Genomic DNA, 144179 nt, shown 5'->3' with positions numbered 1-144179 from the left:
TATTCCTTTGTCTTCAAGTATAAAAGTTTTTTGTTCTGGTTACTTCAGATTTTCATTCTCTTGTGAAGGCTGCCAGATACAAGTGGAAATTCAATAAAATTTGGGTGCTTTTCTCCTGTGAATCGGTTTTTGACATTTTTAGACCTGGCCAGGGACCCTAAGAATTCGCCTACAATGTGGTAGCCCTGGGTTCTATCCCTGGGTTGGGAAGATCCCTTGGAGAAGGTAAAGGTTACCCACTCCAGTATTCTGGCCTGGAGAATTCCATGAACTGTACAGTCCATGGGGTCACAAAGAGCCAAAGACGACTGAGTGAATTTCACTTTTTAGGGACCCTAAGAGGGTTGAGGAAAACTTTTTCTTCCTTTACAGCTGTAAGCCCAAAGTCCTGACTACTACCCCCTTCTTCCCGTCTCTCACTTCACCCCACATTGCACTTCTGGCATTCAGAGGTCTTAGAAATGCACCCACGGAGGCTGGTCTTGATGGAGTAAGGTCATATTCCCTTGGAAATCACTGGCAGCAGGAGAAGTGGTGAGAGAGGTTGATGAGATGGAAGAACATGCCTGGGCTTGTTTTTCAGCTCAGGTTCAATGCTATTGTCCTGGGGACTTCTAGAAATAACTGAGGGAGATATTAAGAGAGGGTGCAGAGAATGTGTCCAGCAAGTCTAACTCAGGCATTGATTAATATGAATGAGAACTCACTTGGTTCACAGGCTCTAAGCCCTGGGGTAAGAGGTCACAATATAATGACATTGTTATTGAGAACCTTCTATGTATCAGGAGCTTTATATGCTACCCCTAATCCTACCAACCCCTATTCCAGTATTTTTATTCTCAGTGAGGTTAAGGGAGTTGTCTAAGATCACACAACTAGTAAATAATAGAGACAGAGTTTAATCCAAAGTTCATCTTTTTTTTCAGGTTCAATCTCTTCCATTCTGTTTCACTATCTCCCTACAGCTCTGCAGAAATCTGGTCCCAAAATCCCATCAGGGAACGAAAATTTTTTTCTACCCATCAGGAGGTAGAATTTGGTATGGCATTTAAAAGATGATATGCATGTATGTATGTATGTATGTATTTACTGTGGGGTCTTTTTAGTTGTAGCATGTGTGTTCTAGCTCCCTGACCAGGGATCAAACCTGGGCCCTCTGCATTGAGAACTCAGAGTCTTAGCCACTGGACCACCAGGGAAGTGCCTGGTATGGCATTTATTTTTATTTTTTTAAACTTCTTGTTTTAAATTGGAATATAGCTGATTAACAAAGCTGTGACAGCTTCAGATGGACAGCAAAGGGCCTCAGCTGGTATGGCATTTGTTAACAAGTCCAGCAGAAGCACTTAATAAATGTTTTCTTATGATGAAGGAAAAAAACCAACACTTAGGATCGCAGGGAAGCAAGAGACAAGTTTAATCCCTTGAATTTTGTTAGAAAAGTTTTGTAGAAAACACAAGGTATATTAATGGCTATTTAATATTTGAAAATCAACATAGAACTTTCAAAAATGGGAAATGTTTCCTTTCACAACATGAAGATGGCCCTGCTATTTTTACTAATATTTCAAACTTCTCTCTCCTCTCTCCACCTTCCTCTACCTTTCCTTCTTTTTTTTCTTCTCTCTCTCAGAATATATATATATATATGTATGTATGTATATGAACTGAAAATAAATAGATGTGGATTGTGCATTCCTCCATTGTGTCTCTTCATTTCTCTCCTACAGAAGAGAAAATAACTCACCTCAGGATATAAAGTCATCTCTTTTTCACAGAAGGTAGGTGCCTATCTGATCTTTGATGCTTCATATATCACCCTGTATGACAGTGACAGCTAAATTCACTGCAGGTGTTATTATGGAGTAAAAAGAAGTACTAATGGGCTTCAGTGCTATTTATTCAGGTAGCCCTGACTCTCTTAAGTTATACTCAAGAGTGCTAAATAAAATAACCCAAGGAGATCATGACCTTGAATGGAATGAATACATATAGCTTCCCTCAAGGAAGCTTTACCTCACAACTAGGACTTTTGAAAATTACCTAAGAATACCAGAAGTTAAAAAAAAAAAATCTAGTCAAGCTGATGCTTTAAAAAAATTTCTGATGGATAATTAGAACAAAAGTCCTGGGTTGATACAGGAAGAACCTCAAGATTGACATTATTTCTACTGTCACTCAGACACCAGCTTAAAAAGAATCAAACTGATGTTCAAGGAAATAAATAACAGGGCTAGGAGGGGTCCCCGTGCATGTGTGCAGTTCCCTTCCAAAGCTCTTTGAGGATCTTTAGCGCTTAGTCCTGTGTTTGATTATATTTGCAAATTCAGAGTGCCTCAAAACTATACGGAAGCTTCAAGTCCCACAAATTCTGGGTCTGTCCCTGTGAGAAAGGCATTCCTGGGGTGGCACTAACATGGTGTGTCCCCACTCTCTGGGCAGAGGCACCGCCCTAGCAGGGTGACCAAGTCTCCCACCACCAGTGCTACCATCAGAGGTCACGTCAGTGACCTGTTTGCCTCAGTTTCTTCATCTCTGAAATGGGAGTGGTAAGGAAAATAATGTGTATGTGCCCTTTGGGTTCTAGGTGATTTGAGGTGCTCTCTTTCATACCTTTTGTGAGCTAAAAATAGTGCAAATAAAGACAAGAAGCAAGGAAAGTAGATCTCTCAGAAGGCTTTCAATCTTCACTCCTTTTCTACCTCAGTCTGTAAAGTTAATGACAACAGTTAGGATGATGACATATATTTTATAATACTTTTTATAAATAGTTCCGATTGCTAAAACTAAATAATAATTATTTTGACACACATTTAATTCTATAAAACTCCTAAGAGAATAATATATGCACATTTTTTCTAGTTGATACAAAGGCAGGTTAATATGACATCCCACAGGAATAGAGTGAACTTGAAAATGTCAGCTTTGTTAATGACAAATTTTGAAACAATTCCATTGACTGCAGGGTGACATTGGTCAACTCAGAAAGGACAAAAAGTGGGTCTGCTGGGTTGCAGTTTAAAGTATGTCAGTTATCCAAATACCAGTAACACCATGTTCTCCAAGATTCTCTGAATAGTTACGTCATAAACAGAGCTGGATCAAATACACATAAAAAAGAAAAAACATTAGCAAGTTCACCACGTAGTGTGTATGTGGGTTAGTCGCTCAGTCATATCCGACTCTTTGCAACCCCAAGAACTGTAGCCCATCAGGCTCCTCTGTCCACAGAATTCTCTAGGCAAGAATACTGGAGTGGATTGCCATTTCCTTCTCCAGAGGATCTTCCTGACCCAGGGATTGAACCCAGGTCTCCTGCATTACAGGCAGATTCTTTACCATCTGAGCTACAGGGACGATCACACCACATAGGGTCAAAGATAAAAATTCTTGTCCATAGAATTCGTTTTTCCAAAAGTTTCACAAGTAATTCTAACTAAACCTCTGAGAAAAGTTCTCTCATGCTGTTAAATATTTTAGTGCATAGAAAGTAAAGGAGAGTACACAGAATATTTTTATGAATCTAATGAAACATTGGTTTTATAAAAACTAAAAGAGCACAATAAAACAGATCCATATTCTAATCTCACTTATGAATACATAGGCCAAATATGTAAAATAAAATGTCAGAAAACAGAACACACTTGAATGATATATAAGAAAAGATTCATAACAAGAATTCAAGAGCAATACAATGTTAGTATATCTAGTAATAGTTTATCACCTTACCAAATCAACAGAGAAGGATATCATGTGCATAGATTCTAAAAAACCCTTTAATAAAATTTAACTTTCATTATTGTGTTAAAAAAAAAATCCTTCCATGCACTAAAATATGACTATAATGGCTTCTACGGTCACTTCCTTAGAAGTTTACAAACCAAAACCCAATGTCTGAATGGTAAAATACTAGGCAAAGTGCAACAGAGGTAAAGGTGTTCACTATTCCTACTTTTATCAAAACTTGTTCTTGGGGGGAATCCCCTGGAGGTCCAGTGGTTAAGGCTCCATAATTCATTGCAGGGAGCACAGGTTCGATTCCTAGCCAGGGAACTAAAATTAAGCAAGCTGTATGGCACAGCCAAAAAAAAAAAAAAGTTCTGGAAATACTAGTCAAGACAATTCAAAATGAGAAAAAAGAAGTAATAGTATAAACAAATTAGATAGAATACTTAGAAAGCAAAGAGAAGCAATCAAAAACTATGACATGCAATAAAACATTAAGTGCATTGACTATTACAAATTTAATACTTAGTCAAATTTTTATGCATAATGAAAACAATCAGTATAAAAATTTAAAGGTGAGAAATTATTCTGTTCAAAATAGCACCAAAAACTAATAAATACGTATAGGAAATAAACTTAACAAATAGGCATGATCTAAAGAAAAGACAGTAATAGCAGTTATGAAACCTATGAAAATTTGAATAAATAGAACAACATTGCCTGGTTGGCTTATCTTTTTTATGTTATTGTAAGTATATTAGTTATTTCTAAAATTATATATATGTTTAATAGGTTCCTTATTTTTTTACCCAATTTTTTCCTGCATTCAAGAAAAGATGAGTAAGTTTCATTACTAGAAAAATCTCGCAAAAACATTTTTTAATTCAAAAATTTTTATATTAAAATATTTTTAATAACTAAGGGGAATAGAATAGATCTATCAAAATTAAAACATATTATAAAGTTAGAACCATTAAAATACTTTGTTTTGATCAATGAATGGACTTAGAGATTAATAAAGCAAAATGGAGACCACAAACCATGTAAGAATTTAATATAATCTAGGAAACATTTCCAATGTGTGAAGGAAAAAATGTGTTATTTAATAAACAGTTCACCATATGGGGAAAAAGTTGTATTCTCTCTTTATTTCTTGATCCAAAATTGAGTTACAAAAATCAAACAGTTGAGCATATGTAAATAATTCATAAAAATAATAAAAAAACATAGAGCAATTTTGTAAAATATATAATTTTAGGGTAGAAAAGATATTTTATAAAGCTATCAGAAACTACAAGCAGTAATAGTATAGATTGGAAAAGTCAGACTTATTTTAAATATTAGTTTTCTTAATCTTTATTAAAAATTCATTAAATAATAATTTTAAAAGACTAACAACTGTGCTCTGTTTCTGTGAGGGGGCTATCTGCATAAATTATAAGGAATTCTTTGGAATGGGAGATGTGTTTCTCCATGTTTTGTCATTTATTTATAGCAGAATTGACCCATAGACAATTCTATAATTTGGGTTACAATTCAAAGCTATTTTTTAAATTAATTTACTTCAGTTTTGGCCATTTGATTAAATAGATATTTTTCTGCCCAAATGGCTTTTAAGTAGATGAAAAAAGGGGCAACCACATTCATAATTAAGAAAATCAAAATAAAATAACAAATGCAATTTAATTTTTCACCTGTCACATTGGCAAAGATTAAAATATCAGATACTTTTTGAGTTGATAAGACAGTTGGGAAATAGAAACCTGCACTGTAGCTCTAAGTGAAAATTTTATCATCCCATTGAAAGACAATTTGTTAATATTTATTAAATTAAAATGTACACATCTTTTGTCCTAGAAATTTTACTTTTAAAAATGTATTCCAAAACACACTTGCACATATTTTCAAGCATGTATAAGGATATTTGTTGCAACATTTTTAACTAAAAACAAACTAGCTAAACAGAAAAAGCCAACCAAACAAAAAAAGGAGAATAATCTTTCAATTTAAAAATATAAAGTAAATAACTTATAGGTTATCCATCTAATAGAATGTAATATATGATTAAATAAATGAGGTAGATTTATATATACTGAATTAAGTAATTATTAAGGAGAAAAAAAAGATGCAGAACAATGTATACAGTTCAAATGTATTAAAAAAAAAAGGATTTTATGTACTATACACACACACACACACACACACATATATACATGCAAAAGAAACTGATTGCCTCAAGGAAAGTTACTTGAGAAACTAAAACAGAGGTTCAGGGTTGGGCAGGATAATTTTTGCTGAATTTCATTCTGTATGTTTGAAAAGTTTGAAGTGTTTGTGAATTATTTGTATGATTAAAAAGTGAAGTAACAAAAACAAAAGCCAAATAACAGATGAATTATCCTTAGTTATTTAGAACTTCTATTACTGATTGGCCAGTAATAAGTAAGAGAATTATTTAAGCGGTCTGCACAGGGCACGAGTCTTGCATTTTCAGCGCATATCCAGGCTCACTTATTGAGGTTGACTTGGTCAGGTCAGAGTCGCAGAAGACTACATAAGTGAACACATTATTATTCTTCAAAACAAATGCTAAATATAGATACCTGAATTCATACTTCCTGAGAAGAATGATTGCTTGATATTCAAACCCCTAGTTATTTCCTTTACAGTGGCAACTGTTATTGAATTAAATTATGCTCCCCCCACCCAAAAGATATGCTCAGTTTTTAACTCTTGGGTCCTGTGAATGTGACCTAATTTAGAAATAGGGTCTTTGCAGATGTAATCAAGTGAAGATGAGGTCATTAGAGTGGGGTCCTAACCCAATGATTGGTGCCCTTGTAAGGAAAGAGAAATCTGGACACAGACATACACAGAAGGAAGATGGTCATGTGAGGATGGAGACAGAACTTGGAGTTAGGCCGCCACAAACCAGGGTGTGTGGAGCATTGCTGGCAACCACAAGAAGCTGGAGGAGACAGGAAGGATTCTTCCCCGGAGCCTCCAGAGGGAGCAAAGCCCTGGTGACATCTTGATTTCAGACTTCTAACCTCCAAAGCTGTGAGAGAATATATTTCAGTTGTTGTAAGCCATCTAGTTTGAAATAATTCGTTATGGCAGTCTTTGGAAACTAATACAGCAACCTTTACATTTCTCTCTTTTTCTCCCTCTCTTCTAATATGTGTATATAAACTGAAACAGTCATACACATTTCTTCTCAATAATTCCTCCTCTGTTTTCACCCTGATGTGCTCTTGGGTAAAATATTATAAGATGAATCACTCCTGAGCAGATCTTATGTCTTTATAAAAATAGTATTATTATTGTATCCAATGAAAACAAAAAAATAAAATAAAACTTGCCTATATGTGATAAAAAATTTGTAAAACAATAGTAACCTTTGAAAAATAAAAATTATTTCAAATATCATAAGGACAGAAATTAAATAAAAACATTAATATACAAAGGGTTTTAACAAATCATCAGGTATATATCTGACTTATAAAATATAACAATATTCATGATTTTGACCTAAATTAAAGTGATAAATTTATTAAAGCATAACTAACATTTTTTTTTCTTTTCTTACAATTGAGGAGCACTTTTCAAGAATAATTAGGATGATTTCAGATCTCAAAATAATTCCATGTGGGGAAGTTGAGTTGGTGCTTTTTCTTAGATAAATTTTCTGCTGTTGCTAAGTCGCTTCAGTCGTGACTGACTCTGTGCGACCCCCAGAGACAGCAGCCCACCAGGCTCCCCCGTCTCTGGGATTCTCCAGGCAAGAACACTGGAGTGGGTTGCCATTTCCTAGACAAATTTTCTAGCCACATATAAATATAAAAATCATTTGATTGTCCTTAGTCAGACAGTGATGAAATAATTTTCCAATGGGGCTATTCCATTAGCAAAAAAAATGACAGGCAGCTCAAATCTCAGTGCTACTACTGACTAAAACTGTGTGACTTTGGACAAGTTACTGATAACCTTTTAACCATCATTTTTGTCATTTTCAAAACACTGCTAATAGCTACTTCTTTTGTGCACATTAACTCACCTTATTCATCTACTGTATTAATTTTGATAACCTTACAATAGAAAATTCACCTATCTTCTCAAAGATATAACTAACTGCTTTATAAAACACAAAAATTCCCTTATAGTCATTTTGGGAGAGAGTTTTCACCCATTTTTTTCTTTTCCATTTAAATTGTTTTACTTGAACCTTGCTGTTACAAAACCTCCCTTTATTAACAGAGTCAAAATCAGCTAAATTCCTTTTTGAGAATAAGAACAAAAGAATCAAGTTTTAAAGATCTTGTTTCAAGTTACTCCAAAATAGAACACAGAACATACAGATATAAATGACATCAGACCATTGAGACAAAGGGGACAAACGACTGCAGCGCTCAGATCCTTAGAACTGTTTACTTGAATCAGATACTTGGAAGGCCACTCCTGCTGCCTGCGCCTGAGGTAGCAAGTAGGATATTATGGGGGGTGGGCAAGGGGCGTGAGGAGGGTGAAAGGCAATGGACTAGCAAAATCCTGGAAAAACAGATCCACAAAGACAAGGAAGGTCTGGCATCTTGTGTATATTAGATCATGTACATAGTGGGTGCACAATAATTATTGGTTGTCTCAACAGCATTTCAAAACCAACTTTAAAGAGGATATGTTTTATTTTTCACCACATTTCAAATATTAATTGCAAGCTTGATTAGTTCATGATGGAATAGAGAGCTGCTTCAAATCAACCAGGCACTGCTCATTGGAGATTTGCACGAGTGATTAAAAGCATTCAATCCCTATGCAGAAGCAGATGCTAAGAAACATTTCAGTGCTTTTTGTATATTCCTGAAACAGGGAACTCAAAAGGGATCTGGAGCAGAATGGTCGCTGATAATACCTCTTAAAAAAAACAAAAAAGAAAGAGAAAGAGAAAGGGAGGGAGAGAGAAGTGGGGGAGAGAGTGAGAAAGAAAGAAGGAAGGAAGGGACGGTGGGAGGGAGAGAGAAAAGAGGGAAGGAAGAAAGAGAAAGAAGGAAAAATAAAGAAAAAGACCAAATTATCAATACTTCTTGAATTTTGGCAATAATTGTAAGTCAAACATATTTTGGAAGATTAGACTATCAAGGCCATTTTTAATACCCACCACAACACAATTCAATGAGTTATTGAGTCACTGCTCCATCTGAAGAACCTAGAAGTTTCCCTCTGTGTCTTCCCCAAATAAGAACCTTCTGCATCCACTCCAGGGACAGATTTCATTTCACTCCTCCTGTTTCACACACACTCAGCTCACAAATCCCACATGCACGTGTAGGGAGGAATTAAAAGGAAGACAGGGTGAAGTATTTTATGACCCTCCCATGGACGCACTCTTACATACCCAGCCCATTGGAAACACATGCTGGCCAGCTGCGCTGGGCTCTTGCCCCCAGGGTAGGTGTTAACACACAACGCAGGAACTCGGTGTGGACCCGCAGCAGTTGTAAACATGTGGAAATGGCCCAGAAGCAGAGAAGGGTTCAGGCACTCACCCTCCCGCACACAAAGCAAAGTTTTGGTACATAAGAAACTCAAAAGAACTCCCCAAAGGAGTACTGCTCTTCTTACATCATCGCAGTTCTCCACTCAGGCTTGGAAAAGCCTTGTTCTCTCTAGTTTTGGGCTATAGCTTCCATTTCCCTCCAGGAAGCAACTCAGCACATCTTAAATTTTGTTTCCGCATTTCCTTGACTGGTTTGGGATTCCAGATGTAGAGAAGTCGGTTGGGAGTTGGGAGTGGGGGCAGGGAGGAGGAGGAGGGGCCTTTTCTGCATAGGACAGGAATACTATGTGGATTTGTGGCCAGGACTGAAGGGGCGCCACACACTGCTTCCGGACATATTTTTTCCTTCATTCTCTCCTGTGAGTTGCCCTGGGAACATGGACCAATGAGCTCTAGCAGAAAAGCCAATAAAATTGGAAGGAGGGGAGGAGCAAGAGAAGAGCATTGAGCTCCTTAAGCACATGAATTTTTTCACTTTGATGTATTTATTAGGGTATTTTTGAGAAGGGATCAATTCCTCTTCTTATGTGAATTTATCTCCGTGGATGTAAAAAAAAAGAATCAATAAGAAATTGGTAGCTCAGTCTGAAGAGCCTGGCGGCTTGGAGTTTTTCTGTGAATCTATGCCCATTTCTATGCCTCCCACCATCATTTTGCCTTTGTATGTGCTCCCTTCTGTGCAGCTTATTTTAGAACCATACCCCTTTCCTTGGGCCCTGGTCTGAGTATCCAATCTGAGCTGATGCTGCAGGTCCCACACTGCTCCTGCTTGGCCCTCAAGATCTAGAACCCTTAAGCATAGACCAGTGGCCAAAACCCAAGTTTGGCACTGAGAGAACTTTGGACAAGAAGGCGGGCCATCCACATGACAGTTTCTAAGTATTTGTGTCTGTATTCCCACAGCAGCATCTGCAATTGAGGTAAGTCAATTTTGGCCTGACCAGTTGTCTTTTTCCTAGGAATACTAATAGCTGGATCTGCTCCCCTTAGCCTTTATTTCATTGCACTTTCTGTTCTGTCTTCGAACCCAGAATTTTGGATGCCTAGACCGGCATCTGCTGTTACGATTCAAAATGCAGTTCCTCACCCAAGTAACTGTTCTGTACTAGCGGACCTGACATTTTTCCCCCTGAAATGTTCTTCTGTAAGTAATTAAAAACAAACAAACAAACGACAACAACAACAAAAAACACTTCAAAAAGTGTTTGAAGAACAAGCACTGGGATGAAAAATACCATTTCTTAAAGATTTCATCAAGATTTATAGATCCCAAAGAGTTTATCCATGAAAGCATGGACCTTATAAATTGTATTTAGCAAATCAATTTTGAGAATGGTTACATCTGTTTCTGGGGAAAAAAAGTGAGAAACAGATGTGGAAGCAGGGTGAAACTGAGACAGGAAGCTTGTCAAAAGTGAAAACTGAGCAAGAGAGCTGAACCCAGAAATCAGAGCAACAAAAGGGAGATAAATCCAGAGGACCTGTTGATAAAGCCATGTAGTCATCTGAGAGTTGCATTTAGTCCAAAGAGATAAGAATGTTGTCAATGGACATGATTTTAGCAGATGCTAAGCAGATCTCATTAAAGTCTTTTAAGTTCATCATGAATGAGTAATAAAAGAGAAAATTTAATTTGGGCCTCTAAAGACAGATGTTTTACATAAGGAACTGTGTTATATTAGCACAGCCTCCAAAGGTTAATCTTCCTGGTAGTCATTGCCCAAAGAAAATTTGAAGATAGTCTTTCTTCTACAGAAAGATGAGGAGTATAGTGTAACTTGTCTCCCAGGGATACTTCTGCATGATTCCAGAACTTTGTCAGATGTTTGTGGAAGGACTCTCTGAAGCTGACATGTAAGAAAACACACGGGAAAGAAGCAATTCTGTGGACAAATGAGTCACATGTGTCTCCACTGAGTCACATGAAGTCTCAGGCGTCTATCCAAGTTCAGTATCCCCACGGACCACTCTAAAGCTTTTTCCTGTGTTTTTCTCAGAGATTTATGGAAAGCTATCAGAATTAGTGATTATATAAAGCTTTCTCTAGTGTCTGAAATCATGGAAGAGGCGGCACTTCCTTCCCTGCTCCAGGAGAAGAGAGAAAAAGAAGCAGAAAAAGTACACATCACTTTATTTTCTGTTTTAATTCCACACTCACAAGTGAACATGAGCATTGTTAGAGCTATTTTCCTTTAGCTATTTTGTTAGCAAACCCTTATCTCTGCCTGCTGAGAAAAAGTGTGCCAGGTTCACTTTTATGTAGAAATGTGCAACGCGACCTAAAAAAAGTCAAACATGACAGCCTTGAACAATGAAGAGGAGCAAAATATGCTCACAAAAATATAACCGCAGATCTAGAATCTGCGAACTCACTTTTTCTCTTTTTGGAGTTTAGCTGCTTTACAATGTTGTGTTAGTTTCTACTGTATGGCTGAGTGAATCAGCTATGTGTATACATATATCCTGTCTTTGTCACCAGAGTATTGAGTAGATTTCCCTGTGCCATATAGTTGGTTCTCATCATTTTTGTTGTTCAGTTGCTGTCATGTCCGATGTCTCTGACTCTTTGCTACCTCACAGACTGCAGCACGCCTGGCTTCCCCATCCTTCAGTCTCCCAGAGTTTGCTCAAATTCATGTCCATTGAGTCAGTGATGCTATCTAACCATCTCATCCTCTGTTGCCCCCTTCTTGGACAGTTTGAAAAGGTCCTCATTAATTACCAGATTTATACAGAGTAGTGTATATATGTTAACTTGGATGGAGAACTCACTTTATGATTTAAATTTTGCCTCTGGAGCAAGAAGATACCCTATTTGGGGGAAGGCGTTGTCACTGCAAGAAATCCTGGGAATGCAGATATACTTTAGGCTGATCTTTGTACCTAAACTCAAGGACATTTCTTTTAAAATTACTAGGGAAAACACAGATTAAAAAAAAAGTTAATGAAATGTGAAATAAAAACAATGTGTAGAAACAATAGGATCAAACAAAATTATTCTGATTCTAAAAAGTAAGATGTAACAAAATATTTCTTCAAATCATATTAAAAGTAGTAATTCATTAAAAAGAAGTAATAAATTTCAAATGAAGAATTTAAAAAGTCCTTAGGTTGCTTGATAATTCCATTAGTGATGAGGAAGGAACCATATGAATACATCTTAAAAAGTTTCAAATTTTAGATTTGATGAAAAGACATTAGCAAAGATGACATAAGTTCAATAACCATGAAAACAAGGACACTGGTGACAAACTAGTCAATGAATGTTATCAGTTCAAAAAGTGTTTAATCATGTCACAAAAAAATTTGAAATGCTGTGATATCTTTCACTTCCTCTATGAGTGAAACTGAATAGTTTTTCCCAAACTTGGCAACAATCTGAAAAACTTATACAGCATTAACAATCTAGTCATGAAGCTGAAATTTTTCTAAGCTACTGATGGTAAAGAAAATATGTTAAAGAAAAATGGAATTATCTCATTATTTTTTTAGGAAATAAGATTGAATTGTTCCCTGGTGCTTTCTTTTATCAGGTCCAGCAGTCCTGTTCATTTAGCTTCAGAAAAAGAAAGAGCACCTAGACACAGTCCGACACACCCCAACAAAGGCCAAGACAGCAGTTTACATCAAATAACAGAATACCATCTCAGCCTGCAGCCCCTGCCTTTGCGTCTGTTTCCTCGGGCACAAAGTCTTTCCATCTCCATGGCTAAAGACTGGCTACAGTGATGCCTCCTGGAAAGAAGAAGATATCTAACCTAGAAATAATTCTATTTCAATCACAGAATGAAAATGTTCCTTCTCCAGCTTTAATAATTTAAAATTCTCTAACTTCCCTCCACCTCAAGCAAAAGGAAAGCAAAAATGAAAAAAAAATCCTGTTGCCTTTCAAATACCAGTTTGCCCCTGGTTTGCATTCCACCTATTTTAAAGAATATCAATACAAGTAAACATTTCAGCCTGGGCTCCGGAGTTTGCTGGCAAAGGCTCTTCAGATTTCATGTTGACTGCACTCTCGGCTAAATTTTGGCTGGGTCTGCATGACTCCACGGAAGGCTTATTTCTCTTGTAGTCAGACATTTTGCATTTACCCAATAACTGGCAAATATCTGAGTCCACAGGAACAAAGCAGGACTTACAGGGGAGAGCTGTCCAAAAACAAAGCCCCTTTGAGTCACCTCAGCTGGGTCTGTGGCTCATTTTACAGGCATTTGCCCTTGGGAAAAATTCACCGTGTGTAGAGATGTTGCTGTCCCTAGGCTTTACCTTGCCTTCTATATTGAAGGAAATGCAAGATGCCTAAGGTTTATTGGGGAATGTTAGGTTCACTTTAGATATTTGCATAAATCCTGAAATTTTATTTTACATGAACTGAAAAATAAACACTAAAATTTATTTACTTTGAATTTCTAATAGAACAGTTCAGTTTGGTTGCTCAGTCGTGTCCGACTCTTTGCGACCCCATGAACCACAGCACGCCAGGCCTCCCTGTCCATCTCCAACTCCCGGAGTTCACCCAAACCCATGTCCATTGTGTTGGTGATGCCATCCAACCACCTCATCCTCTGTCGTCCCTTCTCCTCCTGCCCTCAATCTTTCCCAGCATCAGGGTCTTTTCAAATGACTCAGCTCTTCACATCAGGTGGCCAATGTATTGGAGTTTCAGCTTCAACATCAGTCCTTCCAGTGAACACCCAGGACTGATCTCCTTTAGGATGGACTGATTGGATCTCCTTGCAGTCCAAGGGACTCTCAAGAGTCTTCTTCAACACCGCAGTTCAAAAGCACCAATTCTTCGGTGCCCAGCTTTCTTTATAGCCCAACTCTCACATCCCTACAGGACGACTGGAAAAACCATATCCTTGACTAGATGGACCTTTGTTGGCAAAGTAATGTCTCTGCTTTTTAATATGCTATCTAGGTTGGTCATAACTTTCCTTTCAAGGAGCAAGTGTCTTTTAATTTCATGGCTGCAATCACCATCTGCAGTGATTTTGGAGCCCAGAAAAATAAAGTCAGCCACTGCTTCCACTCTATTTGCCATGAAGTGATGGGGCCAGATGTCACGATCTTAGTTTTCTGAATGTTGAGCTTTAAACCAACTTTTTCACTCTCCTCTTTCACTTTCATCAAGAGTCTCTTTAGTCCTTCCTCACTTTCTGCCATAAGGGTGGTGTCATCTACATATCTGAGGTTATTGATATTTTTCCCGACAATCTTGATTCCAGCTTGTGCTTCCTCCAGTCCAGCGTTTCTCATGATGTACTCTGCATATAAGTTAAATAAGCCGGGTAACAATATGCAGCCTTGACGTACTCCTTTTCCTATTTGGAACCAGTCTGTTGTTCCATGTACAGTTCTAACTGTTGCTTCCTGACCTGCATACAGGTTTCTCAAGAGACAGGTCAGGTGGTCTGGTATTCCTATCTCTTTCAGAATTTTCCACAGTTTATTGTGATCCACACAGTCAAAGGCTTTGGCATAGTCAATAAAGCACAAATAGATGTTTTTCTGGAATTCTCTTGCTTTTTTGATGATCCAGCAGATGTTGGCAATTTGATCTCTGGTTCCTCTGCCTTTTCTAAAACCAGCTTGAACATCTGTAAGTTCACGGTTCACATATTGCTGAAGCCTGGCTTGGAGAATTTTGAGCATCATTTTACTAGCATGTGAGATGAGTGCAATTGTGCGGTAGTTTGAGCATTCTTTGGCATTACCTTTCTTTGAGATTGGAATGAAAACTGACCTTTTCCAGTCCTGTGGCCACTGCTGAGTTTTCCAAATTTGCTGACATATTGAGTGCAGCACTTTCACAGCATCATCTTTGAGAATTTGAAATAGCTCAACTGGAATTCCATCGCCTCCACTAGCTTTGTTTATAGTGATGCTTCCTAAGGCCCACCTGACTTCACATTCCAGGATGTATGGCTCTAGGTGAGTGGGAGTGATTGCACCTTTGTGATTATCTGGGTCATGAAGATCTTTTTTGTACAGTTCTTCTGTGTATTCTTGCCACCTCTTCTTAATATCTTCTGCTTCTATTAGGTCCATACTATTTCTGTCTTTTATTGAGCCCATCTTTGCATGAAATGTTCCCTTGGTATATCTAATTTTCTTGAAGAGATCTCTAGTCTTTCCAATTCTATTGTTTTCCTCTATTTCTTTGCGTTGATTGCTGAGGAAGGCTTTCTTATCTCTCCTGGCTATTCTTTGGAACTCTGCATTTAAACGGATATATCTTTCCTTTCCTCTTTTGCTTTTTGCTTCTCTTTTTTTCACAGCTATTTGTAAGGCCTCCTCAGGCAGCCATTTTGCTTTTTTGCATTTCTTTTTCTTTGGGGTGGTCTTGCTCCCTGTCTCTTGTACAGTGTCATGAACCTCCGTCCATCATTCATCCATCAGGCACTCTGTCTATCATATCTAGTCCCTTAAATCTACTTCTCACTTCCACTCTATAGTCATAAGGGATTTGATTTAGGTCATACCTGAATGGTCTAGTGGTTTCCCCCACTTTCTTCAATTTAAGTCTGAATTTGGCAATAAGGAGTTCATGATCTGAGCCACAGTCAGCTCCCGCTCTTGTTTTTGCTGACTGTATAGAGCTTCTCCATCTTTGGCTGCAAAGAATATAATCAATCTGATTTTGGTGTTGACCATCTGGTGATGTCCATGTGTAGAGTCTTCTCCTTTGTTGTTGGAAGAGGGTGTTTGCTATGACCAGTGTGTTCTCTTGGCAAAACTCTGTTAGCCTTTGCTTCATTCTGTACTCCAAGGCCAGATATGCCTATTACTCCAGGTGTTTCTTGACTTCCTACTTTTGAATAAGGGGCTTCCCTGGTGGCTCAGTGGTAAAGAATTCAACTGCCAATGCAGCAGACACAGGAGACATGGGTTCAGTTCCTGGGTTGGGAAGATTCCCCTGGAGTAGGAAGTGGCAACCCACTACAGTATTCTTGCCTGGAAAATTTCATGGACAGAGGAGCCTGGTGGGTTGTGGTCCATGGGGTTGCAAAGAGTCAGATATGACTGAGCACTCATGCCAAGTATCATTGAATACACCTACTGCTGTGGCCCAGATTCAATCTCTGGGTGAAAAAAATGAGATCCCAAAAGTCACATGATATAGTCAAAGGGGAAAAAAAAGGAAAGAAGGTCCTGAGTCCAAAAATTTGACAGTAGCTGATCTAAATTGTAAATCAAACAAAGTACATCTTATAGTTAATTAAATGAAGCCTTTTAAAAGGGGTGTTTTCAATGAAGCTTCAGTATGATGCTATAAAATCATTGTGATCCTTTTGTCTTTCCCAGTTATACATAATTATTCATAGCAGTAGTAAATCCAGAATTTGAATCCAGGCAATCTGGCTTTAGAATGCATGCTTTTAGCCACTAAATCATTTTATTTGTAGAGAAACATGTAAATGTCAAGAATGCAAGCATCAAACTGAAATATAAATTGCTGCTTTCTTGGAAAACATAGAGCAAACAAAAAGGTAAGATTTAAAAGAATGAAACATTTTTGCCCATGCATCCAACCTTACTGTGGATCAAATGGGTCAATTGGGACTGCTTAATTTTTAACTCCCTGGAATTTTCCTAATCTTATTAAGCAAACTCATGAATAAAACTCTAACTGGTGACCCAAACCCTCAAAAAGAAAGTACTTCTGTTAGCAATCAAGTTTTTTTTTTCAGAAGGAGCAGTAGGGTTCTCAGAAATATTAAAATATAGTGGAGGGTCCTGGTAGAAAGCACGTTTTCCCCCCAGGGAGCTTGCTTTCACAGTGGTGGAGCATAGGTGCTTCACTGGAGAGGTTGTATTCATTTGAAGGAGTGAGAAATCTTCCAACCTGTTTCGTGAGGCTGATCTGTGCAACCGCAATGGGATAGGGGCAGACTGGTGCTCAGCCTAATCCTTCTTGACCTCTTTGGCGTTAAGCTTACAACCTAAAACAGAAGAATCCACTGCACTTAATATGTGTTAACATCTGAACATACAGGTCACTAAGTTGCTTGTCTTTTAAATGGAATTAACATATGGAAAATCATGGGTCATGAAGTGGTGTCCTCTTTCACAAAGGCAAGGCCAGAGCATTTGACACTGAAACTTCTCCTCAGATGAGTGAATTCCATGTCCCCCTTCCTCCCAGGAGGTAGTCAAAGAAGAAAAGACTTCCTGAAATCTGTATATTCTCAGGGTTATTGAGCTTTGCAAAGCAGCAAAAGAGATCCAGGATGTTATCAACTTAGTCATCAAAATAAAAACAACAAATTAAGAGTGTTGAATGTGCTAGAATGGGTGTTGAAATCGAAGGAACACTGTAGACCAAATAACAGAAACAAATGCATTCCAGTATTTAAAGAATGGTAACAGTGGCATTTTCAGCTGAATGAGGAGTGTTGGAGTTGTTACTACTTTCTTGAAAAAAATGTTCTATCTTTACCTCAAAACAATTAATAACATAAATGGGTTAGAGGCCTAAATTTATAAACAATATTTAAGTGAATATTTATATTCTTAGGATTGAGGGGCTTTTCTAGGCATGAATTCTAAAATATAACATAAAGCAAATGCTTGGTGTAATTCACTTTATTACAGAAAGAAAGAAAAGGAAGGAAGGGAAGAAAGGGAGGGAAGGAGGGGAACATTTAAGCCAAACCGAGAAAAATACTGATGTATTTTGTATTCTAGCACAGTTATAACAACATTACTCTTATTAGCAAATGCTATAAAGAGATGATTCACAAAAGAAATGAAAATAACCGGTGGATACATGAATCTTCAATCTCATTAGCAGTCAAAGAAATGCAAACTAAAATAACGAGATACCAATTTTGTTCTTTGAGATTGGCAGATATTTATTTTAATTTTAAATACATAATCTTAAATTTTGGAGAGTATAAAGAAAAGTCCACATCTTTATACTGCTGAGAGGCATATAATATTGCATGACCATTCTATAAGGAAATGTATCAATATGTATATAGAGCCTGTAAACAGAACCTACCATTTTACTGAACAAATCCACTTTCATGATTTCACCCTACGAAAATTCATTAATATGCTTACAAAGTGTTTGAAGGAAAATATTTTATCTTAAATGATCTTTCAATAGGGGAATTGGTTAAACGAATTATAATACAAAAGCATAACAGAAGACATTGTCACATATAAAAATTATAGCAAAGTTGTCTATTTTTATCATTTGAATTGATATTCAAAATATACTTTTATGTGGATAGAGAAGTTCAAAATGGTACATACTTTATGGTTGTAATTTTGGAAAAAATATATGTATAAGTCAAAAAAACACTACTCCAAAATGTTAATAGTGGTTATTTTTGAGTAACTTTTAGTGATTATTTTCTTTTGACCTAAAAATCATTTTATACCTTTTCTTGAGTAACTATGAATTACTTCTATTTCAAAACACTTCAAAGACAAAGTATAGCTCCAATAATAATTTATAAAAATAAACTTTGTTTTAAAGAAGTTTCAGATTTACAAAAAATTGTGAAGATAATCTGTGAAGTTTCCATATGCCTCACATCCATTCCCTGCGTGGTCAAAGATTAAAACAACAACAACAAAAACACTCTTCTTTTTTTTTAGTATTTGTTGGGTTTCTCCACTTATCTTCTTTATTCCCCTTTCTGTAGTCTTTGCAAGGAAATCAGTAAAGCACAACCCACCCTTGAGCGGGGGAACTGTGCTCACATCTGTGAGTGTAGAACATCTACGTAAATTATGTGGAGTTCTTCTGAATGGAAGATTTGTGTTTTCTTTTTTTTTTGTCATTTATTTATATCATTATTGACTAGAAAATTATTCTATACTTTGGGTTATAATCCAAAACTTTTTTTTCTTATTTGCTTAATTTATTTCAGTTTTGTCAGTTGGGAGGTTTTTCAGTTGGCGCTTGGTTTTCTTGACATACTACCATCCTGTGTGTGTGTGTGTGTGTGTGTGTGTGTGTGTGTGTGTGTGTGTGTGTGTATGAGCACTTTCCTACTTTCTGACACAGCAGAGTGCTCTGGGCTCCGTTGCATTTCTTACTCCAGTCCTATAATTGCCATTTCTTTAAGGAACCTGGTTCTTCTTATAGGGAATTGATATCAGAAGCCATGCAAGCCCTAGGTGTGCTTGTTGCTATTGGTATATTATTATAAGTCATCTCCTTTGGCAGAACAAGGAAATGCATGAGTGTGGTAACTCCTTTAAATACACAAATCTGTATCTCCTTATATAACCCATAGGATGAATTCATATGATGGTTCCCTAACCATTACCACTGCATGAATTATTTTAGCCTCGTCCACTTACTATAACCTCCCACTACAACCATGAGAGCCCCATCCCCAACTCCAGCCATCCGCAATCCAATTTCTATGAGAAACAATTTTATCAACTACAATGCTTATATACTGTTCTTTTGGCCTTTATTCTAACAGACTCTACCCATTTCCAGAGTTACTTAGGTCAGCATCTTTTTCTTCTTTTAAGAAGTTTTTTCCTTCTTTGTTTTTGTCTGTGCTGTCTTTGTTGCTGTTCAGGCTTTCCTATAATTGTGGTAAGTGGGGCTTACTCTCCAGTTGTGGTGCTCGGACTTTTCATGGCGGTGGCTTCTCTCTTTGTGGAGCATGGACTCTAGAGCCCTTGGTCTTCAGTAGTTGGGGCGTGTGGGCTCAGTAGTTACAGTTTCCAGGCTCTAGAGCACAGGCTCAATAGTTGTGGTGCGTGGGCTTAGTTCTGCAGCAAGTGGAATCTTCCCAGATCAAGGGTTGAACCCATGTCTCCTGCATTGGCAGGTGGATTCTTTACCACTGAGTCACCAGCGAAGCCTAGCATCTTTTTATTCCTCTGCCTTCAGTTCAGTTCCGTTCAGTTACTCAGTCGTGTCCAACTCTTTGCAACCCCATGGACTGCAGCATGACAGGCTTCCCTGCCCATCACCACCTCCGGAGCTTGCTCAAACTCATGTCCATTGAGTCAGTGATGCCATCCAACCATCTCATCCTCTGTCATCCCCTTCTCCTCCTTCCTTCAAGCTTCCCCAGAATCAAGATCTTTTCCAATGAGTCAGGTCTTAACATCAGGTGACCAAAGAATTGGATATTCAGCTCCAGCATCAGTCCTTCCAATGAATATTCAGGGCTATTTCCTTTAGGATTGACTGGTTAAATCTCCTTGTAGTCCTAGGGACTCTCAAGGGTCTTCTCCAACACAGTTCAAAAGCATCAATTCTTTGGCACTCACCTTTCTTTATGGTCCAACTCTCACATCCATACCTGACTACTGGAAAAAATCATAGCTTTGATTAGACAAACCTTCGTAGGCCTGTGCTGTGCTTTTTAATATACTGTCTAGGTTGGTCATAGCTTTTCTTCCAAGGAGCAAGCCTCTTTCAATTTCATGGCTGCAGTCACCATCTGCAGTGATTTTGGAGCCCAAGAAAATAAAGTCTGTCACCATTTCCATTGTTTCCCCATCTATTTCCAGTTTCCCCATCTATTGCTATGAAGTGATGGGACAAGATGCCATGATCTTAGTTTTTTGAATGTTGAGTTTTAAGCCAACTTTTTCACTCTCCTCTTTCACCTTCATCAAGAGGCTCTTTAGTTCCTCTTTGCTTTCTGCCATAAGGGTAATGTCATCTGCAAATCTGAGATTATTGATATTTCTCCAGCAATCTTGATTCCAGCTTGTGCTTCATCCAGTCCCACATTTCACGTGGTGTACTTTGCATATAAGTTAAATAAGCAGGGTGACGACATACAGTGTTGACGTACTCCTTTCTGCCTTCAGTGACTGTCATTAATATCTTTGTAATGCAGTTAGATTTATCTCTTACAAGCTGCATTCCACTCTGAGATTTCTCAGCCTCCTAAGTGATTTTTTAATTTGTATACGTTAAAGCTCACAATGTACTGTGAAATCTGAGTTTTGATAAGTGCAACAAATGATTTGATTACCATCTTTATACTATTGCATTTTCCAAGTTTACTCAAATTATCTGTTTCCTCTTGTTTGAGTTTTGACCAAAGAATTGACTATTTCATCTAAGTTATTTGATATATTTAAAGTTACAAATTTCCCACTTTTCACTGCTTCTGCTTTATTCCACAAATTCTGATAACCTGTATCTTCAGTTTTATTTGATTAAAAACATTTAAAAATTTATCTTGAGATTTACTTTTTGATCCATCTGTTTTTTAACTGTGTGTTTCGAGGACTTCCATGGTGGTCCAGTGTCCAAGACTCTGCTCTCAGAGCAGGGGGCCTATAGGTTTGATGCCTGGTTGGGGAACTAGATCCCATACGCTGCAACCAAGGATTCTGCATGCTGCGATGAAGAAGATCCTGTGTGCCACAACTAAGACTTGGTGCAGCCAAATAAATAAGTAAATATTTAAAACTGTGTTTTTAAATTTCCAAACATTTTGGAGTTTTCCAGTTATCTTTCTGTTATTGATTTCTATTTTAGTTCCATTTGTATGATTTCTATTCTTTTGAACTTGCTAAGCTGTATTTTATGGACCAAAGTGTAGTCCTGGCAAATATTTTAAGTGAATTTAAGGAAAATATTTATTATGACTCTGTTGGATAGAGTATTCCATAAATGTTAATTATATCAAATTGGTTGATAGTGCTTTTCAGGTCAATTATGTTATTATTGATTTTCTGCCTGTTCGACATATCAGTTACTGACAGAGGGGAGATTTAAGGCTCTAACTATAAGAGTGCATTTGTCTTTTTCTCCATTCAGTTCTATAAGTTTCTGCCTCATTTATCCTGATGTTCCCTGTTACATTTATATACATTTAGAATTGTTATGTCTTTTTGGACATTATTACTATGTAATGTTTCTTTATCATTATGTAATTTCCCTTCTTATCCCTGAAAATGTTCCTTGTTCTGAAGTCAGTTTTGTCTGGAATTAGCATAGCTACCAGAGAAGGCAATGGACCCCACTCCAGTACCCTTGCCTGGAAAATCTCATGGACAGTGGAGCCTGGTAGGCTGCAGGCCATGGGGTCACTAAGAGTCAGACACGGCTGAGCAACTTCACTTTCCCTTTTCACTTTCATGCACTGGAGAAGGAAATGGCAACTCACTCCAGTGTTCTTGCCTGGAGAATCCCAGGGACGGGGGAGCCTGGTTGGCTTCCATCTGTGGGGTCGAGCAGAGTCGGAAACGATTGATGTGACTTAGCAGCAGCAGCATAGCTACTTCAGGTTTCTTTTAATTACTGTTCGTATGGTATATATTTATTCATTCCTCTCTGAGTCATAGGGCTCCCCAGGTGGCACTAGTGATTAAGAACCTGCCTGCCAATGCAGGAGACATGAGAGACACAGGTTTGATTCCTGGATTGGGAAGATCCCCTGGAGGAGGGCATGGCAGCCCACTCCAGTATTCTTGCTTAGAGAATCCCATGGAGCCTGGCAGGCTATGGTCTGTAGAGTCTCAATGAGTTGGACACAACTGAAGCGACTTAGTAAGCACTCACGCATCTGAGTCACATCTATTCCTTTCTTTGTCTTTATTTCCCTGTGATTTGAAAGAAAGATTTCTTTCTTCTTGAAGAATACGTGTAGGGTTAAATCTCTTGCTCAGCTTGCTTGGGAGTCCATTCTCTTGCCTTTGCTGAAAAAAAAAATCAAATCAATATAATGGTTCTCACTTCAGAGTTGGAGTAAAGATTAGGTAGGAGGGAAAAGGAAGTAGAGAGTGTGTCTGCATTTGCCCACTCCACAAAGGCCAGTGTTGCTGGAGTTCCATATTCAGACACTAATGAGTCTTTGCGATTGAATAGTTTTGGCTCTGATTACCCTTTCCTTTGTGTCTGTCCAGAAAGACAGTTGGAAAGCTTGCCAACAACCACCACCACCACTCCAAAACAGGCATTTCTTTTGTAACCATTACCTGTGGTCTTCCATGTCACCATCTCTGGAAAAAAACACAAAAATAAGTATTATTTTTAGGCACATAAGAATTTGCCTTTGAAAAAGCCATTTATTAATACTCATGGTCTTATTTAGTCATAAGATGGGAGATTTTTGTTGTTGTTTCTCTCCTTCCTTCCATTTTCTTCATTTAATATCAGAAAGATTCAGAATGATTCAGATAATTGTGAAGTTAGTTCTTTTAATTATACCATTATTTCACTTTTCTTTTTTGGTGAATCTTGCAAAACAATGAGCTAATTAATATCAAATTTGTGGGATAATCAAGAGGAAGAATATAATTCTATGACAATATTTTCCATAGTTGGATTGCCTAAAATGTGAAAGGATATCTAAAACAAACATATCTATTTCTGTTCTTTCACTTTGCTCTGTTGTTACATTATAACATTTTTAAAAGAAATGTGCAATTCCTGACATTTTCAAGAGACCACCTCGCCTGCAGGTGTTGCTGTGGAGTCTCCAGTCCACTCACACTTACAAATATCCTGTGAGGTGAATGTTGCGTATTTCTCACATTTTGGTTACTGCTTTTTACAAAAGTGTCCGTAATGAGGAAATCTGGATGTTCTCTTGCAATTTCTGTGTGCGTGTGTGTATGACAGGGAAGGAAATTAGAGGTTAGATATCCCTGCCTTGAATACTTGCTCTAATGAAGTTACAACTGTGTATGTTTGGCACACATGGGAAGCATTCATGCTGAATAAGAGGCTATACAAATTATAGTTTTGCATAAATGAATAATTTCATATATGTTGATAATTCATGCACTGTCAAGTGATCCAAAGAACACTGATGCTTTCCAAGGTTTTTTTCCTCCTCTTGCTTAGAGGGATATGATTAGACCCTTTTGTTGATATGAGAGGAGAATAAAACAAATGCCCCTCCTCACACACTACCCACAGCTTGACAGACTGTAAAGTTGACCTTCAGTGTGTGCCCGCTCATGTGTCTCGGCAGACCAGCACAACACCTGCTAGGTCTTCTCCTCATGGGAAGACTGGGAAATGTTACCAGATGAAAGCATATTCTATTAAATGTGGTCTTTCGCTAATTCTACCAGATAGCATTATGGTGTGTTATTGTTCATGGTTCTGTTAGGGAACCATTGCCTGCAACCACCCACCCTAACCAGGTGTGATAATAACCACTGGCAGTTACCTCACAAGAGGTTCTGGAAAAGAACATGGAATTGACAAGTTACTGCCAGCTGGAAGAATTCAGGAAGGGCCAAAAAGAGGATAATATGTACTGCCACCCTTCCAGAAAACTTTGTGCTGGAATCCATCTTGTCTGAGAGATGTGCATGCCACCAGGAGGTATCCCGAGTCAGACCAATATGGCACAAGCAAGATGATTGACCAGAGACCAATTTATGGTAACCCTATTACCATAAATCTGAGACTGAAAGTCACATGGCAGAGCTGTTCTCCTGAGAAGTATTTCATTATATATCATCACAAAACACTGTTATTCACTTTTAGCTCATTTTTGAGGGTGCTAAGACATGGAATATTGGCTGTTGGCCACTCTTCATTTTTGTGAGCAGTGTCCCCTGAGGACACCTAAAAATATGTGGAAGTGACTTTACAGAGGTCTAGAAGACCCTGATGCTAGGAAAGATTGAGGGCAGGAGGAGAAGGGGATGACAGAGGATGAGATGGTTGGACGGCATCACCAATTCAATGGACATGGATTTGAGTGGACTCTGGGAGTTGGTGATGGACACGGAGGCCTGGCGTGCTGCGTGCGGTTCATGGGGTTGCAAGAGTCAGACACGACTGAGCAACTGAACTGAACTGAACTGAGAAGTCTCACATTAGTAAAGACAGTAATGATTGAATTATTGCTGTGAATCTGAGTTCATTCATTCCTACAGAAGGGTGAACACTGAGAAAAGGTAGGTTATACTTTTATGTTTGAGCTGCTCCTAATCATATCCTCTAATTTCAGCGCCACCTTCAATGTTCCCCATAGGCTGAGGGATATCAACCTGTGTGCATATGTTTAAATAAGGTTGCCTCTTAGTCCTGATATATATAAGCTGGAAACATGATAATGGAAAATTTTAAAAATGAATTGAAGACAGGAAGCACAAAAGATTAGGGAAGATAAGTGATCTATTTATAAAACAATATATTTTTCTTAAGTTGATCTATGTGATTTGGACTAGCCTATGATATTTTAGAATCATGGTCACTATTTTTAATATAAATTGTGCCCTGACAAGCAAGACAGCAGAGCTTTTGAAGAAGAATTTAAGCATCATTTGCAAAGTCCTTGACCCTATAAGAATTAATCAGCTAATTAATCAATTAGCTAATAGCTACTATGTATCTTTCAAGAGCCCTGTTCTGCTCTTCCATATTCCATTAAGAGATCATACAGGTTTCTCCCTTGATTTCATTTTTGTCTTTCAGCTCTGTAGTAACTTGCATGAGGCATCTATGTACAACCTGTCCAGCTATGATTGAATATCTGGTTTCAATGTTTTGCTTTTTTTTTTCCAAATTAAAAATTAAAGGCAAATTCCTGAGGATGGAAATATTGGGAAATGGCTACAAAAATAAATAGCTCCCATGGGGCAAATCTTTAAAATCATACTTTTAATTAGGGACCCAATCATTCATAGCCTCTTTCTTGCAGTCCACTAGTAAATATTATTTTTACAACCTGATTAAATACATGACTCTCATGAATGAGTCTAATTCTTCCTCAGATTTCAAGTGAGAGGGGTCTGAAGGTCGTTCTCACAGATGAAAATAGCTTCCACTTGCCCAACTTGTTGTATTGCACTATGTTGCTGCAGTGAGAGAAGGGACCAGTAACATAATAATAGCAAAGCTTTTCCCACATCCCTGGAAATCAAGACAACCCACCAGCTCTCTGCACCCAAGATGAAATTTGGCTTAAAAATTGAAATAAGAATCACTGAGGCAAATTCGTTCCCTCCCATCTGAACAGTCCTATAATTAACAAGGAGAAGAGAGATAAATACATATTCTCCCAGTTCAGCCCCCAAATTTAGGCTTTTCTCACAATTGGTTGGCTTGTGTAACTGCCAGACCACAATCTAAGAAGGGCCTCCAACCTGCCATGGAATAGTTTCGTGTATTTAAATCCATTTTTCCATAAATAACGCTTCATTTTACCAGATTTGCTCCTTGTACCCTTTCCACTGTGAATCACAGAATTGGATTTAAATATGTTTCAAGGTTTATCTTGGTGCATTTCTTATTCACAAAGCTGAAGAGCACATAAGAGGCAAAACAGAGCATTTTGGCTGAATCTCCACAACAAAAATACATAAAGGTTTATTGTAGCAACTGACTAAATAACATGGGCCAAAGACTCAAACTTTAAGTGCTAATTGTAAGTGCTTTAACATATTTTTCCCTCACTAACAATTAACACTTATTTCAGTATATCCTTCCCTGCTTTAAACATATGAATGGGCGTAACTGTTCCTTTTCAACTGGCAGCTGTAACGCCAATTTAAAAATCTAACAAGTGTTTCCAATACCACTTCCAGTCTTACCATTACCAGCTGGATCTTGAACTGGAGCTTGTGCCAAATGTTTAATTTAAATAAGGATGTCTATCAAATCTGGAGTGTTTGAACTTGGAGTGTGCATTCTCCTTTCTTATGAAAAGTCCTAAGGCCTGGGGCCCCAGCTCTTCTTGTGAAACTGCTGTCTGAAATGTGCAGTGAGATGAGATATTTGAATAGCACCCTGTCCATCATGCCGTGTGGACTCACACTCTCAGTCCTGCATTGGTATCTCTGACAGCCTACTGCTTTCCCTTTCAAGTCCAATAATATTTATTTAAGTGTTGGAACTGACTGAACAGTTGAGGCTTGGAGACCAGTTTTATTGGGATTAAATAACCAGTGAAAGGTTTCAGCAAAGGGAAAGGAAATATAAAGGGTGAAAATTATTTTACAAAGAAAAAAGCATTAATGAAAGACAGGCTTGCTTTCCAGATGATACTTTTTTTCAAACCCATTTGTAAACTACCTTTTCTGTTAGTAGTTCTTAGATTGTATTGTCTACTACTGTTGAAACCTGCAGATTTTTCAAGTTGATAGAAGTCACTTTACAGTGGACTAGTATTTGACTTATATATTTTATATAATATAATATATTACTAATAATTTATTATTTATAACAATCTATAATATATTTCATAGTTTTTATACTACAATTTTATTTTTTTTATAAAATATACTTTATAATTTTTTATACTATAATATCTCCAATATTTAAGATCTGAGAAAGTTAGGATGCTTTCTTTGATTTTTTACCTAAAAATCTATTGGGAAAGATAAGGAAAATGTTGGCTCTGATAATTGGAGATTTTGATGCTGGATGAAAAGGATAAGTCTAGCTCTGGAATCAGACTGTGTGGCCTGAAGCCTGTTTCTGTCATAGGCACTGGCTGTGTGACTCAGAACGAGTCACTACATTCCTCTTTGCTTCATGTATAACATGCATACCTACCACTAAGTATATATAAAGATCTAAAGAGTGATACATTAAAACCTTAAGTATGGCATTTGGTATTTGCTAAGTGCTTAGCGTGTGTGTGTGTTTAATTGCTAAGTCCTGTCTGACTCTTTATGACCCCATGAACTGTTGCCAGCCAGGCTCCTTTGTCCATGAGATGTCCCAGGCCAGAATACTGTAGTGGGTTGCCATTTTCCTTCTCCAGGGGATCTTCCTGACCCAGGGATGGAAACTGTACCTCCTGTGTTGCAGGTGTTGCAGGCAGATTTTTTTTACTACTGCACCACCAGGGAAGCCCAAATGCTTAATAAATACTAGCTATTTCTCTCATTATGTCAAATTATGAAACATGATGATTCTTTCACCTTGAGAGTAACCCATGCTGAACTGGTTGTACCTATAGGACTTGATATATCTGGAGATGAAGGAAGGCAAGAGAAACAAATGTATAGTCAAAATACCAAGTACTATAAACTAGAATTGAGAATGCATCTTGGGCACCAAAGTAAAAAAGCTCATTTAAGCATATATCATGATAATTAAGCTTAGTGTATCCTTTCACTAAAGATTCATTGACCTTTAGGCAAAGATGTAGGCATATTAGCTTTAAATATGTGCATGGGGGCATACATAGAAAAATAGAGAAGGAAGGCAGACTGGAAGTTTCCCAGTGTATTAATGCTGGATTTTATTTTCTATATAAAGGCATAGTACTAGATCACCAGATCTTATAGAAGCAATAAAATTTTTTCGTGTGTAATAATTCAGTGATGCAGCCATTAGCTTAGTCTATCCTGAACCAAACTGATTTTGGGCATGAGATTTTAGAAGAATTACTGAACCATTAAGAAACTAGAGACTATCAACACACAGTCAATGAAGTTGTAAGGGTGATGAAGACTATCCTCTTGTCTCCATTTTTTACTACTAACTACTCTTTTGTAGTTTTCTTCACTATTTCCTGTCTCCTCTTTATTTCTTTATTTTCAAGTCTTCCAGGAAGTTCTCAACCCTCATATGTCTATCAATTCTGTTTCAGTAATTTAATCCACACTCACAGCTTCATTAGCAATAACCACTCTCCTAAAATCTAGATATGAATTGACAAATGCCTGATAGATGCAGACCTTTCTTATGGAGTAATGGCATTTTATCTTTATCATGACTAACATCCAAATCCACTAGCTTCCCTGGCAAACCAGAGCCTTTGTCTAAATTTCCTGATTCTGCAAATGGCACAGGCTTGTTGCCTTAGGAACTAACTATAACCTTTGATTTTTAATTTTTCTATCCTTTCCCCATCCAATCCATTGTCAAACCTATAGAATTTTTCACAATATCTTCTCCCATCTCCTCCTTTCCATTTAAATGTCATCATTCTAATATAAGTCTTTATGGATACATTGGTAATAGCTTTGCCTCCTGGACAAGCTGCAAATGAGAGAGCTGATAAGACATCTGATTCAATTTTGGTCTTCTCTTAATCTATTCCCTTGTCCCCAATCTTATTATCAAACTCATACTCTTGAGGCAGTTACAGGAACTGCCACAGTCATGGTGGTTAAAATTCTGCCCTTCCTTTGCTTAAAATCTTTTATAACTTATTGCTTATCTTAGAAGTTCTAAATATTTTGCACATCACACACATGATACTGCAAGTTTACTCTAGTAATAAATTTCCATGTGTTATTAAAGGAATGGAGTGATAAATTCTTCCCTTTCTTCCCCACTCACGAAAACATAGCAAAATGCCATTCAGGGATGGGAAGGATGGAACTTCCTGTGAATCCTCTCCTAGAAAAATAACAATTTATCTGATGAAAGTTTTTCAGAAAATAAATAAAGGCATATAGCAAATGGAGAAACATTCATTCGAGAAAATCTATTAACCCTCAATTAGAACAGCAAGAATTTGTAGCATTTGAGCTATAATCCAAAACATACAGGAAAATAGGAGTAGAAAAGAATGACTTCAGCTTAATAAAGAACATCTTCAAGAATCATACAGGTAACAAACATCATGTGTAATGTGAATGAGTCAATGCTTTCCTCTAAAATCAGAAACAAGACAAGGATATTCATTTAAACTTTTCTTATTCAACATAATACTAAAATTCTGTCAAACACATCAAGATAAAAAAAAGGACATAAAAGTCTTATGGATCAGATTTAGCAAATCTCAAAGTATGTGTGCATGTGTATATAACTTCTATGTGTATATACATGTGTATGTATATATATATATGTGTGTGTGTGTGTATCTTCTAAAACCATGTATATACACCTCCTCCAACTAATAAATTAGTTGAGCAATGTCTCAAGATATATGACTTACAAAAATCAATTATATTTCTATATATTAGCAATGAGTTTACAGGCACCAACATTAAAAATACAGTTAGTAACTCAGAAGGAGAAAAACAAACATATTTGTGTATTAATGCATACATGTGGAATCTAGAAAAATGGTATAGATGATCTTGTTTGCAAAGAAGAAATAGAGACACAGACATAGAGAACAAATATATGAATACCAAAGCGGAAGGGAAGATGAGTGGGAGATTAGGACTGACACATACTCACTATTGATATTATTTATAGAATAGATAACTAATATGGATCATGGTATAGCACAGAAAATTCTACTTAATGGAGTGTGGTGTCCTAAATGAAAAGGCAAGTCCAAAAGGGAGGGGATATATGTAAATGTGCTTCACTGGTGGCTCAGCTGTAAGAAATCTTCCTGCAATGCATGGGGCAAGCAGACGCAGGTTTGATCCATGGGTCAGGAAGATCCTCTGGAGGAGGCCATGGAAACTCACTCCAGTATATTTGCCTGGAGAATCCCATGAACAGAGGAGCCTGGCTGGCTACCGTCCATAGGGTTGCAAAGAGTCAGACACTACTGGAGAGACCGAGCGTGCATGCACAGAGCTGATTCATTTTGCTGTAGAGTAAAAACTAACACAATATTGTAAAAGAACTATACACCAGTAAAGTTAATTTTTTAAAATTTGCATAAAAGTAAATAGAAGAGTTTTGGGGAAAATGAAATTAAACAATACACTGTTATTTACAGTCATTCAAAAAATAATGGAATAAAGTGCAAACATAACAATACATGTACAGATATTGTAGCTGAAAACTGCAGAATACTAATGAAAGAAATCAAAGATCTAAATAGATCTCATCTGACCACATTCATGCTTGTGTTCATGGACTGGAAAAACTCAACCAAATAATGGCGAACGATGCAGAGAAACTTGGTTATTTGTACATTGCTTATGGGAACGTAAAATGGAATAGTCCCTCTAAAGAATATTGCCGCTTTTAAAAAAACCAAACTTGCAACTACCTATGACTCAGCAATTCCACTCCTTGCCTTTTATCTCAGAGAAATGAAAATTTATGGTCACACAAAAACTTGTACATGAATGTTTATAACAGCTTTATTCATTATAGCTCCAAACTGGTGACAACCTGAAACTCTTTTAGTGGGTAAATGATTAAAGTGTAGCATATTTCTACCATAGAATTGTATATACCAATAAAAAGAAATAGACTATAATATACAACAACCCGGATTATTCTTCAGAGAATTATGACGAGTGAAAAAAAAAGCCAATCCCAAAAGGTTATGTACTGTATGATACCATTTCCATAACATCCTTGAAATGATAAAGTTATTGGAATGGAGAACAGATTTGTGTTTGCCAGGGTTGTTAAGAAAGAGTCAGGGGTGAAAGGAAGTGGGTATGAGTGCAAAAGGACACCATGAAGGATCCTTCTGGTGATAGAAGTGTTCTATTTGACTATTAATGTCAATAACCTTGTTGAGATATCACATTGTAGTTTTGAGAGATGTTACTGTTGGCTGAACCTGTGTAAACGAAACATAGGATCTCTACATTATTTACTACAGCTGCATATGAATCTATGATTATTTCAGAATAAGAAGTCTGTTATTATTATTATTTATTTTGGCCCCACTGGGTCTTAGCTGTGGCATGCAGGGGCTTATCTCTAGTTGCGGCATGGGGCCTTCTTGTTGCAGTGCATGGGCTTCGCTTGATGTGGAGCATGAGGGTCTAGAGTGTAAGCGTTTCCATAGTTGTGCTATTGGGACTCTAGTTGTGGCACACAGGTTTAGTTGCCCCAAGGCATGAGTGATCCTAGTTTCCCAACCAGGGATTGAACCTGTGTCCCCTGCATTCTTAAACACAACTACAAAGGAAGCCTCAGAATGAGAAGTGTATTAAAAAATATTTCACCTAATCCAGGTAGGGCTTTCTTGCTGGCTCAGACAGTAAAGAATCTGCCTGCACTGTGGGAGACCTGGGTTTGATCCCTGGGTCAGGAAGATTCCCTAGAGAAGGAAACAGCAATCCGCTCCAGTATTCTTGCCTGGAGAATTTCATGGACAGAGGAGCCTGGCAGGCTATAGTCCACGTGGTCGCAGTCGGACAAGACTGAGTAACTAACACTTAATCCAGGTACGTAACCAGGGGCCTGTAAACCATGAATAAAATTACAACTTTCATTCGTTAGGAACTGTAATCATTAAAACTGAGAAAGAATTGTAAAAAGAATTGGCAGTTGAAATGAAAATGAATAAAATGTCTTATAGTCAAAGATAAAGTAACACAACTTTTTTTTTCTTTGTTACTTGCTTGCTGTATGTGCATGTGTTATTTGTATGTATGACCTCATGTGTATGTTTGAGTGTGCTGTATGAATTTCTTCCAACACCAACAAAAAATTAAGGAATAGAGGAGAAAAAATACAAAGTTAGAAAATAAGCTTGAAATTGTCACCTCTTGAAGACTAAGGCACTCATTCTTTGAGTAGCTAGGAATGTAGGTTGATTGCTCCCAGCTGTGTCCCCTCACTGAGCATTCTCTTTGACCTAAGGAAGATGCTTCTTCCAAGGTTATGCCTGGGTAAGCCCACATCCAGTAACTAGCTGATGCCTGGATTCAGGACAACTCTGAGACGGTAGCCCAGCATGAAGTGCCCATCTTTTCCCAGGGAATCCAAACTAAAACAACTGATGCCAGATCTGCTCCAAGAAAGCCAACTGTAAAATGGGCTTTGAGGTCTCCATCACCTACCAGTTGACTGACAGTAAAAACTCCATCACTGATAGCCCTTTGCCTTCTATCATGATGCAATTGTGAGCTGGAATGTGATACTGATGGAAGGAAATGGACTGAATGGTCCAATATCTAAGGATTATATGAGGTAGAGAAGTACTAATTGTATGTATTAAGGAATTAAATTATAGTTGCTGAGTGCTATCAATTAATTGGAGAAAGATAATGACAGGTTGAGAATGATTAATCAAAATTTAAGCAAAAGTGTGAAAGACCAAAGGCCTCTTGGACAGCAGAGACAGCATATCCTCTTGTAGCCAAAGGATAAAAAACGATTATGAAAAGCTTCAGTATTTAATTACTTAGATGGTATGTAGAACTCTAAAGAAGGCTGTCTTTTCAAACCCAAGCATTACTATAAGTCAAGTCCTGATTAGGAAGGAATAGAATTCTGAGACTTGAACTGGGAAGATCTGAGTTTGATGCACACCAAAATAATGAAATCTTATTTCTCTGGGCACTTAAAGGCTCCTAGTTAGAACTGACCTATTCTTTCTCCTTATAGACTGGCAAGAGATGTGTGTGTTCAGTTGCTCAGTCATGTCCGCCTCTTTGTGGCCCTTTGGACTATAGGACACCAGGCTCCTCTGTCCATGGAATTTTTAAGGCAAGAATACTGGAGCAGGTTGCCATTTCCTACTCCAGGGGATCTTCCCAGCTCAGGGATCAAACTCAGGTCTCTTGCATCTCCTGTATTGGTAGGTGGATTCTTTACCACTGTGCCACCTGGGAAGCCTGGCAAAGAGGGTATCAACGTGCTTTAGGAACTCGGTTATGGTGGTCTCCACAGTCATATTCCAGGACTGACTATTGGAGATGCTGTTACAGGCCTGGGTTCTCCAGTAGCATTGAGATGATTAAAACACAAATAACTGAGAACAGCTGGTTCCATCTAATACTTAACTATCAGAAGATAAGTGTCACAGTTATAATAAATGGCAAGTTCACAAAGTATGGAGATGGTTCATAAAACACTGTGCTTCAAGTGGCAAAATAGATGGGTCACCAACAAGGATGTTGTTTAAACAATCTGTAATTGTTTAGGCAGTTAGAATCAAAGATGAAGGATCAGGAGGCTGAGCCCAGTCTCCCCAAGCAAAAGTCACAGACCCCTGCTTAGTTTCCAGACCTTAGCCAATTATAATATCTGAACTCCATTGAGAGAGGGAGGCTCAGTATAAATGAAGAAGGATCTTGAATGTTAGGGCAAGTATAGATGGAAAGGATTTCCCAGTTTGTACAAAGGAGCTTATAGCTATTTACTCCGATAACTACTTACTGGGAAAGGGAAATATTCAAACATTTTGAAGACAGTTGAACTCAATACCCAAGTAGACACTGATATTCAAGAAACTACAGTTCATCCTGGCCCCTCTGTTAGAGTGGGGTCCTGAAACAGCCAGATAATAAATGGAGCCCTGGCACCAGATTTATAAAAAGTAAACCTACTTGGTCTATAAAATTACCTGGTAGACATTTCCTTTGTTCCAAAGTGTTTAATTAGAAATAACATTCTGATGGGCCCTCCCTGGTGATTCAGTGGCTGAGAATCTGCCTTGCTGTGTAGGGGGTGTGGATTTTATCCCTGGTTGGGGAACTAACACCCCACATGCTTCAGGGCAACTAAGCCTGTGTGCTGCAGCTACAGCACTGATGCAGCTAAGACAGCTAAGACCTGCCCCATCCAAGAGTGAAATAAAATAAATATTTTTTAAAAGAAATAACATATTGGTAATGGCAAAACCCGCATGTTGGCCCATAAGTTGAAGAGCTATTAAAGTGCGGAAGACAAAGTGGAAGTCCTGAAACTAACCCCATCCCAACCAAGATATCAAATCCAAAACAATATTATATCCCAAGGACATGACAAAGATGAATGCCACCTATAAAATACGTAAAGTATGCAGACATGATGGTCACCATAATTCCTTGATATAATCCAGCATTCTGGCCTCTGCAGAAACCAGTTGGATCCTGGAGATTACTATAGACACTTAGACAAATAGCAGCCCCATTTAAAGCTGATGTGCCAGATGTGGAACCATTGCTAAAACAGAGTAAAATGGCTTTAGGAGCATTATATGTGGTCATTGACTTAGTAAATACATTCTTCCATCCATATCAGCAGAGGATTAGAAGCAATTTATAGGAACACATTTAGACATAACATTATAATGTCATTTTGGTCCACACCATTTCAATCACCCAAAATGGGCATGAAATGACAGGCACCTGGAGGCCTTGATAAGATCTATGATACTCCAGTAGGAGATAATCCCTAATATTCAGTGAAGATTTTAAGAGTTCAGATTTTAAGAGTCTGGGACATGCTAGAATATTCTGTCCAAAGTAAAGGACTATGTGATGCATCTTACAACACCCAATAAAAAGGAAAAACACACAAGACAACGACATAACACAGTATCTGTGGTTGGGAACACTGCCGCGGCCTACTTAGAGAGTGACACGAGGGATGTCCGGAATTCAGTGGGTAGTAGACCCAGAGAGAGAAAGGCTCTGCCTCTGGGTTGTAAACAGCCCTATCACTTGTTTCCTATAAACAGGCAGGTGTTCATATGAGATAACATGCTGTGTGAGGTTTATGGCAAGCAACCCAAAGGTTCTGGAAGAAGGCCATGCCATCTGATGCCCAGAACTATATACCATTTAAAAATCCATTCTTGATGTGTTATTAGGTCCAGGTATTATTGGGTCATGAGACATCAACGGAACATATTGCCAGAACCATATATCATGAGTTGGCTTTTGCCAGATTCACCAAGTCATAAAAGGTGGGCCCTGCAGCATTTCAAGATAGAAATGGTGCATCCATGATTAGCAGGAGCAGGACCAAAAGGCCTGCATAAGTTGTATCAGCAGGTGGTACAGCCCCAAGTCATCTACCCCCATTGCACTGGTTCTTCAGCATCAGATGCCCCATTCGTACAAGGAGTCCCATAGGAGTAGCTGACAGAGGAGGAAAGTGGTAGTTTGGTTTAGAGATGGTTCAACTCAGTGTGTGCAAGCTGAAAATGAACTGCTTCTAATCCGCAGTGCCACTGAAGGATGACATTGAAAGATCAATGAGAGAAGTCCGCATGATAAACAGCTTTCAGTGGGGGGTTTTTCCTGATTTTACATGGAAAAAGAAGTGGCCCAAGCTAAGAAAATATATGGCTCATTGGCTGAGGTCCTTGAAGAAGAAAGATTAAAAAACTGGAGACAAGCAGGTATTGGGTAGGATCATTTAGATGAACTTATGGGAGTGGGCATGAAGTGTGAGTATCTTTAGAGCTCTTATTAACACCTACCAAAAAGCATCCACCAAAGAAGGGGCCCTGGACCACAAAGTGGACTGTCTCTACCCTCTGCCTGCAACAGTGAGCTTGTGAGTGGGTAGCCACAGGAGCAGACATGGAGGCTGCACAGAAGGCCAATGGCATGGACTCCCACTCAGTAGAGCTCACAAAGGCTTTGCTTCTGTCTAATGTTCAACTTGTCAGCAACAGAGGCCACTGCTAAACCTTGGTCATGGCACCATCCATCAAGAACAATCAGCTGCTTGGTGGCAGGTTGATGACACTGAACTCCTTTCATTCTGCCAGAAGGCAGCAATTTATCTTTACTGAGATGATCACATATTTGCCCTTCCTGCCCCACAAGAGCTTAGCCAGCATCATTATCTGAGGGCTTGGAGATTGTTTGAGCTACCAACATAGGTTCTCATATAATATTGCCTCAAAAGAAAAGACCCACAAAGCAGTAAAGAGGTACAGAAGTGGACACTGACTATGCAATCCACTGGTCCTATCACAGGCTGCATCATTCAGAAGTTGTCAGCATGATTAAAGTATGAAAACATCTTTTGAAGATGCACTTAAAATGCCAATTTGAAGATGATACTTTGAATGATATAATGTCTTTCAGGACAGGATTTTTACCCCAAATCAGTGATGATTTTATGATGCTGGGCCCCTAACAGGTAGAAAATATGGGTCTGGGAACCTAGAGCCACAAGTATGAGAGAGCCTGCTTGTCATCATTCACTTCTACCCATGTGAGGGTTGGTGTTTCCTGCCCCAAATCCTTAGTCTCCTGTGGATCTACAGTTCCTTGTTCCCAGGTGGGAAATGCTTCCATCATGCCATACTTTTATTACAAAGGGAGAAATCACAATTAGGTGAATGTTTCAGTATCTTTAAATGACTGCTCAAGGCTACTTCATCCATTAATGAATCTATCTGATTCTCCCTCCAGGTCCCCAAATGTAAAATAACCATTAACCATAGTGAATATTGGGCTTCCCTGGTGAGTCAGATGGTAAAGAATCTGCCTGCAATGTGGGAAACCTAGGTTTGATCCCTGGGTTGGGAAGAAGCCCTGGAGGAGGGCATCACGACCTACTCCAATATTCTTGCCTGCAGAATCCCCATGGACAGAGGGACCTGGTGGGCTATTGTCCACAGGGTTGCAAAGAGTTGGACACGACTGACCCAGTAAGCACATTGAGAATATTGAGAAAAATTCTGAAAAATTATTCACTATAGAACCCAATTTCTAGGGAAGTTCCTAGCATATCATAGATTCTCAGTGCTTGATGAATGAATGGATAAATGAATGACTCATTGGCAGCAAACATGAAGCAACTGAAATACACAATGATAGAATTGTGTAATATAGTCTTTTGGAAACTTGAACTTGTACTAGAACTAAAAAACACGAGTTGCTACTTCATGATTATGAAAAATAGCTACTTCAGTAATAAAAGCCAGTGTTACAATTGAACTTTTGGTTGAAAAATGCTGAATCCATTAAATATTCTCATAGCATGTCATAAAAAGAAAATAAAGAAATGAGATAGACGCTAAGGGTATAGCTGTAATAAATTCACATTTGATGATATTATATGATGTAAGGACAAAAAAAGTAGAAACCCTCATTATATACTAGGTATGGGACCATAACTTGGATTTCAGTCAACACACTGTTCTTGATTTAAAAATTGTGAAGTGTGTAATTTTTTTTGTAGTACTTCAGTCAAGTTTTACCATGTTTTCCTTCTAAAAGATAATATAAAGTAAATATTATTTACTATGACTATCAAGATCTTTAACTGAGATTCTAAATCTTGCTTATTTCTGGCAGAAAAAAATAAAATGGTAAAATTTTTATTTATAAAAATTTATTCCATTATGTGTGAAAGACATCCTACTACACTGTCTATTAGTGTTTACTTATTTCTTTAATAAATATTGAAGTAGCACTTACTAAATACCAAGCAATGTTCTAAGCACTTTGCCAAGATGAATTCATGTAATTCTCATAGCATTTGGTGCTTATTATCTCCACTTCACAGAGAGAGAACTGGAAATGCAGAGAGATGGAGTGCCCAAGGTCAAAAGGCAGTAAGTGGGGCTGGGGTTTGAACCAAGACAGTCTCCTGAGGCCATGCTCTTTGAGGCCATGCTCTTTAAGTCCACGTTGTGTTTCCTCTCTAAGTATTTGATCCCAAGGTAAACAGGAATGAATTATACAAATAATTAAGTGGTCGATAACTTCCTGTTGTTTTCCCTCCTAAGCATCCATTATTTTAACTAGTTCTGTCAATGAGTTCAATAGGAGGTCCGCTTCTAGTCCCTGGATGAATATATACCTGCTGGCGGGAAGACAGAAGGCATTGTAGGAGGGTGAGAGAGAGAAGAAAATTAGGAACTCCTCTGCACTGTACATTTTCGATCCATATGCATACCACATTCTTAACAGAAAATAGCAAGAAATAGCCCCGTTCAGCAAGCATATACCTGCCTGGTACTGTGCTCACCCTTTAGATTCACGTTCATTATCTCTTTAGTCTCACATAAATTCTACACGGTAAGGGCTATTATTCCCCCTATTTGATAAACAAGACAACTGGGGCTCTGAGAGCATAAGCAACTCCCTGTAGTCACCGAGGTGTGTGTAACTTCAAAGCTATGTCTGCTCATGGTGGCTGCCACTTACACCACTGAGAAAATTGATCTGACTGATGTGCTTTTTGTAACTGTCTCTTTGCGGCTCAGCTCAACTTTTGTTGGAGTCATGCTTTGGTTTTGGTTTCCCTTTTGCTCTGTGGCTTTGGTGCATTCCCTAAACATGCCCTATTTATTCTATCCATATGGCCGTTTTTGACACCACACAGTTTGCTATCTTAGAAGATGGCTCATGTTTGTTTTTTCAGTTTAGTCTGACATATCAGGGCTCTGATAGCCACTGCTTTGTCGTCCAGGTCAGGGAATAATCCAGGAGCCTTGGGGAAAATAGATTCTCACCACTGGCCTCTATGGCTTTGGCTACTTCCTACATGATGAGGATATAGGGCTGGATTTGATAATGTAGAGTTTTCCATGTGTTCTCTCATTGTTTATGCCACATCTGCCTCTTGGAATTTGTGTCATTGAATCACTGTAATTACAGCCATTGGATAATTCCCTCCCTTTTGCAAGACATCCTCGACTGTGAGTCATCAGAGAAAAACAACCTTACATCCTTGGGGTACCATCAGGCGGCCAAGTCCACTGTTCATTTAGACGTGGTTATCAGCCACATCCAAAGACATGGCTTCTGTTCCCACTCACTGGACCGAATGTGAGACTTAAGTAGCTCTCTAACTGAAAAGCCACAAATGATAGGAATATCTTTGTCAACACGAAAGCCAGAATTTGGACCCAGAATCTTGCTTTAAGATGTTTACAGAATAATCCATGAAGCTGTCCCTCAAAAGGAGGGGCGGGAGTGAACCAAGGGGAACCTTCCTGTACTTTTTCTGCTTTCTCATCCTCCAACCTGGGCAAAGAAGTAACTCCCTACCACCTAGTGAAATGATGAAATGTTGTAAGGCAAATATCTGATTTAATATGTGAGAAGAGTTCTCGAAAGAGTGAAAATGAAACAGAAGAGTACCCTAAAGGTGACAAAATTCTGTGTGTCTTCAGCTCCTCCTATTTCTCTGCTGCTCCTTCATCACGTTGCTGCCTCGTCACCGGGCCTGGAGGGAGAGCTTCGCTTTGCCAGCGGACAGCCCCTCTGGTGTTTCCAACACTGCATTAGCGACGGGAAAGGACCCGTGCCTTACGGTTTTCCTCCCTGACTCATGCTCTGGGTGTTTAGTGACTGAAGAGAAAGTCGCTCAGTCGCGTCTGACTCACTGTGACCCCACGGGCTGGAGAGTCCATGGAATTCTCCAGACCAAAATACTGGAGTGGGTAGCCTTTCCCTTCTTCAAGGGATCTTCCCAAACCAGGGGATCGAACCCAGGTCTCCTGCATGGCAGGCAGATTCTTTACCAGCCGAGCCACAAGGAAGCCCAGGTGAAATAGGAGATATTATAAATGAGGTTTTATTCAACTATTTTTTTTTTTCCCAAGAAAAATACGAGTTCCCATTTGTACCCCTGCTGCTGCTGCTAAGTCTCTTCAGTCGTGTCCAACTCTGTGCGACCCCATAGAAGGCAGCCCACCAGGCTCCCCCTTCCCTGGGATTCTCCAGGTAAGAACACTGGAGTGGGTTGCCATTGTCTCCTCCAATGCATGAAAGTGAAAAGTGAAAGTGAAGTCGCTCAGTGGTATCCGACTCAGCGACTCCATGGACTGTAGCCTACCAAGCCCCTCCGTCCATGGGATTTTCCAGGCAAGAGTACTGGAGTGGGTGCCACTGCTTTGTACCCCTAGCACTGTACTAAAGCAACGATTGCAAAACAAACAAGGACCCAAAGAAATGGGAAAGGAGAAAAATGCTATATATTTTCTGCAATATACAGAGAGAATGTTTTCCTTATTGCTACCATGGGAGCCACGTTTGCTTCCTTTCCTCTAAGACGGGCAGGCTGACTGTCCCTGTGATTTGAGATCACATAGAGACGATCTGTCTGTAAATGTCCATCCTTCACTTCCACTCTGTTGTGGGTCCACAAGGTTAGGGCATTACCTCTAGAAAGTCATAGTGAAAATTCAACCTAGGAGGACTCACAGACTAATCCCTCCCCTTCCATTAATGTGGATAATTTCTTGATTTTCCAAAGCAAAATGCTCTCAAAAATAAAGTCTATGGTAGAACTCAAGAATTAAAAAATAAAGAGGAATTGAGTTGCTTTGTTTGCAAAGGAAAGGTAGGACTGGAGTTTTCTCAGATACTCTGAAGAAATACTTTGCAGCAGTGACCCCGAGACCCATCTATGAGACGTTACACCCCTGTGGAACAGTCTTTGAAAAGCACTCAATTGTTGATCAGATTTTAAAAAGGACACCTGAGCCCTGTGGGGATGCAACCTAACTGGTTTTCTTGTGGTGACGTGAAAAGTCAGCTATGAAGGAAGGAAGGAAGGGCAGTGGGTGCCACAGTGGGGTAACTGGAATTCAACCATCAAAGCAAGTGTTAGCAGTGGAATTTCACTCAATTAATGTCATAGGGGTCTTTTAAGTGTTTCCAACTCTTAATGTCACATCCAAGTTTTGGACAAAGGTCTCTTGCCTATACATGATCATTTTCTCAGGGTCCCATGTAGTCTTTTTTGATGTGTTGTGCTTGGAGAAACTGAGAAAGCAACTCAAAGAACCTACACATAGGGAAGTGTATTATAGATCAATTTGAATGTGACTTTATTCCACTATCAGGATATATATACCTCACACAGAGAAGCAGAAAATCAAGAAAGATATAAGACTTTAGGTCATACCCAGACAACTTTATGATTGAGATAAGAATAAAGCCTTAGCAAGAGTACCCAAAACCTTAAGCAACTCCCAGCATACACTTGACATCTAAAGACCAAAATCTTTATTTGTTCAGTAAAGGATATCAGTAAATATTTAAATTATTAGTGAATGAAAACAGTAAACTTTTTTTTTCTTTTTCAAAATTGGTTTGGCTATCCTTGTTTAGAGCTGATTAAAAAAAAAAAAAAGCTCCCTTGTGATCATCTTGTTTTAGGCAAGAATTATTTTTCATGGTTAAAAAGTAAAACCTCTTTTAACTGGGGTGGTGTTGACAAGAGCTGCTCCAAGCAATTTCGTATAATAGAATTTCACAGTAAAAGATTAACTACAAACCACTGACCTGGCCCGTTGTCTTTCTCAATACTACAGTTTTGCTACTGAAAAGGGGTTTGCTATTTAAGAATGTAAAAGTGGGATTCAAGAATCAAGGCTTTTCATCTCTCACGGGATATTGTCCTTTATCAGAACATTCTTGGTGGATAAATATGTAAATTATTATGCAAAGCAGGATGGAGTAATTCAAATTGACAGTTGCCCTATTTAAAAAAAATTAAAATATGGAAGGCTTGAAAATGTGTCTCCTGACAACAATAGAAGTTCTTATGAAGATCAATGTTATTTGGTATCATTTTCATATATTTTTCAAGCAGAGGAATTCTTCTTGCTTTACTTTCTATTCTGAAATTTTTTTCCTCCACCACTGTATTTGATAAAAATAGTTTCAATGGGATTATTTAAATTTTAGTTGATATATATATCATAGAAAATACAGAGTATTTTCTTTACCACTCTCCTAACAACTGTAAATCTGCTGTATTGGATTTTTAAAAAAGAGCATCTACAGCTAGCAATTATTTACAAAAGAATTAATTGCTGTATCTGAGTGAGCATACCATTACAATTTGCTGTTGAGCTGCCACCAAGTCAGCTTTTTTTCCCCCCCTTGCATTCATGCACTGCCTTTCCTGCCATGATACCAGGTAAGGTAACCAACCCTGTTCATACCCCCAACAATCCCTTCACTTAGGCTCTGGATCCTTTGCCTCATAATTTCTCTTGGCCTTTGCTCTTTCATCATTCCCTTTTTCCTTTGGTCTCATTTCTTTCTCCTTACTTTTTGGATCATTCCCACCATCATGAGTCTAACATCACTCATCTTGAAGCAAAACACTGCCTCAGCTCCAAAGCATTATCACACTTCTCCGTTTCCCTCTGCTGCCAGACTCCTAGCTATAAAGTTCTATATATGGTTGCTCTTTCTACTTTACCTCCCATTCTCTCTTCCATCCAATCAAAACTGGCCTCCAGTGTCATGGCTCAATTTATTAAGATCTCCGAGGACCCACATCTTGCTAAAGCTATTGGTTAATTTTCATCTTCCTCTTATCTGATTTGTTAGCAGCTCTTGATACTTTCTTCTTCAACAGGTTCTTCTCCAGGTTTAGAGGAAGTTTTGTTTTCCTTCAACTTCAGGGTCTTTCCAAGCTGTCTAAATACTGCTGTCCCCAAACATCTCCTCTATAACAGCAATTACTCTTTAAGAGATTTAATCTAGTATCATGGCTTTGAAAATGATCTCTGTAATTCTCAAATGAATATTTCTAACCCTGACTTCTTTGATGAATTACAGAACCATGTTTAACTGTCTACCTGACATCATCAGTTGTAAGTCCAGTAGTCACCAGAACCTTAAAACAGAGCCAATAGCCAAAGTTTGCTCATCCCTAACACAAACCCTAGAGCCCTCAGCATACCAAGTCTTCAACTTTTAAGTATATGGTAATACTATCCATCTAGCTACAAGGGTCAAGATCCTATCTCTAATCTGTCAGTTTCTTTACACGCCACATTGAGCTCACCAGTGTACCTTCTTGCTCCAAGGACAATATTTATCTTGAATTTGATCTCTGCTGCTATAACCAGAGTCAAAAATATCATCTCTTAAAAAAAAAAAAAAATCATCTCTAATCTGGCCATCTGTAACAGGGGTTCCATGAACACAATCTTTCCACCTCATTGTAATCAGAATAATATCTTATCTATTTGTTTACCCTGCATCATCTGGCACTTGCCTACCTCTCAATGAAGCTGAAACTCCAATACTTTGGCCACCTGATGCAAAGAACTGACTCACTGGAAAAGACCCTGATGTTGGGAAAGATTGAAGGCAGGAGAAGGGGATGACAGAGGATGAGCTGGTTGGATAGCATCACCGACTCAATGCACATGAGTTTGAGTAAACTCCAGGAGTTGGTAATGGACAGGGAGGCCTGGCATGCTGCAGTCCATGGGGTCACAAAGAGTGGGACATGACTGAGGGACTGAACTGAACTGAACTGAACTACCTCTCAAGCACATCCCACTGTACTCTCTCCCATGTCTGTTACTCCTCAGCCATAGTAGCTGGGAATATTTATTCCTCAACACACAACTGTTACTTTCCCATATTCAGGTCTCAAATTAAATTTTACCTCCTCAGACCAAAATTTCCCAGAACAAAGTTGCTAAATAGGGCCTTCTGCAGGCCCCTCACTTTCCACCCAGTTTCTCTCTTTCATATTATTTTTATTTTATTTGTGGCACTTAACATTACCATTGGGTACACTTTTCAGTATTTCACTTCTTTCATTTTTCCATTATTTATCTCCTCATCTATGGATACAGCTTTTTGGAAGCAGAAACTTTGTTTCATTTTTTGAAATCTAGACTAGTTTCCAGCACATAGAATGTACTTATAAAATGCAAAAAATACATGGTAACAGATATTGACTGGCTTAACAATTCAACAGGAATTTCACCTCTGTGGTTGTGTCTTTTGTATCTGAATAAAATCTATAAAGGCTTGCTAAGCCAAAGATGGTAGTTAGATTCTGTGTGTGTGTGTGTGTGTGTGTGTGTGTGTAATTCTAAGCAGAGGTAGAGAGAACTGGCTTTAAGCACAATCTTAAAAACCAATATTAAATTGCCCTAATACATGTGAGATCTTGAGATGATGTTTATCTATGTAATAAATGAAGGAGAACTCAAGAGATGAATGGAAAAAAAGAACAGCTCTTATTAAATTTAAGAGATGTTGGATGTAGTGTGTTTGTCGCGTCCAACTCTTTTTGACTCCATGGACCGTAGTCCATCACACTTCACTGTCCATGGGATTTTTCCAGGCAAGAATACTGGAATGGGTTGCCATTCCCTTCTCTACGGATTCAGTAAATAACAACTCAATAATGTACATTCTTGGTGTTAGGTCATGTGAGCCTGGGTCTTGTGGCAGACACTGAATGAATATATAATTGACTGGTAGGTGAGCTCCTAGTGAGCACATTGCCTTTACATCTCTTATTCTTACTCTTCTTCAAGTACATACTTTCTACAAAATGTTTCTGATTTGCATTGCCACTGACAGAGAATTCAGTGGGTACAGCTGGTGTCAAGAAATATATCTTATTGCTATAAGATAAGCCATTATTACTCAAGCTATATTATAAGAACATAGTACCCTGAGAGAATTCAGAAAACAAAACCTACCACCTACCAAGAATGGCTTCCCTGGTGGCTCAGAGCTCAAAGCATCTGCCTGCAATGCAGGAGACCCAGGTTCGATCCCTGGGTTGGGAAGATCTCCTGGAGAAGGAAATGACAACCCACTCCAGTATTCTTGCCTGGAGAATCCCATGAACAGAGAAGCCTGGTGGGCTACAGTCCGTGGGGTTGCATAGAGTCGGACATGACTGAGTGACTTCACTTACTTACTTACCAAGAATGACCATAGAAAAATGACGGCAGTAAACATGTTTTGCTTAAACTTGTTTACCTCTTATAAAATGCAATTATAAAATTAACGGTGCCTCTATTATTAAGGGTTGAGTAAAAAAATATATATCTGTGTGTGTGTGGGGTGTGTGTTTATGCATAATTTTAAAAAAAAATCAAGATAGCTCTTTTATATATAGCACTATTGATTTGGAGACAAACCTCAAGAGATGTTTACTATCTCTGAAGAAGAAAATAATTGTAGGAGGTAAAAGATGGATTTTCAGTGCTTCTTGAAGCAGTTTTCAGGGATGAAATTGGATTCATTTATCCACATTATGTTGAGACATCTCTTTCTCAAAGGTTTCTCTTTGTGTTTATTTTTTTTCTCCCTCTTCTGTCCAATATTGCTGACTAATCCTGCCATTTTCTGAGAATCAGTTTTTAATTGCAGAAAGCAGGAACATTCACAGGAAATATGGGCAAGGGCTCCATCGTTTTAGGATTTTGCAGAGCATTTAAGCTCACGTGGTTCTCTTCCGTGAGTGTGACAGCAAAGTCCACGTGTGGACTGCAGAGCTGAGTTAGGATCCATTATGCCTAGTGATTCGAATAAATCCTAACAATCATAAAATGGTGGCTATTTTGATTTTCTCCTCTTTCCCCATATGAATAAAATGAGATGTACCAAGTGTGGGGACAGGCTATGAAGGATGCCAAAATTAGTTGCTGGGCAAGCCAACACCACTTACTTTTTAAATAGAAATGTCAACCTGTTAGTCAGCTTTGCTGTAAATGAACAAATAATAGAAGTGTGTGTTGTGTGGGCTAGAGGTCTTCCAGGTGCTCTGCGGGACATAAAGGTGGCAGAAAACAAAATTCTATCTCATGAGTTCAATTTGGAGGGTGGGAGGCAGGTGGAGAAGAGATGCATACTTAAACAATCAGAATGAATATTTATGAATCATTTTAGATTTTGAAAGCATTTCTACATGTTATTTTATGAAAACATTAAGAACACAAAGCATTACCCAATTAAAAGCTAAACTTTATGATACAGGCAGCATATTTTAAAATGATCAGAGAGGCAAAGAATGAACTGAGATTGAGAATAAATGGAAAATGAAATAGTTGGGGGATACGGGGCTTAAACATTGTAGTCAGGAATGTAGTCAGCACAAAGCTGAGAGAAGGGTATGGTGCCTCAAGGCAGGTGCAGGGTAAAATTAGGATATCACGTCATGCTAAGCAGGGCTGCCAATGGTGAAAAGTGACTTAGAAGATCTCTCAACTCTGAAGGTGAAGAAAGCTTGAGATCAACACTGATTTCAATAGTGATGATTAAATAGCATGCAATTGTACAGAGAAATCTATGCCAGTTTTGTTACTCAAAATACTGCTTGCATTTTTTGTTGAAATATATGTTATTTCCCCCAAAAAAGTTGGCAGCTGAATACCTTGTATTCAGATGGTATTTAACATCTTAATTCAGATTGTATTTAATATCTTAAAATGGGAGACATCTTAGAATTGAGAAGTATGTAATATTTGTTAATTTGAAATAACTAATCAAAATTCCTACTTTTTTAGTTTTGCACAGTGAAGCATCCACCAGATACTGAATAATATGTTTGGTCTTTTTAGATTATTTATTGTTCTTGAAAAGAACACCATATACTCTAAAGGTGAATGTTTGCAGTAACACGGCCCCATTGGGAGAAAAGTCACACTTACTCTGGTTACCTGATGTGTGTATCTGAATTTAGGGACAACCTCAAGGGACCCAGAGGGTCAGATTCACACCCAGATTTGGACTTTTGTTGTCTTTCAACAGTAACCATGGTTTACTGGCTATGTGTGTATGTTTGTAGCTCAGTCTCATCCAACTCTTGGCAACCAAGATCAAGTCCATGGTGACCTCATGGACTGTAACCCACCAGGTTCCTCTGTCCGTGGGATTCTCCAGGGAAGAATATTGGAGTGGGTGGCCATTCCTTTCTCCAGGGGATCATCCCAACCCAGGGATCGAGCCTGGGTCTCCCGGTTTGCAGGCAGATTCTTTACCACCTGCGCCACCAGAACTATATTTTCCACATTAACTGAAGCTACCAACTCATTGCTTAAGACATATTTGAAAAAGGTGACATTTTATTTGCCACATTAAAAAATTTTTTTTTTCCAAACTAAGCTCCATTATATGTTTTTACCATAATGTGCAGTAACAGAAAAATGCAGTCTCAACTGTATGGTTAAAGAAATACACAGTGAGTCTCCTGATGAAAACAGGGGATTGGGTTATTCCTCAAAGGATCTGGGAAATATTTGTGAACTAGACTTTATCCATTTAAATTTAGAGTGGAATGTTTTGAATTTGGTCTAGCATGGGAGGAATTCCTAAGCAGAAATTTGGCATTCCTGAGAAAAGTGGAGAATAAAATCAATGTTAGGTGTATTCTGCCTGTGGTAGGCAGTATAGTTACTTATTTCTCTTTTGTTGTAAATAAGTCATGGTTGTGTTTGTCTTTACCTAACTGCTGTTTTTGTGCTCTAATGAGTAGTAATTCTGAGGGTATGCAGCTGAAATCAGGCCCACAAGACACCTGGCACACCATACAACAGGAAATTGATCAATTATGTGTCTTTCCTCATCTAATTCCACAGCAAAATTAGCAACTAGCACCCACATTTTGGGGCTTCCTGGGTGACTCAGATGGTAAAGGATCTGCCTGCGATGCAGGAGACCTGGGTTTATTCCCTGGGTCGGGAAGATCCCCTGGAGAAGGAAAGGGCCACCCACTCCAGTATTCTTGTCTGGAAAATCCCATGGACAGAGGAGCCTGGCAGGCTACAGTCCACTGGGTCACAGAGTTAGACACAACTGAGAAAGCCATTTGACAGAGGGGATGCTAAGGCTCAGGAGCTAAAATATCTTGCTTGTGATGATGTGACCAGTGAGTGGCAGAACTGAGGTTCCAGTACAGTTTTCTCCAGTACCATGACTCACAGACCTCAGAGAATAGATTTGAAAGTCTATGGGATCCTGTTTGAGAAAGCCTGTGTTATTATATGCATCTTTATTGTATCATAATAAAATATTTATTTTTCTATTTCTGCCTGTAAATTCCTAGGTCCTTGAGGGATAAGTATTCTGGTTCTTTGTCCGTATCTCTAGAGTTCAGTACAACATTATTGATTTAATACATTAAAGGGGTCTAGCAGAGAGTTCCTCTAGATTGCCCCAGAAAGTGATTCATTACCCCGTTCCTAGCAGATGAAAAAACAACTGAGACATAACAAATAAACAGAACACAAAGTAATTGAAAGTCAATGACCCAAAGTCTATAAGACAAGAGGGTGTTGTATGGCAGAGAAATGTGTAGTCTTCCTAGAGACACCAGTCAAATGCTTCCTTGACTCTCTGAGCCTTGAGTGGATGTTCTGTCTGGGAGGAAGCTACAGGGTGATAAATAACTCTGCCAATCCCTCCTCACTTTTCTCTCCACTCTCTCAAGCACACTTCCTGACAGATAAAGAACACTGAGTGATGTTTGTTAGTGAATATAATAATAAAAGAGATGACACTCCACCCGTAAGTTAACCACATGGGACTGGCACCCAGCGTCTGAGAGCAGAGCCTAGGGATCACACACCCGTGGACTGTCAGACTAGGGTGCAGACTGGAGTGACCTCTGGGTCATTCCAGAGTCCTCGTGGGTGGACCACCTGGGTAAGTATAGCAGCCTTGAGCAGAGGCCCTGGTCTGGTCTGGGGGGTCAACACAAATGTCCCCACATGTCTACCCAATAGGCACAATGTCAAAGCCAGATCACTGGAAATTCTTTCATGAGATAGGCTTTAGGATGGCTAGGAACTTAGGCTATTTTCTGGGTTTTGGGTAGAGTTCTGAGAGGTGTGATATACTCCAGGAGACGGCTCAGGTCTTTTGTTTTATGGTTGCTTCCAGCATTATAATGAAGAAGGGAGACTTTTAGAATTACAAAGAGTAAATTCTACCACGTGAAAAATTTTATTGTTTGCCTCCAGTGACATTACAGAAATGAAATCGACTCCCTTTCCTTGCCTAGATTTCCACACAGGAGGCTAGACGAATGTGACAGATATTGTAATTTATTCAAATTGTTCACTTAGCAACCCCCCTGGAAACCTGTCTCCCCCTGGAAACCTGTCTCCTGCAACTTGGCTTTTTGAGTAGAGCTCTTGAGATGCCTCTAAAAGAACAAAGCCCAACAAGGTTTGAGAACAGGAAATTATAATAGTCTCATCAAACCTGTCTTCTCCAAACTTCCCTTCTGCCCAGCGCTGTTGTCCCAGGCTCAGAATTCTGCTTCAACAAAGTCAGAATCCAGAAGCTTACCTGTGCAGAAGGAGGTGTACTGATGCTCCAAACTCTGTATTCTGGAATTAAGGGAAGTATGCACACCTTGTCCATTTTTCATTCTTAAATCTGTGTGTTGTATACAGGAGAACCATTATTTCTTGCTATTGAATTAACTGTCCTCTTCATCATGCATTTAGCAGAACTTCTTGGTAGATATCACAGAGAGCTCTGGAAAAAGAAAACAGTCATTGTAAGTATTATTCTTTTGTCTTCATGAGAATACTCTTGTGTTTAATTTGCTTAATCCTTTGCCTAAATAGAAAACAAAGCTATGTGTGAATGCTAAGTCATGTCAGTCCTGTCCGACTGTGTGCAACCCTATGGGCTGTAGCCCGCCAGGCTCCTCTGTCCATGGGGTTCTCCAGGCAAGAAGACTGGAGTGGGTTGCCATGCTCTTCTCCAGGGGATCTTCCGGACCCAGAGATCGAACCCGCCTCTCTTACTTCTACCTGCATTGGCAGGTAGGTTCTTTACAACTAGCGCCACCTGGGGAGCCCCAGAAAATAAGGTTACTTTCTCAAAACTCGTCCTTTTCAGATGGCCTAGGAGTAGCAAGAGAGAGCAGGCAATGGCACCCCACTCCAGTACTCTTGCCTGGAAAATCCTGTGGACGGAGGAGTCTGGTAGGCTGCAGTCCATGGGGTGGCGAAGAGTGGGACACGACTGAGCAACTTCACTTTCACTTTTCACTTTTATGCATTGGAGAAGGAAATGCAACCCACTCCAGTGTTCTTGCCTGGAGAATCCCAGGGATGGGGTTGCACAGAGTCGGGCACGACTGAAGACTGAAGTGACTTAGCAGTAGCATGAGTAGCATAGAGGGTGTGGCTGACCAAATGAGGAGGGCTGAGCTCAGCCCAGGGCTTTGAGTTTTGCAGGTGCTGAGGCTGGACATACTCCCTGGAAACTTGGAGGAAAGTCCTTCGGTCATTCCCGAAGACTTTCTCACCAAAAGGGTTTGTAGCTTCCGTTAAAGCAATTTATGTGCATACAATAAGCTGTCCTCTTCGTGGGGAATTTCAGAAGCTTGATTACTTTTCATAATCTGAAAAAGCTGAAATACATTGGGGATCTTGTGTCCTCAACTCGCCTTGATTTGTGTTTGAAGAATGTATGGGGTTAATTACAGATAAAACCAATTCCTGCTTCCCTGTAAGATGGTCTGCGTCTTCATGCCTGTGAAGCTTTCCACTGTACTACACATTCTTTCCCAGTCCCCTCTGATCTCTAGACACTAGGAAGGCACAGTTGCTATTTCACACATCTTTATCTTGGAAAGTTTCAAATCAGAGCCTAGAGTGTAATGCAAATAAAGACCTAAACAGCATTAAGGAAAGCAATTTGACACTTTTTGAATTTCATCTCCTCCAAGCCAGCTCATAGAGAGATTATGTACAGAGCAGAACAGGTTACTGCTTGCATAACTGATTGAAAACTGGTGCTAATTGGCTTGAGGTTTAAATGAGGGAGCTCTGTCAGACAGCTGGCCCAGTCGAGGGTTCTCTATCTGAAAGCACTACATGGAAATAGAATTCATCTCTATGTGACGATGTTTATTCTCTGAATTAGGTTAAAATGGAAGCCATCATTTCCCTCATCCTCAATTAAAACAAATAGCTCACGTTTAACTCAGCTGTAGCATCCGTGGGCCTTGGGGATAAATTTCCTCTATTTTACAAGTAAGTCACTGCCTGCATTTTCCTGTGACAAGAGGCCTAGAGGATCAGAGTATTTCAGAAAAGGTTAAAAGAAATTGTACCACATCCAGGAAGGCTAATTTTCATGCATCAAGGTTCTTTGAGCTGAATTTGTGTAATGAGTGCACTGGAAATTGAAAGACGAGATTAAAGCGCTGTTTGTCCTGTTCAGAGATTTCAGAAATGCTTATCGGCCCTGCGCAGCTGAACACAGCCCAGATTAAAACCCGATCTGACAGAAAGGGAGGCTGACGGCAAATGCCGGGCTTTACATCCATGCTAATTAGAAAGTGCATATTAAACATGAGGCTGACGAGGAGAGCAGCTGCAAAGGTCTTTATCTATATTAAGAGACTGTCCACCTACATAATAAGAGTAATTACCAATGAGAGAATTCTTAAAAAGAAATTGCATTTAATGACACATCATACAATTTCTCCTTATTTCAAAAGTCTAGTACATCATCCCCCAAGAAGGTGTGACTTTATTTTCTCTCTGGAACTAGGTGACAGATGAGATTTTGAAGACAAGATCCATTCACTTATATTTCTATTAAGGCTAGCCCTTTACTTGGAGAACTGCCAGCGTGGAAACTCCATGGAGTCCACAATTCTTGTTTCTAATGAACTGACAGGGAAAACAACTAAAAGTTTTCCAACCTACAGGAATTATTTGAGAGAGATGGCACCTAAGAGCACTTTTATTGGAAAGTTGTCAATATCACTAGAACTGGACTCCATTACTTTTTAAATTTTAAACTTAATTTATTTATTATTTTTGGCTGTGCTGGGTCTTCATTGCTGTGTGGGCTACTCTCTAGTTGTGGTGCATGGGCTTCTCACTGCAGTGGCTTCTCTTGTTGTGGAGCATGGGCTCTAGGATTTGTGGGCTTCAGTAGTTGTGGCTCATGGGCTTAGTTGCTCCATGGAAGTTGGGATCCTTCTGGATCAGGGATCGAACCCATGTCCATACTTTGGCAGGCAGACACCTTACCACTAAGCCACCAGGAAAGCCCCTCTATTAATGTTTTTTTAACTTCCTATTAATAACTGGTAACATTAGAGCTGTGATTTGGCCACAGTAGTATTGAAGGGCTATAAGAAATCCTCTTGGTGTCTCTTTGCTTCTTTTAAAAAGAAAACAACCTCCTGTGGTCCTTGAGAAGTAAACAGAATACTCTGAATGAAAGCATCTAGCATGCACTGGGCACTCCACAGTCATTTCATGTCCATCATCCTTTCTCTTCTTCCTTCCTTTCATTTTTCTTCATATTTTTAGGTTGATATAAACCTAAGTTATCCAACTGTTACTCAGCCTGAACAATTCTTTCTGATAATTCATTTTCAAAATAAAATAGTTACACTTTTTTCTTTGCTTGTAGTAGTTGTTTGCTGAAAACCTAGACACAGGATAAATAACCAAAATCTAATAAATGATCATTGCTGTTGAATTGCTCAGTCATGTCCGACTTTTCTGCAACCCCATGGACTGTAGTTCACCAGGCTCCTCTGTCCATGGGATCTCCAAGGCAAGAATACTGGAGTGGGTTGCCATTTCCTTTCTCCGGGGGCTCTTCCCCACCCAAGGATCAAACCTGCATCTCCTGCATTGCAGGAGGATTCTTTACCACTGAGCCACCTGGGGAATCCCAAATGATCATTGTGAGCTATTAAAAAGAGCACCCAAGAAATTCAGCCTGTTGGGGAAGGCAAAGTAAGAAATCAAAGGTCATAAAAACTACATAAATGTGCTATTGAAAGACATGCTGTTTTGCCTTTATTATTGTTAATATAATTCAATCGAATTCTTAAAGATTTCAGATGGAAATTCTAAATATCTAATAGCCATTTAGATATTTAGAAGCCATTTAACACCTGGCTTCCCAGGTAGCGATAGTGGTAAAGAACCTGCCTGCCAATGCGGGTAGAAATAAGAGAAGTAGATTCGATCCCTGGGTCTGGAAGATCCCCTGGAGAAGGGCATGGCAACCCACTCCAGTATTCTTGCCTGGTAAATCCCATGGACAGAGGAGCTTTGCAGGCTATGGTCCATAGGGTTGCACAGAGTCAGACACGGCTGAAGTGACTTAGCATGCGCACAACAGCCATTTAATCTCTGTTGCAAGGCTCTACAAAATATTATGAAATATAATGACCATGAAAAAAAAGTTTATAAAAGCACATATATTATTTGCCAATAGTTGTAATACAAATACTGATGCAACCCCACCCAGGATAAGAAATGAAGCTTAGTGACTCCTATGAGGCTTCATCTTTCATGTGTGCACCTTTCTATGAGTCCCTTCCTCTTTTCAAGAGTCATCCTCTCAAAACCTAATCATTTCCTTGCTTTGATAAGGCTCTTTGGTACAGCAAAATGTACTCTTTCATCCCATAATCTAAACCAATTTATTTCCTGTTTACACCTGTAATTAATGGAAATCATTATTTATTTATTATTACATAATAATAAAAATAATACAAAAGAGAGCCCTCTCTTCTTGAGGCCTCTTGACATCAGTTCCCGTGTTAACTGTGTGTTAGTTTCTCAGTCATGTCTGACTCTTTCTGATCCCATGGACTCTACCCCACCAGGCTGCTCTGTCCATGGGGTTTTCCAGGCAAGGATATTGGAGTGGGTTGCTATTCCCTTCTCCAGGAGATCTTTCCAACCCAGGGATTGAACCCGGGTCTCCTGCACTGCAGGCCGATTCTTTACCATCTGAGCCACCTGGAAGCTGTTATGTTAGTCAGCTGGGGCTGCTTTAAAAATCACCACAGACTGGGGTTGGGGAGCAGTGGAGGAGCTTAAACACCAGGGATTTATTTATTATAGTCCTGAAGGCTGAGAAGTCCAACATCAAAGTCCCAGAAGATTCCGTGGTGGGTGACAAACCTCTTCCTCTCTCTCTGAGGGTTTTTTCTCACTGTTGTTTCCTCATATAGTGGAGAGCAGAGAGGAAGACCAGGTGTCTCTTCTTTTTATTTTATTTTAATCCCATCATGAGGGCTCCACCCCATGATCTTGTCTTACTAATTATTTCCTAAAGACCTCAGCTCCAAATCCATAACACTGAGAATTAGGATTCTAATATGTGAATTTGGGAGGACATAACTGTGAAGAAAGCTGAGCGCCAAAAAATTGATGCTTTTGAACTATGGTGTTGGAGAAGACTCTTGAGAGTCCCTTGGACTGCAAGGAGATCCAACCAGTCCATCCTAAAGGAGATCAGTCCTGGGTATTCATTGGAAAGACTGATGCTAAAGCTGAAACTCCAGTACTTTGGCCACCTCATGTGAAGAGTTGACTCATTGGAAAAGACCCTGATGCTGGGAAGGATTGGGGGCAGGAGGAGAAGGGGAGGGCAGAGGATGAGATGGCTGGATGGCATCACCGACTCGATGGACATGAGTTTGAGTAAACTCCAGGAGTTGGTGATGGACAGGGAAGCCTGGTATGCTGCAGTCCATGAGGTCACAAGGAGTCGGACACAACTGAGTAACTGAACAACAACAACTCCACCACACCACAAAGGGAGTGTGCTAGGAGACAAGGAAATTTGGCACAGGAGTATTGCTAGGAATCTCTGGAAGGTCTCTAGCCCTTGGAGGACCCTTTACTCCAAAGGCAGCTTCATATAGAAATGTTTGGAAAGAAAGTCATAGTATAGCTCAACATTATTCAAAAAAGAGATCCTGTACTTAATGATGACAAGGGAAATGGTAAGGGTGAATGTTATTCACTTTTTTGAGCCTAAGGAGAGGTTGTGGATCTGAGCCAGTGGACACAGCCCTGCTACCCTCCCTTCCCTGCTGATCTCGTCACTGGGGCCTGGGCATCACAGGCCGTGGCTACCAGAACACCACTTCCTACAGACTGAAGGGAAGATGCCATCATTGTTTGGCAACAAGAGGCCAAACAGAAACTTGGAGAAGGCATGGTGAGGGTGGTAGTCCACAGGAGGGGCCTTCACCTGAGCATCTGCCTCAGGAGGCTGACCCACCTTCCCTGTCCCAGTAGGAGTGAATGTTGCCCTTATCCAGGTCCTCAGAGGCCCTCTCAGTCACCCCCTAGGGACCAGGCTTGTTTTCCACACCTACTATAGATGGGTCTCCCCATTTTTAATCCAACACACCCAGTGATTAGAAACATTAACAACTTCCTGCCACGCCTGCCCCATGGGAGGCCCTGGAGAAGCCTCATGCAGTTAGCTCACCTCTTCTTCCTATTTAAAACCTAAAATGTATTAAATTTTATTATTTAATAAAAATATTGCTAAATAGTAAGAAAAAAATAGATGTTGTGAAGTCTTTTTCAGGAGGTAGTGACCCCGCACGAGGCTGATTTGACCTGAGTGACCTGGGATTCTAATCACTAAATGGCTTTGTGATTTTGGACAAATTTTTCCATCTATAAAATGAACAGGTTAACGGGATGATCTGTAAGATACTATCAAGCTCCCAAATTCTCTTCTATTTGTAAACAGTGGATATCAGGATCGCATATTAGAGATTTTGTTTTTATATGAATTTCATATTCAATATTTATGTGAGGGATAAAAAACATAATAAAAAGAGTGATCAAGGTTATTTTTTATAAGAATGGAAACTTCAGGAATAATCAAATCACAGTGACCAAACCAAAACAAAGAAGCAAGCAAACAAAAAACCCTTTGTATATATCTATATCTGCATTTTTGTTATGTATGGATTATTTGTGTTAGTCACTCAGTCATGTCCAACTCTTTGTGACCCCATGGACTGAAGTCCACCAGACTCCTCTGTCCATGGGATTCTCCAGGCAAGAATACTGGAGTGAGCTCCCACTCCCTTCTCCAGGGGATCTTCCTGACCCAGGGATTGAACACAGGTCTCCTGCACTGCAGGCAGATTCTTTACCATCTGAGCCATCCAGAAATCCATGGATTATTTAGGTAGTCCTAAATATTTCAGAGTTGTAAATTGATGCAGGATTGGGAATAAATCTTTTTTGAGCAAATATTTCGTGCCAGGAATGTGCTCAGAGCATTCCTCTTGACAGTAAGACTGTAAAGATAATGGCATTCCCTTTAGAGACCAAGAAACTCAAGCATGGCAAGTTGAAACAAATTACCCTGTGATCCATAGTGCCAAGACCCAACCTCAGCATCTTTGATACCACCTAGAAATGTGATAGAATTGCAAATTCTCAGGCCTCACTCAGACCTGCTGAGACAGAGAGACTCCAGCTGGGTGGCCCAGAGATGAGGTTTAACAAGCCCTCCAACTATAAAGCTTCAGAACTTCTGATCAAGTGAGTTAAAAAACAAGGAATCAATCCCAGTCCTGATATCCAAACCTGAACTCTTCCCATCACCTACAACTATTACAGAATTCCAACTTGCCTGAATCATTTCTGATTGCTTTTCTTCAATTTGTTTCAGATGTATTTTCCAGGCAGGGAATATTACAATTACAACTTTACCAAGTCAACCAAAGACAAATGAGAGAGTTAAAGCAGGACAATTTCAAGTTTGAGAGACAAAAGTAAAAGTGAGAATTTTTGAGAAGACTCATGACAATAACTTATTGTATTATATAGATATAATGCATAATGCAACATTTTGCCTCAGTACATTAAAGGCAAAAATGAACAGACATGATAATCTATGAGATCCTCGTCATCCTATGAGTTTTCTGATTTGATTTTGGAGGTGGTTCACCACTCTTTATAAATTTATAATAGCAGGTTTTATTCGAGAAATGGATTTGATGGACACAGGCAGCAGGGAAGAAGGAGAGGGTAAGACAAATGGAGAGAGTAGCATGGAAGCATATACACTACCATATGTAAAATAGATAGCCAATGGGAATTTGCTTTATGGCTCAAGGAACGCAAACCGGGGTTCTATGACAACTTAAAGAGATGGGAAAGGGTGGGTCGTGGGAGGGAGGTTCAAGAAGGAAGGGACATATGTACACCTATGGCTAATTCATGTTGATGTATGGCAGAAATCAAACCAATATTGTAAAGCAATTATCCTTCAATTAAAAATAAATAATTTTTTAAAAAGTAAAACAATGCAATCATTTAAAAATATCATGTATAGAATTAAAGAAAGACCAGATTTTACTTATTTTACCCACTTTCCCAACTCCAGTCCCCTGTCAATGTTTATCTGTAGATGCTTAACAAAATATTTACTGAACAAATAAAGTTAGGCTCTACAATTAGTTTTGAATTTTATATCTGCTGGTATAAAATTAGTCTAATTATGATATTAAAGTCATGAGGCAGTTTGTAATAACTTTGCCATACAATTGTATGTGCAAACAAGGAAACTGTGACCCAAAGCTTCAGTTCTTGCTAGGGTTAAGAGAATAATTTACTTTTCCCTCCTCTCCTGCTTTTAGAATATAAGGTCTGTGTGTTTTGTATATCATTATTTGTCTTTTTCTTATGCAACAAATCGTTTGGAGAGAACATCTAATATTGACCAAATCCATCAGTCCCATAGATGAAGCTGTAGAGAAAGCTGTAGAGAAAGGAATGGTGTTATGAAGTTCGAAGTCTTATGTGTTTATACTACGGCTGCACACACGACGGTAATGAAGATTTCCTCATTGCCTTAAGGTGTCACAAAATTCCCACTGCCTTTGCAAGAACCAAAGTCCAGGTGGGTGTAGGCTACAAGTGTAGATCATGTGCACATTTTCAGAAATCATGAAATTTGCTATTTTTCTTACATGCATTTCTTCATAAGGTGAAACATTTAAAATTCTGAGCTGCCTGACATCATCTTTTATTTACTGAAATATGTTACTTGACTTGCAAGTGTCATTTAGATTAATGCATACTCTCAGTCTTGAGACTGAGTTCACCAACTGCTACATTTCTTTTCTGTTCTTGGTTATCAAGAATATTAGCAGAATATGGGCATTTGGATTTGAGGAGGAGGTCTTATTACATGATAAGTAAATTTATACAGAATGTATAAATTACTGATTTGTAATCAAAGTTTGCAGACTCAGATTGCTGCAAGATATTTATCCCAATCACATGCTTCCTCTGTGCAGCATAGCAAATAATATTTTCATTATTCAAGCTTTTTTGTTTCTTGTACTATGTATATGTGAAATTTGTTTTAGAGGGTTTAACAAGATATTCATTAAATAGAAATTGCAAGTAAACTAAGACATAATAAGCCAGTATCTTTATGGATTATAATGAAAAATGCCCCCAAACACTTAGCTTTGGCTGATTGGCTTATTGGGTAGACAGACACAGGCTCAAATCCCAGTTTAACCACTTACCAGCTATTGAGTTTAAGTTATTCAACCTCTGAACCCCACTCTTTGACTCTGATAAAGTGGAGATATAAATAAAACCTATGCATGCATAGCATTTGTGAGGGAATTAATTTAGACGATCCATGTAATTCACTAGCCCAGTGTTCACAAATAGTTAGAACTCAATAAATGATAGTCATTATTCTTACTAGTTTGCATATAGTGTGGAATAAGTCCTTAATTTCCACTAAATTCCTAGCACAATAATTTCCAATAAATTCCTAGCACAAATTAAAAATAATCCCAGGAATATCAATCAGAATGGTCCTTAAAAGAAATCCCTCTAACTGGTTCTGCAGTTCCATGGTTTCTGTCTACCAAGAGCTAATCCTCAAATAAGAGAACCCCAAAGAAGAATTATTGTTGTTTCTGGACTGTTGTTGTTTTAAAGAAACACTTTAAAAAAGAACACAGTAACTGAAGGTTTCTGGCTGTGAGGAGTTCCCTCCCTGTTTAAAAAGGTTGCTAACTGTTTGCAAAGGGAGTTGTTAGATATTGCTTGTGTAGTGCAAATCAAAAGGAGTTGGGAGGAAGTCCATAGGTTAATGAGAATATTAGGCAGGCTTATGATGTGAGGTGGAAAATATACTTTCCTTCTCTATTCTAAATTTTCCAACAGCTTTCTTGTAAAGAAGTAGCTTAGGTAGACAAGGAGTCTGAAAAGAGGCAGATGGGCAGAAAAAAATCATATCTTGGATTTTCCAAGGAGCTTCCATTGCACTATTAAAATTAATACTATTTCTTGGTGAGGCCAATTTAATGCATCATTGCTTCTAATTGTGTGCTTAACGTACACTCCTTTGTACATTTAGCCTGGGATGTAAATAAATGTTAGCATTCACACATTCACACATCTAATTAATTTCCACCAAAAAATTCATTACAGTATTACACCACATGAACTTATCTTCATTAACTGTAATGGAATCCTTTAAAAATGAAATGTTTCCTGAAATATTGTATGTTGGGAAGTGGTAATACAGCAGACTTTAAAGTATAATAAAAAGCATAGTGTCCCTCACTGTGTCCCCATATTTTTTTTAAAGAGCTGAATGGTGACATTTTATTCTAATTTTTTTCTATTAACTTTATATAATTTTTTTAAACCATATCTCATTGGTTACTCATTAGAAGATGAGGAGCTTAAATAGAACCCAGGAATGTCTTAGAATCATAAGAATACATATAATTTAGGATTTATTTAAGACTAAGCCATAATATTGAACTTGTACAACTCCTTTGGATAAATAACTAAACTCTATTTGACAAAGGCTCCATTAAATTATGGATGCGAAGAATATACAGCACAATGAAAATGGTGCAACTAAATGCTATGGCTCAGCCAAGAGGAAGGAGAGTGTCTTAAATTCAGGCTTCTCCCAAACATTATAGAAGATGTTCTTTAAAAAAGTTTAATTCTTAATTAAATTTTGAAAGATTTTCACTGAAGGTAGCTTATGTAATTGATCTTAAATTGTTTCCTTTTCTTAAGTCATGGTCATCTTTTTCTGTCAAAATTCAAATTTTCTGCTGCACACATAGTTTAGAAAAATTTCAAGATATTCCTTAAGCATCATCTTTAAGTCTTTTATCAAACATTTATTAATAAAGATCATTTTATATTATTTTGTACTTTTTATATTAAAGCATTTCATATCTATTAGTTTTCATTAAGTTTAATACAGAGTCAAGCACAGAGAAAGAAAAATAAAAGAACCAACATCTTTCACTGTCAGTGTTTATGTATGGGGAAATAAAATACACCTCTTCCTAGATAATTCTAGACCATTTGTAATCCAGGTAGACCGTGCACAATAATCCTGTTTGCTCTGTAGAAGTTGAAAACATCCTTCTTTGTTTACCAGAAGTACATGAGGTCCCACGTTTGGCACTGCCCTAGTACAGTATTGAGCACATTACAGTCCTCACATGCCAAAGACTGGCTACTCCTTGCAGGCTGATCAGTTGACAGAAGGATTAAAGATCATAGTGCACATGACCGGCCTATGGTAAGCTGTTAAGTGTTTGTGTTCACATATGGCATCACCAACTCGATGGACATGAATTTGAGTAAACTCCGGAAGTTGGTGACGGACGGGGAGGCCTGGCATGCTGTGATTCATGGGGTCACAATGAGTCGGACACGACTGAGCGACTGAACTGAACTGAACTGACTCATTTCATAAATCTTCATGGTCCAGCAAGTTTTCCCTGAGAAAGAGGGATTTGAGCAGAGATTTGAAGGGTGAGTTAGGATCAAACCTGGGTCTCCTGCGTTGCAGGAGGATTCTTTACTGTCTGAGCCCCCAGGGAGACCATCAAGAGAAAAGCTCAAATTCATGAAAGAATATGAGGAGAACTCCCATTTGCTGTGGATTTTCCCTTTTTTATTTCTAAATTTATTAAATGAAATAGCATAAATACAGTCCCTAGAACAGTACCTGGCCCGTAGCAGGTACCTTTTCTCTGACAACCTGTATTTATCTGGGTTCCTTAGAATTACCTCCTTAAGGGTTTCCACTGCCAACTCAAATTGTTTTGGAAAACATAACAACTGTACAGTGACAGGAATCAGCAAACTTTAGGTTTAAGTTAAACAAATTACTATTATAAAAATTGGAAAGTGAAGATATGGTTTATATTGTTTTATTCAATGTCAAAAAAAATAGTATTTAGCCTGTGGAGAGTTGATTCATTATGATCTTTTTATTCGCCAAGCAATTTAGTTTTCCAATATTTTCAGTAATACACTTCCGCTTGTCAGTGTATGAGAGCCCGATTTACACAATAAAAGATATTTTCAGAATTGCAGAAATATGAATTGTAACTTTCTTAAAGCTTGGCTGTAAAACAAGTTTATACTTTACACGTGCACTAACAGCTTTAAAAATAATTTTAGGAGATGATTTTTATTACAGTAACAGCAGCAATGGCTTTCAAAAGATACTTGAGGCTCTTCCTGGCTGGGAGGGGAGTTTGGGGGAGAATGGATACCTATATATGTATGGTTGAGTCCCTGTGACATTAACCTGAAACTATCACAACATTGTTTGTTAATTGACTGTGCCCCAATACAAAATAAAAAGCTTAAAACAATAAACAAAACCAATGGAGGAACATAGAATTTAAAAATATATATATATATACACACACACACACACACATACATATATATATTTGAGGCTCTTTATGTAATAGCCCATGGCCAATGGAAAGAAGGATGCCTTCAAGGCTAACCGGGCATGTGAACAATAGTAAATCAAAAACTGTCTGCCCCAAGGAAAGTGTTGTCAAAATCTGAAGTAAATTTTGTATAACTCTCATGGTAATCTTAGCACATCAAAGGCTGCCAACTTGCTATTAGAGGCATCATCTTGACAAAGTTGTCAGCAGCATCAGCCTTACAAGAAACTTGCTAGAAATGCAAATACTCAGACCACACCTCTGAGCAGTTCTGGTCTGGGGTCCAACAAATTGTGTATTAATAGACATTCCAGGTTCTCGTGTTTGAGAACCACTGGTTTGAGAGAAACAGTGTCCTTCAGAAATCATATCATCTGTCAGTCAAGTTCCACATTACTGAAATAGCTTTCAGTGTTAGGGCAGATAATGAGGAAAAGGATATAATTCAGAACTATTATTCTCCTCCTGCCTATTAGAAACCCTTTCCCAAACAGCCAACATGACTCAAGGAAATCTGATGGGTCCCTGATGCAGAGGTGGACCGTGACTAGGCTAAGTCAATTATGGCAATCCCAACCTGCTTACCTGGGATATCATTAAGGGATAGTGCAGATCTGAATCTATTTGGGCCAGTGAAATACATAAAGGATGGTTTAGGTTTTGTGGCAAGGGATTTTATTATTCTTAAGAGCTAAAGGAGATTATTTCTTCCACTTCATGTAAACATCATGCTACCAGCAGGCTCTCAAGAACTTTAGGACAACCAGCCAGAAGACGAAGTGGATTTACCATGGGTTGTGCAGAATGGAAAGTCAGAAAGGATTTGAGTTCTGGATGACGTTGAATTAGCCCACCATGAAGCCTACCCTATGTCTGGCTTTTCTGTTATATATCCCAATGCCCTTTAAATAAGCCAAAAACATTCAGTTCAGTTCAGTTCAGTCGCTCAGTTGTGTCCAACTCTTTGCGACCCCATGAACCGCAGCACGCCAGGCCTCCCTGTCCATCACCAACTCCCAGAGTCCACCCAAACCCATGTCCATTGAGTCGGTGATGCCATCCAACCATCTCATCCTCTGTTGTCCCCTTTTCCTCCTGCCCTCAATCCTGTAACCAAAAGTATCCAAACTTTTGTAGGATACCCAATAAACCATGAGCCACCCTGAGACAGGGGTCTTGGCCTTAATTAGCTAAATATCCTGAGGGCCCAGTTTGATGCCTGGTAGATAGTGACCGATTAATAGATTTTTGTTGAATGAATGAAAAACTAAATGCATTTACATTTTATAAGTATATTCTACGAACCATAGCATCCAAAGAGGTAGAACTGCAATGCAAGTACCTTAAAATTTTTTTCCTTCAGAATGATGTCATCCTGTGCAGTTTTTCAACCTGATTGACATAGTGAGAAATCCTTTTATTAGGGACAGAAAGAATCTCTAAGTACACTTTAAAAAAAAAATTTTTACTTTAATATTTTAAAACTGCTCTTGAAGATGAAACATAACTGCTGCTTTTAATGATTGAGCATGTGTTCCTAAATCTATAGATTAAAAACATGAACAAGTCCCTGCTCCATCATCAGTTTCATTACTCACTTTTATTTTGTCTTTATAGTGTTGGCAGATGCTCTTAATTGCTCATGAGCATGAGTGGGAAGTGATTATAAACTTCAGATTTAATAAGAACACCAGAAGAGGGTGAAATATTGATAGATCAAACCACTCTATCATTTAGAGGGATTTTCTGGCTTCAGTCTTTATTTCCTCTCCCCACATCTGTAAAATTTCCAAACAAAAGTGATTGCTGCTTTTGTGCCCATGTGTGATTTAGGTTTTTCTCAAGACAGAAGAGACTTCAGCTTTCCCCAGTGAGACCACCATGAGGTCACACAGGGGCAGGACTAAGGCTGAGACCTGCCTCCCCATCTCTTGAGAACCAGACACTCTGCACAATGACGTGGCACAGATAACTCTGGCATGTATATATGAAGCCCCTGAAATGCCACAGCCATGATTTTCAGGCACTTTCGCCCCCCTGTTGGTGCCCAAGATGCTAAGTTTTCCCCATTTGATCAGACGTCTGATTCTTCTTAAGGTGAAATTTCAACTCTGTTTCCAGCTACAAATGGCAAATGTTATCATCTTAGTACTTTCACTCCTCACTTCTCCTGAATCACATATAATTTTAACACCACTAAGCAGCAAAATGATTCCTTAAATGCATTTGGCATTATCAACAATTGTTTTTTGTTTTAAATTAGACTAATCAGTAAATAAAGCAAACCATAGTACTTGAGAATGATGGCGCATGACATTTGGGGGAGGGTGACCCCAGGACCTTGAGCTCTTTTTCCTATTTAGGCCTGCCTGTTGTCCCCTTCTGCCCGGAGCAACCCAAGAGCATATCCTTCATGTTCTTTTCCTGGCATTTAAACTCAAGCATGCTGCTTTTGCTGCTAAGTCGCTTCAGTGGTGTCTGACTCTGTGCGACCCCATAGACGGCAGCCCACCAGGCTCCGCCGTCCCTGGGATTCTCCAGGCAAGAACACTGGAGTGGGTTGTCATTTCCTTCTCCAATGTGCAAAAGTGAAAAGTGAAAGTGAAGTCGCTCAGTCGTGTGTGACTCTTCGCGACCCCATGGACTGCAGCCTACCAGGCTCCTCCGTCCATGGGATTTTCCAGGCCGGAGTACTGGAGTGGGGTGCCATTGCCTTCTCCCAAACTCAAGCATATTAGGATATAAATGTCTAAAAGTTCACCTGGCCTCTTTGGGAATTTTTAATTTTAGAAGGGACGAACCCCTTTTTCTGGAACTTCTAGCATCTGCAAGCTAGGAGAAGCATTCATGAAGGACGGTGGTGGCAGTATTCCCCTTGGCTCTGATTTCACCCACCACCAGGCTGTCCTTTGGGATGACACCCCTGACTACAAGCAAAATTAAAAGATTCAATATCAGTGGAGAGAGGGTCCAAGCTTTTGTCTTTGGATCATGAAAAAATAGGATGGTGGTTTTATTTCTGCGGGTGCTTTTAAACTTATTGTTAGCCATAGGAAAGCAAAACCACGTTCTGTCCATTGCGAACAGAACTGTCCTGTAAGCAAGCAAGTGCTTTCTTGCTCACAGATCGATCTGGAAATTAGTCAAAACAGATTAATATTCCTCCATGGGCCCTCTAAATGGAACTATTTACCTTGGATGGTTATGTGAAGAGTTGTCACCTTAGATCGATCGGAGGGGGCTTCTAATCCCCTCCACACTCCACTCCTCCATAATACATGAGGACTTACTCATGGACACCAACAGCCTTGTTCTCTGTGTTACACATGGACCACAAAATATGTAAGGCTATAGGTTCCCCCAGTAAATCCAGTTCTCAGATAACATACCAACAGCACCGTGGGCTTGTTAGCCTTAAGCCAATTAAGGCAATTAGTGTTATTTAATATGCAATGTTCTCCAATACACACCCTGGCAGGAATATTGAAAAATACAAGCCTCAAGAATTCTGATTTATCTTCCCGTTGCCAGAGCCAGCTGCTAGTGCCAAACAGCACTGCATGTGCTCCTGGCATAACTTTATTAATAATCTTGGCAAACAAAGAATCCTTCAACAAATAGCAGTCGCTTTTTGATTATATTGTGCCACAGATAATAATTGCTTCAAATTGAGTGTATTTGCTTATGCATAATGAAAAAAAAAAGATCACATAACAGCTTGATTATGAAAACTAACGGCATGTTGGAAAGCTACCAAGAATTCACTCAAATTGGACATTTTAATTGTTTTACCTCAGTTGCTGACCCAGGCCAAATTCATTTAAAACAAATTTTGCATACCAAAATCTCTATAAAACAAGGGGATTTCCAACCTACTGGCAATGATTCATTTAGAGTTAATGAATGTGAAAACGTTTTTTAAAGCTTCATAAAATATACTATTATTATTATTGGAATAAGATTGAATTCAGCAGAATTCCAGTATACAGAAAAATCTAAATTGGCTCTTGCAGGTCTGGGAAAGGAGATTTGACCTGAACTGTACATTAGAAATCCAAATTATTCAGGCTAGATCTTTGCATGCAGGTGTTCTACAATTATTTCTATTTAAAAATGGATTGTGCTTTTTCAGAACAATGTGGAAGTTTCTTTGATTATTGGTTGACATAATGGCTACCATTTATAGAGCAATCACTGTGTTTCAGACACTGGGCTAAATAGTTTACAAGCATTATCCAGGTTAATACTCGCAACAGCCCTATTGGGTAGATATCCTTGTCCCACCTCTCACTTAGTAGGTTCAGGGCAAAGATTCATTGCATGAATAGAGAAGTTAGGTAACAGGCTCCACATTCACAGGTAGGAAACCAGGGGTTTAGACTTCAGGGGTGATTTCCAGCAGCTGTTTTCTTAGATCCTTTATTGATGCTTCTTTCCTGTTTTTAGGAGTGATGCTCTGAAGTTCCCAAATTCTGAGTCCCCAGACAAGGTTATGTGTAACCACAGTAGGAATTCCTCTAGGTAATACTATTTAGGAGTCCAGGCAATGTGACACCGATCAGTTATGGCACCTATCTGTTGTCCCCAGAGCTCCAGGTGAGGCTGCTGACACCACCAAGGACTGGGTGGTTGAGGAAGTTAAGATGGCAGCACACAGTTTGAATTCAGTCAAGGACTGAACAGTCTTGCCCAAACTATTTTCCTGTTGAACATTCCACTTAGTCGGTCACTGACTTTTCAATATTAGTGACGGGTTGACGCACATTATTAATATGGTCATGGCCAGTGCTAGGCAACATTTTGACATGGATTAATTTCCCCAAGGCACCCTCTCTACATCCTTTCAGGATCCTGCTCCATCTTTATCTGCTCCAGGTGTCACCTCCCTCCAGTCCATTACTTAACCAGCTCACGTTTATTAAAAATAAAATTAAGATGGTTATCTTATGATTTTAGCCAAGGGACCCTTCTCCAAATGCAATCTTAGTTGGAAGTACAAAAAGGAACCAGTCTAATCTTCTCTCAAGGGTGTGGGGCTAAAGGTCTAGAATCACATTAACTCAATGACACTTACACCTGAGTGAGGAATCTCTAGATCTTATCCCAGGGTCCACTTCATTTCAAAAATCTCTCAGATAACTGCAATGACTTAATTGATTTCCTCTCTGATTTCCTCTGTTAACAGCTGGCAACTGTCCAAGTTGTATCCCTCTGTTTTTCACACACAGATTAATTTCTCAGCTTAGTTAAACTGTAAACTCCACCATGGCAGGGACCTCACTTTACAAGTCTTTTGTGTTTTTCATTTAAACAGAAGATTCCCATCTACTGTAGCTAATTCACCAGAAGTGGACTTTGGAAACAGTTCTCGTCAAGTTAAAGCAAAACAGAAAGAAAAATTAAGGCAGGAGGTATTCAGTTTTATGAAACCCCCTGCCTGCTTTTTTTTACACCTTCAGCTTTGGGTGACAGTTAGAACAGTGGTTAGTAGTCAGAGAACCAGAGTTCAACCAGCCTCAGCTTACAATTTTATTTACTTCTGTGTGCTTCAGTGTCCTAATCTGTTAAAGGAGATAAGGGCCTCATCAGCTATTTTGTGAGGATTTAGCAATATTTTCTGTAAAAAGCACATGGTAGACCCACAGTAACTTTCAGCCTCATTCTACTTTCCTTTGTGTTTTGAATCCTTTGGAACATTTGACCTAGTTAACCAGTCCACAAATTCCTAGCTATATGTTAATTGGGTTAAGAAAACTTCTTACCAATACTGCCTTGCAGGCACCTCTTCTGAGATTTAATCTCACCTATTACACTGTCCTGGATATAAATCTTACAGACTTCACTATTCTGTGTAGCTGTGTATTCATCCTGAGATTTGACTGTATCCTTGGGTGGTGATTTGGGTTCAAAGGAGGGTGCTGGAAGAGCAGGCAAGGAACAGTCTTGTTTATATCTCTTCACCCAAGCACCCTTCCTGCCTCCCACCTCCCACTTCCTCCACAGAGATGACTGGCTTTGATTTTGCCTCCATTTGTTTAGTTCTAAAAATTTAAAAAGAAAACATTAGTCATTAGGGAAGGATTTCAACATGGTTTTGTAGACAAGTGCTTCTCAGACTTCCATATACTTAAGCAATCTCCTGGCATCTTCTTAGATGACAGATTCCAAGTCAGTAGGGGGTGGGGCTGAGGCCCAAGAATCTGCATTTGTCCTAAGTGCCTGGGAGATGTGGGTGCTGCTGACCCACAGCCCACACTTGGAGGAGCTAACCTCTAGATGATTGCATCAAAGCAACGGAAGCTAGTCATAAGAAACACAGGGAGGAGTATAACTACAAAGGAAAAATGAAGCAAAAACTCAGTCTCAAAATTCAGTTGGTGATGTCACATGTGCATCATGAGAATAGAGAGAATGCATGTCTTCATTTATGCATTTGACATTTTTTTCACCGTCTCTTTGCTTAAACACCAGTCTCAGATACTCACTCTTGATCTCACTTACCACTGGGAAAAACTCTACTCTCCTTTATATACCCCCCTGCCCCCACTGTGGCTCAATGGTGAAGAATCTGCTTGCAGTGCAGGAGACACAGAAGATGTGGGTTCGATCTCTGGGTTGAGAAGATCCCCTGGAAGAGGGCATGGCAACCTACTCCAGTATAGGCCACGGGGTTGCAAAGAGTCAGACATGACTGAAGTGATTGAGTAGGGTATGAGCACATACACATATGTATATTTCCTGGAAAATAAATAAACTGGAGCAAGCATGTATTTTAGAAGATTTTTAAATCTATCTTCCATTTCCACACAGTCCAATAACAAATACTTGAAAACTGCTGTGAAGGTTGGTGTAATTCCATGTTACACCAACATGGAATTACCAGCCCTGATCTGGAGTCTGCTGCTGCTGCTAAGTCGCTTCAGTCGTGTCCGACTCTGTGCGACCCTACAGATGGCAGAGTCAGGACTGTCTAAATCCTGGCTCCAGCACTCATTAGCCTTGGGCTGGTTATTTAACATTTCTGTATGTCAGAATGAGGCTTACCATAGTTTTTATCTTGAGAAAGTTGTGAGGATAAATTGAATTACTATAAGCAAAGGGCTTAGAACAGTGCCTCACACACAGGAAACACCATACAAGTATAAAGTATTATGTAAGCGCATTTATGTAATTCTTCACATTATGGAATAGTTTTGACTTTAAGAAATGATCATATGCCTATGTGATCTGTGTGTGATGCAAATAAGCATTTTGGGTGTTAGTCAACCATTTCAGAGAATATTCTCTATGAATAATCACATGCCAAGGAACCTGCTCCTTTATTTGAATGTGTACTTGTGAGTTTACTTAATGTTACTCTAATAGTATCAACCAAATTTTTAATTTTTTCTTTTGGTAATAAATGTATCTATGAGATAGTCACTTTTGTGTACTCTAAGACAAATTGTATCTCACAAGTTCTTGGTGGAGAATATCAATATTACACATTAAAAAGTATTCTAAGGTCAAATAACTTGAGAGGCATAGACTATAGTAGTTGAGTATGGATAGGCTTTGCATTCACTTCTTATATGCACAAGACTTAGTTCTATCATCTCTAACCTGTGTTATCTTGACCAAGTCATTTTATTTTCATTTCCAAAATGTAAATTCCACTCATATTACTATCTTGTAAGATTCTGATGAGGTATTTTTTGTTGTTTAGTCGCTAAGTCATACCTAAATCTTAGTGACCCCTTGGAGTGCAGCACGCCAGGCCTCCCTGTCCTTCATTATCCCCCAAAGTTTGCTCAAATTCATGTCCATTGAGTTGGTGATACCATCCAACTATCTCATTTTCTGTCAACTCCTTCTCCCCTTGCCCTCAATCTTTCCCAGCATCAGGGTCTTTTCCAATGAGTCAACTCTTCGCATCAGGTGGCCAAAGTGTTGGAGCTTCAGCTTCAGCATCAGTCCTTCTAATGAATATTCAGGATTGATTTCCTTCGAGTGACTGGTTTGATCTCCTTGCAGTGATCAGATATAAGTGAGACAATACAAATTAAGTCCTCAGTACGGTGCCAGTTCAATAGTAATTTCCCAATCAATGAAATGATAATGGCAACAACAATAAATTCACTTGGGGGTGGTGAGACTAGGAAATGAACAGAACTAGAGACAATACAAACATGTGTAATATAAATTTTAACATGTCCAGTGTCAAGAGAAAAAGTCACATATGTTTCCCAACAGTCATCTTTGTGCCTCTTTCTAGTCTTTATAGGTAGGATAATCAGTTAACCCATATTGCCCAACACAGTCCCATCTCTTGCTTGTGGGCCTCACATCATTGCTAGGAGCACAGCCTTTGACTCCCCAGAAGTGTACCAGTTAGGACAACAAATTTCATGGTCACCCACCTAAAGAACTCTCTCATGTGACCCTCTGCCTCATTAAGATGCATGGCTTTCAGATGATGGGAAAAAAAAAAAAAGGACTACTTGCCCCAAGTATTACAAACCTCCAATTTTCTTGAAAATAGAATTGAAATTCCAAAAATGTATTTCCCTTGTGACAAACCTCAATGTATCTTCTCTGTCTCTGTCCCCAAGACGGATATTTGAGATTGTTTGATTTCTCTGACATGAAGATTGTTGGGAGGTGGGGAATTAAGCATGAGGAGAAGCAAGATCGAGTTGTAGAGAATCTATGGTAGAAAACATAGGTGGGGCCAGGAAACAGCATCACAGGGCAAAGGATGGACTAAAGATACAGGGAGAGAAATACTCCATCAGTGGATCCATTTTCTGGCATTGATTTTCATTTTTACCTCCTGCTTCTCCCCCCAGTATAATGATTAGTACACAGTGCAGCCTGTGTGGTTTTACAAAATGCAGACTATAGCCAGGCAGCCTCAGTTCATGTTCAGGCTCCAACTGCATAACTTTGAGCAAGTTACTTCACTTCTCTGAGCATCATTTTCTCCCTGGGGCAAAATAGGGCTAATCACCTATGGGATTGATACCAAGATTAAATAAGGTAATACATATAAAGTTCTTTCTCAGAACAGCGCCCAGTGCTTAGTAAATTCTTTAGTGCTAACTTTTGTCTTATTTCAGGACTATGGTTATAATAATAGAGTCAATCTAAGATTCATCCTGATTCTACTTTAGATCAAATTCATTGATCCATCTCCTACAGCAATAGTATTATTATTACTATCATTCTCTTCAGATTCATTCTAGTCAACTTTTTTTAATGTTCATGTGTTTATGTTAATATGAATTTTCATCTTTCAGTGTTTACTTTCAAACATGTGATTAACAATAGCTCAAAAAGAAAAACTATATGCCCAAGAAAAGTTAAGGATGAGCCCTGGATTTAATTGTAAGAAAAATCAAAGTAGCCAACGGTAATAAAAACCCTTTAATGGATTCTATTGTTTAAAGGGAATGGTATTTTGATCACTACTATAGGAAGACATTCAATTACTATCATAAACTGTTTTAGATTGATCTGCAACATACACATTTTGGTGGGCAGAAGAAGAAATGAGATAGACTATTTAAAAGAAATGAAAATTATTTACAGAAAAACAAACAACCCAATCAAAAAGTGGGAAAAAGACCTAAACAGACATTTCTTCAAAGAAGATACACAGATGGCTAACAAACACATGAAAAGATGTTCAACATCACGCATTATTAGAGAAATGCAAATTAAAACCACAATGAGATATCACCTCACACCAGTCAGAATAGCCCTCATCAAAAAGTCTACAAATAATAAATGCTGGACAGGGTGTGGAGAAAAGGGAATGTTCTTGCACTGTTGATGGGAATGCGAATTGATACAGCCACTATGGGAGATGGTATGGAGATTCCTTAAAACCTAGGAATAAAACCACCATATGACCTAGCAATTTCACTCCTAGGCATATATCCTGAGGAAACCAAAATTGAAAGAGACACATGTATCCCATTGTTCATTGCAGCACTATTTACAATAGCTAGAACATGGAAGCAACCTAGATGTCCACCAACAGATGAATGGATAAAGAAGTTTTGGTACATATACACAATGGAATATTACTCAGCCATAAAAAGGAACGTATTTGAGTCAGTTCTAATGAGGTGGATGAACCTAGAACCTATTATACAGAGTGAAGTGAGTCAGAAAGAGAAAGATAAATACCATATTCTAATGCATATATACGGAATCTAGAAAAGTAGTACTGAAGAATTTATTTACAGGGCAGCAATGGAGAAACAGACACAGAGAATAGACATATGGACATGGGGAGAGGGGAAGAGAGGATGAGATGTATGGAAAGAGTAACATGGAAACTTGCATTACCATATGTAAAATAGATAGCCAATGGGGATTTGCTGTGGGGCTCAGGAAATTCAAACAGGGGCTCTGGATCAACCTAGAGGGGTGGGGTGGGGAGGGAGATGGGAGGGAGGTTCAAAAGGGGAGGGATATATGTATACCTGTGGCTGGTTCATGTTGAGGTTTGACAGAAAACAGCACATTTCTGTAAGGCAATTATCCCTCAATAAAAAATAAATTAATTTAAAAAAATAGAAGAAATGAGATGGTTTAGAAATAACCTCATGTCATGGATAGAATAATGTCCCCTTTTCCCAAAGAGAACAGTATGAGGAAATAATTGTTTTAAAATGTAAGATCCAAACAAGACATCTGATTTAAATTGTGCAAAGCACCATTAGCACCACTGACATAAATTAGAGGAAAAAGACTTGCTGGGTCAGGTATGTGTCCTTTTAACCAGGTACCATGGAGACAGGCACCATAGAAACAGGTAAATCTTATGTTTTCCTTTTTTTAAGCTCTTGAACTTATGATGCAGTTGCTTCAGCTTTGTTTGTATATATAGATCTATAGCAAGACTATGAGACAATCATTTAGATAATTCAAAAATTTAAAGGCATACTTCTTTTTCTCTTTAGAGAGAAGATGAATTTTAACCCAGTTTAATGGCAATTGTCTCAGTTACTCAAATAAACTGGAAAAAAGATTCTGGCAGATGTTAAAATCAGGTCGTTTCTGTTGATTAGTCTTTAGGGACTCTTATGATGGAGGATATTCAAAATGAATAAACCACAGTAGTTAATATGTCCATTCCCTCTTTAAGGCCTTATCTAATGTAGAAAGTGACTCTAAAACATTAAAAAAGCCCATTTTTCTCCTGTAGAAATATAAGATGGCAATTATAGAATACAGAAAAGAAAATACAAGATAAAAAGTGCCACCTAAATAATCAAAAAGGATGAAAGAAAATTTAATGTTTCCACAATGTTAAGTACAGAGTTCAGTTTCTTGAAAAGTGGCAGTCCACACACCATGCTTATCTAACCACTGGGAGTGTTTGTCACAAAGAGGAGTTGTTTTGTATTTCCTCCGGTTTCCCATTTGGCTAGCTTTTTATCTTACTCTGGACTACAATCATATCAAAGCAGTTCTGAGATTCCTTCTGATTCTACTTTTTGATCAAATTAATCAATGGATTAGGGTTAGGGTTAGGGTTAGGGTTAGAATCAATGGATTCATCTAACAATGTATGCCTGGTCCTCCTGGGACTCTCCTGACTGTGCTATCAAGGAGTGGTTGAATCTGAAGAGTCTGAAGGTTAGCACCCAAAGAATTCTTAGAATCCTTTCACGCCACAGCTGCTGCCTCCATCCCAAGGATGGGTTCTATGTACAATCAGTTTTAGTTCTTCCTGGCAGAGGTCTGTTGAGAAGAAGCAGAGACCAATTTACTTTAAGGGCAAGGACTTTGGTTTTGCTAACCTATGTACACTGCACATATACATAACCTGAATACCCCTTAGTCTTATAAACATGAGAGTTTTATGAAGGTATAGTAACATTAATAGAGTTAAAGTAGTTAACAATACAGTCCAAATTCTGATGGGTTCTATCCCCCATTCCCGGCCCTTAATTTTCCCAGCTGTTGTATCTCAGAGTCCTCTAAATGTGTTTCTTTATAAGAAGATATCAGGAAATACTTCTTTATACAAGGCTTTAATCATGTAGTGATTTATCCTTATTACAAAAAATCAGTGCACCAAGACAGCAGCCATTGCTCTCAAGCAAGTTGGTGGAGGGTCACTGCATCCTTCCCTTTAAAATACCTGCTTTGTTTGCACTGAAGGGAAAAAAATAACTCTGCTTGGAGCTCCTTTGTTCAAAAAGCCTGCTTGCTTGATATATGTCCTCTAATCTATTTAGGGAGGGACTTGTTCTTTGTTTAAGATCTAATGGGATTTCCCCTGGGTGAAGTTTAATGGGATTAGGCAACAGAAGGTTGTGAGAAGATTTCATCAACCTCTTTCAATCTCTGCCCAGAAAAGGTTCTAAAAAGGATAAAGATGTATCCTCCTTTTGCTATAAACACTCAATTGAGTGTCCCCACAGATGACCAGCTACAGGTTATGGATCAAATCCATCTTTGTCCCCTCCCATCATCAAACAAGCTATTCCAGGTCAGACCACTTGACAGGACCACTTGAACCAAGAATGCTACTTTCATGGAAAAAACAAACAACCAAGCAAAACAGAAAACCTTGAAAGAAATCAGTGTAAGGAATATTTTTGGAGTGTTGAATCTGATAGGAAAACAAAGTACATGAAATCGTTTAATCCACTTCTATCTCTTCTTATTGCAGTGAAATATTTGTCTCTATGAGATTTAAGTAAGAGAAATGATCAATCCTTGATGAATGAATCTTTCCTAATTTTCCAAGAAAAAGCTGTCTATTTGTATTCTTCTTGCTGGTGAATTACTAAAGTTACTGTTTATTGCCTTTTCCAGTTATTTATCTCTAGGAAAATCTCCACTTCAGTGGTCTCTAGTTTGACAGAGAAAAGAATGAAATTGTTTTTTGTCACTACTGCCTCTGAAACTCAACAAAATGAACAAAGAGGACAAAACATAAAGAATAAAAGAAAGAGACTGTCTTCAATAAATGTGGGAAATTCCTACAACCACATACACAAAATTATAAGGCTAGCTGACAGATCCAACAGGACAATCCTAAGGGCAGACTCACACCCTGTGGACTTGTGACAATGTCTCAGCTATGGTGGACATTGTAGGTTGTCCACTTGATAGACCTTTCTTATACACACTACCTCCCTCTTCATGTCTCTGCCCCTGGCTTTATTCTTTGTCAATAGATCCTGGATTTGTGTGTGCATGGGGTCGTCATGAATTTCAGATGTTAATTATGATTAGTCTTGGGCCATCGACATAATTTGTCTTTGTCACTAAGTTGAGATTGATAAGTGACACACGTCTAGAAAATGGGTATGACAGGGTTCTCCTGGAAGACTTTTGTTCACCTTGAAAAAGAACACAGATAGGTGAATCTCTTTACTGCCTCTGAATATTACTATCTGCATGTGATTCCTGGAAATATAGCAATGGTCTGAATACCTTGAAAGGAGTCAGCCTGAAGGGAAAGTGAACAAGTCAAATTTGGCAGTAGGAAAAGATGCAGTGGATCTGACCCACTGAGAACCACCCTGCAAACGTCCACCGGTTGATTCTTCATTACACAGACAATGTATGTCATGGTCATTTAACCTCTCTTATCTGTAGCTAAAGTACCATCCTGAGGTACATAATAATTCAAGAGGCATTTATTCAGTCAGATTTACTGAATCTTGGTTAAAAAAAATACCTCTGATGGACCCATTGTTCCTTTATTATAATGACAAGGTGTGGGGGCTGAGGCCAATCAATGAAAGCATCCCTCAGCTCTGGTCCATCAGAGGGGCATGTTGTGGGAAAAGGTTGAGCATAAATAATCTATTCAGATCTATCATTAACAATAGGCAAATGTAGAGACTTAGTTTTAAATCAGAATTTAAATGTTTAAAGCTTTGAAAATGTAGATATAGGAATATATCTCGATGTGGACCATTTTTAGAGTTTACTGAATTATTTTATGGTTTGGCTTTTTGGCCACAAGGCAAGAGGAATCGTAGCTTCTCGACCCTCAAACCCATACCCCCTGCACTCGAAGGCAAAGTCTTAACCACTGGACCACCAAGGAAATCCATGTTAGTAAAACTCTTGAAGGAGGAGAATGGTGGAAAAAATGTAATTGGACTAAATTTCCAACCTTACAAATTAGAGAGTTGATTAATATAGCTTAAAGCAGACAAATCAAGAAATAGATCTTGGAATTTCCCTGGTGGTCCAGTGGTTGAGACTTCACCTTTCAATGCAGGAGGTGTGGGGTCAATCCCTGGTCAGGGAGCTAAGATTCCCCCATGCCACAGACAAACAAAGAAACAAAATAAAACAGAAGCAGTGTTGTAACAAATTCAATAAAGACTTAAAAAAAAAAAAGTAGAAATATATCTTTAAATGCATTATTTCAAGATATAATGAGATCCATAAGAAAAATGTAAATTAAGAACAGACTAACTAAAATAAAGAAACAGAGTGGAGGAGGAAAGAGGAAGAAAATGCGAGTGTTTCGGTTTACTCAAGGAGAAAGTCAATATGGACTCTCTGAAACTGAAAGAGACAGAGACAGAGACAGAGAGAGAGAAATTAAGATTATTGTTAAAATGTATAAACATCGTCTTCAAGATCTAAAAGCGGAGTACATACCTTCCAAGCCATTGGTGGGAAACATACCCAAAGCAAAACATTTATGGGCCATAGATTTTAAAAAATAGATAATTTAGAAAACAATGACAACAAATCATATAAAAACTAAGAACAAATATATCGACCATGCCAATAAATGCAAATAAAATGAACTGAACCATTAAAAGAGCAAGACTCTCAGATTGGAGAGAAACCTTAAGATCTCAGGGCACTAGTGAAGTGCTGTCCAGGTGTAAGTGGGGAAGATAGCCTTTCCATTCCCAGTTTTAAGCTGCAATTTTTCATTTATTCTCAAAAGTTCCACTGCTTAGAAAGTTTTTGCTCACAGAGTGTTTCATGAAAACATTTTCTTCAGCTTAAGGCTCTACCCTTTCTGTTGAGGATCAAGACTATTTCAAACTGTAGTGTAGAGAGATGCCACGTCACCTTTTTCAATTACTTTGAGTTTCCTCATTTTTTTTTCCTGGAACCAATTCAAAAATTTCTTTCCCTTTTTTCACACCCTAAAAGAAAAGTCTAGGCACACATCAGTTCTGTTCAGTTCAGTTGCTCAGTCGTGTTTGACTCTTTGTGACCCCATGAACCACAGCACGCCAGGCCTACCTGTCCATCACCAACTCCTGGAGCCCACCCAAACCCATGTCCATTGTGTTGGTGATGCCATCCAACCATCTCATCCTCTGTTGTCCCCTTCTCCTCCTGCCCTCAATCTTTCCCAGCATCAGGGTCTTTTCAAATGAGTCAGCTCTCTGCATCAGGTGGCCAAAGTATTGGAGTTTTAGCTTCAACATCAGTCCCTCCAATGAACAGCCAGGACTGATCTCCTTTAGGATGGACTGGTTGGATCTCCTTGCAGTCCAAGGGACTCTCAAGAGTCTTCTCCAACACCACAGTTCAAAAACATCAACAACAAAGCTCTTAGCTTTCTTTATAGTCCAACTCTCACATCCATACATGACTACTGGAAAAACCATAGCCTTGACTGGATGGACCTTTGTTGACAATGTAACGTCTCTGCTTTTCAATATGCTATCTAGGTTGGTCACAACTTTCCTTCCAGGGAGCAAGCATCTTTTAATTTCATGGCTGCAATCACCATCTGCAGGGATTTTGGAGCCCAGAAAAATAAAGTCAGCCACTGCTTCCACTGTTTCCCCATCTATTTGCCATGAAGTGATTGAATGGGATGCCATGATCTTAGTTTTCTGAATGTTGAGCTTTAAGCCAACTTTTTCACTCTCCTCTTTCACTTTCATCAAGAGGCTCTTTAGTTCTTCTTCACTTTCTGCCATAAGGGTGGCATCATCTACATATCTAAGTTTATTAATATTTCTCCCAGTTGATTCCAGCTTGTGCACACATCAAGCTGTAAGCTATCAACTGCCCATCTTATTCAAGAACATAAAGACTTTGTTTTTAAAATGGAGCAGTTGGGATACTCTGTCACACTAGTATCATAACTCGTTTGAGTTAATTTATCCCCAATGTGGTAGGCAATGAACTAGTAAGTCATGAAGATGGTGCAAGCTGCATGTTATAGGCTATGAGATTTACAGTTAGGTTAAAAAATAACAAACATATTCCATGAGTATAGAAATGAATGTCACTGCATTCATATGGACACATCAGCTTCAGTGTTTCAACAGAATGAATGGGTAAAATTCATCAAAGTAACACACACTTCTAAAGAGGAAAGAAGTTTGAATGGTTATGAGATACATTTATTAATAAAGGCTTGTGCATGCAAAGTTGCTTCAGTTGTGTCTGACTCTTTGCAACCCTATGGACCATAGTCTGCCAGGCTCTTCTGTCCATGGGATTCTCCAGGCAAGAGTGCTGGAGTGGGTTGCCATGCCTTCCTCCAGAGGATCAACCCAGGGATTGAACCTGTGTCTCTTATGTCTCCTACATTGGCAGGCAGGTTCTTTACCACTAGCACCACCTAGGAAGCCTAAATAAAAGTTTGGTGCATAAATTTTTTCAAATTGGAAAACCACAGATGGGCAGGTCAAATTCCATTCTAGCTTTGAAAGAGTGGTTCTCCACCTCAGTGAGGACATCTGGATGAGGCAATCAGATGCCGGATATGTTGCAATTCCTTAGCAATAACAGTTAAAGTGTAGACATTTGAAAATGATTTACTGAACAAAAACCAGAACAGGTTCAAGGTTATCTATATAACCACTCTTCTTACATTTTGATATGCCTTATTGAGATTAAATAAAAGGGATTTAGGTATAGCTACTCCTTAGAGAATTCCAAATAAATCTGTATGTACCCATGGGCATGTGTAAAAACCATCAGTTTAAATACTGATGCTTAGAAAACAACCTAAAAGAACAATTTGAAAGGCACTGAAACCAAATGAGAGAGGTGTATCAGAGGGATCCACTAAGACACTGCCCCAGGAATGCTTGGATTTCCCTAGAAAATCTGAAGTAGCTATGAATATTTTTTAAAGAAAATAAACACCTGGGAAAATTACTGGGAACAACTTGTAAATCCTCTTCCTTCATTTGTCCAAGTAACTGAGCTGGCCCACCCCAAGAGGCATAAAATCTGTGGAATTTGCATTCCCTAGGAGGTGGAATACAAACCCTGAGTAAGCTAGGACTGCAGTCTTTTGTAACCAACTATAATTTTATTGATTTTCATCTGTTACCCAAGTCTTGTTAAGAGAAATGAGAGGTCTGCCAAAGCAAATAGAAAGACGCGTCGACTGCCATCTGAGTTTTATGTTATGTAGGTTACGCCTATTGATGGAATTTGAAATTGGAGGTTGCCAGGAAGCCAGAAGGAAAGTTCAGAATGATATATGCTCTCAGAGAACAAACAGTACTCCTTTTTCTAATTTCTACTTTTTTGCCCCATGGAACTTTATCCATCTTTTGGTAATAAAAGACAACACATGAGTCATTTATCAATGCAAATAATTTTAGTATTGTGGGTAATGGCTAAATATGATCAGTCTTTGACATAAGCTTTTTTCCCCTATGAATTCCAATGAAATAGTTGAGGTTTTATTATACTGAAGTTTTCCTTAGTGAAATAGTTGAGGTTTTATTATACTAAAGTTTTCCTTTTAAGATATATAGAAAACAGTCAAGACTTTTAAAAGTTAAAATCATTTAGCATTTCATTGAAAAAAGCTACATTTCTATGGAGGATAAAAACTGAACCATTTGCTTTTTATTAGTTTTTAGTATTTCATAGAAGATTAGAGTTCACAGAATAGGAAGTCTCTATAAGCCAATCTTAACTGGTGATCACCAGCTTCTCTATCTCCGTCTACTCCTTTTATTCACACATTTACAATTCAATATAAATAATATTTTTACATAAAACATCTCAGGTATTTTAAAACATTGATTCCCTTGACAGTTTCTTCCCTAGTCTAAATCTCTAGAGCACCTAAACGCTCCTCTATTTTTACAAATCTGGACATTGCTTTACAGAGAAATAATTTGCCTTAACAAATGTCTACTTGAAACAATGCACGTGAAAATGCTGTAAGAAATTGTCTCTGTATAAATGATATATATTTATTGACTTTCTCTCCCTAACTCTAATAGACCCATGCTTACCATATAGATGGTAATAGAGAAGATAAGTTTATTTTAGCAATAAAAATAGAAGCTCCATAAGTTTGTTGAGAAAGTATTTTGTTCCTGACGCTTGCTGGGAATGCAAAGATGAAAAGACACAGTCTCTGTCATCAAAGTGCTTAGAGAAAAATGTGAGAGGGCCCCATCAACAGACAATTGCAATGGCCTAAAACCGTGTCAAGGTCTTCAGTCCTACGAGGTCACAGAGAGGCCCCACACCAAACAAGGAATCAAATGCATAGCTCTGAAGGCACCATGTCTTGTTCTGAGTTTTGAATGCTGGTTATAAGGCGTCAGACAGAAGAGCTGGGGTGGACAGGGTGCTCCAGGAAAAGAGGGAGAACCATGAGCAAGGCCTCCAGGCCAGAACCAGTGTGCCTTATGGGGAACCCTCAGCAATTCTGGGTTGCTGAACAGAATCATGGAAGGGAGTTGGGATGGGAGATGACACTGAAAATAAAGGAAGAGCTTAAAGAGTGGCAAAGAGCTTATACTTTATTTTGTAGAGGAGAATGAGCTATGAAAGAGTTTAATCCTGAAAGGGTCACCATTAGGATTGTATTCTCAAGTTTATCAGACAAGTCCCTTAACTATCTGGAGTGTTGGTTTTCTTATCTATAGGAGAAAGGAGAAAGGTGGAGTAGATAATTTCTAAGAGCTTTCTGGCTTGAAGATTTGGAAAATGAATTCAAACAAGAAAAAACTTACACTTTTATAGTTGGCCATAAAAGTTAAAACCAGAGAGAGCTTTATGTTATTACATTCTTATATAGGATCATAATTCTATAGGCCCGCCATCTCCTCAGTAGGAAACTCTGTTTAAACCAAGTGGGCTTCCAGGGCTCTATGTATGTGTGTGTGTTGGAGAGGAGAATTAGGGGTGGAGAGAAAGGGAGGGGTGAGAGTGAAGTCTGTTTACTGTTGAGAGTGAAGTCATATATATTAGGAATGCTAAAGGAAATTCAAGGAAGATTACTTCTAATGGTAAAAGATTTGATAATCCGTGAGTACTGCTATCATCATTGGCATAGGAAAAAATGGCTAGAGATGTTCTTAAATGCATTTTTTATGTACTGTCTTTGCTACCAGAATATTTTTACTGTTTGAATGGTCAGAAAATAATCACCTCTCTCTGTTGAATTTATGTGCCGATCAACATTCTTGGATTGTTTCTCCTTTCTTCTGCTGCTGCTTGACGAGGTGAAGAACTGTCATAAGTATTCATCTTCAAATATACTTTTGTCCTTCAGGGCAAGTTTTCACCAAAGTCTTGAAAATCATGCTTCAACCAAGCCTCCTATGCCTTAATAAATGTATGTTCAAAAACACCAAAGAGGGGCCTTCCCAGGTGGCTCCATGGTAAAGAATCCATCTGCCAATTCAGGAGACATGAGTTTGATCCTTGATCCGGGAAGATCCCACATGCTGCAGAGCAACTAAGCCCCTGCAGCACAACTACTGAGCTTGCTTGCTGCAACTACTGAAGCCCATGCATTTGAGAGTCCTCATACCACAACTAGACAGCAGCCCTGCCTGCTACAGCTAGAGAAAACCCTGTCCAGCAATGAAGACCCAACACAGCCAAAAATAAATAAATCAATGAAAAATTATTAAAAAAAAAACACCAAAGACTCACTCTGTCTCTCTCTCTCTCTCTCTCTCTCACACACACACACACACACACACACTTACTTCCCCAAGCACACTATGGACTTGCCCGCCCCACTCACAGCATCTGACCTTGTTTTAAAGTATAATGTAGTGGTTTATAATGTTGATAATGAATGCCTTGAGATATGAATTGGTGTTCTTTATAAACAAATCAAAGTGATTTAAAATCAGGTGTGAGTTGTCTGGCCTCTTGAGATCTTCCCTGTAGCTCAGATGGTAAAGAATCTGCCTGCAATGCCGGAGACCTGGGTTCGATCCCTGGATCAGGAAGATCCTCTGGAGAAGGGAATGGCAATCCACCCCAGTATTCTTCTCTGGAGAATCCCATGGATAGAGGAGCCTGACGAGCTGCAGTTCGTGGGGTCGCAAAGAGTCAGACACGACTGAGCGACTAACCCACACAAACCTGCTCATTTTGTCCCTTTGCTTAGTATCTGTTTTTGTGAGAATTTTGGTGAGTTTACTGGAAATTAGTTGAAATTGTCTACTCTTATCCTATGTTGACCTATGTAATGCTAGTTGAAATGGCTTATGCATATACTGTGAAGGAAAATGCCACTTCTGCTGAAATTGGCAATAAAAACACTCATTCTCTATTTTCTCCCTATCTATTTGAACATATTCCTGTGCATAAATATCTCTGATGGATTTAATAGAAACAAGAACTAAAGAGCCTCTTGATAAAAGTGAAAGAGGAGAGTGAAAAACTTGGCTTAAAGCTCAACATTCAGAAAACTAAGATCATGACATCTGGCCCCATCACTTCATGGCAAATAGATGGGGAAACAGTGGCTGACTTTATTTTTCTGGGCTCTAAAATCACTACAGATGGTGATTGCAGCCAGTAAATTAAAAGACACATACTCCTTGGAAGGCAAGTTATGAACAACTTGGACAGCATATTAAAAAGCAGAGACATTACTTTGTCAACAAAGGTCCATCCAGTCAAGGCAATGGTTTTTCCAGTGGTCATGTATGGATGTGAGAGTTGGATTATAAAGAAAGCTGGGCACCAAAGAATTGATGCTTTTGAACTGTGGTGTTGGAGAAGGCTCTTGAGAGTCCCTTGGACTCCAAGGAGATCCAACCAGTCCATCCTAAAGGAGATCAGTCCTGGGTGTTCATTGGAAGGACTGATGCTGAAGCTGAAACTCCAATACTTTGGCCACCTCATGCGAAGAGTTGACTCATTTGAAAAGATCCTGATGCTGGGAAAGATTGAGGGCGGGAGGAGATGGGGAGGACAGAGGATGAGATGGTTGGATAGCATCACCGACCCGATGGACATGGGTTTGGGTGGACTCTGGGAGTTGGTGATGGACAGGGAGGCCTGGTGTGCTGCGGTTCATGGGGTCGCAAAGAGTTGGACACGACTGAGTGACTGAACTGAACTAAGCCATATATGTGCCAATATCATTGAAACATTATGCATCTGCCTATTATCTATGGTTCATAATTTTATCTATAGAACCAGACCTGAAAACCAGAGTGCCCAAGATTGAAGAGCCTGTTTAGATGTACTTTTGGAATGGAGGCACTGAGATGTCCAGAAATCACAGTGGGAGAAAGAATATGATGTTGTTAAATCCTTGCCCAGATTGGGTTCTCCAGTATTTCAGTTTCAGTACACACATAGCTTCTCTGTTTGCATCAGAACAATGGTTGTCTGGTTACAAACTCAGTATACAAATTATCAGTTATCCTGGGTCTGCCTTTGATCCATAGCCTTCCACTTCAGACATTCAGCACTGTAGGTGCCAAGTGATATCAATCATTCTATTTTTGCTGTGTCCCTGGTAAGAGATGACATTTGTTTTCCTGATTCAGATGATAAATCAGACATAACCGGTGGGGGCGGGGGGGTGCGCACGGAATGTGAAAAAAAACTAAAATTTTTCAAAATTTTTTGAACTTAAAAATGTAACATGTTAAATACCTTTTATTAAGTGGAATTATAGAAAAATTTTATTTGAAATGAAAAAGCATGACCAAAAATAATAGAGAATCAAAAAGAAATGTGAATTTTACTCTAAAGCCAAGTGTGTCATTTTGTATAGGTAGCTGAATTAATTGCCAGATTGTTTCCTCAGGTAGGCTGACTCCATTGCTCTTGCTCTCATGAAGACTGCCTTTGTTCCCGCAGTATCAGGTTTATTCCACAGATCTCTTCAGGTGGGAAACAGGTTTCCATTAAGAAATTAAATACTGCTTTTCTCCTTTTCATACATAAATTGAAATCTGCAAATAGCTTCAATGGTTTATTCTTTTTCTTTCCCAGAAATCAATTTATTTTTTTCAATAGATATGAACCCAACAACCGCTCCCATAGCCTGTTCTAATCTGGAAATTATTCATAAGCAATCTGGGCTAAACCAAACCATTTCCCCAAACTAAAAGCTCAAACAGTATGCATGTGTATGTATGTGATGATAGCTTTTGAACTTGTGACACTAGAATTCAACTTCTGACATGCAGAAACAGTATGTGAAAACATCATTTAAATGTCTCTAAGGCTTGTATGGCTTTTGACTGGTCCCCGAACACAAGCCATCAGCCCTTCCCAAGCAGAGTGCACCAGAAACAACCTACCTACAAAGAAGAAACCTAAAGTAGGGCCACAGGAGAGCTATAAAATATATGTCCCCAATCCCAAAAAGTCACAAATTTAAAGGAGCTAAAATTCCCAACTGAATGAAATGTGGGTAAAAAGCTGCTTTTTCAAAACTGGACCAAAATTGGACATGAGTGGAGACAGAATTCCTGGCAAAGCTAGCTAAAACACTAGCCAAACTGCAAAGCAAGGAGAAGTAGATGTCATCTCTTAAAGGGTGGTGTGAGAAGAGGGTGGCAGAGGATGAGATGGTTAAATAGCATCACCATGTCAATGGACATGAACCTGAGCAAACTCCAGGAGATAGTGAAGGACAGGGGAGCCTGGTGTGCTGCAGTCCACAGGGTGGCAAAGAGTCAGACACAACTTAAAAATTGAACAACAGCATTACCTCATCTGAACTAGAGAAGGAGCTACTGATCATCTTACAATTATAAATGCAACTCCAATCACATTACTGCACTCTTTAAACATTTCAAGCAGTTTTCCCTTGCCAAACTCCCAAAAGCCCCATGACTTTCTATGGCCAATGAGCTTGCCCATGACTTTCTGGACAAGCCAGTCTTGATAAGACTTGACAGCTTGTCTCTACCAAAGTCATTCTTTCCTCACTCATGACCTACATTTAAGTCACACAAAATGCCTTATTGGCTAAACCTCCCTTGTAGTGTGGTCCCTGTTATAGCACCCTCTATTGGTGCATTGGTTCCTATTGGTTTTTGGGTTCCAGATCTCAGTTCAAATGTCACTTGGGTACCCGGATTTCAGTCCTAGCTTACTACATACAACTGAGTACTCTTGAAGGAGATATTTAACTTTTCATATTCTTATAATCAGTTCAGTTCAATTCAGTCACTCAGTCATGTCCGACGCTGTGACCCCATGGACTGCAGCATGCCAGGCCTCCCTGTCCATCACCAGCTCCTGGAGCTTGCTCAAACTCATGTCCATCAATTCGGTGATGCCATCCAACCATCTCATCTTCTGTCATCCCCTTCTCCTCCTGCTGTCAATCTTTCCCAGCATCAGGGTCTTTTCCAAGGAGTCAGTTCTGGCCAAAATATCAGAGTTTCAATTTCAGCATCAGTCCTTCCTGAATGAACATTCAGGACAGATTTCCTTTAGGATGGACTGGTTGGATCTCCTTGCAGCCCAAGGGATTCTCAAGAGTCTTCTCCAACACCACAGTTCAAAAGCATCAATTCTTTGGCACTCAGCTTTCTTTATAGCCCAACTCTCACATCCATAAATGACTACTGGAAAAACCATAGCTTTGACTAGATGGACCCTTGTTGGTAAAGTAATGTCTCTGCTCTTTAATATGCTGTCTAGATTGGCCATAGCTTTTCTTCCAAAGAGCAAGTATCTTTTAATTTCATGGCTGCAATCACCATCTGCAGTGATTTTGGAGCCCCCCCCCCAAAAAAGTCTGTCATTGTTTCCATTTCTTCCCCATCTATTTGCCATGAAGTGGTGGGAACAGATGCTATGATCTTAGTTTTCTGAATGTTGAGCTTTAAACCAGCTTTTTCACTTTCCTCTTTTACTTTCACAAGAGGCTCTTTAGTTCTTCTTCACTTTCTGCCATAAGGGTGGTGTCATCTGGTATCTGAAGTTATTGATATTTCTCTCGGCAATCTTGATTCCAGCTTGTGCTTCCTCCAGCCCAGCATTTTGCATGATGTACTCTGCATATAAGTTAAATAAGCAGGGTGACAATATGCAGCCTTGACGTACTCCTTTCCCTATTTGGAACCAGTCTGTTGTTCCACATCCAGTTCTAATTGTTGCTTCTTGACTTGCATACTGATTTCTCAGGAGGCAGGTCAGGTGGTCTGGTATTCCCATCTCTTGAAGGTTTTTCCACAGTTTGTTGTGATCTACACAGCCAAAGATTTTGGTGTAATCAATAAAGCAGAAGTAGATGTTTTTCTGGAACTCTCTGGCTTTTTTGATGATCCAGCAGATGTTGGCAATTTGATCTCTGGTTCCTCTGCCTTTTGTAAATCCAGCTTGAAAATCTGGAAGTTCTCAGTTCACTTAGTGTTGACGTCTGGCTTGGAGAATTTTGAGCATTGCTTTACTAGCATGTGAGATGAGTGCAGTTGTGTGGTAGTTTGAGCATTCTTTGGGATTGGAATGAAAACTGGCCTTAGTTTGGGATTGGAATGAAAACTGACCTTTTCCAGTCCTGTGGTCACTGCTGAGCTTTCCAAATTTGCTGGCATATTGAGTGCAGCACTTTCACAGCATCATCTTTTAGGATTTGAAATAGCTCAGCTGAAATTCCATCACCTCCACTAGCTTTGTTTGTAGTGATGCTTCCTAAGCCCACTTGACAATCCTCACTCATAAAACAGTCATAACACAAAAGCTACTTTGAGAATTGTTGTTAACATTAAATGAGGTGATAGTTCTAAAATGGGTTTACAATGACTGATAGTAATATGTACTAATAAATAGAATATTATTATAATAGTATGTAGAAACATATGCAAAGGGATTTTATTCAACTACCAATAGAAGAAAATGTTTCTGGTGGGAATCACATGTATGAGGTTGAGAGCCAAGTTGGATGGACGTGCGACACTTGTTTATGTCATGGGGCAGTGAGAAAAAACATCTCATCAGTTATCCTTCTGAGCTATAGAGAAATCAGACTGATGCCTATGGCTCTTTGGATCTCATTCATTATTCTCTCTAGTGGATGAAATGGAGCATGATAGTAGCTTTAGGGGCCAAAGTGCGCAGCCAAGTATGCATTTTCCACTTGGACACTGAAATCAATCAGAAAAACTAGAAGACTGACTTTAGGCATTAGAGAAATTCCAGGGTGGGGAGTAGTATTCAGTATGCTATGTAAGACAGGCTCACTGCCTTATAGAAAAATGATATATTTTTCTCCAAGTTTTCTTCTCTTACTCCCACCTCATGTCTAGCATTTCTGACCAAAATGTAACAGCTGTCCTAGTTCATACCCATTTATTTATTGCTGAAACTGATACTGGTGCTTACCATGGGTGGTATGTGCTATTAAAATCAGTTTGTTCCAGATACATTTTATTGTTTTTGGTGTGTTTATTGGCCAATTGCTTTATGACCACTTTTTTTTTTTATTCTTTATGACAACCATCTGTAGCTAAAATGAATTTGAAGTTTTCCAATCCAAATACACCGACGTGACTATCAAATAAGGAACACAGGATTTTATTCTATGCTGACTATTCAGGCAGTCATACCTAAAGTAAAACTCTAAATTATAAAGTTTACAACTTTAATATTTAAATAAAAACATCCTATTAATCTAATTTTTTTCTTACATAAACATATGTTGGCAGTATTCAAAGCTTTCCAGAAAATTACTTCCAGTCCCTGGCTTTATCTTTACATGATATTTTTATATAGCTTAATGGATTCAAAATGTACACATGCAATAGATAAGGTGTTTAAAAAATCAATACCTATGCTAAGTTTATAGAAACTTGAATATTTCCAAGGCATATGGCATTCTAGACAATATTTATTTTCAAAACAGAAGAGTATTAAGAAAAGAGTAAGATAAACAGTATTATGTGAATTAATGTTTAGAAAATTTGAAATCTTGAGAACTTAAGATCACAGTGGCAAAGTAAAATTGGATAGTTAAATACTTACAAATACGCTTTACAGAGCTGTAAAATATTGGCATGTGTGATCAGAACTATTTCAAATTGAGGTTATGCTATCTTCCCATCTTTGCCTTTTCCATAATGAAACAAGTCTCTTTTCAGAATTGTTCAAAGCACAAATGCAGAAAAATCAGAAAATATTGTAAAGTCATTCTTGACCAATAGACTCAGAGGCATTATTAAACTCATAATCAAAAATGATTTATAGTTTCAAATAGTGAATCATTGTGTAAGATTTCTAAAAAGACAGCCTAGGTTTTAACTCACTTGCCATTCATTCAGTAAGAAATATTGGACATATTACTTAACCTTTTAAGTCACAATTTTCTCATTTCTAAAGTGATGGATAATAAGAAGTGCTTTGCAGTACACTGGGATGATGTAAAATGTGTATGTATTTGGTTGGCCCAAAAGTTCATCTGGAAACATCTTACAGAAAAACCAAAATGAACTTTTGGGCCAACTCAATATATGGCACAGAATAAGTGCCTACAGAAGTTAATGATGTATTTTATTAATAGTTTGAACTTTAATATTTTAATACATGTAATATAGTTTCTAAATTTTATATGATTAAGCTTTAAATATTCAAAGACATACATTTATGTCTTTATATATTTTTTTGAACTATTCCAAGATACTTTATTTTTTTTATTTTTATTTTTTAGACTTTTTTTTTTTTTTTTTAGTTGGAGGCTAATTACTTCACAAATTTCAGTGGGTTTTGTCATACATTGACATGAATCAGCCATGGAGTTACATGTATTCCCCATCCCGATCCCCCCTCCCACCTCCCTCTCCACCCGATTCCTCTGGGTCTTCCCAGTGCACCAGGCCCGAGCACTTGTCTCATGCATCCCACCTGGGCTGGTGATCTGTTTCACCATAGATAGTATACATGCTGTTCTTTTGAAACATCCCACCCTCACCTTTTCCCACAGAGTTCAAAAGTCTGTTCTGTACTTCTGTGTCTCTTTTTCTGTTTTGCATATAGGGTTATCGTTACCATCTTTCTAAATTCCATATATATGTGTTAGTATGCTGTAATGTTCTTTATCTTTCTGGCTTACTTCACTCTGTATAATGGGCTCCAGTTTCATCCATCTCATTAGAACTGGTTCAAATGAATTCTTTTTAATGGCTGAGTAATATTCCATGGTGTATATGTACCACAGCTTCCTTATCCATTCATCTGCTGATGGGCATCTAGGTTGCTTCCATGTCCTGGCTATTATAAACAGTGCTGCGATGAACATTGGGGTGCACGTGTCTCTTTCAGATCTGGTTTCCTCAGTGTGTATGCCCAGGAGTGGGATTGCTGGGTCATATGGCAGTTCTATTTCCAGCTTTTTAAGAAATCTCCACACTGTTCTCCATAGTGGCTGTACTAGTTTGCATTCCCACCAACAGTGTAAGAGGGTTCCCTTTTCTCCACACCCTCTCCAGCATTTATTGCTTGTAGACTTTTGGATAGCAGCCATCCTGACTGGCGTGTAATGGTACCTCATTGTGGTTTTGATTTGCATTTCTCTGATAATGAGTGATGTTGAGCATCTTTTCATGTGTTTGTTAGCCATCTGTATGTCTTCTTTGGAGAAATGTCTGTTTAGTTCTTTGGGCCCTTTTTGATTGGGTCATTTATTTTTCTGGAATTGAGCTGCAAGAGTTGCTTGTATATTTTTGAGATTAAATCCTTTGTCGTTTCTTCATTTGCTATTATTTTCTCCCAATCTGAGGGCTGTCTTTTCACCTTACTTATAGTTTCCTTTGTAGTGCAAAAGCTTTTAAGTTTCATTAGATCCCATTTGTTTAGTTTTGCTTTTATTTCCAATATTCTGGGAGGTGGGTCATAGAGGATCTTGCTGTGATTTATGTCGGAGAGTGTTTTGCCTATGTTCTCCTCTAGGAGTTTTATAGTTTCTGGTCTTACATTTAGATCTTTAATCCATTTTGAGTTTATTTTTGTGTATGGTGTTAGAAAGTGTTCTAGTTTCATTCTTTTGCAAGTGGTTGACCAGTTTTCCCAGCACCACTTGTTAGAGAGGTTGTCTTTTTTCCATTGTATATCCTTGCCTCCTTTGTCAAAGATAAGGTGTCCATAGGTTCGTGGATTTATCTCTGGGCTTTCTATTCTGTTCCACTGACCTATATTTCTGTCTTTGTGCCAGTACCATACTGTCTTGATGACTGTGGCTTTGTAGTAGAGTCAGGCAGGTTGATTCCTCCAGTTCCATTCCTCTTTCTCAAGATTACTTTGGCTATTCGAGGTTTTTTGTATTTCCATACAAATTGTGAAATTATTTGTTCTAGTTCTGTGAAAAATACCGTTGGTAGCTTGATAGGGATTGCATTGAATCTATAGATTGCTTTGGGTAGAATAGCCATTTTGACAATATTGATTCTTCCAATCCATGAACACGGTATGTTTCTCCATATGTTTGTGTCCTCTTTGATTTCTTTCATCAGTGTTTTATAGTTTTCTATGTATAGGTCTTTTGTTTCTTTAGGTAGATATACTCCTAAGTATTTTATTCTTTTTGTTGCAATGGTGAATGGTATTGTTTCCTTAATTTCTCTTTCTGTTTTTTCATTGTTAGTATATAGGAATGCAAGGGATTTCTGTGTGTTAATTTTATATCCTGCAACTTTACTATATTCATTGATTAGCTCTAGTAATATTCTGGAAGAGTCTTTAGGGTTTTCTATGTAGAGGATCATGTCATCTGCAAACAGTGAGAGTTTCACGTCTTCTTTTCCTATCTGGATTCCTTTTACTTCTTTTTCTGCTCTGATTGCTGTGGCCAAAACTTCCAACACTATGTTGAATAGTAGTGGTGAGAGTGGGCACCCTTGTCTTATTCCTGATTTCAGGAGAAATGCTTTCAATTTTTCACCATTGAGGGTGATGCTTGCTGTGGGTTTGTCATATATAGCTTTTATTATGTTGAGGTATGTTCCTTCTATTCCTGCTTTTTGGAGAGTTTTAATCATAAATGAGTGTTGAATTTTGTCAAAGGCTTTCTCTGCATCTATTGAGATAATCATATGGTTTTTATCTTTCAATTTGTTAATGTGGTGTATTACATTGATTGATTTGTGGATATTAAAGAATCCTTGCATTCCTGGGATAAAGCCCACTTGGTCATGGTGTATGATTTTTTAAATATGTTGTTGGATTCTGTTTGCTAGAATTTTGTTAAGGATTTTTGCATCTATGTTCATCAGTGATATTGGCCTGTAGTTTTCTTTTTTTGTGGCATCTTTGTCTGGTTTTGGAATTAGGGTGATGGTGGCCTCATAGAATGAGTTTGGAAGCTTACCTTCATCTGCAATTTTCTGGAAGAGTTTGAGTAAGATAGGTGTTAGCTCTTCTCTAAATTTTTGGTAGAATTCAGCTGTGAAGCCATCTGGTCCTGGGCTTTTGTTTGCTGGAAGATTTTTGATGACAGTTTCGATTTCCTTGCTTGTGATGGGTCTGTTAAGATCTTCTATTTCTTCCTGGTTCAGTTTTGGAAAGTTATACTTTTCTAAGAATTTGTCCATTTCATCCAAGTTGTCCATTTTATTGGCATAGAGCTGCTGGTAGTAGTCTCTTATGATCCTTTGTATTTCAGTGTTGTCTGTTGTGATCTCTCCATTTTCATTTCTAATTTTGTTAATTTGGTTCTCTCTCTTTGTTTCTTAATGAGTCTTGCTAATGGTTTGTCAATTTTGTTTATTTTTTCAAAAAACCAGCTTTTAGCTTTGTTGATTTTTGCTATGGTCTCTTTAGTTTCTTTTGCATTTATTTCTGCCCTGATTTTTAAGATTTCTTTCCTTCTGCTAACCCTGGGGTTCTTCATTTCTTCCTTCTCTAATTGCTTTAGGTGTAGAGTTAGGTTATTTATTTGGTTTTTTCTTGTTTCTTGATATAAGCCTGTAATGCTATGAACCTTCCCCTTAGCACTGCTTTTACAGTGTCCCATAGGTTTTGGGTTGTTGTGTTTTCATTTTCATTCATTTCTATACATATTTTGATTTCTTTTTTGATTTCTTCTATGATTTGTTGGTTATTCAGAAGCGTGTTATTTAGCCTCCATATGTTTGAATTTTTAACAATTTTTTTCCTGTAATTGAGATCTAATCTTACCGCACTGTGGTCAGAAAAGATGACTGGAATGATTTCAATTTTTTTGAATTTTCCAAGACCAGATTTGTGGCCCAGGATGTGATCTATTCTGGAGAAGGTTCCGTGTGCACTTGAGAAAAAGTTGAAGTTGATTGTTTTGGGGTGAAATGTCCTATAGATATCAATTAGGTCTAGCTGGTCCATTGTGTCATTTAAGGTTTGTGTTTCCTTGTTAATTTTCTGTTTAGTTGATCTATCCATAGTTGTGAGTGGGGTATTAAAGTCTCTCACTATTATTGTGTTACTATTAATTTCCTCTTTCATACTCGTTAGCGTTTGCCATACATATTGCAGTGCTCCTATGTTGGGTGCATATATATTTATGATTGTTATATCTTCTTCTTGGATTGATCCTTTGATCATTATGTAGTGTCCTTCTTTGTCTCTTTTCACATCCTTTATTTGAAAGTCTATTTTATCTGATATGAGTATTGCGACTCCTGCTTTCTTTTGGTCTCCGTTTGCGTGAAATATTTTTTTCCAGCCCTTCACTTTTAGTCCGTATGTGTCTCTTGTTTTGAGGTGGGTCTTTTGTAGACAGCTTATATAGGGGTCTTGTTTTTGTATCCATTCAGCCAATCTTTGTCTTTTGGTTGGGGCATTCAACCCATTTACATTTAAGGTAATTATTGATAGGTATGGTCCCATTGCCATTTACTTTGTTGTTTTGGGTTCACATTTATACAGCCTTTCTGCGTTTCCTGTCTAGAGAAGATCCTTTAGCATTTGTTGAAGAGCTGGTTTGGTGGTGCTGAATTCTCTCAGCTTTTGCTTGTCTGTAAAGCTTTTGAATTCTCCTTCATATCTGAATGAGATCCTTGCTGGGTACAGTAATCTAAGTTGTAGGTTATTCTCTTTCATTACTTTAAGTATGTCCTGCCATTCCCTTCTGGCCTGGAGGGTTTCTATTGATAGATCAGCTGTTATCCTTATGGGAATCCCTTTGTGTGTTATTTGTTGTTTCTCCCTTGCTGCTTTTAATATTTGTTCTTTGTGCTTGATCTTTGTTAATTTGATTAATATGTGTCTTGGGGTGTTTTGCCTTGGGTTTATTCTGTTTGGGACTCTCTGGGTTTCTTGGACTTGGGTGGCTATTTCCTTCCCCATTTTAGGGAAGTTTTCAGCTATTATCTCCTCGAGTATTTTCTCATGGCCTTTCTTTTTGTCTTCTTCTTCTGGGACTCCTATGATTCGAATGTTGGGGCGTTTCACATTGTTCCAGAGGTCCCTGAGGTTGTCCTCATTTCTTTTGATTCTTTTTACTTTTTTCCTCTCTGCTTCATTTATTTCCACCATTTTAACTTCTACCTAACTTATCCTATCTTCTGTCTCCGTTATTCTATTCTTGGTTCCCTCCAGAGTGTTTTTGATCCCATTCATTGCATTATTCATTTTTAATTGACTCTTTTTTATTTCTTCTAGGTCTTTATTAAACATTTCTTGCATCTTTTCAATCTTTGTCTCCAGGCTATTTATCTGTAACTCCATTTTGTTTTCAAGATTTTGGATCATTTTTATTATCATTATTCTAAATTATTTTTCAGGTAGATTCCCTATCTCCTCCTCTTTTGTTTGACTTGGTGGGCATTTTTCATGTTCCTTTACCTGTTGGGTATTTCTCTGCCTTTTCATCTTGTTTAGATTGCTGTGTCTGGAGTGGGCTTTCTGTATTCTGGAGGTCTGTGGTTCCTTTTTATTGTGGAGGTTTTACCCAGTGGGTGGGGTTAGACGATTGGCTTGTCAAGGTTTCCTGGTTAGGGAAGCTTGTGTCAGTGTTCTGGTGCATGGAACTTGATTTCTTCTCTCTGGAGAGCAATGGAGTTCCCAGTAACGAGTTTTCAGATGGGTCTATGTGTTAGGTGTGACCTTGGGCAGCCTGTATGTTGACATTCGGGGCTATGTTCCTGCGTTGCTGGAGAATTTGCGTGGTATGTCTTGCTTTAAAACTTATTGGCTCTTGGGTGGTGGTTGGTTTCAGTGTAGGTATGGAGGCTTTTGGACGGTCTCTTATTACTTAAAGTTCCATGTAGTCAGGAGTTTTCTGGTGTTCTCAGGCTTTGGGCTTAAGTCTCCTGCCTCTGGATTTCAGTTTTATTCTTCCAGTAGTCTCAGGACTTCTCCAACTATACAGCACTGATAATAAAACTTCTAGGTTAATGGCAAAAAGATTCTCCCCCATTAGGGACACCCAGAGAGGTTCACAGAGTTACCTGAAGAAGAGGAGAGGGAGGAGGGAGATAGAGATGAGCAGGAGGAGGAAAGGGGGGACTCAAGAGGAGAGAGACAGATCTACGCAGTTGTCTGTTCCCAGAGTGTTCTCCGTAGCCCAGACACCCACAAAGATTCACAGAATTGGATTGGGAAGAGAAGGGGAAAGGAGGAAATAGAGGTGTTCTGAGGTAGAAAATGGAGAGTCAAGATTGGGAGAGAATAATCAAAACACTCCTGAATAAAAATGGGAACTGAATATTGGATTCTTAAATGTTCACAATTTATATCATATACTGAAAAACAAAAATTAAAAATCTAGAGTAAAGGTTAGACTCTTAAAAATACTATATCAAAAACAAAAACCATACACACAAAAAATTTTTAGAAATATATATGAAGTTTGGTTTAAAAATAGGGCTTCTCTTCTTTTTTTTTTTTGTAAGGTTATAGTGTAATGAAAATGAAAATTAAGGAGTAGTAGAGGAGTAATAGAGGACTTTAAAAAGAAATAAGAGAAAAAGAAAAATAGAAAATAGAAGAGAAAAAGGAATAAAAAAAGAAGAAAAAAAAAGAAAAAGAAAAAAAAATTTTTTCCTAATTGAAAAAATCATAAAAATCTATGAAAATTAAAGTTAAGGAGTAATGGGGGAGTAATAGGGAATTTTAAAAGAAAATAAAAGAGAAAAAAGAAAAAGAAAAAAAAATTTTTTTCTTACTTAAAAAAAAATAGTAAAAATATATCTAGGAATTTCTCTGGAGCTGTTGTGGTCAGTGTGAGTTCGGCTCAGTTTCAGATAGCTCCTCGTTCCAGCTTACACTTCTCGACATCTACAGGCCCCTTCCGGTGTAGTCGGTGTTACCTACAGGGATTTTAATCTGTTGCACCGGTCCCTTCTGAAGCGGTTCCCTTTGTTTATTTGGCTTCTGTTTGCCGGTCTCTTCAGTGCCTAATTTCCGCCCTAACACAAGCGGGCAGAGGTGGACTCTTATTCAGGTAGCTAGTTCTGTCACGCTGCAGGGAGGGGCTGGCGCTGCTTTCTCCGTCTGCGCTGCTCAGGCTCCCGGCTGCTCTATATGGAGCGTGCCCTGCGCTGCACGCGGTTCCAGCCCTCTGGTGTTCCACAAAAGCACAGACTAAAAAGCTGCGCCTGCTTTTTGTGCCTTCCCCGTCAGAGCAGTCCAGGCAGCCAGGGGCTTGACGGGCGCCTTCTCCCTTCTGCGGTCCCAGCCCCAGTCCCACCCGCACCGGTCGGGTGCCTGTGCCTTCTGTCTCACCGCGACCCTCCCAGCGGATGTCGACCATCCAGAATCTCAGGAGGTCTTTGATTAGAAACTGGAGGCCTGTTTGCAGTGCGGTAGGGGATGTGGTCCTTGGGGCCGAGCCTGCCCCTTTCCCCTGCCCCCTGCCTCCAGCCTCCTGAGGGGCTGGGCCGGCCCACAGCCTGCGAGCTCTTCTCTGGACTTCCTCGGTCCCTTTGTTCTGCGAATGGCCAGCAGTGTGTTCGGGCCAGTTAATTTTCTCTCTCTCTTTTGCTATCCCACAGTTTAAGTTGGTAACTCACAAAAGCTCCCTCTGATTGTCCTCAAGGCACTCAGGCCCGGTCCTTACCCTAAGCAATGCCTCCCGCTCCTCTCCGTTCTGCCCCCACTTGCTGGTGGCGGATGCGGGCGTCTGGGGTACTTTTCTGCTGGGAGTTGCTTTTAGGATCGTAATCTGTGGGTTTTATTTATTGTTTCCCTCCCAGTCAGGTTGCCCTCCGAGATTCAAACACTTCCCCCAGACCCGCCAGTGAGAGGGTTTCCTGGTGTCTGGAAACTTCCTCTATTAAGACTCCCTTCCCGGGACGGATCTCCGTCCGTAGCTCTTTTGTCCCTCTTTTTATCTTTTGTATTTTGTCCTACCTCCTTTCGAAGACAATGGGTTGCTTTTCTGGGTGCCTGATGACCTCAGCTAGCGATCAGAAGTTGTTTTGTGAAGTTTGCTCTGCGTTCAGTTATTCTTTTGATGAATTTGTAGGAGAGAAAGTGGTCTCCCCATCCTATTCCTCTGCCATCTTCTGTCTTTATATTTTAAATGAGTTTTTTTGTCAGCAGTACATATATGTATTTTTATTCAGTCTGACAATCTTTATATTTAAATTGGTATATTTAGACCATTCACAGTTAAGGTGACTATCAATATCACATTAAAATCTAACCCCTTGCTAGCTATTTTTCTTTGTTCCATTTGTACTGTACTTCATTTCTCTGTTTTTCTTTCTTTCTTGGGATAAGTATTTCTCCTGTCTTACTAGTTATACCTCTGTTTAAATTTTTTAGTAATTACCCTGGGATTTACAACATACATTTCAGATTAATCTGAGTCTACCTTCAAACAATGTTATACTACTTTATAAGTAATGTAAGGCCTATACAACAGTGTATTAATTCTTCCCACCTATTCCTTGTGCTATTGTTTTCACATACTTTACTTTCATATGTGCCATGTATGTTATCAGCCGGTAATCTTTCAGCACATTTACAAATAAGAAATAACTTTTATCTCATTTTCATTCATTCCAGTTCCCTTTCTCCTCATTTTTTTTGGGTGTAGATCCAAGTTTCCAACTGACCTCATATTTCTTCTGCCTTTAGTATTTCTTCTTTCCTTTAATATTTTCTTATAAAGTATGTCAGGCAATGAATTCTCTCAACTGTTTTAGAATGTTTGCTTTTTTCTCTCTCTTCTCTTTTACTAGATATATTGTAAAATTCTGGGTTGATATTTCTCCCTAATACTTTAAATATGTCACTACATTTACTTCCTGCTTAAATGGTTTCTGATGAGAAGTCTGTTTTAATTATTATGCTTGTTCCTCTGTAGAGAAGTTTTCCTTTTCTGGCTAACTTCAATATTTTCTCTCTCATTTTCAGAAATCTGAATACTGTATGCCTATGTGTGTGTATGTTTGTGTTTGATGTTTATCCTGCTTGGAGTTCTGTGAGCTTCTTGGATCTGCGATTGCATATCTGTTACTAATTTTACTAATGGTAAAATTCTGTGCCATTATTTTAAAAAATATTTCTTCTGCTCCATTTTTGCCCTCTTCTCCATGAGTATATGTTACGCTGCTTGAAATTGTCCCACTCTATTTATTAGATGATTTATTCTTTTTTATTCATTGTTTGCTTTCTCTGTTTTTCAGTTTGGTTAATTTTCACTCACCTGTCATCAAATTCACAGATTCTTTCCTTGGCTGTGTTGAGTCTACTGAGCCTACTGGAGGTCTTTAAAGCTGTTACTGATTATTTTACTTCCAGTATTTTTATTTGATTCTTCCTTATAGTTTCCATCTCTCTGCTTAATTACTTATTTCATATTTCATGTCATTTTCTTTGTTCTATTAAAGTCAGTAACATATTGATTAAAATTAGTTAAAATTCTGTAGTTCCAACGTCTGTGTCATAGCCAGTCTGATTCTGATACTTCAACTAGTCTGTGAGTGTGTGAGTGTGTGTATGTGTGTGTGTTTGCCTTTTCACCTACATTAGAATTGTTGTTGTTGTTGAAAGTCAGACAACTTGTGTAGTGCTAAAGATCCTGGGGTGAATATTTTTTATAGTAGATGAGCACCCATTTTCTTGAGCTAGACCTTCAGTATGGGGTTTGTGTTAACCTGTGCAGAGTTTGGAGTTTGTCATTCTTATGGTTACTCTAAGTGTACTGCAGGCTTAAAGTTCCTCTAGTGACTCCTGTGATTACTGTGTGGGCTGATCTGCTGGGGGTTCTTTTAATGTCTGTTCCCTCCGTGGATTTTCATCTTCCCGTTGCACTGTGGCCTATGAAGATCAATCTCCTGTGGGTCTCCCAGGGTATCCCACTGCTGTTTTACTCTAAGCTTGCTCGCCTGGTTGATGAGGGACATGGGGGAGTGAGGAGAGCGTGCCCTGGTGTTATGATTCAGTCTTAGCCTCAGACAGGGCTCTGTCCCTGCTCTGGGAGATGGCCTTCACAAGCATTCTGCCCACCCGGCTGCAGAGCGGGACCTTGCAGGTCTTTCTCCCCATGTGCTGTGCTGTGTGCTCAGTCGGGTCTGGCTCTTTGTGACCCCATGGACTGCAGCCTGCCAGGATTCCCCAGGCAAGAATATGGGAGCAGGTTACCATTTCCTCCTTCAGGGGTCTTCCTCACCCAGGGATTGAACCCAAGTTTCTTGCATCTCCTGCATTGGCAGGCAGGTTCTTTATCGCTAGCACCACCTGGGAAACCTTTCTCCTCATAGGAAAAATATAAGTACTCATATGGCATGGTTCCCAGAAGAAGCATGTTTCTTCTGTTCTGTGCCCTTCCTCAAATGCAGTGGATTTCCATCAGTACCCTAAGCTGTTTCCCCTGCAGATTAAGCCTTTCATCCTACAGTGGAGATAGAGGAGATGGGTTTGAGCAGAGGCTGCTGTTCCCTTTCTCTGTCGGCACCATGAAAAAAGCTTTCTCAGGATTCTTCTGAGTCTTTCCTTTGAGTACAGCTGCAAGAATGTGCAAACACCTCTATATCTGCCACACCCAGGGGCTTTACACTCTCACACTAGACTACTCAGCCTCCAGCAATTTCTGAAAATGTTTTAGCTGTGTCTTCTTGCAGTCTTATGTGGAATCTAGCAGAATCTGCCACAGGTAAGTAATGTTCAGGTGCTATTTATCCCTAAAGGCGTCTGTCTCTCTCAATATTTGAGTTTACTTGTTTGCCCAGAAACCTCAATTCTATGATGGGTCCAGCTTTTTCCTTGTTGTAAGGGTGGGAATAATATTTTTTTTACAGCTTTCTACATCTACAAGCTGAAACCAGAAGTCTTTTTATCATTAATTTAATAACAACATTAAGGCAAATATGTGAAAGTTTATTCTATAAAGTAGGTATTATTATAATATCTTAATTGAAAGCAGAGTAATTTGAATATAATAAAGAAGTCAGTTATTATAGTAACAATGAAGACATATCAAGACATTTGGGAATTTTTTTCAGTTGCATCAGTAAAATGTAAATTTGGCTTTTGAATATCTCTAAAATACACTGGAATTTGTTGCCTTTGGGAGTTTTGTATATGACTGTTAAAAATTAAGATAAAGATGAGCCTTCTATTGTGACCATTCCAACTATCAAAAAAGTACAATGTGATTCAATGTATTCTTACTTGAGTCAAGGAGGGTCTTGTTTCCATCTCATATTGGACAGAATAACTTGGACTGCAGGTAGCAGAGAATCCCAACTTGAATCATAGGAAATGGAATGTCTGGAGAGAGTGATTCTAAGGTTGGTGAATTCAGAGTCTCCACCAAGACATCTCTGGCCTGGCAACTTCTGCACAAAATCATTGCCAATGACTCAGGACAGCCAAGCAAGACCAGACAAGCAAGAACAGACGGGAAGGCCAGGCACCAAAATATGCACCACTCAGCAACATCAGCCTGGGAAGGCATATGTTCCCACTACAGAGACAGTGAAGATGGTCATTTCCAGTCTCACCACACGTCATTCAGATTGAGTGTGGCTGTTTGGCAGCTCCCCTTCTGCATCAATTCTGATGATAACACTGGCTTATATGAGCCAGTGTTATTCTAAGTACTTTATAAGCAATAGCTCGTATAATCTGCACAATAATCCTATGAGGCAAGTACTACTATTATAGAGAATTTTTTTTCTTTTGTTCCACACAGCATGAAAGATCTTAGCTCCCCTACCAGAGATCTAACCCAAGCCCCCTGCAGTGGAAGTGCAGAGTCTTAAGCACTGGACCACCGGGGAGTCCTAAGGCAGGTGCTATTATCCTCCCTATCTTCAATGGGGAAAGTAAAGTTCAGTGATGCTGAGTTACTTGCTTATGTCACAAAACCAGAAAGAGATGAATGTGGGATTTAAATATGACTCTGTAATCCACACCCTTATGTAATGTGTTATCCTGCCTTTAACATTTTCTCTCCTTGATATCTCTGATTATTTCTTTGATCTTTATCTGGTTCTTTTTCTTTTTTTTTTTCCTTGCTCGGAAAAGAAGAGCTCCTCCCAAGATGCTGTTTTTTTCTTCCTCTGTGGACGCTTGTGCTCCCAAGGCTTAATTAAACTGCCACAGCACCACCATGGTGATCAGTGATGAAGTGGTATGCTGTCCACAGCTATTTCACACCTTCTTCTCTACCCACAATCCTCCAGCACACCCCCTTCCATCTCCCATTCTGCTGATGCTCTGCTTCTTATCCTATCATCCTCCAAAAAGAAAAACTCCACAGGGGATTTTCCACATGCTCCCATCACCAGTCCACCACTTTCTTTTTTCCTGTTTCACTGGTTGCTTCTTCTCAACGTTTTTTGTCAGTTCCTCCATTCTTCACATTTCTAATATCAGCTTCTTGTGCTCAGACCTGGAAATGCTCCCTCTATTCCTTGATGATGTTTACATCAATTCTTCATGGCAGACTTTCCCTCAGAACTCTTGTATATCACCCATCTCCCTGGTGTATCTATAAGAGGCACCTCAAATCACACACCCCCAAATGAATCCTGGTTTAGCCCACAAAAACTGCCGTCTTTCCCAACTCTATAAAAGGCAAATATGTCATTTCAGCACTCAGATTCCAAAACCATGGTGTTGACCTTGATTCTTCTAACGACTCTACATTCAATCACTTGACAGATTTGTTTACCTCTACCTTCAAAATGCATCTAGCATCCAAGCCACTAACACTTCTTATCTTGAATTTTGTAATGACTTTTTTATGGCAAAGAAGATCCTTCTTTACTGTTAATAGAACCTATCTTTTAGCTAGCATATACCCACTCCAGTATTCTTGGGCTTCCCTTGTGGCTCAGCTGGTAAAGAATCTACCTGCAATGCGGGAGACCTGGGTTCAATCCCTGGATTGGGAAGATCCCCTGGCTTCTTCTATCTGGAGTGGGAAAAGAATACCCACTCCAGTATTTTGGCCTGGAAAATTCCATGGACTGTATAGACGATCGGGTCACAAAGAGTCAGACACAACTGAGCAACTTTCACTTTCACTTTTTCACTTGGCCTCCATGAATAAAAACTGCATTAGCCAGACTTCCTTGCATCTAAGCAAAGCCACATAACTGAGCTCTGGCCAGTTGAATGTAAGCCTAAGAATTATTGGAACTTTGAAGAAGTGCACCTAAAAGGAGAAACCATGGCTTGGTTCTACTCTTTCCCCTAGCTGGGATGTCCTCAGTTCTGCCCTGTTATCTGAATGTGGATGAAATATAACAATCTCTAGCACCAGTCTTGGAAGATTGGGATTTTATTAAGGGAGTCTAAAGGTTTCCTTACTAAAAGGTTTTGTTGTTTATTTTTTTTTTTATTCCATCCACTCATGAGGAAGGTATATAAGATCCTTAAAACTATCTCTGTGATGTGCATTATTAAGATTTATTTTATTCACTCCATTTTGCCTATATTAGATATCACAATTAAAATTGATTTAAGATCACATTTGAGCATGAAGAAAAGGTGAATATCTCTTAACCTATGAAGAAGGGAGAAAGGAAAGGGAGAAAGGGCATTTATTAAATACTAGGAAATGAGCTATGTTTTTTCCCCCCATGTTATAAAGCTTAATCCTTCCAACAACCTTGGTATGCAGAATTATTATCTGCCTTTTATGAAGAGATATTCAAGGCTCAGAGAGGTCTCTTCAATATGGTACTGAAGTGGCAGAGCTAGATTTGACCTTAGTGCTTGAGTGTGTATTTGTTGTTTAAGTAATAGACTACTAGAACTTAGATTATATTGGATTAGCTCTAATGCCACATGTGGCCTTGTCCAGTAAAAACAGAAGAAGCAGTCCTTTCCAATTAATGTGCCATGCATGACTTTTCAGTGATGGAATCATGGTATGCAGAGAGCTAGGGCAAGGCCTAGAACATAAAGGTTGCTCAAGAAACACTAATTCCCTGCTCAACTCCCTCCTTTCCCCTTTAAGGAAGATTCTGTAAGAAGGAATTTGGGAATATTTGATTATAAATATTTGAATACTTGAAATATTTAAGTGTTTGAAATATTTGAAATAAATAATTATATTTATTTCTAGGGCAAGCCCTAGAAATGATTCCTTCAGTAGTTGTATTTATGATTAGTGTTTGATCTAAGTGTGTTTTTGTTTACTGGTTTGCACTGCAAGCTTGAGAGATAAACTATCAAGGGCTTAGATGGCTGGGGCTCCTGTCTGGAGAGATGCTTTGAGGAGGGGGGGGCACTAGAAGGGTGCCTTGAAGTTGGGTAATGTCAGCATCCACAGCGGAGGGCTGAGTCCACTGCCACCGGTTCTCAGAGACCCCTAAGACTGTGGGGGGCAGGGGTGGTAACAGGAAGGAGCCTCCCCATCTCTTTTCAGGAAAGGAGTTTATTTAAGGACATTTTAAAGAAAGCTTTTTGTGCTCCAGACACTTCTTTTCATCAGAGCAGGAGAGTATATTGCAGTGATTTATATTCACATGGGGCCAACATGGATGTGAAAGAGGTTTCAACTTAGGCACAAGGTTAGTTTCAAAGATTAGTTAATCTATTTTTCTTTTTTTCTTTCTTTTTTTTTTTTTAACACATAAGCTGGTGAGCTAGGACCTACGTGTGAATAACTTCAAAAATTAGTTTTTTCATATTTGGTTTACTTGGGTTGATATGATACATTATATTTAAGTTCCTCAAACACTGTGGATCCTCCTAATGTGTATGAATGACTGAGGCTTTGTAAATGAAGGGATGTTTCCCTGGTGACTCAGATGGTAAAGAATCCTTCTGCCATGCAAGAGATCTGGGTTTCATCCCTGGGTCAGGAAGATCCCAGGGATCATCTCCTGGAGAAGGGAATGGTTACCCATTCCAGTATTCTTGCCTGGAGAATTCCATGGGCAGAGGAGCCTGGTGGGTTATAGTCCATGGTGTCACAAAGAGTTGGACACAACTAAGTGACTAACACTTTTACTTTATGTGAATAAAGTCATTTGATGGGGTCAAAGGAAAAAAAGAGGGGAGGGGTCATAGTTTTCAGATAAAAATGCTTAATATGGCTCATCTACTGGTAGAAAACCCAGAGTGGTACCATTGTACATTTCTGTGTGGAGCACAAACCTCCAAGAAAGCCCACATCTTTTGTCTGCCTTGTTGTTGTTGAGTCATTAAGTTGTGTCCAACTCTTTGGTGACCCCATGTTCTGCAGCCCACCAAGTTCCTCTTGCCAGGATTCTCCAGGCAAGAACACTGGAGTGCGTTGTCATTTCCTTCTCCAGGGGCCTTAGCTTCAGATTATTAGCCCAGATAGCATACAGCGTACACCAAAGGGCTGTTTGTAGACAGTTGTGGTGAGGCAGGAGTTATCTCTTGTCTATGGCTTTAATGTTGCACTGCTATGTGTGACCTTCCAAGTTCCAAGGTGTGAGCTCAACTATTATTTCATTCATAATAAAACTCACTTTCAATTCAAATTTCATCAACCTGCCCAGACTTGTAAAGAAAAGCAACAAAATCAAATTTCTATTTCTCATTTCAACTATCTATATGGAATTTTTAAAAAAGAACTCTAACTTTTAATGATCAACAGGACAATTCCATTTGGCAGCACTTAGAAGATACAGGGGCCATACTTGGAAAATATTCATTAACATTCAGCAGTTTGAGAATCCTTAGTGCCTAATTATCAAAGGGAGTTTAATCACCACAGACACCATTCATCCAACTGGCTGGAACACAAGAAGAAATTAAATGATGCCAAGGCCTGTTTGTCCCCAAAGTCTTCCTTCCATATTTATTTATCACATTTATAAGGTAGGGGTTCATGGTGATTGCCAAAAACAAGCCCACAAAACCACAATAGTGGCTCAACATTCTCTGTTCCATTGGGAGCCCAATTAAAATGAAAAGGGCTTTGCATCTTCATATATCACATACTATAAGTTGTAAATACTCTCCTGCTATTTGAGGACAGCAGGATAACTGGTTTCATAACCAACCCACCATCAATCTAATGGGTATTTACCACAGGAAAATGTGACAGGCAGTGGAGAACAAACTGGGAATCAATGAGTCTCTGCAGTGTTATTATCATTCACTCTGCCTAGAAACACTGCTGCGTCATTGCTCTGCTCCTTCCCCAGATCAGGGAGTTGTCTGAGCCTCAATTGTCACTGACGCTGATTTGCTGATTTCACTGGCTGGAGACAAGACTACTTTGGCCCTTCTCCTTGGGAGGTCAGCCAGGGGTCACAAGGAGAAGCATGTCCTGTTCACCCAGATAGGACCTCTCCTTCTGCCTCTCGGCATGATCACTGTCATCATTATCTACTTGGAGAGACCTGTGTCCCTCTGGCAAGGAGGATTCCAGTCAGTTTCATCACCTTCTTGTATTTTCAGCTCTCAGAGCATCCATAAGATCTGCCTTTCAGCAACTCTGGCTGCTGAGTGAGAAATGGGGAGCACATCTTAAAAGCTGTGATAAAAATGATCTTCAGATCTGAAAAGAATCCTGACAAGCCTTGTTGACAAGGTTGGCAACAAAGGTTAGCAATGTGATGTAGCCACAGTGGACCCTGGGGTGCAAGCAACAGCCTCTTTCTTACTACTACCCTTTTTTCTTTCAAAATCTACTTTTTTTCCTTTTTATATTTTCATGTAAGTTAGTCTTCTTTTTGTATTTCTGATTTATATTTTAGATTTTTATATTTCATACTTGGGTAAATCTGTTCCCCAATTTTCTTAATGTCTAACACAGCTCCTGGTAGATGTTCAAGGAACATCAACTGGTTATGATTTACTGCCTAGAGAGTTGATGAATGAAACATGGATTTTTTGTTGTTGTTGTTGTTAAAACAGAATGCTTTTCTGAGCTTTAACTAAAAGCCACAGGTTGTTAAAAAGGTATCAGTCGCTTGACTCAATAGAAGATCTGAGGCTGATCTCCTTTCTGCTGTTTAATATGAGAATAGTCTCACAGTTTCAATTTCTGAGACTCGACATTTACCAGAGCAATTGCCAGCATCACTGTGGACTCGCGTTCATTCTGTCTTCTAGCTGGCAAGCCTTTTGATTTATACAGCACTGAAAAGTCAATGGTGAGGCTTACATTCTTCCCATCCCACTTTTAAACTCTTGGCAGATCTTATCTTCAAAGTGGTCTGATGGAATGAGGACAAGGCTGCTGAAACTGCCTGATTTCCCAGCATGAGTCGTGTTTAAATCTTAACCACATATTAGTTAACATGCCATATGTTGCCAAAGGATGCAGCCAAACCTTTCTCAGTGTTGCTCAGGAAAGTGAGGTACTTAAGACAATGTCATCCCTAGTCACCTCTGTTTTTAAAAGGTGGTCCCACTACAGTAATTTATTTTGGGTTACAGATCCCATGAGTTTACACATACATCTAATTTTAATGTGAGAACAACTTGGACTACTGTTTTAGCAGAATTGTTTTTAAAAACACTGAAGATTTATGTAACAATCTTAGGTGTAGTGTCGTGTAATTTAGAGCAAAATTGCTTGAACAATACATACAAAAAAGCAAAGGTTGATCAAGAAAGTCATTGGCAAAATGGACTCACTAAGGCTGGAGAAGACTTTTGAGAGTCCCTTAGACAGCAAGAAGATCAAATCAGTCAATCGTAAAGGAAATCAACCCTGAATTGGAAGGACTGCTGCTGAAGTGCCAATCCTTTGGCTACCTGATGTGAAGAGCCGACTCATTGGAATAAGACCCTGATGCTGGGAAAGATTGAGGGCAAGAGGAGAAGGGGATGACAAAGGATGAGATGGTTGGATGGCATCACGACTCAATGGACATGAGTTTGAGCAAATTGAGAGAGATGGTGAAGGACAGGAGAGCCTGGAGTGCTGCAGTTCATGGAGTCACAAAGAGTCAGACATGACTTAGCAACTGAACAAAAGGCTATAACTGAAAGGGTTTATTTGCGTAATAGAGTCTATTTCTGTCCTAATGCAAGCCTGCTACATCCAGACATCGAATTTATTCTTATTGATCTTCATCTTCAATTTTAAAAGCATCTCTTAAAAAACTGCTTGCACAGCCAAGAAAATAACATCTAAAAAAAGTACCTTTGAACATCAGCATCGGGCCAGGTTAACTGATGTGTCTGAGTCAACACCTTACTTTAAGTACCATATGCAACTATATTTTCTGGAATCCAAAGTAGCAGAATAAGCAGGTATATTGTGAACAGAGATAGCAGTAGGTGGAGAAAGTGAGAAAGAGAGTGAGAGAGAGACTGAGAATGAAAGAACAATGACCCAAAGGGCTATGTGTCTGCAGCAAGGTAGAACGTTAAGCAAATTCATTAATTACACCTTCCTACTTCAAATGAGCAAGCTAATTATTTGTTTACCTGAATCAATATTGCCTCCAGCTATAGACAATAATAAACACCAACAAAGGCAATTGTGTTTGCCAGGACATGAATATACTTAAATTTCAAAGTTTATATTTATCCCACCACAGAGAAAAGTTCAGATGATATACTTATGTGAAACATCAATACATAAAGCACAGTAATTGAAATATAACTTCATAAAAGAAGTAAATACTTCATTTTTTTGTTCTTCCCACCTGTCAATCAGTTCAGTGAAATCTATGCATCTGTTTTAGGTTATCAGGCTAATTTGCATCACCATCAAGATGTAATGTTAACATATATATCAACACACACATATTTATATATATATATATATAAAATGTCCTATTGATAGGAAATTATCATACATGTATGTATATATAATATCAATAGTGAATATTTATTGAACATTTACTAGCTGCCCAGCACTTGTAACTGGTATATTATCCATCAATAATTATGGAATAGTCAAAAGACATATTTTGTTTTATTCTTTCTGGTGTCTTACTATCCTTTTTAAACTTTGATGGAATTAATATTTAAATCAGCACACTTTGTGTAAAGGAGACAGTCCTCTGTGATGTGAATGGGCCTCAACCAATCAGTTGAAAGCCTTAAGAAAACAAGACTGAGCTCCTTCAAGCGAGAAGGAATTCTGCTTGCAGACTGCCTCTAGACTCTTCCAACTGCCACTCCTTCCTGGAGGTCTGGCCGGCCAACCAACACTGCCTGCAGATTTTAGACTTGCCAGGCCCCACAACTGTGGAAGCCAATTCCTTAAAATAAATATCCTGATAGATGGATATCTTAATCCTATCTCCATTGTCTCTCACCACACACACATACATCCTATTGGTTCTGTTTCTCTGAAGAACCCATGCAACCAGCTGGCGGCTTGCTAGCCAGTTCCTGACCATTTCAGGCCAGAGACACAGCAAACAGAGTGGTGAGAGATGGCCAGGAAGTGTCTTCCTTGAACAGATCTCTGTACAACCTGACAAATGCTAAACAAGCTGGCATTTCTTTCTGCAACACTTTCTTGACTCTTCCCACATCTTATTGAAGAAGCTTGGCTGGATCCACCCTCTTGCAATAAACATGAACCAGCTTATGCCTCTTTATATTAGGTGGTCACGTGCGGTTCTTTTCACAGCCTCTAACACACTGGCATTCCTTTCCAGCTCTGGATCCTGGGGTGCTCCACCCCTCTCAGGCAACTCTGTCTGACACGACTAGTACTAGGTAACTTTCTCTCTACTGGGTGGTCTCCATTTGGTCAGTGGAGAACGCTGCATCCTTTGCCCTTACAAATAATGGCTCTGCAGCTGCCCTAACCCAGCAGCTCGGTCCTTTCTCTGCTACCCAGGCACTTAGATGATCTCTGTCTCCGCCCTCAGAATGAATGGAGCAGGAGTCAAGTCTGGTTTCATAATGTTCGCTGGCCCCAGACAAGGTACATCAAGGTCTCAAAGCGGTCCTATTGAAGACCATTCTCACTTCAAAGTTAAAAAAACAGTGGGTTAAAGGATAATAAGCCATATACCTGAATCTCCAATCCCAAAAGGAATCATAGAGGCTCACAACAGCTCTGGCTGTCTCCAAAGAAAACCCTTCATAAATGGTTACTCCTTTGCTCCTCTCTTTACTTTTGATAGTTTCAAAGAGGCGGGGAGTTCAAGAGTTGTATAGCCAATTCATTGCACTTCTCTTTGTAATTTCTGAATTCAGTCTCACAGTCACCTCGACATCAATACCCATCACACAGATGCCTCAGTGAAAGCAGACATGAGGAGGCACATTTGAATTTCTTGTTATATTCTTTTTTAAAAAATATATTCTGTTTTGAGCACTAAAATGGAATTGCCCCACTTCATTATGCACCAAACCATGGGAGAGGTACTTTATTATTACCATTTCACATAGGATGAAAGTAAACCAGACATATTAAGTAACCTGCCCTGGGTCACCTGGTTAGTGTCAGAGCTGAGTTGCCAGACCTGGCGGATCTCATTTTGATTCAAAATCCTAACCTCTGCAACATAATGCCAGTCACTGAATATTTACTTGGCACTATTCCAAAATGCAAGTCTACATCCTGATTGGTGAGTTTTCCATTTGATTAACTTCCTTTCAGAAGAAGAAAAATGCCTATTTCTGACTTTTGGAAATAGATCAATGCTCCGTAAGATCTGGGCACTAGGATTTCTTATGTAAGAATCTACTTAGCATCAACTAGGAACTCAGGGCTGAGCTGTGATCGATTTGGAGGACAATGAAAGAAGCATAAATGAGATAGTAAACCAGTAGCCTGGAGAAGGGAAACATGATTTTACTTGGAGAGCATCCATTTTAATTTCTCTATTAAGTAAGCTGGTTTATGAAAGGGGAAACGAGTGGGAAGATGACATAGGAAGTCATGGTATGCTGCATGATTCTCAAGGGCTGGGGAGGCTCCCTTCCCCCAAAGATATATCTCCACTGGCTTCTGGGTGATTAATATCCCCCAGCCAGAGACACTCTTGCCTGAAACTATCTTGGCTTAAGACTATGTTGTGCATTAAAATGTAATGCCTCTGGAAGAATGAATACTTCACTAACTTTCTTTTTACCCCTTTATCTGTAAGTATTCTTTAGCTTCCTTATAGAAAGCAAGTGGGGCTTCCCAGGTAGCGCTAGTGGTAAAGAATCTGCCTGCCAATGCAGAGACGCAGGTTTGATCCCTGGGTCGGGAAGATCCCCTGGAGGAGGGCATGACAACCCACTCCAGTATACTTGCCTGGAGAATCCCATGGACAGAGAAGCTTGGCAGACTAGAGTCCATAGGGTTGCAAAGAATTGGACATGACTGAAGCAACTTAGCTCACACGCAGAAAGCAACTGAAGAGAAGGAAAAGGAGGAAAACTCAAGATAAAGTGGAGAGAAAAGAAAACTGCCTCAACAGCCACATCTGCCCACGAGATAGTTTGAGGAATGTATAGATCACCTATTTCCAGGCTGGAGGGGCTTTGGACCACTGACTGGGCCACGATGCAGGGGATTTGACTCAAAGGGGTGCACCAACCACTGCTGCAGCCAAATCAGTAACCCTCAGCCCTGTTTGTGGTAGGGAGGAAAGCTGGGATGTTAGAAGTTGACTGACATTCAGGTGGATTGTTTGGGGAAACCCAAAGGAAAGACACTCACTGGGGCTTTTTAAGTTAGCCATAGTGTCCAGGAGAGTAATAGAGAAAGCATGAAAATTTCTCTGTGTAATAAAAGAACAGAGATTTTCATTTTATCTTGATGTCAAAGACAGGGCAGGTGGGAATCTGAGTGCTTTGGTGGGGGAACCTGAGGTGGAAAAGGAGGAAGACTGTTGAAGGAGGAGTGTCAGACATGGGAGAAATTCTTGGTTAGAAGAGACCAGATTCCAGCAAAATGGAGTCAGGCTAGATCCTGAGAAGAGACAGAGAGGGAGGAGAAAGAGGATTTGGTAAGGAATGCTGGACAGATGACAGAACAGAGATGCATGCTATTCGATTTTCAACTGCTTTCTTGGCTGCGTTGTGATTGCACCCTTCTTTTAGTCCCAAATCTTGAGTGAAAGTTGTTTGTACAACAGTAGTGTCCTAGGAATATTTAGCAAAGGAAGAAGAGTGTATGTCCATGGGGTGATGGATTTGGATAGAAGGACCGGAGCTGTGAAGGCAAGGTGGGGAGTAGGAAGAGAAGAATGAGTTAGAAGGAAAAGCATTCTTCCCAGGAACATAGTATGAGGGGCTGGACATACTGCAGATACCTAACATGAGGACCTGGGAATTATTCTGGGCTATCAAAGGAAAGGACACCATGGACTGAAAAATATGTATTTATTCAGGTGACCTGTATGAATCATATTTTTCAAATGTATGCAAGTATAATTACACTTAATTACATAAATATGCACACATATATAAACACATAAAGCAGTATAAATATATAAATGTAAATACATGTGTGTAACATGATAACACACAGAGACACACACACACATATATATATATATAAAATTACTTAATTCATAGGAATTTTGATGATTGGGGCTTCCCAGTTGGTGCACCTGCCAATGCAGGAGACATAAGACACCCGGTTTTGATCCTTGGGTTAGGAAGATCCCCTGGAGGAAGGCATGGCAACTCACTGCAGTATTTTTGCCTGGAGAATCCCATGGACAGAGGAGCTTGGCAGGATACAGCCCATAGGGTGGCAAAGAGTCAAACACGACGAATCTACTTGGCACAAACAGCACATAAAACATTACTGAATTCACAGGAGTTTTGATGATTACACATTTTTCTGAATCATGGGCGCTTCCATCATGTAGGCGATAGCAACAATGATTAATACTTAAAAGGATACACTTGAAAAGGATGGAAGGAAAAGATTGCAAAATCTCCTTCAAAGTTTTCAATACACCTCCAAGAAGTCTACCCAGATGAAGCAGATTTAAAACCTGCAGGCAGGTATGTTTTTCCCATGAACAGGATGGCTTCTCCCACACTGACTTGCTGTGACCATGTTTCTTTCCAGCACTTGTGGTTTGAGAACCATTGCATTTCACTCCCTCACCCCCATGGTGCTTCCAAGCTTGACATTATGAAAGAATTAAACCTGAGACAAGAAAAATGTATTAATCTACTTCTCTTGCGTTTGTTCTGCTTTTAGTTTTAATACATGCATTTTCTTACATAAATAGGGTATTTGACTATGACTGTCATTTATTAACATTTTCCCCCAATTACAACTATCCCCTCAAGGTCAGGGTCCCTAAGGAAGCAGCTGAGGGAACATACATGGAGCACATGTGCCGAATTGTTCTGCAGGCTGGGAAATTAACTAAAAATGAGTAATATGCTCTCAATTTAAACCTGGCAGGGGGGATTGTACTTTCATCCCCAGATTGGAATCAGATTGCCTCTGCTGGGGCTGCTCCAGCTTTTGGCATAGCCTATTAACAAGGCCAACTTGGCTCCTCCCGGTACAATAGCAGCACAGGGGTTGTGTGAGAGCTCTGTGCACTTCAGCTGGGAAGGCAGGAATGAAATTCAGCTAATGGGAGAGCATGGGATTGCGATTTTATCACCAAACAAATGAGCATCAACAACCTTAAATAAAGCCAGCACTATCAGTTTTCAATGCCCAGTTTTCACAATGACCACACTCCCCAAGCATCTGTGATAATTCCTGGACACTTAGTGGGTACATTTTGTTTCTTAAAAAAAAAAATATTCCTTTTCCACACGATTAGAGGAATCTGTAACAGCATATTATTAAGTGGCCTGTGATGTTTCTACTTTTTATTTCAAGGTGTGATTTCTCTATTTCTCTGGTCTTCTATTACTAGAGAGTAAGAGATGAGAGATAGACAGAAAGATAAAAGGGGTATGGGACGTATCAGAGATTGCATCATTTAACACCTTTTTAAAGAATGTCAGTGAATTTTAAAAGTATATTTTCCTAAGTCGAATCTGAAGCTCCTTGAGGGGAGGTTTAAACGTTGCTTGCTTGTTTTATATTCATGGATCACAGTAATTCTCAGCTATGTCCCAGTAATTCTCTGTCTTGGCTACAGACATGAAACATGTGGAGCACCTTTAATCAGCAGTGTTCAGGCCCCACTGCAGACCAATTAAGTCAGCATTTCTCAGGGGTGAGGCACAGACATGAATCATTTCTGAAAGCTCTAGGTGATTCTGGTGGGCAGGCAGCAACTGCTAGCTTATTGCCTTACCTAGAATAGGTGTCACTTGCTTTTAAGGAACTACTGAATAGTTTTAATGACCACATAATTCCCATGAAAACAACAGAACTTCACAGATATAACACAACTTTTCTATAATAAATTATCATTAACCTATTCCATAGAAAACTGGATAAGGCTTTTGTTAAAAACAAGGGAAAGGCCACTAAATTCTTTGTACCTATATTTCATCCCCTCAGGTTCCTAAGATAACAGTGAATTAAAATCCCATGAGAAGCCTTTAGATAAATGTTCCTACATTTCTACCATATATATATATATATATATATATATATAAAAGGTATATATATATATATATATATAAGAAAGAGGCACAAAAAGAAAATTAAAGAGCTCTCAGTGAATAGGGCATTTCTTGGACAGAGTAGTCAGAATATGATTCAAAGAACATTTTGTCATGGTCAAAATTATAAAAATATAGTTCAAAGGGATATTAGTTTAAACTAGTTGAAACCAACTTTTATATGTGTGTATAATACTGGCATTAAGTGTAAGGCAACATTCCTGCTTTTTATTTGTTTATGAACTTCTAAAGTGACTGGCCTTGTTGTCCTCTGAAATGTGGAAATACAGAAACTCAAGCTGACTGTGAGCAGCAAATAACATAATGGAGGAAAATCTGGTTTGTAGGCTGAACACAACATTCCAGGCTGTAGTAGTTTTCCTATTATTTACTCTGAGAACCTGAAATTTCATATACAAATGATTATTTCTGGGAAACTGTACATATAATTGTTCATTGTCATTTTATTAAGCAATTACTAAGTATTTGACTTCTTGTTAAATTCTTTATATGATCTCATTAAACCAGTGCTGCAACCCATTGAATACGGTACAACTATCCCCAACTTACAGATTTGAGAACTGAGGTTTATCAGTTCTGAGTCTTCCAGCAATTCCAAGTGAAGATATCCTTCAAGTCTGAAAATACTTAAAATTCTTTCTGCAGACTTTGGTTTAAGAATCCATATAGATTTGCTTCTCCTTACTTCTTTGGATATTTTCACATCAGATGCAACTTCATTTGCCTACAGACGTACAATCAGAACACTGAGAAAGGAATGTGAATGTTCCTTGGACTACTAGTGTAATCCATTTCAGGTATGCTGGATTCTAGCTCAAGATGACAGTCTTTCTCTCCATGGCCTTTCCTTAAACTCCACCAGATTCTTAAAAATGAACTAATAGCTTTGTTTTTACATATTGATTATATGATACATGTGCTGTTCCAATTTAACAGATAAACTCTAAATGTAGGGCTTCCTAATTTTTCAAAAGGTTTGTACTGATATTTTAACTCATTCTCTTCTTGTACTTCATTTTAAATGCAAGTATGGCAATGACAGAAAGATTATGTTGCATGATGAGGGTGTGTGCATTTGTCCTATGGAGGTAACTCTCAGGAGTCCTGGAGCGAGAAAGGGGGTGATCTGAAGGCTGTTTTGACAGACATATCCATCAGGCAGCCAGACCCATGTTAGAGTACTACCGAAATATGCCTAGACAGAGCATCACATGTAATTCAATTGATAATAAGCAAACACTTTTGTCACTGCGTGTCCTTTTCTTTACATTGCCATCTTTGCCTTGTCTCTATCCCCCAGATTCTAATGGTCTTCACAAAGCTTTACCATTCTACAAAACTGATAACTCAGATAAGCCCGAGTCTTAGAGTGTAGGAAAGAATCAACTGTGGAAAGTAAGAGAAATACATCCAAATTGATGCCAACTGAGACCTTAGTTTGGGCTTCATTTAAGCTTCTGTTTTATTTCTATTGCTTTATCAAAACATTTAAGAGAGGCAATGTTTGCTATTCAACTCCCAAACTGAAGTATCAGTACCAGGAATGGTTTCAGTAGATTTCAGACATCCTCTGTGTGGAAGACACCATGAAAAAGAGCTTGTGTAAGTTTGTAAAGGCTTTGAGGACAGGAATGAGGATAAAATGCTGATATTTGTTCAGCCTTTTCATATATCCTCACAAGGGCCTGGGGGATTTCTTGGCAGTATTGTAAATGGTTGATTTATTGGTATCAAAGGCAGCAATATGAAAAAAGTTGGGTCTCTGCAATATGAAATAGCTGGGGTCTCTGCACACTCCCTCCAGCATGAAGTCCAAACAGAGATATGATTATATCTGTTTATCTGAAATGTTTTACCAAGTAATTCACTGCTTTGAGTGTGTAAAGAACTGGGGCTTGGCTAAGAAAGCATAAGTATTTGGGTAGGGGGATGAAATATCAACCATAAGGAAGATAAACAGAGAACTTTGCTAAGAGCACAAACCACCACAAGAAATATCAATTTTGTGTTTTGACTGTGCCATGAGTAAAAGCATTACAAAGGACAAAATTCTCAGAGGTACTATGATTAGTTTAAATGTTTTCTGTATTCTGCATAGCCAAGTGTCTCTCAGCACATGTCTCCATAGCTAGAGTTTGAGATGTTTGCATCAAAGCAGTTTAGTACCACCAAGTCTCCTGTACAGGTATGCTGATATTGGTAAGTTTGCTGCAAAACTCCATTAAAAGTCACTGCATTACACTGCTATATTTAAAATAGAAAATCAACCAGGACCTACTGGTTGATTGTTGTAGAGCACAGGGAACTCTGCTCAATACTCTTTAATAACCTCAATGGGAAAAGAATTTGAAAAATAAAAGCTACATGTGTATGGACTGGAACATTTTATGCTTTTAAAGCATCAGTGGAGATTCTTTTACACTTCCCTGGTGGCTCAGAAAGTAAAGAATCTGCCTACAATACAGGAGACCAGGTTAGATCCCTGAGTCAGGAAGATCCCCTGGGAGAAGGAAATGGCAACCCACTCCAGTATTCTTGCTTAAAGAATTCCTTGGACAGAGGAGCTACAGTCCATGGTGTTGCAAAGAGTTGGATATGCCTGAGCAACTAACACACAGATTCTTCTCTTTTTTATCCTTTACCTCTCTCCAAAAAATTCATTTTTAAAAATACTAAAAATATTTTATATATAAGAGAATATAGTGAATAAGGAAATGGCAACACACTCCCAGAACTCTTGCCTGGAAAATCCCATGGACGTAGGAGCCTGGTAGGCTACAGTCCATGGGGTCAAAAAGAGTTGGCCATGATTGAGTGACTTCACTTTCACTTTCATAATGAATAAAGTTATAGAAAATAAAACAAAGGTATAGAAAATAAAAATGTAAATACCCATGAAATCACCATACAGCTTAATATAGCTCTCCCACGCTCTCTAGCATATCACTTTGCTATACACCTGAAACTAATGCAACATTGTTAATCAACTAAACTTCAATATATTGATAAAATAAAATTTTTAGAAAGTCACTGCATTAGGATGGAGAAAACCTAGTTTCCAATTCCACCCCTGTCATTTACCAAAGTTGAGACTTTGGACTAGTCTTTTAACTTCTTTAAAAATCTCATGAGTAAAACAGAAGTAAGATCTTCTCACAGCTGAGGCTCCAAGGAGACTGCATGGAAAGCATTTGAAATGGCAAAGTGCAGCGCATCAGCTGGCCTCCCTCTACATACAAACCTATCTGCATCTCCACCCAGTCTCCGCCACCACTTAGCAGCCTCCAGGGAGCTCATCTACGGCAAAGCTAAATACCACATGCCCACACAGCCTGACCTCGAGGCAACAATTAAGATCTGTTGAGCTTTTTCATCATATTCCCTTTCTTTTCCAGAACCTTAGGTTTTAGTAGGAAATGCCTTGACTAAGACTTTAGCTGACAGACTAGAAATTAGAACAGGAAAGAAGAATGTGAAAGAACCATACGAAAACATACAAATTTATTCAAGGGGAACTGGAACATTTTATGCTCTTAAAGCATCTATAGATTCTTTTCTTTTTATTCTTTATTCTTTTCCAAAAAATTTTTTAAAAAATATTTAAATTATTTTATATATAAGACACTAAGAAGGATAGGGGAGCCTGGCGTGCTGCAGTCCACGTGGTCCAAAGAGTTGGACATGACTGAGAATGGAACAACAAATAATGAATAAAGGTACAGAAAATAAAAATATAAACATTTAGGAAACAACCACAGAGCTAAATAAAAAGAAACATCACCAAAGTGTTTATAGCTCCCCTCATCATAGCCACTTGCTTTGCCTATAAGAGTTAACTTCTATCTAAATTTCATAGTAATCACTCTCTTGCTCTGCCTTATAGCTTTATTATCTGAAGATGCATCTCCAAATAATAGAATTTCATTTTGAGGATTATTTTCAGGATTTTCTATAGGTGGACGCATACTAAGTGTACATTCTTGTCCTGTTTTTTTTTTTTTTGGTTCAACATTATGTTTGAAAAATTCATTCAGTTTGTTGCATGTAGCTATAGTTCATGAATATTCACTGTAGGATAACATGCTGTTTATAAGTATGCAGGGCATTTCATCTGTTGTCATCCTGTTGATGGGCATTTGGATTTTTTTTTTCCAGTTTGTGGCTATTAGGAACAATAAAGTTTTTTAAAAGTTCCAACTTTTGTCCTCATGTGCAACAGTTTCTCTCCATTGCAGAGGTTATGCTCAAAGACTGTGCACATCTTCAACTTTACAAGGTAACAGCAGATTCCAAAAAAGAGGGGATATATGTAGACATGTAGCTGATTCACTTTGCTGTACAGTAAAACTAACATAACATTCTAAAACTACTATACTCCAATAAAATTTTTTTAAAGGATTATACAAGATTATTTTCCAAAAGAATGGTAGCCATTGGTAATCTTACCACAGCCTTTTTCTTTTCTCTGCATGATATTGCTTAGACTTTCACTTTTATCTTCCAATGGACTTATGAAAAACTCTGGACTCTAATTTCAGAGTCAAGTTTTTCTGACATAGCTCATAGCTTTGGAGCATGATTTATCTAAAGTATTGCTGGCAATTTTGATGGAGTTACAGGATTGGCCCATGTATTACTTTCCTGGGGCTGCCGTAACAAATTAGCACAGACTTGGTGGATCCAACCAATCAATCCTAAAGGAAATCAGTCCTGAATATTCATTGAAAAGACTGATGCTGAAGGTGAAACTCCAATACTTTGGCCACCTGATGGGAAGAACTGACTCACTGGAAAAGACCCTGATGCTGGGAAAGATTGAAGGCTGGAGGAGAAGGGGACAACAAGAGGATGAAATGGTTGGATGGTATCACCGACTAGGTGGACATGAGTTTGAGTAAACTCCAGGAGTTGGTGATGGACAGGGAAGCCTGGTGTGCTGCAGTCCATGGGGTCACCAAGAGTCGGACATGACTAAACGACTGAACTTAACTGAACTGGTGGCTGAAAACAACAGGAATCTATTCTTTCACAGTTCTGGTGGCCAGAAGGCCAAACCAGAGCAATGTTCCCTCTGAAGACACTTGAGGAAAATCTTTCCTCACTTCTTCCTAGCTGCTGCTGTCTCCCGGAAATCCTTGACATTTCTTGACTTGTAGCTGTATCACTCCAGTCTCTGCCTTTGTCTTTGCATGGCTCTTTTTCTGTGTTTACTCTTATAGAGATACCAATTATTCAATTTAGGACTCTAAATCCAGGATGACTTCATCTCGAGATCCTTAACTAATTACATCTGCAAAGATGCTCTTTTCAAAAAAAATCACCAGATATTGGTGGTAAGGACTTTGACATATCTTTTTGTAGGACACAACTCAAACCACTATGGACGGCAATGAGGAAAGGAAAGAGGAGAAGAGAAGGAAAATTATTAGTCTGTGAAATGATTACTATACATGCCATATAATTTTTGATTGCTTCAGATGTTAACATTTCCCACAAGAGAGAGGTTTAAGAGCTGCCCACTCAAAATAACATACCTGCTTTTACATACCTGCTTTATATATGTGTGTGTGTATATATATATATAAACACACACACACACACACACATATATATATATATATATCCTCTGATCCTAGTGGATTCCTTTCACAGAGGGGCAAGCAGTTGAAAGAACTAGGTCAGTGTTCTGGAAAGGTCAAATAGAGTATGTGTGCCCCATCTTTGCACCTGAGTCCTCTATTGGACCACATGATCCAGATAACAGAGGAAGAACTCTGAAGCTGTTCATAAAAGAACTATTTTTCCAAGACTCTGATTTTGTGTGCCATAACAAATTTGTAAAGGTGAAAACTCATCTTGTCTATACAAGATTTTCCTTCCATTAAAAACCCTGCATTCTTTTATGACTTGTCAGGACTGAGCCTAGTGTTAGAGGGAAGAGCATTTCATAGTTACAGGAGCTGAGCCTAAAGTTCCACTGGCCAGCTCAACTCTGCCCTTCCCCAGCCACAATGCCTGCATTCCACCTTCAGAGAGAGTGCTCACTGTGGGTTCTACTACTGAGTATAGGAATGCCCTGTTGAAATTCAAATGTTTCAAATGGCGTGGGGGTGAAAATGGATGAGGCCATTAAACAATTTGCAGACATCACTATCTGAGACATTAGGTGAACATAAAATAATTTACCTAGCACAGTTTTAAGGTGTTTAGCTCAGTACCCATCGCTTTACTGAAGATGGAGAGCATAGGAAGGAGGTAAGGAAGGCTTGAATCAGTCTGTGACTTGATCAGATAACATCTATCAGGAAGATGAACACTAGAACCTTTGAAGATGGCAGAGTCAGAGCTCTTAAGTTGCCCGACTCTTATAATTAGGACCCAGGATATCTTTCCCTTAAGTATCTTTCTTCCTGATATGTATCAGCTAGCTCTAAAGCTTGGCTTTTATCCTTTACTCCAACTCTAGCGTATTTTTCTTTCAATTCTTGGTGTTCCCTCCAAAACAACAGGTATGTGACCCTTGAAAATAATTTTGTTGCAGTATAATTTATGTACAATAAAGTGCATACATATAACAAGTACAATTACTTGAGCTTTGACATGTCAATACACCCAAGAAATATCACTGCAATTAAGATACAGAATATTTTTATCACCCCTCTCTGCCAAAATATCCTCTTACCCCTTTAAAAAGCCAATTTACTCCCTGCCTTTGTCACCAGGCAACTAATGAAAAAAATCTATTTTTTTCTCATTATTAGTTTGCATTTTCTAAATTTTATACAAGTGGAAAAATAAAAATAATGTATTCTTATTTCTTTCAGTCAACACATTATTTTGAGATTCCTCTATTTTTCCTCTATTTTGTTGCATAAATCAGTTGCTTGATCTTTGTTATTGGTGGGTAATATTTCATTGTATGGGCATATCCTAGTTTTTCTATTCTTCTGCTTGATAGATGTCTGGGGAGTCCCTCCCCGGTATTTTTGCATCATGAAAAATACTGCTATGAACATTTGTATACCAGTTACTGTATGGCTATATTTTCTTTTCTTTCTCTTGGGCAATTACTTAGGAGTAGCTGTATGTCTAACTTTATAGGAAGCTCCTAAATATTTTTTTCAATTTGATATTACCATTTTATATTTCCAACAAAACAGTATGAAAATTCCAATTGCTTCATATTCTCAGTGACGTTTGATTTTTTTCAGTCTTATTAATTCCAGCTATTTCAGTGAATATATAATGGAATCTCATTATGATTTTAGTTTTTGTGTGCTTCATGACAACATGTTGAACACATTTTCGCACGATTCCCTGGTGGCTCAGATGGCAAAGCCTCTATATGCAACGCAGGAGACCCGTGTTCGATCCCTGGATTGGGAAAACTCCCTTGGGGAAGGAAATGGCAACCCACTCCAGTATTCTCGCCTAGAAAATTCCATGGATGGAGGAATCTGGTGGGCTACAGTCCATGGGGTCACAAAGAGTCAGACACGACTGAGCAAGTTCACTTTCTTTTCTTTCTTATTGGCTGTCATGTTCTTTTCTAGCCTGTATTTTCAAATCTTTTGCTCGTTTATTAACCACATCGTTTGTCTTACTATTGAATTGTGATATGTCTTGATGTATTCTGAATAAAGTCCTATGTCAGAGCTACATATTAGAAATATTTTCTTCCATTTTGTGGTTCGCCTTTTATTTTCATAGTGAAAGAAAGTGAAGTCGCTCAGTCGTGTCCAACTCTTTGCGACCCCATAGACTGTAGCCCACCAGGTTCCTCCATCCATGGAATTTTCTAGGCAGGAGTACTGGAGTGGGTTGCCATTTCCTTCTTCAGGGGATCTTCCCTACCCAGGGATGGAATGCAGGTCTCCCGCATTGCACGTAGAGGCTTTACTATCTGAGCCACCAGGGAATCAATATTCATAGTAATGTCTTTCAAAAGAGAAAATGTTTTTAATTCGATTAAATAAAATTTATGAATTTTTTAAACTTATGGTTTGAACCTTCTGGCTTTCTGTGTTCCGTCTAAAAATCTTTGCCTGTCCCAGGGGTACAAAGATTTTTATTCTTATGTGTTTTTTTTAAGCAATTTTATAGTTAAGTTTTACCTTTAGTTCTGTGATCTATTTTAAGTTAATTTTTTTCTATGCTATGATGTAAGAGATCTTTTTTTTCATATAGATATCTGGATTTCTTCACTACCACAATATATTATTTGTAACTATTTCCGTGTGTAACTATGTGTGTCTATATTAAGCCAAGCAGGAGTTCATACTAATGTCTCCAATTCTAATCCATTTCCATATGGATTATTAGCCTAGGTATTGTCTGTTTTGGATTTTAGCACTTGTAGTGTATGTATTGTGGTTGTTGGCAGGTTTTAACTAGCAATCCAATTTGTTTAATAGCATAAAGCTATTCAGAATTTCTTTTTCTTTTTTGGACTATTTTGGAAATTTTTTTTAAAGTGATGCTACCTTGGGGGAAAAAACTTCATCTGTCTGGAAATGTGCCCTGACTTTATTCTGATACTAAATGCTCTTTATAACTGTCACAACTATTATAACAGCTAAATATTAATATCTAATTATGTATTTTCTAGTATAATTCAAATTTATTTGCATAAAATAGAATACTTACTGAACATGGCCACCAGATTTCTTTTATGTACTTTGGTGTACTCTTATACACACACACACACGAGTGCGTGTGTGTGTATATATATTCTTTACTTTTTTAAAGTGTTTTAACTAAGGACATGTGAATCACCCCCAGATGTGCACTGATATAAGCAGAAGAATCACATGAAAATGATGACTAGAAAATCTATTGCTATTTTACAATAGAGGTATTTATTGAGATGCACATCAGTAGCCTAATCTTTATCTACTTCTTCTCTTAAAAATGTTTCTTTTAATTTCTCTTTGAATCTGGCAGACTTTGTTTATATAACTGGTAGAGGAATTCAATTCTGATTCTCGACATGCAAGAAAACAAGTGAGGAAGATATGCATATTTTAATGAAATAGTTAATAGCATTTTTTTAATGCAGATAAGTACAAAGAAGAAAACAAGATTTGAACTACAATTTCCTTGCTCAGATAACCTTGTGAGAATTTTTATCAGATGAAATTAATAATGTATTTTGTTAGAAAATCTAAAAATATATAATATGAAAAATATTTTTTTTTCTCTTGCCCCAAATTTCAGTTCTCAAGATGCCTCCAAAATGTAACTGATTTATGGTTTTTTATATATCTTAGAGTGAGGAGGGCATTGCATATAATTGCATCTCTCTCTATATATATATATCTTTTCTTACTTTATAGCAAAAGGATCATACTAGGTGTACTATGCCATCCTTTGCTTTTTTCACTTACATTATGAGATATTTCCATTTAATTTCATACAAATCTAACTCCATCTTCTCAATGATTTTACATTGTTTTATTAGGTCATCTTCCTATAATTTGCCTAACCCCCACTGATCAACTCTAACTGTATCCAGTTTTAGTCTTTTACAAACAATAGTCCAATGAAAACCCATATGAGTGAAGATATGGTCACCCTACACCCTCACACACATATTTACACATGTACACATTAATATATACTTTTTCAAGTATATCCAGGAAAATTCTTATTTATTTATTTATAGCCATGTCCTGCAGCTTGCAAGAGTTTAGTTCCCCAACCATGGATTGAAGCCCAGGCCACAGCAGTGGAAGCACTGAATACTAACTACTAGACCACCAGGGAACTCCCCAGGGAAATTCTTAGCTGTAATTTTTTTTTATCTGGGTATGTGTACATGCAGTAGAATTGTTGGCTTTAAAAGCACATGTGTCATATGTTGATAGGAATTGGCAAATATTCCTGTAGTAAAATTATACCCTATTATTATCTCATCTACAATTTATAGAAGCCCATATTTCCCAGATCTTTGACAGCACAAACTTCAAATGTTTAATTTTTGCTTTTCTGAGAAAATGAAACATGAAATCTCATTAATGTTTAAATTACATTTTCACTAAGGAATGAGACAAGCCTCTTTTTCATGCTAACTGGCTTTTTGCATTGTCTTCTGTAAACTGCCTGTTCATATCCTTTCTCAACTTTTTCTACTGGGTTATAAGTCATGTTTCTACTGGTTGACTTGAATGTTATTTATAAATAGGAAAATATAACCTTTAATTGCTCATAGATGTGGCAAATATATTTGTCCTTGCTCCCTTGAGACTGTGGTTTTTGTACAGAGGTTTTAATTTTTCTGTTATATAACATCTCAGGGGGGGAAAAAAAAAACCTACCTATTTGTATAACCATTTACCTTCCAAAGTGTATTTTCATTTATTTTCTTTAAAGTTACATCTCATTATACAGGTAAAGATTCTGCTTCCATTCAAAGATGGCTGAGTATTCTTTTATCAGAAGAAGAGGGAAGAAGAGTAACCACCTTCTCCTGACCAGGTACAGAATGCCCAGTAGAAAGCTAAGCCCAGAGAGTTTGGTTCCCTCCCTGTGGTCAGATGAAGCACTGTTTATTTCCCTGCTTCTCAATTAATGTGGGGCAAAAGAAGCCTGAAATAACTACTAAGAAAAAGAAAGAACATTTTTGTTTTGACTTCAAATATGAAGCTTACTCCTAATACGACATAAAATATACTTTAATACTTTCTCAATTTTAAACTCAACACTTTTTATCTTGGGTACATGTGTTCCAAGCACAGGTCACTCTCTTTGTGATTTTTCTCCATTTAAATGAGCTTTAGTTTGGGGAATTTTTATTTAAATGACACATTTACCTCTGCCATTTGACAAAATCTGAAGAAATCCTAGAGAGCAAGTTTGTCTTATGAACTCTTTGGTAAAGAAATAGCAGGCATCTCTGTTAAGATTCCCAGATTTTATTTGCTTCCTCTTAGCCATAGTTGTAATGAAAGACTGCCAGAAATCTTTGAGATTTTAATAGAAATTCAGAAGCTAATGAAGTTAAGATTTTGAATTAACTTGATCATAGAAAGGGAAAATCATCGTTTCTCACAAGACAGTGGAGAGATCCGCTGAGTACAGAGGTGGATTCCGAGCTAACCACCTCTTGGCCGTGCACTTCCATTGCAGGTTTGTTGGAAAGTCGTTAGTGCCCTGGCAGAGCTTCCAGTCTTTCCTTATGAGCCACCTTACTGGCTTGGGTTTCTGTGTTGTGAAGCGCCAACAGTTGTTTGGCCAGGCTCTCTCCCCAGCTTGGAGCCTAGGGAAGGGCTCTCCACATGCCTCCTGTTTAGCTAGAGGAGTCCATCTGCACTTACGACTTCCTAGTGCTCTGCAAAATCTGCAGCTTAGCTCAGGTGAGCAGTCCCTGAATCGTCTCAGGTAGCTTCATAGCTTCATTCTTCCTCTTACAAATCCTCAGAACTCAGTGGAACAGAAATTGTAGGCAGTTTTTTTTTTTTTAACTCATCTGTTTATTTTTTTCTTCTCTTCATAATTAAATTTATTAATTTTTAATTGAAGGATAATTGCTTTACAATATTGTGTTGGTTTCTGACAAACATCAATATGAATCAGCCGTAGGTATACATATACCCCTTCCTTCATGAACCTCCCTCCCCATCCCACCCTCTCTAGGTTGTTACAGAGTCCTGGTTTGAGTTCCCTGGGATACACAGCAAATTTCCTTGGCTATCTGTTTTACACATGATAATGTATATATTTCCATGTTACTTTCTCCATACCTCTCACCCTCTCCTTCCTCTCCCCCCCACCCCCCACCCCCGCCATTCCATAAGACTGCTTTCTATGTCTGTGTCTCCACTGCTGCCCTGCAAATAGGTTCCTCTGGAGTCTACAAAGATGGTACTGATGAATCTTTTTGCAGGCAGTTTTTCGTATGAACCAGCTCTTCTGTATGACCTTTGTGTGACTCGGAAATGGTGGTGATTTTTGTAGCCCTTCGTGTCTCCATCTGGGCTGATTCTGAGACCCTGGAATAATTTCCAAGAAAAATATTCCTTTGGACTCCTTCCCACATCCTCATCTAACTTAGTCCCTGAGGCTTCCAGGGACCCCAGGCTTGCCTGGACTAAGTCCCAACCCCAGTGTGCTGCTTCCCAAGCCATGTCCAGAGTTTCCTGTGTCCATCATAGCCTCCCTCCTTTCTTCCATCATAAATGATTACCAAAGCTCCTTTTTCTTTTTTTTAAAAAATTGAGTTGGTACTGATTTGATATTGAAAATGTCCTCTTTCTCCCCTGGCTTTGCTTCCATGAGGTGTGCCCTTTTACTTGAAGTTAGGGAAGAGTAGAGAATGCGCTTGTGACCCTGAACATACCCATAATGCGCTCCTTTTCAGCGTCTGATGACTCAGCAGAACAGGAGGGCGCATTGTGGAAGGCACAGTGAGATCCCCTGCCGTCATCCTAGGAAACCAGCAGAGACAGTGCCTGGAACACTGGATGTCAGCTCCTCCTGGGCAGGGTTTACCCACTCTGTTCCCTGCTCTATCCGCAGCTCCGGGAACAAGGTGTAGGAGTGAGGGGCTCAGGGAATACCAGCTGAATGCGTGTGAAGGAAGGAGGATTTGCTTTTTCCTTCCTTGCCTACCAAATAGCCAGGCCTCCCTATACCCCAGCTTCACTCATGCCTGGGGCCTATTTTTCTAATCCCAGAGCATGAAGGGCTGCTGATTTCCTGGGCGTTCTGTAAATTCTCATGGTAGTATATCTTTGTAGTTAATTGTGCTCACCTTGCAGGTTTATTTCAAAGATGCATGTGTTGATACATATTAAGCACTTAGAACCATGCCTGGTACATACTATGTTCTCAGTATATGTTAACTTTTTGTGTGTGTGTGCTGGGTCTTCATTGCTACACAGGCTTTTCTCTAGCTGTGGCGAGTGGGGGCTACTCTCTAGTTGCAGTGCGCATGCTTCTCATTGCAATGGCTTCTCTTGTTGGTGAGCATGGGGTCTAGGGTGCTTGGGCTTAAGTAGTTGCAGATCGAGGCCTCTAGAGCACAGGCTCAGTAGTTGTGGCGCACAGGCTTAGTTGCTCTGCAGCATGTGGGATCTTCCGGAACCAGGGATCAAACCTGTGTCCCCTGCTTTGGCAGGCAGATTCTTTACCACTGACCACCAGGGAAGCCCAAATGTTAATTTTTTAAACTGTTAGTATTAATTCAGTGTTTCTGTGTTTTTTATTAAGACAATGTTTTTAGAAAAGTTTGAGATTCAGAGTAAAATTGAGGAAAAGATACAGAGATTTCCGTACACCTCCTGCATAATCTCCCCCATGATCAACACCTTCCCATCTGAGCAGGACATTTGTCATGACTGATGAAACTATATTGACACATTATAACCACCAAAAGTCCATACTTTATATTATGGTTTACTCTTAGTTTTGTTAACTATTGTTTTTAACAAGCCAATTAATAATAAAAATTCCATTTGAAATTATTGCTTGAATTTGTAATTCCAAAATTGGAAAAGGGTATTTTTGAACTGATTGGTCTCCAAATCAGGGAAAAGGATAAATGAGTATGCTTTAGTTACCTATTTACATCATCACACATCTCTCCAAAATGTAATGACTTAAAATAACAATAATCACATATTATCTCTGGCAGTTTCTGTGGGTTAGGGGGTGATGTGCTGATTGGTTGTGGCTCAAGGTCTCACAGAGGTTGCAGTTAGGTACCGGCTCATGTTGGGGCTGTTGAAGAGTATCCACCCACTGTGGTCTTTCCAGGCGACCTGGGCTTGCTGATAACCTGGTGACTGCGTCCCAGAAGCAGCAGGGAGAGAAGGCGGGAGGGAGAGAGACAGAGAGGAAGGCAAAGAGAGAGGCAGAGCATGTGTTGCCTTTTTGCAACTGAATCCCAGAAGTCAAGAGGCACCTTTTCTACTACATTTTATCAAAGAATTTACAAAGATACCTTCAAGTTCAAAAAGAGAAAACAAAAAGTCCATATCCTGCCGGAGGGATGCTAACAGTTCACCATAAGAAAAACATGTGGAACGAGATGTAAATACATATTGATGCCACAACTTACAGATAATACAATCTGCCAGAAGATGTGACTCCAGTTGTAGGGTGCAGGCACACACACGTGAACACACACAAATGAACCCACATGCCCCGACTATAAAAGGTTGGGCCTAACTGGGGCTCATCAACTTAGATTTTAATTAGCAATGGATTCTGGGGATCTTTCTGAAATGTTTGCCTATGGGGACGAGAACCGCTCTGTGCAACCGCTTACAAAGCATTCATTGAATTGCTGTCTGACACCCACTTGAAGGGTGTTTAAAGAAAAAAGAAGTCTAGGAGTCAAAATTGAAAGTGCAAATTGCAAATGCTTCCCTTCTAGAGTGATAGGCCTATAAATACCAAGGCTGTTTCTGTTAAACAACAAATGGAAATGCTCCCGAATCAATGAGAGGTGTTAGCACCAGGGAAAAACAGCATCTTAAATCCTTACGCTAACAATTAAATCAGACATTTTTGACACTTTATCAGAGACACTCCTGGCAGTACTTTATTCTTCATGGCATGATTTGAAACTCACAGTAGGTGACAAGCAGATTTCGGAGGATCATCAGTTCGGCTTTTTTAGCACTCTCTCCAAACGTAACTCAATATATTTTGTTCAAGCCAGTTTCATGTGTTTTGAGGGAAGGCAACTGGTAAAAATGAATGGGTTTCCAGAAATGTATGCCATGACCTCACAGAGCTGAAGAATTGACCAGCTCAATAACAGCTGAATATTAACACAATCAGAAAAGAAGTGATTTATCTGTAAGGCCCCAAGGACATTCAACTCCAGTCCTGTGGATCATGAGAAAGCTCTGTCTGGAAGAACACACAGCCCTAGAGATTACACGCCTCACCATATGTTGTGCTTATTCAATTAGAGGAAAAAGAAAAGTTTTTCCTGTGATCATTGTAACTGGGCTGTTTTTTTTTATAAGATATCCAAAATGGAAACAATATAACTTCAGAATTTTAGGAATCCCATTTCTTTCAAGTGTTGGAAATGTTTTAGCTTTAGCCTGCTGTATTAAAAAGTCCTAGCTTGAAACTCAGAGAGTTGTTAAGTATTGCTCTGCCATAACTGAACAGACGTGGGTTACTGGAGTTATTGACACCAGGATCAGCCACCATTCACAACTTCCAAGAGGCATTGCTGCTGGTTCCTGAGAAAGGCAGCTGACAGTGGGGGGAGCTGGTGGGACAGAGGCTGTGTGTGGTAGCCCTAGAGTGCAGGCTGGAGCATCCAGACTTTCTCACCAATTAGCTGTGCAATTGTGGTGGATTCCTAGAGCCTTCCAAATCTCCAGTTGTAACATCAATAAAATGGGGATGACCTGTCACATGGTGAGGACCTGGCAGTATCAGGTCAGAGACGGTAAATGGTAGCAATGAGTGTTTCTGATGGTCTCTGGTCCTAGCACCCCATCTGTAGTTACCCAAAGAGACTCCAAAGAGTTACAGTGAGGGCTTGAACCAATTACAGAAGTCCTGCAAAGTAACCTTGCTAGAAATCTGAGAGTGTGGCCTGGAGAAACATAGACCATGGTGTAAATCCTGCCAGGCGTATAAATAAACTTAGCCTCCAGAGTACCCTCCAGGTGACTGCCCTCCTTCCAATCTATAAAAGACGCATGCAGGTTCATCTCTGGGATCTTAGGGGCACAAGAGCAGATTGTGGTGCAGGGCTGTGCTTTCAGCCTTCACAGTCCATTGTGCTCGCTGTCAGGGTCAAGCATGTGCTCTGTGACTTTAATGGTACACTTACCAGAAAGTATCATTCACTCCTGTGGGATCCAAAGAGCGGATGAGAAGGGTGCAGGTCTTGGCGGCTTCTTATACCATGTAGATGAGAGGAAGGGAAGGGCAAGTCCCAGACCCATATCCACTGTTCTCCACACTCTCCTCTTTGCCATCTCATTGTAGTTCTGACTTGTTTGGGGAAGGGAGCAGTAAGAGAAGCACCCCCAGAATCTTTCTATGTCCACAGCAGTAGACTGGGAGGCAGGAGGAACATTCTCAGCCCTGAGTATTATCTCTCCATCCTTTTTCCCCACACAGCCAACAGAATGGAAGCTCCAAATCTTCCAGTTTCAGCCCTAACATAAAAGCCAACTTTGGTGCTTGCTGAACTTTCAGGATTCCTGGTTTTCTCTTTGCCTTGGATGCTTTTTTCTTTTGTGATGGCTTAGAAGATCTTTTGATTTCAAATTATCCTGAATTTTAGTTGACTTCATCAGGAAACTTATTAAAGACAGACAAAAGAGAAATCCCCTGTATTTACAGTTTGTCAGGATGGAGAATGCAGCCCTTGAGATGGAATCTAACTATCGCCGACTCATGACACGCCTGCTGTCACGGTGTCCATGCCGTTTGGGTTAACAACCTCCTTGTCTGGCATTCTTCTCCAAGACTTGGAAAGAATGAGACTGCTATTTTCATACTTTCCTTAAACAGGGAACAAGGGGTCAGATACAAGTACATGATGGGAGGTGCCTGGAAAAAGACTGAGAAAACAACTCTCTAATCAGATGATCTTTGAATGACTCAAAACAGACCATGAACTAATGCAATGGAATGGTGCAAACCAAGGTGAAACAGAGCTTGGGAATGCTGCATCCTCCTCTTGAACAATGCATTCACTTTGGGCCACCCAACTTTTCCATGTGTTAAGCATTACTGTCACATGTATTTATCAGATTGCATTGCACCACCCTTAGCTCCTTGCGTAAATGCTAATTCCACAGCCTTACAGCTAGACTTTCTAATAAAGAACTTCTGAACAGTTACTGTTTTTTCATCTCTAAATGGTTTCCTTTATTACTCAGCAATTTATGGTGCTGCAACAATCTCTAGTATCAGCCAAGCACTGAGTTTTCGCTGTGGGAGTGGGCTTAGTTGCCCCTCGGCATGTGGGATCTAAGTTCTCCAACCAGGGATGGAACCCACGTTCTCTGCACTGGAGGTAGATTCTTAACTATTGGACTACCAGGGAAGTCCCATAGTCAGAATTTATTGAGCATGGTGTTAAAGAACACAGATTGGTCCTCAGATCTGTGTCGAACTTCATACTCATTTAAGAGCTGTGCAGCTTTCGTTGAAAAGCAAAGCATACTTTGATTATGCATTGCATGCTAAGTAACTTCAGTGGTGTCCAATTCTTTGCGACCCTATGGACCATAGCCTGCCAGGCTCCTCTGTCCATGGGATTCTCCAGGCAAAAATATTGAATGGGAATAATTATGGTGTAATATTAGATTTTCATGATGTTAAATGAAATAATGTATATGCAATGTTTAGCACATAACTTAATACATAACAGGTCTTTGGTAAATGAAGAATCTTTCTATTATACATCACTTTTCTTTTTAATTATATTGCTATAAGTCTATAAAATGCTGATGTTTTTACCTTGACTATTCTTTACCAGCCTTGAGTGCAAAGGAATCTCTTTTTCTCATGGAATTTAGGACAGCACTTTTTTTAAGATAGGTATCAGGAACTAGGTGATACCACTTCAGAGGGACAAAGATTTCATCTGTCTCATTCTCTTCTGCAACTCTGATCCCACTTCAGTGTTCAAGGTAGTCACTCAATAAATATACCTGTTGAATGAATGAATGAATTATAGAAGGTCAAAAAATATGAATGGACTGTGACATTAGACATTAGAAAATAGAAAATCTAGGATGATGGTTTTACTATGGGTGACTAAACTCCATTCCAAAAATAAATTCACATTTCTTTTGAGAATTTTTCACAATAATATTAATTTGGCATAACAATTACCCCTTTTTATAATTTAAAATACTAAATACATACTACTTAGAATAGAGAAAATACTTCCTTCTAGTAATCAATATTCATTCACTTCTCATTTGAATTATTCTTTGCAATGTTCTTTGTTGACAAAATTCTAAGTGTCCAGTTTTCAATTTTAATCTATATAGTATAAACATTTATGATACCCTGAAATGGACAAATGAATGTAATAGAAGTCTTTTTTTTTTTACTATTCTAATAATATGAAATATTAGTTCCAGATTGAGACAGCAAAGATATTTTACAATATGATTTCTATTTACATTTCTAAATTTTGTTTTCTGCCTTGTAGGAGTCAATTTTCCAGGACTATAAATTATTATTTTCTATCATGAACTAGATTCATTATCCATATCAGCAAAATTCTATCATCACAAAATCTATCTAACATTGTTTAAGTGTTAAAAACTAGTGGAGGAAATATCAAGACATGAGTCAGTTGTAGTTAGTCAATTGTTCAATGGGGAACAATCTTAAATAAGCAAAAAATAGCATGAAATGACAGAATAGGTTATAGATGCATCTCATTTCCTCTCTGTGTGGGGAACCACCAAAGGAAGTCTTTAATACAATGGAAAATAACATTTTTTTTTTCAATTCATGAAAACAGTAAGCAATGGGGCTTGAAAATTAAGATGAATACTGGAAAATCCTGGTTTGCTTTCCCTGTGTTCCAACTGGGAAGTGCTAGAGAATTTAAGGTGTGTCCAAGAAAGCTTTAACATGTGGGATGAGACTGCAAAGTGGTCTTGTTTACTGAGCATGAACTATGTGTCAGATCGCCTACATTTCACAAGGTGATTGCACAATTTACTGTAAGAGCCGAGGTCAGTTTTATTACACTTTATACCCCTACACATAGCTTAGCACATGATTTATATAAAAATACTTGTGTACTAAATATCTGTGTGTCTCCAGTGTCTTAGTTCCAACTGGGACAGTGAAGACATGGCCATGGATTTACAGCAAGTTCAATTAACAGAGAGAAGGACCAAGGTTCTCTCAGGTCATCCACTCTCCCTCACTTTTCAGTAGAAATTAAAGTAAGTGATGACACAGACAAACTTATAAGTTTATTCTCTTGTCTTCTTGCAAAACATGAATTATGTCCCCAAGATTAATGTCTAGAGAATAACTTGCTATTGAGCTAATTGTTTTCATTGGCACCAAATAACAATACAGAACATTTACATATTAAGTGCCTACTTATTTAACGTTGTTTTAAGTACTTTACAAGATTTAACTCATTTAATCTGAAGAGAAACATTATTATTAAAAAGACCTCATTATTGTTCTTATTTTATAGATCAGAAAACCAAGGCACAGAGAAGCACCTGAGTTTGCCAACTACACAGTTAGGAGGGGCTTTCCAGGTGGCGTTGGTAAAGAACCTGTCTGCCAAAGCAGGAGACACAGGAGACCTGGGTTCAATCCCTGGGTCAGGAAGATCCATTGGAGGAGGGCATGGCGATCTACCCCAGTATTCTTGCCTGAAGAATCCCATGGACAGAGGAGCCAGCAGGCTACAGTCTATAGGATCGCAAAGAGCTGGACTCAACTGAAGGGACTTAGTACAGTACACTGTTAGGAAGGGGCTGAGTCTGGATTCAAGCTCCAGGAGTCTGATTTCCAGCTCTCTGCTCAGCCCTTCTTCCACAGCACTGATTTCTCTGCAGCTGCTAAACGTCAGTATGTTCATCTTTCTCCCACCAATAAGCTGAACCTGTATCCTTTGGCTGCTTTTAGTTTTATGGTCTCTTGGACCTCCAGTAGCTATTTAGAATACACATGCTGATTATTTCCTTATTGGCACTTAGCACTGCGGCCCCTCATTCATGCTATGCATTGTTCATTGTTCATTGCTGTGCCCTCGTCCTTTGAGTCTGGACTGGCTCTTCAAAACCGTGCACACGATGGGGCTATGCATGTGCAAAGGCAGCCATGTTTGCACTGTAGGCCCTTGTGTCTTTTCCTGTTGCATTTCTGCCCTCCGGTCTTTCTGTATTTTCTATCAGTAGCTCTTGGATGGCTCCCCTGGGTGTCTTGGCCAGCCTTGGTGCCTAATAAATCAAACTTGCTTTTGACGGATCATTTGTATAATTTATTGGGATTTAGGGGTTTCAAAACTGCTTTGGTATCTCTAGTGACTTGGTATAAACTGGATGGTGATGGGCCAGAAAATGATTCTCCCAGTCCCACAGAAATCACTAGGAGGCTCACACCATAATTAAGGTGGAGGCAGCTTACATGTTTTGTTTGACTCTCATGCAGTTTGCCATTCTGAAATAGTTGTAAATAAGCTCCAGATCTGAAGTGTGTTCTCTTCAGTGGATGGCAGATCTCTTTCTAAACAGATTTCTTCATGGAGCAAATTCCTAGCAGGGTTTATATTTCTTAACTACTCTATAGTAAACATTATCCCATAATGGTTGCATTTGCATGTCAGTAGTAAAAGTTGGGATTGCACAGAGTCGGACACCATTGAAGCGACTTAGCAGCAGCAGCAGTAAAAGTTGTGTGTGCACGTATAAACACAAAAGTACATATTTATTTTTATATTTGTTTTCATTGTATCATCTAAGATTCACTCATCTTGAAAGGATCACTGATACAGAGAAATATATAATCAGATCATTAAATAATAATTATAATTTCAGAGGAAATGCCTGATTATTTGATTCATTCATATGGTCATTTAAAAAAATTTAATTATCTGGATAATTTCAATTCCCCATGTTACAACTACAAGCTTAGAAAAAGAAGGTGTGAATTTGGGAGATATGGCCAATGGTTGATAACTAGCAGATATTCAACTAACAAAGTAACCATAGTGACTTACCATTTCCTTTAGGTCTTTAAAATTTTTATGCTTGATTTGAATGTTTCTTTCTGATTATTTTTTTCCCCCCAAATTTTGGAAAGCATGGGTGTCATGACATTTGGTCTATATGTTATGAACCACTTCAAAAACATACAAACAGCTGCACTGTGGTTTTGTGAAAGGTTTTGAAGAATAATAAAATTTAGGCCAATCATAATTTTTAAAAATGGTCCTTATGTGTATTTTCTCTGCTGCCAGAATTTCAGCAATGCTACATGCAGTGAAGACCCTGTAGGGCTTCTGGTTACCGTCAGACCTTTGCAATTTCAATAGAAACCAGAAACAGTCTGTGTAGAAAACTTCTTAATATTTTATGAATATTAAGTTTAACTTTCTACAACTTTTTTCAGAAGGTGTGGTTTATTATTTCTTATCTGACTGTCCTTAGAATGCAGCAGTACAATTCTAAAAATGAGAACAGTCCATAATGTTTCTCCCAGGTCTCCCCTCCAAGTTCTAGATGCACAAATACAGCTGCCTATGTGCCATGTCCACATAGGTGCCTCACAGGGGTCTCAGCACCCTTGATTCTTCCCCCGGCTCCCACTGAAACCTGTCCTACCTGGGCCTCCACAGCTGAGAAAAGGATGCTGCTATCCCCAAGGCTCCCCAGCCAGAAACCTTATGTAAATATATGTTTTTAAGTATAGTCTACAGAGTGTAAAGAGCATAAAATATATGTATGTGTTTGAAGCATGCAGTTCAAGAAATCTCTACTTATGAATACAGTGAATTTGCAAGACACCAGAAGGCTCCTTTGTGAAGCTCTGGGAGTCATTGATTCCTCCTGCTCTATGTCTAAACCTTCATCATATACTGTAGCCAACCAGACTCTTCTGTCCATTTTATTCTCCAGGCAAGGATACTGAAGTTGGTAGCTATTCCCTTCTCTAGGGAATCTTCCCAACCCAGGGATCAAACGTGGATCTCCTGCATCCCAGGTGAATTCTTTACTGTCCGAGCAACCAGGGAAGCCCTAAACCTTCATCAAGTCCTGGCTATTCTTCCTCCATAATTTTTCGAGTCATTTCCCTTTTGCCCATCTCCACTGTTCTCGTCACGATCACCAATCACCTCTCTCTCTTTAGTCGCTAAGTTGTGTCCGACTCTAGCAACCCCATGGACTGTAACTTGCTAGGCTCCACTGTCCATGGGATTCTCCAGGCAAGAAATACTGGAGTGTGTTGCCATTTCCTTCTCCAGGGGATCTTCCCAACCCAGCAATCGAACCCAGGTCTCCTGCATTGCAGGCAGATTCTTTACCAAATGCGCTATGAGGGAAGCCCCCACCCATCACCTGGACAAGTCCAATAACTCATCTCCCCACTTCATTTTTGCCAATTCCTCACCTCTTCAGAGTGATCTTTAAGAAACCATAATACTGATCACTACAGTCCCCTTCTTCATGACCTTCCCTTTATATTTAGAATAAAAAGGAAACTCATTATTGAGGCTTAAAGTGAATACCCTTAAAAAATAGTCCATTTGTAACTCTGCCAACCTCTGCTTCACCATAACCCAGGTACCCTAGCTTCCCCTCCCTCTCCCCTGGCCAGCCTACATCCCTATCCTTCACACCCCACCCCCACCATTTCTTTAAAAGACCTTAGGGCCTTTTGCACAGACTGCTCATTTAGGGGTAAATGCTTTTCCTCTTCTTTCCTCCTCCCTCCCGCCCCATACTCACGCACTTCCATGCCTGTACAGTTCTCTTCATTTAGCTAGTTCCTTCTAATCCTTCATTCTCAGATTAAACACCTCACGGTCATAAGGTTTTTCCTGTACCCAATCTCAAAGGCAGCTCCCCAGTTACTCTCAGAGAGCCATGTTCTTTTCCTTTACAGCAGTTTGCAATTTATATATGGAAGAGTTGCTTCTAGATGTTCATTGCCTAACTCCTCTGCTAACTGAGGCTCCATTAGGAAAGGGCCAAGGATCTTATTTCATTCTTTCCTCCCTGACAGCTACCAATGCACCTGGCATGCAATAAGTACTTGGTGAATAATTGCTGAATGAGTAAGTAAATCGGCAAATGTGTACTCATCTCTGAGAATCAGGCAAAACCTGAGAGGAAACAGAGCCTAGGTGGGCAACCCCTCTGAGGAGAAGCTAAACCTGAGAAAGAGGTGTTTTTTTCCCCTCTCAATTGAATGCATTTCAGAAGCAGATCCTGGGAGATCCCCTGTTTTCCTGAGCCAAGTATCATTCTAAGAAATGTCTTCCTAGGACATCTCTGGAGAAGAATTCAGCTGGAAAAAGTTAGTCTCTCTCCTGGTTGACTCATGTCCTTTGACCCTTCAACCCATCTTGTTCCATAGAATCTGGGACCAACTGAGGAAATATTTTTGCAGATATCTCACTAGTTCATTTCTATAATTCCTATAGAATCAATAGATGATCCAAAGCCTGGAACACAGGACAAGTTCAGCACAAAGGATAGGATGGGGTGGGGATGTTTAAAGGAGAGATGGTAGGAAATATTTTTGGAAGGAGTATGATGTTGGGTTCTATAAGCAGTCATTTTTTATTTTGAATTTTATTTTCTTTTGCATTGCAATTCTTAAGGGATAGTCTCAAGCTAGTAAAATTTTGTAAATACCTAACCTGGTGTTTATTGTGTTTTGGAAAACTCAGGGTGGATGTTGAGTCAATATTTAGTGCCTAGCCATATAAAGCAGAATGGCAGCCTGGAGCAGGGTTGTAATGTGGAAAGAGGAATCTGGCAAAGATGTTCAGAGCAGCAGATCAGAGAAAGAACTGATAAATCACTACCTGATGGATTTGTTTAACATGTCACTATTCCTTAGGAGCTGGAGAAATGCAAGGCAAAGAAAGCTGACATCACAGGGCTGTAGAGAATGGGACACATTCCATGTCAGTTGGTATTAAAGAGATGAGTGATCCCTGAAGCTTTCAGAACATTGGGACATTTGGGTGACTCTCTTTGGGTCACATGACTTAAATTCTCTCACTCAGACATTCCTACTGAAGAGTAGATCTCAACTTAGAAAAATCCACTGCATTTTGGGCTGAAAGTTTCTTCTTTGAAAGAGTGAAAAATATGGTTGAATTAGCTGGATCACCAGTCGAGTGCACTTTGAAGACTGAACTAGCTCAATTTTCTTTCCTCAAAATGCTTAACGTGACTTGTCAACTTTGTCATTGTTGTCCACTCACTAAGTTGTGTCTGACTCTTTGCGACTGCATGGACTGCAGCACACCAGGCCTCCCTGTCCTTCATCATCTCCCAGAGTTTACCTAAACTCATGTTCGTTGACTCAGTGACGCCATCCAAACTCTGTCGTCCCCTTCCCCTGCTTTCAGTCTTTCCCAGCATCAGTGTCTTTTCCAGTGAATCAGCTCTTTGCATCAGGTGGCCAAAATATTGGAGCTTCAGCTTCAGCATCAGTCCTTCCAATGAATATTCAGGGTTGATTTCCTTTAGGATTGACTGGTTTTGCCTCCTTGTTGTCCAAGGGACTCTCAAGTCTTCTCCAGCACCACAGTTAGAAGGCAACAATTCTTTGGTACACAACCTTCTTTATGATCCAATTCTCACATCTGTATCTGTCAACTTAAGAAATGGGAAATGTAAAGGGTGTGCAGGGGGACAGTGTAGGAAAAGGTCACTCAGGCCCTGGGACTCTGTCAGAGTGTATGAGAGTGACAGGGCTGGGGCTTTTAGGAATCAGAGTTACAAAAAGGGACTGGATGTTTAGGGTGTGAAGTAGGGAAAGATGATCAGAGAATGAGAGGTGAGGTACTGCCAAAAAGAAATTCTGCTGACTTTATAATTTTGCTTTTCCTATATTCAATCATTTTTAAAATAAGCCAGTGATGTAATTGGATGCAGTTGTTAAAACAGCCCAAATAAAGTCAGCCCCACCACATGTGAATGTTACAGAGGACTGAGAGAGAAAGAGAAGATGAGAAATAAGTGACAGGACTCTCCATACCAAGGTAGACCCTGCTCTGCAGGTCTGAATTGAATTCTGAACAATAAGGATGGGGTTGTTTCCCTGGCTCAGTTAGATAATTAACCCAAATCATCTGTTTATTTCATGAAACATTATGCCTTTATCTAAGAGGAAATACTTTAAACATTTCTCTCCAAGTAGAGATGCATATATGTGTTAATTTTGGTTGGAATATGAGCTTGGTGAAAACAGAACCTACCTCTGTATTCATGACTTGGAACAGTGGGCAATGTTCTTTAGGGATCAGGGGCTCACTCACTATGTGCCAGGCTCCATGCTAAGAACTCTTCCTGCATATGTCATGTCATCCTCACTACAGTCCTTTGAAGTGGGTACCAGAGAAGAAGAAAGAGATGCTCTGAGAGGCTGGGACTCTGCCAAACCTATCAGAGTCCTCACTCCTAGTAAGGGGTCAGCCAGAAGTTGGATAGGTCTGCAGCCCAGGCACTACTTACTAGGCATTACTTCATCAGCAATAGTAGCTATCACTACTATCACGTACCATGGGTAGACAGTAAAATGATCAAGAGGACAAGAGTGCCTTTAGTGTTGGAAATATTAATCAAGAGGATTGTCGTTCATTCACAGCCAAATGTGGTCAATTCCAACTACAAAATCTGATTGTGGTATGATGGAAAAGTGACCTAAGCCTGAAGTCATCACTTAGGGTACCGGCCCTGGCTCCTGCGGTGAGTCCTCAGACAAATGATTCAAGCTCCCTGGGCCCAAGTTTCTACCTCATCTGTGATATAAAGGAATTAGATGATTTTATAAATAATAGAGCTTTTTCAGCTCTAACATTCCAAGAGTCTACAAGTCTTATGAGAATATGAGCCCCTCCCTTCTGTAGCACATGGAATTAATTTGCAGTATGTACTGTGACAAAGTCCAATGGAGCCTGCCCGATGATGTAGCCCAGTGTAGGTCTTGTAAATGGACTTGGGCCAAAGAAAGAGAAAAATGTACCAGCTGGCCACTTGGCAGTAATGAAGAACTTGCAATAAAGGTGGACAAGAAAACATTTTTCTACCGTTGCTATAACACATTTCCCTTTGATGTCTTTTCTCCCACAGATTGTCTCAAGGTGCAAGCCTCTGGGATTTCTAGATGGAATGTGCATCCTGGGTAGTTATGGTTCTCCCAGTGACCAGTCCTCCATTAGCAAGTCCCACAGCTGGGAACATTTGCCAACAAGTGTGAAGTGCAATTTGTATGTGCCTGTGTTTATTTTTTATAAATATCTTTATACATTTTGAGCTAGGAAGCCTGAGTCTCTCATGGATAGGGTTGCTGGGTAAAATACAGAATGTCAAGTTGAACTTGAATTTCCAATAAAGTAAGAATAATGTAAATGTCCCCCAAATTACATGAGACATACTAAAGGAAGATTCTTTGTTTGTCTAAAATTTGAATTTAACAGGGTAACCCATATTTTTGTTTTCTTAATATGACAACTCCACTCTAAGAAGGAAAGATATTTTATTTAGGTTTTTTTTGGCAGGATTTAGCTCAGAGGTATTACAGATTGGAAAGGAACACCAACAGTTTGGACTTGGATTTATTATTTTGCCCATTTTAAGACCACGGTATGAAATATCTGCTATGCTATCAATGCATTTTCAGTAGATGTAATTGTGTTTAAATTTCTCAAGGTTATAAGTCTCTCCTTTTTAAAGGGAAAACATCCCCCCACACAATGTGAAACTCATTCATAAAATCAAAGAGATCCTAACCATTGATATGAGAACTTCTGAAGGAGGGAGCATATTTTGGCCCACATCTGTGGCTGTGTTCTTTGAACTAATTGGAAAATATTTTATGCTGGCAGGCTTTAATGGAGAAATATGTTTCCCCTTTATGGTGATTTGTTTAATTGGCTATAGAAGTGCTTTTTCTCTGCTTCAGGAAGCTTTTTCCATTTGCTAATGGTACAGCTTCCCCACCTTCCCCGAACCCGAAAAGCCAAAGCTACCCTGAGCTCACTGAACTCTGTTCAGAATCTTGTGATAAAGCCAGACAATGTCTCAGATCTGAATTCAACTTTAAATGACGCATTTTGCTTTTCTTGGCTGCAGTGACCTTCTCTAGATAATGTGTTAGAAGAGATCATCTCTGAGCTTCCACAGCCTACTGTTTACAAGTCCAAAGCAGAGATGAACTTGAGGAGCAGGAAGAAGGTAAACTAAGAAAGCAAAAAATATGGTTTCATTTTGAAGCCCACCTTCCTCAGGCTCTTTGGCTATAATGACACAAAGAATTTTTATGTATGTTTACCTCATTCAATGACAAACAGCTTCTGGATTCCAAAAGATTTAACATTTTGTAATGAAAACATAAAATCCAGCTATAACATTAGAGAATCCAAAGAGAATTTTTGTCTACGTTGTCCTAAATATCTAGGGGTTTGAATGCATCTGAATGTTTCAATAAAGTGTTCATGTTGATGTTTGGCAAAGAAAATGTGAAATGCATGATGTCACACAGATGAACAGAGAATTAAATTCAGGTAAGTCTACTAAATATGGAGAAGCAAACAATAGGTTAGGTCAGTAAGTAAATGAGTCATCATGACTCATATTTTCACATCATTACAGAGACAATGCATATGGAAGGGCTGGGTATGATCTGTTCTCAGATCAGATTCATTTCTAGTCTATGACCTTCTTTACTCTTCACACCATAGATAGGATAGTGATGTCATAACAGGATGCTGTAGAAAAACAGGTGAAAATAAACACTGACATCCTTCCTTTGCTTAACATCAAACCTCAAAGCAAAGAGAAGGTGTGAGTCTCATTACTTCCTTTCAGAGGGTGAAATTAAGGTTATTGGATTGTATCTTCTATACATCTGTGTTGGTAAGAAAAGTGTTTTGGTTTCAAACCCAAAGGCAGATGGTTAATGTCATTGCAGAATAATTAAAAACGTATAATACTTCCTAGAAATAAAGATTCTATATTGCTACATTTATAGCAATGATTTGTAGCTCATGTTTCATCTAAAAAAGAAAATTTATTTATTTGCTTAAAAGTATCACTGTTTTGCAGAAATTTGATGATATTTAAAATGTGAACTGTTTTAGAAATTAATCCTTTGTCAATAACATCATTTATAAATATTTTCTCCCTGTCCATAGGTTGCCTTTTCATTGTTTATTGTTTCTTTTGCTGTGCAAAAGCTTTGCAGTTTAATTAGGTCCCATTTGTTCACTTTTGTTTTTATTTCCATTACTCTAGGAGATGAATCAAAAAAAAAATCTTGCTGTGATTTATATTAAAGAATATTCTGCCTATGTTTTCCTTTGGGAATTTTATAGTATCCAATCTTACATTTAGATCTTTAATTCATTTTTGTTTATTTTCACATATAGTATTAGAGAATGTTCTAATTTCATTCTTTCACCAGCAGCTATCAGTTTTCCCAGCACCACTTATTGAATAGACTGACTTTTCTTCTTTGTATATTCTTGCCTCTTTAAAATATACAAATACCTCTATAAAAAAACAAAACAAAGCAAAAAAAAAAACCAAACAACTCAATCAAAAATGGGTGGAAGATCTAAATAGACATTTCATCAAAGAAGACATATATATGGCCAATAGGCACAGGAAAAGATGCTCATCATAACTATTAGAGAAATGTAAATCGAAACTACATTGAGGTATCGCCTCACACCAGTCCGAATGGCTATCATTAAAAAGTCTGCAAACGATAAGTGCTGGAAAGGATACAGAGAAAAAGGAACTCTCCTACATTGTTTGTGGGAATGTAAGTTGGTGCAGCCACAATGGAGAACAATATGGAGGTCTTTAAGAAACCAAGAATAGAGTTACCATATGATCTAGCAATCCCATCCCTGGGCATATATCTGGAGAAAACTAATTCTATAAAGTACATACACCCTGATGTTCACCGCAGCATTATTTGCAATGGCCAAGACATAGAAGCAACCTAAATTTTCATCAACAAATAAATGGATAAAGAAGATGTGGGGGGTGTGTGTGTGTGTGTGTGTGTGTGTGTGTGTATGTGTGTGTGTGTGTGTGTGTATAGTGGCATATTCAGTTCAGTTCAGTTCAATCGCTCAGTGTGTCTGACTTTTTGCGACCCCATGAATCGCAGCACGCCAGGCCTCCCTGTCCATCACAAACTCCTGGAGTTTACTCAAACTCGTGCCCATCGAGTCGGTGATGCCATCCAGCCATCTCATCCTCTGTCGTCCCCTTCTCCTCCTGCCCCCAATCCCTCCCTGCATCAGGGTCTTTTCCAATGAGTCAACTCTTCGCATGAGGTGGCCAAAGTATTGGAGTTTCAGCTTCAGCATCAGTCCTTATATTACTCAGTCATAAAAAGAACAAAATAATGCCATTTGCAGCAACATGGATGGACCTAGAGCTTATCATATTAAATGAAGTAAGTCAGACAAAGATAAATATCATATGATATCACTTATATGTAGAATCTGGAAAAAAAAAAAGATACAAAAGAAACATACTTACAAAACAGATCAACTCACAAAGAAAGAAAATAAACTTATGCTTACCAAAAGGGATACATGGAGTCAGGGGGAGAGAGAAACCAGGAGTTTGGGATGAATATATACACACTACTACAAACAAAATAGATAAACAAGGACCTGCTATATAGTGCAGAGAAGTATATTCATATCTTATAATAACCTATAATGGAAAAGAATCTGAAAGAGAATATATATATATATATATTATATATATATATATATATGTATGTACACACAACTGAATCACTTTCTGTACACCTCAAATTAACACAGTAGTGAAAATAAACTATACTTCAATTAACAATGGTTAAAAAGACTGAACATAGATTACCATAAAATGCAACAATATTGAGAAGTTTGAAATATTTTGAGAATTACCAGACTGTGACACAAAGACACAAAGTGAGCAAAAGCTGTTGAAAGATGATACCCATTGACTTACTCAATGCAGGGTTACCATAAACTTTCCATTTAGACAAAATTGCAGTACCCATAAAGCACAATAAAGAGAGGTGCAATAAAATGATAAAGTAAAGAAAATAAAACATGAACTGCTAGAGAAATAACACAAAATAGGAACAGAGTTCTAAAGGGGACAGTTTTCATAATTCTTATAGAATCAATGACCATTTCAACAGATTTTTTATTTTAATGTTTCAGTTCAGCTCAGTTGCTCAGTCGTGTCTGACTCTTTGCGACCCCGTGAATCACAGCACGCCAGGCCTCCCTGTCCATCACCAACTCCTGGAGTTTATTCAAACCCATGTCCATCGAGCCGGTGATGCCATCCAGCCATCTCATCCTCTGTCGTCCCCTTCTCCTCCTACCCCCAATCCCTCCCAGCATCAGGGTCTTTTCCAAAGAGTCAACTCTTCGCATGAGGTGGCCAAAGTATTGGAGTTTCAGCCTTAGTATCAGTCCTTCCAATGAACACCCAGGACTGATCTCCTTTAGGATGGACTGGTTGGAGCTCCTTGCAGTCCAAGGGACTCTCAAGAGTCTTCGCCAACACCACAGTTCAAAAGCATCAATTTTTTGGCGCTCAACTTTCTTCACAGTCCAACTCACTTCCATACATGACCACCGGAAAAACCATAGCCTTGACTAGACGGACCTTTGTTGGCAAAGTGATGTCTCTGCTTTTTAATATGCTATCTAGGCAAACTAAGCCATGCCGTGTGGGGCCACCCAAGACTGACGGGTCATGGTGGAGAGGTCTGACAGAATGTGGTCCACTGGAGAAGGGAATGGCAAACCACTTCAGTATTCTTGCCTTGAGAACCCCATGAACAGTATGAACAGTATTCTAATGTTTACATTACAATAAAGATGAAGTTGAATGCCATGTGTTTTTCTTATATTAGGTTCATATTGAACATCTTTGGGTTTTACAAGTATATATGCATGGCTTGTGTAGATAATAAAATATAGCTGTTTTGATAAATAAAAGATTGCTGAAAATTAAATAAGTAGAAACTAAATTCTTTTTAATGTTAGTGTTAATATTTCAAACAAAAAAGATAACCCAAACCAGCAAGAAATTATAAGGATAGATTTATTTCTGTCCTGCTTTGTGTTAGTTACTCAGCCATGGCTGACTCTGAGATCCCACAGACTGTAGCTCCCCAGGCTCCTCTGTTCATGGAATTCTTCAGGCAAGAATACTGGAGTGGGTAGACATTCCCTTCTCCAGGGGATCTTCCCAATGCAGGAATGAACCTGGGTTTCCTGCACTGCAGGCAGATTCTTTACCACTGAGCCACCTGGGAAGCCCACACAGGCATATTCTTCTGATAGATAGGAATAATCACTAAAAAACCTTCTAGGGAAGTAATTATATTAGTCTGAGGCCAGCAATATGAAGTAGAAAGCTAAAATATGTATCAATTTGAGTC

The sequence above is a fragment of the Cervus canadensis genome, chromosome 15 (assembly GCF_019320065.1).
Source record: "Cervus canadensis isolate Bull #8, Minnesota chromosome 15, ASM1932006v1, whole genome shotgun sequence".
NCBI lineage: Eukaryota > Metazoa > Chordata > Mammalia > Artiodactyla > Cervidae > Cervus > Cervus canadensis.
The sequence above is the reverse complement of the archived record's forward strand: the minus strand, read 5'-3'. Positions refer to the sequence as shown.